Consider the following 144,179-nt stretch of genomic DNA (forward strand, 5'->3'; position numbering starts at 1 on the left):
GCCCTCGCCAATGCCCAAATTTTCGATCTATCTTTGTGCCGTCAGCACATTTAGCATTTATATCTTCACTCTCTTCATCACTGCAGAAATCATCCCACTTATATGTTTCTTGACAAATTCAGCAAGAATGCATTTGTTCAGGTCAAATGGGGTTTAATTAACTTGTTTGCGGTTTATGCTGTGTGACGGAGGTGGTTTGTGAGGGTATTTCTCTTAACGGGCTTCCAAAAGTCATGTGATACGGTGCTGCACCACAGCCTTGTGGGTAACTCTGGAGATCAGAGAATAAAATGGATAGGAGCAACATGGATAGGAAATTGCCTGAGTGCCAGGAAACAATTCGTAGCTGTTTTTTCGGACTGGAACAAAGCTTGCAGTCATGTTGCCAGGAATCGGTTAGATGAGCCTTGATCTTCACGACATAGTAATGACCGAGAGCTTGATATAGAGGCCAGGCTTTCAAAATCTGTAAAGGAACCAAAACTTGGAAACATTGCCAACCATCATGCAGAACTTCAGAAGGCAAAGAGAACTAATTGGTGGAATGGACGAGTAATTTGCATAGTCAACTTATTGCAGAGAAGAGTTACATGATTAGTTTTGTTAAGCAAAATGTGAAGAGACAAATGGAAATGATGAAAACTCTGTGAAAGTGAATATAGACGCCGAGGAACTTGATTGAATATGTGCATAAATCATTCATGGTGCAAGACAGATTGAGACACGTGTTTGGCGATAATGTACCTTCTTTGATGGTCGAGAAAACCAGTAAATTCAGTGTATTAGCGTTTGCCAATATATGCAGGCCTTACCAGCTGGGTATACAGCCCATCAAAGAATAAGAAACAGCAACTGAAATCAGCATTTCACAATACCTGCAATAGCAAAGCTAGTCCAGGAGACGGCAGTGAAACAGTACTTTTTGGCACAACACGATACAGATGATCATCTCAGTTATTTCTATAATAGACCCTGTCTTTGTCCATCCTAAACGTGACACAGTTTATGTGACACAAAATCATGTTTCTGATTATATGACACTAATTCTCAGTTGATTCTGTATTCAACAAAATCCCAGTTGTTACTATACTGCACCAAGCCTCATTTGACATTACACCGTTCATTCTGACAGTTATGACAGCGCGGAATTAATTCTCGTCTAATGTCTTGAAACTCCATATCTCCGCTGTTACTTCACTAGACTCTCTCTCTCCTGATAATGCACCAGGACATGTTACTGTTTCCATTACACGAGGCTCTGTCTCAGTTATTACATTGCTGGAACCTGCCAGGTATAAAGAAACACTGACAATATCTCAATCACTGCTGCACTCGTCCACCTTCCTGTTTATACCGAATAATAACCTGTCTCTAATTATTATTCCATTTCAAGATTTATTTATTGCTGCAATTCCCCCTGTCAAAGCTTATATCAATCTGAAGGCTTGGTTTGAAATTACTGCCTCGGTTTTGTCTCAGTGTATATGATACAATGTCCAGAATCAGACAAAATTACACGGGGTGACAGTTTTATTGCGCTGGCTGCTGTCTCCTTTATTAAGGCGTCAAACCAAACCTCTGTTCACTTTACACATTATCCTTTCTCAATTATTGTTTTATTCTACATTGCCTCACTTTTTATTCCACTGGGTCACATCTCTGTTTATATCACACTAGATCATGTCTCTATTTTCTGATAGCGCTGATACGCTGGAACCAGTCTCAGTTTAAATTGCAGCGCACATTGTCTCTGCATATATTAGAATAGACCATGTCTTTGTCAAAACTGAGTAAGGCATGTCTCTGATTATATCAGAAAACACCACACTGGTCAGTAATATACTGTATACACCTCTCAGTAATGACTGAACTGGACCCAGCCTGCATTCATATTAGTACAGGTGCTGTATCGATATCTGGTGCATTCGGCTCCGTCTCTCTATTACTGCGGAAAACCCATCCCTCGTTTATATTGCAACAGATAGCATTAGTTGGATTGGCCACGCAAAATTGTCTGTTATTTTCCCTTAGAGTATGTGGATTAGCCATGGTAAATGTGTGGGGCTATCGGGGATAGGGCAGAGGGGAGGTCCTGGGTGAGACGCAGTCTGGGTGGGCCAGATGGCCTTTTTTTCCTAAACTGTAGGAATTCTATAGTTCTATGTCTAAGAAATACCATAAACTTTTGTGTGCTTGTTTAATTTATATATTGTATTTTCTAATAACCCCCTTTGGAGAAATGATCTCTTTTAGCAATTCCCCTTCAGTTATCCCAGTAATAACCTGCAGCCCATCACTGCCTTCTATGAATGCATGAAAACACCAAACAGTTCATGTGTTTCAACTGAAGAACATTTAATATGTAAATATTTATTGACAACAATTCTGTCGTGCGCTCTCGCGTACACAATGATTGCAGCCTCACTATTTTGCTCCCCGCGTTGACTTATCTGTCTTTAGAGATCTGTTGAAAAATGGATAAATCACATCTCGAATGAGGAGAAGATTACGGAAATTGAACTTCTCAGTGTCTCACTAAACTTCCTGATATACGACTCGATTGTGTACTGATCAGTGAAAATGATGGTGAAAATGACCCTGGATATATAGCGGACAGGAAATAATTACACCTGGAATTCTCAGACTACTTATTCCTATTGATGCAAAGGATTGAAACATCTGCTACTCTCCAGAGAAGGAGCAATATTCCTGTTTAACCGTTACCTTCACCAATTCCATAGTAACCACCCTAAACTTCTTCTACTGTGTATAGGTTGTACAGTCTCTGTAATACGATGAATCAGGATCAGGTGTATCATAAGGGTGAACAGACCTTATGTGATATAAACAGTGATATTGCGTGGTGAACATTGACTGCAGCGATTCAAGACAGCAGCTCATCATCACTTTGTTAGGGGCGATTAGAGAGGGGCAACATATGTCAGTGCTGTCCACACCCTATAAATGATTAACAATTATGCAGTAACAACAGAGACAGAATCGAATCTAATAAAGACAGATATGTCGGCGCAATGATGACATAAACTGACCAAGACAGTCATGTGAAGCAATGTATGGGATCTCGAGATTAACAGAGACAAAGCATGAATCAACATTTAAATAAACATTTTTTGTGCGTGTGATTATTCTAGGAAAAACAACAATTTGTCCAATAACAACCGGCAGGTGTCCAATGAAGTAAAATCAGATACAGGTTCTAATTCGCAACTGCTTGTTTCACGGTGTCCAAAATAATCATAGAGAAATAGAGCATTATAATTTGAATGACTGGCTCCAATGTATCACTAACAGAGGCAACTGAGCCTGGAGTCAGACTGAGACCTGATATAAAGAAGCAATCATTCTCGGGCCTTAGCGCAGGTTTCTTTGTCATGACGAGTGACGCAGGGATTTGTGTGGCAAACACGGATTGGAAACCCTACGACAACCGCAGGAGTGACTGACTCCACCTGACTAAGAGCTGTTATTCCCAACGGGGTGACAGTCAAGGCGGAATCCATAAATTTCTGTTATCTGAAGTAACAATAATGAATCTATCAGAGGAACAGAAAATCATGTGTTCTCTCTAAATATTACAAACAGTTCCACATTTACAGGTAGAATTAGGACATGTGAGGACTGAAAAGACGAAGTATGAAAAGCTCTCCGGAGGGAAGAAGAACAGTGCAATAAAATGTTAAGGATTGTTGTGCTTTTCCTAAACAAATTCGATCCAATGCTAATTTGTTCAAAGTGAAGGCTTGAATTCAATAATTGAATTTCGGAATAGCCAACCTCACCGCCCCCCACGCCCCCCTCCCCCCGCCCCCCGCCACCACCACAACCCCTCCTGCACACACACACACACACACACACACACACACACACACACACAAATGTCGTGAAAAGGTAAGATTAGCACACGACGACAGCTGTATAAATATTGCATTTTATGCAGCCCCAATGAAGGGCAGGGGGGACGCAGAAACGATGTTTGGACAACGATATCTAAGGGCCATTAAATGGACCTATTCTCGAAAATCCTTCAAATTTTAGCTCTATGAAGGATATATCTAATTTATTTTCCAAAGTTACCGTGAAATCTCACTCCAACAGCCTTTCAAGCCCTTTATTCCAGTTCATAACAACTGTTGCGTTAAGGTGAACAATTAAATTTCTATCGCCCTGTTCAATAAAATAAATCTTTGCCCATTGGTTACCGACGGTCCTTCGAGTAGAAATATTCTCTCTTTAACTACCCCACTCACAACTTCACGATTTTGAACTCGAATTAAAATGTTCATTTGATTGACAAGGAAATGGAGAGAGACAACGGGACATTTGGGAGAAAGAACAGGGTGCTGACAGATAAAAGCTGAGGAACAAAAATAAAGAACAGATGGACAGAAAATGATCAAACAAGGAAAGATGACAACTATTATTCCCTTCCTTCACGGAATCCAGGGGAGCTCAGTGACTGATCCACTGACCATTCCGATAATGTCCGGGAATGGAAACACTGAACACATCGCAACAGACTCATTTGTAAATGTCACCGCAATGTGATCTGTGTGACTCTGCCCTGACTCTGTGGGCAGATATAAGCCGCACTGACAGATGTTCTCACCAGATTGTGGTCTCTGGATTTATTTTCTGCTCAGAAATGAGATTTGCGGTTTGGAACCGGCAGCAGAGAAACAGGAAGTTGTGTTACCTGAGAATGAAACAGCCGGGGCCAGTTTTATGTTATCACCGTGAACAGTCTTCCGGCCTGTGAGGGTGAACTCACTCTGAAAGCATCAAGAACAGTCACACAGATTGCTGCCGGTCTCAGCCTTACATTGACCTCCATTCCTATTTTAATGAAACAAGAAAATGATCATATTGGGGGGTTTAAATAGATGAATTGAAGGGAAAATGGACTAAAGATTATCACTGAGAGAAAGGAGGAAAAATTAAAGCAACATTTCTTTCCCGCCGAGGTGTTTTAAAATAGGACGTTTAAGTGTGTTACTTGTTGTGTGAGAGAAATCGAGGAGAGGGGTTTAAGCGAATGAACTGGTTTGTTTCCGACACTGAATTTTCCACTAATGAGACATTTGTGTTTCATCTTTTTAGTCAAAAGATGTCGTAGCCAAAAAAAAACTTTTTTTTTGCAATGAGTAGCCAGATCCGTTTCCTGGGTACCCGTGTAAGTGAGGTAATGGAGACTGAGGGAGAGAATAAAATTTATCTGATTTAGGTGCAGTCTGAGGCAGAGAAAGATAGGAGAGAAGTTCAGTGAGTCATTTGAAAGGTGCATTGCACTGGCAGCGGAATGGCTAGCTGTACATCACATTCAAGGACGCCCCGGGCAAATCATTACATTTAGGTATTGACTGAGACATAGAATGTGCAAGTAAATACTGAATATGTTACTCATATCATTTTTAAAGTTAGTAAGAACTATTTACACAGTGGTTAGCACTGGAACCTCACACTGTTACGGACACAGATTCCATTTCGGCCTTGTGTAACTGTATGGTGTTTGAAAAATCACCCCGTGTGTGCGTGGGTTTCCTCCAGGTTTACCGCTTTCCCTCTACAGTCCAAAGATGTACAGGGTTGTTGGAATGGCCATGCTCAGTTGCCCTTTAGTGTCCATTTAAGGTGCAACGTGACATACATTTATTATGTTCTTCAATCACTTTTGAACAAAAGAACGCCACAAGTTTCATCCCAAGCTTTCAAGAAAAGCTTGGCCTGGGTCCCACAGGTCCCTGGACAATGTTTATAGTGTCTTCTTCCGTACAACAGTCTTGGATCAACTTACAATTCCTTCGCCCCAGGGATTCAGAATCAATTCACTCCGCCCAAAGACACGTAAAAAAACGTCAAGAGAAAACGGTGGAAAATCTCAGCAAGTCTGGCAGCGTCTGTAAGGAGAGAGAAGAGCTGACTTTTCGAGTCCAATGACCCTTCATCAACGCTTTGTCAAAAGGTCATCTGGACTGGAAACGTCAGCTCTTTTCTCCCCTTACAGATATTACCAGGCCTGCTGAGATTTCCCAGCATTTTTTTTCTTTTGGTTTCAATTCCAGAAATGCACAGTAATTTACTTTTATACTTCAAACAACACCGTTCTTTGGAAATAACACAAGAACCAAAGATTCCCATCTTTACCTTGTCTGACCCAGATAGACTCCAGTTCCACTGTGAGGAAAATGAACCTTCACCACCACTGAAATTTCCGAGCAAGCCACCCAGTTGTATCAAAGCTTTTATGGAGATTCAAACAATAAAATCATCTCGAGGGCAAGTTTCACCAAGGTGGTTCACATCCGCCTTTTCAGCAGGGATAACTAATGTTGGCTTTGTCGGTGATGCTCACATCCAGAGGATCAATGAAAACAGCGCAAAGTGCTGCAGGTCCCAGAAATCTTTAAAAACGCTACTCAGCAGCTCAATGGGCATCAGCAGAGAGAGAAGCAGATTCACATTTAAGGTCGATGCCAGGATGCAAAATCTCTTGATACAACTACAAAGAGCAAGGCTGTTATGCCCAATATGAGACACAAATCCTCATTTTTCAAATAAAATCGCATTGTGATGGTCATTTACCATATCTTGGTTTGTTAGAGCAAGTTACACACACATTACCTGCTGTATTTCCAACATTATAGCAGTGAATAAATTCAGCAAAGGTACATTAGTGAGTTGTAAGAACGTTGGGACGGCATGAGGTCGGGTAAAATGTTCTATAAATGCAAGTTCCACCAAAATGAAAGTTGTAATTTTCTGGAAGTGCTGAGATTACTGCGGATATATTCATTCTTCTGCCTGATCATAGCGGCATCAAATCATAGAATCCCTACAGTTCAAATGGAGGCCATTCTGTCCAAAATGTCTGCAGCGGCTCTCCAGCAGAGCATCCTACCTGGGCCCAGCCTTCACCCTATCCCGAAAGCGACACATATTCACAGGCTAATCCCCCGAACTTGCACATCGCTGAACACTAACAGGAAATTTAACATAGACAATCCACCTTGTGAAGAATGCTCTGCTGGATAGCTGGTGCAGACTTGATGAACAGAATGGTCACCTTCTGCACTGTAGGGATTCCGTGATTCTACGTTGCACATCTTTGGAAGCTAAGGGGCAACTTACCACAGCCAATCCACCTAATCTGCATATCCTTGGACTGTGGAAGGGAACTGGCGCATTCGGAGAGAACTCACATGGATATGAAAACCACTCACATTCACCCAGGGTTGAAATCGAACCCGTTTCCCTGTCGCCTGTGAGGCAGCAAAATTAATTGTATCTCTTAGTGATAACCATATTTGTTTTTTTTATCCTCCTGTCGTGTGAGTGTGATCACTATTTGTGACAGGAATATTGAGACATCAGATTTTTTTAAATTGAATTTGTCTAGTTTAAACAAATTAAATCCTCAATCAAATTAACATTCAGTGGAATATCAGCCTGTTCACAGATGTTTTCTTAATTGTGACTTCAGAACTTTGAGAACTAATTCTGAAATGGAATGTGTCATTTTCTTTTAATTAAATACAACTGGTGTTATGAATGTTCAAAAAGTTTCGATTCATTTTGAACCAACTGTTAATATTCTTAAAATAAACCGCTATTTTCAGTTGAAACTGATCAATAAGTGATGGTTTATGTGGTTTTGCTGCCATGGACATTTCATTGTAAACAGTGACTATTTATGTAAATGAACACAAAAATAGAAATTCCAAATTAGATTGTTGACTGACAAAAAAACAACAAATATTTCCCCACCAACACAGCACAGAAATAGAGACAACCATGCAAATCAATCAACGGATTCCAGTAATGGTTGTTTTTCAACATTATTTATTCATCAGTTATGTGAGGAAAAACATCATGATGATATCTAAGCTCAGAATTAGGAAATAATGCCTCTGATCCCGAAATGTAATGACACTGTAAATGTGTTCATGGAAATTTCCTGTGTTTCATCCCTTTCTCTATCTTTCTCCTGTCTGGTTCTCTGTCTTGTCTCTCCATGATGGTTCATCGTCTTCACTCCACAGCACAAAGTCAATGTCTGCCCAATGTGTTCTCTCAGCCACAGTTACAGGTTTCTAAAAGAATATAATTCAATAAATTGGAATAAATGACTGAGATTCACTCTAAAAGATCTCTTCAGAAATCTATAGTTTTGAAATGCTTGAAACATTTTCTTCTGCACCTAACCTCGGTTACACCTGGTGATAAGGATTCAATGTGGAATCTTTCCCTATATTTAGCCGGTGTTATCCCTGTCCTTGGAGTATTTGACTTGACAGTGTGGCGGAATATTTACTCTGCGTCTAAACTCATTGCACCTGGTTTATGAATGTTTGATATATCTTTGTCAGGGAAGATTTAATCCGTATCTAATCTCTGCTGTACCTGGCCTGGGTGTGTTTTGTGGAACTGTGTAGACGGCTCTTTCCCCTATACCTAACGCTAATTTAAACCTGCCTCCTGGATCTCTGAAGGAAGAGTGCAGGAGAGTTTTTACATAGAAGAGTGTCCATGCTCTTTCTGCCTTAATTTTGTTTGAACAGATTTGTAGACGGAGTTTCCCTCTGTTTATAGACAGTATACTGTTCTGAGAATGTTTGAATTGAATAGTTTAGAGGGAGATTCACTCTGCATCTCACTCGTGTTATTCCTGCTTTGGGAGTTATTAATTTGCCAGTACAGAGGGGACTTTGCATTCTGCAGCTAACCCCGTGTTACTCCGATCCTGTAAAATTTCGATGGGAGAGTCGGCTGTCTCTACAAATTTCATGGGGATTCAACTGTTCTCTTTATATTACAGTAAATTTACCCTGTGTCAGCTTATATGAGGAGCCATGCCTTTGTTTATTTTCCACTAGATCCTAACTCTTTTTATCTTGCATGTAGAATTTTATGTTGTCTGCCTCTACACATAGTAAATTGGATATAACATCTGTCTGCAGCAAATTAGACGCTGTCCCTACTTATATTATATGTCACCATGTTTCTGTTTATATTAAACTAGACGTTGATTCTGATTATATTAATTTAGATCTCTCTCTGTTTGTATCAAAGTAGATGCAATCTTATTTCTGCAATTGTCCGTGTCCACGTTTATTTTGCATCGGACATGGTCTCAGTTTTTACTGCACTGGTCAATGCCAGTAATGATGTAAGTGGTTGGGAGAACCCAATTCTCTGCATCCTTCTGCAAGGGCAAACTCTGAGGTTTTGGACAGTGGAAAAGAAGGAGCGGTATCTGAAATCTTGTTCTGCTGGCTGCATTGAAAGTGGATATCAAGTCCTGTGTAGCATGTAATGTCAATGAAGAACAAAAAAAACAAAGACAATTACTGCGCAATAAAATACTGGTGATCCAATACTGCCCGTTTCTGGATCTTGCCTGATAGCAATCTTTTTTATCCGAACATATTATCTCTTCTTCTCACAAAACCGTAGAGTAAAACAAACATAATTCAAAGAGAGGCATAGTTAAGTGTAGGAACAAACTTGCCACAGTGAAATATATACAGAGTGAGTATCAAATATTACATAACCAGAGAGAATGTCCTGTGCAACGTAAACTGAGCTCTGGTCGAGCAGAGTATTAACAGAACCAGGCTGTATTTTAATATAAACAGGGGCCTGATTCAAGAAAATAAAGAACAAAGAACAACACAGCACGGGAAACAGCCCCTTCGGCCCAACGAGCCCGCGCCGCAATCTTAACTACGTGTTTTTCCTCCTCCACCCTTGACCCATGTATATGCTTATGGTACCCCCATTGGAAACCAGATTAAGGGGCGAATAATTTAGGGACAATTTGTTACACCGATCAGACTAAGAGCACATCTTTGGGATGTGGAGGAAACCGGAGCACCCGGAGGAAACCCACGCAACCACAGGCAGAATGTGCAAACTCCCACAGACACTGGCCCAAATCCATGTATCTGCACAGCAAACAGTGATAGTCACTGAGCTGTCGTGGTGCCCATCTACTGGTCCAGTTTTAAGCATACACAAACGACGCGAAGTGCTAGGCCACTCTCGAAACATCCAAGAACAGCCCACGCACGACCCACCGTGTGCATGCCCCTCGTTAGACAACAAGGTGAACCGACGCGCTTGCGGAGTAAAATAGCAAAAAACATCAACACATGTAACAGTTTATAGTAATGAGTTAGTGCCGAGTGCCATGTAGGGTTGGTCAAATGCCAAATTCCAATGAGACCCATATCCCGTGAAAGAAACATTTTAAAAAATAACATTGTCAAGGAAAATAAAACTGAGGCAGTATCTCGCACAGTTTTACTGATATTGGAACTTCTTAGACATGAGCTGAAACAGTGCTGATTAATTAATGATACTGGACCAAATAAGGAGAATGTTAAAAATAAGTTCAGAAAGGTAGTAAATATTTTCACCAATTACTATCCATTTGCAATTTAATAATTCCATTCACCAGATCTCATTCATACATGATGAGGAGCGTATTTAAAATTACTCTATGGTAGGAAGGCGACGTTGTCTAGGCCCCCATTTATTTCCCATTGCTGATTGCATTTGGTAAGCTGGTGGTGAGCCGCCTTATTCAATTGCTGCAGAACCTGCAGTGTAGGTACACCGACAGTGCCCTTAGGGAGGGTGCTCCTGGACTCCGACTCAGCATCAGTAAAGGAGTGGTCCAAGAGAGGTTTGTGAGTGCCTTAGAGAGGAATTTCCAGGCGGGGTTGTTCGAATTCCCCAGTTATCATCAATTCATACAGATAAACAATTAGTTCACCAATTATGTTCATCAGTTTGACAAAAGCAAAACACTGCAGATTCTGGAAACTGAAACAAAAATTATGAATGCTGGAAAATCTCAACGGGTCTGATAGCATGTGTGGAGAGAGAATAGAGCCAACGTTTCGAGTCAGTGTGATTTTTTTTTGGAGGAAATTGAAGAGGGTGATGACATTGAGAAATGATGTGGGTGGATAGGGATTAGGTTTTTTTTTAGGATATAGTTCGTGATTGGGATGTTGATTAGTTTAGGATGAAGAAGTTTGTTATGAGATTTGGGATCACTCTGTGGATTGATGCAGTTTATGTGTGTCTCGAAATAGTATCTATTATTTCTGTTATTCCCATCTCACAGGAAATTTATGTAGCTTTCCTGACACGTTGTAGGAAACAATGATGATCTCTCCAAAGCAGCAGGAATACTCTGCCGGAGGGTCATCCAGATGTGAAACAAAGGCTGTATTCTGTCTCCACAGATGTTACTGAGATTCTCCAGTATTTTCTGTTTATTTTCGGCATTTCATTCTATTTAATATATAACTGTACTTTGCATCGTATAATTTATTGATATTAAACTTTATTGACAATATACTGGCTTTTTAGACACGAATAAATGAAATCTGTCCCAGAATTCAGTGGGGAATGGAATGAATTCAGACCGAGGAGAATGAAGAGCTACCCAGCAGCCTCTGCGCTTCATTGACAAGTCATCACCTCCTCATCACACAGAAAGTCCTGGTACATAGCTGGAGTGTGTGATGGTTTTCAAAGTGATGATATAAATGGAACTACCTGTACTTCATGTGAAGTTACTGAATCTTTAAATTCCGATTCATTATTACACTGTTTTGGGAAAAAAATGTGACACTTGTAGTTTTCCAGTGAGTTTCACAAATATTTCTGTTGCTGTCTTATTTACGTTTCACCCTGTTGCCTTCACTAATTTGGGTGAGGGTATATTGATTGATTTGTTGTATATGAAAGAGCCAGTATTTTATATAGTACAATCATTCCTCCTCAACCATATCATGCTCTCTCTTTCTGTCCTGGATGTGAAGATTCAGCATCAGCAGAGAAATGAACCGTTCCGAACTACAGGAAAATCTCCCCCTACTCTTCAAGAGGATCAGCTTGCTAACTCCCGAGAAAGTCGGAATGTATTTCACCCAGACACTCTGGAAGGATTGAAGCTATTAGATGGACACACATTGAAGAAAGGAGTTGTTTCAATTTATGAAGTAGTCAAACACAAATATGGAAATGTAGAACAGCATCATTCAGTACCATTTATCAATGAATCCACCAATCCATTCACTAATTCCTCAATCAAAATATTCAGGCATCCAACAGTCATTCATCCATCAGGCATTCAAATGTCATTCATTCCTGTGTCAACACAGTCATACATTTATTGTTTGTGTAGATGGTGACATCAATTATTTTAATTGATCCAGTGATCCAGAGGCCCAGGGCAATGATGTGAGGACAGGGATTTAAGTCGGGCCGTTCCCGCAGGTAGATTTTGAATTCTAGTGATAAATCTGGAATGGATACTAATTGCGATCGTTGGAACCGCTCTGATTCCCCAATGGTGGAAATCTGCCATCGCTATATTGTCGCACAAGAATATAACTGCAGACTGAAAGCAAAATAGCTGACTCTTTAATATCTTCAGAAGTGTTCTAGAAAACCAGTCAATTTAAGGGAATTTGGGACAGGCAAAGAGCGTTGGTCTTTCCAAACAAACATCCCATGGAAAGATAAAAGGAAATAAAATATAAATGTGCCTGCTCAAATATAACAACATGTATCGTCTCTCTGAGCCATTTTTCAGTCAGCCTGTGATTATTTCTGTCCGTCCATCACAATATCCTGATGTGTTGGAAAAATCATCATTGTTGTTAATAGGGTGCCAGAGAAGGTGGAAAATAATCCTTTCTTTAGAGATGGGAAAACATCATCTGGATTTATAACTTCTAAAAATTCAAGTGCCTCCAGTACTGTTGCTGGGTAGATTTGTTTATAAATAGACCTTACTGACAACATGCAGGGTTTTAAGTTGGCTTGTAGCCAGGCGGTCAGTGCTGTTGAAACTGATCTTTGATCTACTGCACAAACAGCCCCAGATGTTTCCTGTCAATAACTTTGAGCATTTGACACCAGCCTGGATTGCTGCCAAATACTGTGTGGGACAGATTAGCGTGAAGCTGAATGGACAACATGGGATTCAAACATTTAAACAGCAAATGTTTCATCCCCACAAGAAAGACACATTTTAAATCGTAATCATTCTAATCAAATATTTTCATTCAGTGTCCTGTTCATTACCTGAGTAAATAGTATCGAAAAACAATAAAGTGACCGGATGATTTTTTTTCATATGTATAGTTTCCGAGTAAGTTTCATTCCAATAATTAAAGTCTGTTTATTAATCACTTCATGAAATGAGAGAGAGAGATGTTGATGGGAACAGTTCCCCAGTGAAGTAAAATCGGTGCAATGACATGAAATAATATTAAAACATCATAAAACTGTCATGAACAACGGGGATTACTGAAAAATTCTGAAATTTCTGTATGTCATTGCAACAGCAGCGTCTCTTGTACCTGATTAGCACCGTGTTCTATTGTACAGAATAATCTGATTTCTGTTATTGAAGAGTTCCTCTCATAGCTGCCAATGAGTGGAGAAATGATCAGTTCATAACCTGATTCAGTGGAAGATAAAACATTTATTCTTGTGATATTGTGCAATGTGCCGCAAAGTCCTGATATCCTGTGTTCCCAAGAACAGTGTATGTTAGACAGCCGGTGGCCAATAGAGTGAGTTGCAATGACCTGGATGCTGAAGGAAAACTTTAATGATCTCAGTGTCTGTTCCGATTCATTAACTTCTCTGTCAAAAATCAATTTAATTTTATGTTTCTCTATCAACTCACTATTTAATTATCAGGAGGTTGGGATTCTCATTATTTTCAAAGGTCTGTCTTTGAGATTGAGACAGTCTGAAAATATAAGGAATAACATTGTACTGTGTGAGAGTTTCTTCTCATCTCCAAACCCAAATTGTACAGTGTTAGCCATCCACACTGTAAATAGAATCACTTTGTATATTCTACACATTTAATTACAGAAATCGATGGCATTTCTTCTGATAAATTGTGCTTTATTATTGTAATGTGGCAGAGACCCGGAATTGTTGCAAAATTGTCTAATGTTCCAAAATGTTATTTCATCATTTTTAGATTTCTTTTCTTGTTGGGGGTGTGGTAATAAAATCACCATATTTACAATGGAATGAGTTATTTTAAAAGTAAAGAGATAATGAACTGTAATATCACCATCAGAAATAATGGGGACAATACAATGAACATTTCAGCCAAACAAATATCCCGATACAGATAAAATGTCCATTTTAATATTAATCTATTGTAAATCTCCGAGTCCATTCTGTTGGGGGTGTGGAAGGTGGGACGTGGATCCAGGCGCCGCCTCCAGCAGGGAATCAACAGGCGGCGCCTGGAAAGCCGCCCCCTTCTGCCGGGTATTTAAATACCGCTCACTGGGACCGGAATCCAACAGTCCGGGAGCTGGTTTGTTCACTGAGTTCCTGACACAACCATTTCCCCCACATCACCAGAAAGATGAGGTCGGCCATTTCTCTCAGTTTGTTGCTGACTTTCTTATCCGGTGAGTGTTTTTTTTATCATTGTTCAAGTCTCTCACTGTTACCGTCTCAATGTTAGTCTCTCTCTGGAATGTTCCAGACTCAGCAATCATTTCACTAAGATTAATCCCTGATGTTTTTGATCTATTTTTACAGGTGTCCAGTCGGATGTTGTGTTGACCCAGCCAGAGGCAGAGACCAGGCGTCCCGGAGACTCCCTGAAACTGACCTGTAAAGCCAGCGGGTTCGATCTTAGCAGCTACGACATGGGTTGGATCCGGCAGGTTCCCGGACAGGGCCTGGAGTGGCTGGCGAGCTCCTCTGCTTATTCAGGGAACAGCTACTACGCGCCATCAATTCAGGGTCGATTTACTGCGTCCAAAGACACTTCAAACAACATCTTCTCTCTGGACATGACGAGCCTAAAGATTGAAGACACGGCCATCTATTACTGTGCCAGAGACCACAGCGAGAGAATCCAGGGCTGCATCCGGACAAGAACAGCCTGAGAGGGGATTCCGCAACTTCCATCATAACCTGAAGGTCAGTATCTGTTTTAAATGCAATATGATCGAGGGTGGTCAGAAATAAACTATAATGGTGTTAAAAAAAAGTAACACAGAAAGCATTTAACAGTAAAACTTCCCAAACTCACCCATATAACTGGTGAGCTTTTCACTGACTTTCTATTCATTGTAGTTTCAGCAAGTACGACGCACGATATATTACTCATTTTAATATTTCTGATAGATTGTGTTATATAAACAGTTGCCTACATTTTACAGTCGAACAAAACTAATGGTCCATTTAAAGTGAATATTGAACTGCAGGACTGAACAGTGGGAGTGCAGTTTTTGTATGGGTGTGTGTCACTGTGATATACAGCAGCGGGTCACAGTGCTGAGAAAAGCGCCATCCTCATACAAAAACCTCAGAAAAGGACGCTGCTTAAATTTGTGACCAATGCCATTGCCGAATGCCAAAGTAAATGAAGGTTCAACAAAATAATACTTAGAAACAGCATTTTTTTAAAGATGTAAAATGCTTCAACTTTATTGTTATTGATTTACAAGCTGAATGTGCACAGAGAGTGTAAAAGTTTCTAACCCCCTTTATCAATACAATGACCAGTAAAAATTGAAATATCTCACTGACTCACCTTTAACGAACTTGTAACAGGCTTTTGAAATAGCAGTGAAATTAACTGTCTGTACTTTACAGTTAACAGTCCGACGCAGTATTTGTCATGCTTTGTCTCACTGTGATACCTGGATGGCACAGCAGTTACTGTCAATACAAAAACCCCTCAGCACTGATTGACTGAAATTGGATCAGTGTCACTTTTAAATCCCAACTGTAATCACAGTACAGTATTATTTATGTCCAGCACTGACCACATGACAAGAATAAACATGGAAAATCTTGATAATTACTCAAATATCGATGTGTGTTTTCAACAACATGTTCACGTGTAACTCTGTGAAATATAAAACATTAGGGTCATTTATGAATGTCAAATGATATCCAGGAATCCAATGATAATTTAATGAACATTAATTGATTTTGCTTTTCCTTGGGTTTGTGAATATTTAAAATAATGGTGATTTTGTCTCTATTTTGTGCAGGGACGGTTATTGTATGACACAGCCTACAAAATGTGACACTGTGACTACTTTGTTTACTGGGGACAAGGGACCATGGTGACGGTGACTACAGGTAAGAACCATCCACTTATTGAGTAACTGGTTTACATGTGTCTTTGTTTTATAATTTTATCTGTGCTAATAATCCATTTGGTAACATGAATGTGAGTTTGGTGGATTGTCGGTTGAGAATTGTTACAATGTTTCCTGTGATTCTGCTGCAAAGGGGTTTTAGAATTCCGCTCTTTCTGGACAATAGGTGCTGCTGAGGGATTCAATCCCAAATTGTTGGGATTTCGTCTTTATCTGTTGAGGTTACTGTGTGGTTGGGTTACTTTAAAATCCGAATGTCTGTTAAACAACTGAGCGTTTCTGCAGCGTTTAATCTCGGCGACATCTACTGGCTGCGGGTTGAACCATCTACTGCACAAGTGTTTGAAATTTAAACCAAAAATAGTAAAAAATCTAAAATGTCTGTATTTATCCAGTGACAATGTTCCACTCACTCACAATGCTGGTGCTGCTGTGCAATACTTTCTGCTTATTCTAAACATTAATTAGTTTAGTGTTGGGCGAATTGGCTGGAATTTATATTAAACATTTCTGTAAATGTTATAATTGATTCTGTTGAAAGTGTTTGTAGAATTGTGCTGCTTCTGCATGAAGCGGGGTTCAGTCTCTCAGTGATGCGTTTCTTTTCTCTGGTGAGGAGATTATGTATCTGGGTGTCTCTAAACACGTATAATTTGTGAATTAATTTGGTGTTTCTGCATTGTTTGAACTCAGTGTCACTGAGCTGTTACACGTTTTGTGATTGAACATGAACATTCTGCGGGTCGCAACTGCTTGATGCATGACTGCAGGGAGAAATAAAGCAGGCTTTATTGTATTTGCATGTTTAAAATCTTTAGTGATAACGGCTTAAGCCGCTCGTTCAGAACATAGTTTGTCACTGCATTCAGATTTTGGGGTACCTGCGATATTTAATCTCGGTGGCATTTGATGGCTGGAACTTTTACCATCCAAATGTTTAGATATGTTTGAAATATGACCCAATATGAATAAGATATGATAAAGTTTGAATACTAATTTGTTGGACAAATTCCACCTCCTCGCAATGTTATTGCTATTCTTCCAGATTTCTGTTTCGTTTAATTATTGGTTAAGAACTGGTTTGCTGGATTCGATATTGAGATTTTTTTTGCAATGTTACATTTGATTCTGTTGAATGGATAATTGAGCTGGTTTTTCTGTGAAACGGATTCATTCCCTCATTGATGTGTTTTGTTGTGTTTCTCCTGAGGAGATCCTGTGGTGCAGTCACTGTATGTTTCAAGGTTGTGCAATGGTTTGGCTTTGTGTCATTATTTCTGTGTTGTTTAAGTAGTGTTTCAACGGTGCCGTTGAGAGTTTAGATGTTTTCTGGTTGAATGCAAACAATCTTTGAGTTTGAAAATCCTTGTAGGGAGAAAACAAGCTGGTTGCGGGAAAAAAAAACCGAAAAGATATCACAGCATTTTTATAAATTTTAACTGACACTTACAAATTCAAGTAAGTCATGACTTACAACGCTCATTCGGACACTTAGTCTTTGCTGCAATCACAAACTTCTCATGAACAGTTTAATAGTAAAATTAATATAAATCAACGAATCATTAATTGGAAATTTAACTCCATATTCACCACAGATTATTTTCTATTAATAATTTAGCAATAATCCCCTTTAATAGTTCTGTTGTGTTTTTCACACAATTAACATGACCAGAACATTTTCCAGACTGGAAATATTTTGTGACAATTCCAGAAGCTATTTCAATGATAACATGCTATTTTCACAGCAGCGCTCAGTTGAACAAGATACAATGCATTAATCGGTATATCCCAGATTAAGTTCGCATTTACTAGAATACGAGTTTTGCAGAATAATTTCCTTTTTGGAAAATTTGTATCCGATTATTAATTTTTTTTCTATGCAATTGGAACCAGATTATTCGTTCTAAGTATTTTTTTTTAATTAGATACAGAGATAATTAATTACTTATCTCATCTCAAAATTTGTGAAATTGTTTGGTGTTCCTCAATTGTTTTTACATTGTTTCAACTCAGTGATACTGAGCAGTTCTGGCTATCTGAAAATAAAATTGCGTTTGAATATTCTTGTAGTGATAAAGCAGAAAAGTTTCGGAAAATAAAATAAATATCTGTTAGGGCATTTTATTCATGTTAACTAATGGTTACATATTAAAATAAAACATGAATTACAATTCACTGTATCTCTGATAGGGACATTACACTGCCCTGGATCTGTTATATTCGAAGTTCTCATTTTCAGAAGAACAATTGCCCAGTTTTGGGGATTCGAGACAGTCAGGGAGAGATAGTTAAAAGGCAAAGGGAGTTTTAAAATGAACATCAGGTTAATTTAACATGTTTATTGATTTTTTTTGACTGTTGCAATTTGACCTTTGATCAATTAGAATCAAACAGTTCATAAAAATTTGACAGAGTGAACACAGTTTTCTGACGGATGGAATTCGCTGACACTCAAACAAAATTGTTCAACTGATTGTTTGAATTATAGTAAAGTGTCAACAGAAACTGGCTACAGATTGACAATTAAATGCTTGAAATTCAAAAAGATTACTTTATATAAAAATAGTATGATATTATAAATATTATAAAAATAATATTAGCTCAACACTTAATAACATCACGTCTCCCATTAATGCTAAACACAGAATAGAATTATAGGAAGAATAAATGACAGAATGGAAGAATTCATACTAACTGGAGCTTATGTTTAATTCTTACTAAATATTATAATGAAGAAAAGGTTGAGACTTATGTTCTGCATCGTGTTTTTAGCGTTACAGAGGATTTGAATCAATTGTCGTCTCTCTGTTTGCACTGTTTAATTAAAGAAGATTTGAATTAAACAATGTGTTCAGTACTGAAGATGTTATATGGGTGGTCTAAATTATTAAATCTCGGAAGCAGTATTATTGATTTCAAACGACCAAGCCGTTACAGTCTGGACAAACTCAGAAATCTGCATTTTTAACACGGTTGTCGGTTATAATAAGACATTTGTAGTAAAAGTGAAAAAGTAAAATATTACAATGTGATTAGATCTCAGCAAATGAATGACAGATGTTTGAATGTTTCCATTCAGTAATTTGAAATTATAGTTTAACATTGAGATTTAATTGTAACCTAATTATTTAACAATGCTGGGGGCAGAAGCACGTTTTGAATGATTGAAAACTCACTTTATTACAGAGTACAAATCAGCTGGCAGGAGAACTAACTGACAATTAACAATAACTTAAAATGTAATATTGACGCTGATTAATTCAAAACAAAAGACCTTGAATATTGCATTAGCGTGAAAAATATCATCAGTTTTAGAGAATATTTAATTGAATCAAAATGAATTCAAAAACAAAACATTTCTTTACTCAGCTGTGCTCGGCTCGATAAAGTGTCTTACCTTGATTTATTTTGTTGATTCCATTTAATTAAGAAATTACATCGAATCAGGTAACGATTTTCAGTGTAAATGTTTCCCGGTTTGTTTAATTCTTACTGTGTCACTGTATCTCTGTTGGGGGAAATTGAACTGTTACTGTATCACTGTATCTCTTTTAGGGATATTGAACTGTTACTGTGTCACTGTATCTCTGTAGGGGAAAATTGAACTGTTACTGTGTCACTGCATCTCTGTTAGAGACATTGAACTGTTACTGTGTCACTGTATCTCTTAGGGACATTGAACTGTTACTGTGTCACTGAATCTCTGTTAAAGACATTGAACTGTTACTGTGTCACTGTATCTCTGTTAGGGTCATTGAACTGTTACTGTGTCACTGCATCTCTGTTGGGGGAAATTCAATTGTTACTGTTTCTCTGTATCTCTGTTAGGGACATTGAACTGTTACTGTGTCACTGCATCTCTGTTAGGGGCATTGGACTGTTACTGTGTCACTGTATCTCTTTTAGGGGCATTGAACTGTTACTATGTCACTGTATCTCTGTTAGGGACATTGAACTGTTACTGTGTCACTGCATCTCTGTTAGGGAATTGAACTGTTACTATGTCACTGCATCTCTGTTGGGGGAAATTCAACTGTTACTGTTTCTCTGTATCTCTGTTAGGGACATTGAACTGTTACTGTGTCACTGCATCTCTGTTAGGGGCATTGGACTGTTACTGTGTCACTGTATCTCTTTTAGGGACATTGAACTGTTACTGTGTCACTGTATCTCTTTTAGGGACATTGAACTGTTACTATGTCACTTTATCTCTGTTAGGGACATTGAACTGTCCTGAATCTGTTATTTTTGATCATTTTCAGCGAAATTACATTTTTACACAGTTTTCGAGAAGTGAGACAGGCAGAGAGAAATAATTAAAAGTCGAGAGGAGTTCTGAAATGAATATCAGTTTAATTTAAAATAGGTTATTGATGTTTCTGTTGTAAGTTGACTATTGATCAATGAGAATCCAACAGTTTGAAATTGACAGATTGAACAGATCTTTCTGCTGGGAAATCGACTGTTGAACTGTTTGTGTCTGTTCTGTTTCTGGGCGTGTGGTCACTGTGTTGGGACCAGGAATCTCCCTGACTGGTTATAAATCTTCTGGTTCCTTCTCCTGTACTGCAGGAAGTGAAATTTGATTTATTTCTTCAATGCACTTGTATCTGTGAGAAATCTGACTGTTTGACTCGGCGTCTCAGAAATTAAATCCCTAAAGCATATTGTGTTCATCAGAGAAGCAGAAACATCAGACTGTAGAGGGAGAATTGGGTGAATTTTAAGCAGTGATGTACCGGCCTTGGGAATGTTCGATGAACAAATACAAAGTGAGATTTACTATATTGTGCTCCTTACTACAGCAGCCCCTGAACTGTTGAGTGTGACAGTTGAAGGGTCAAATTCGCTTGCATATTATTTTTAATCTTCTGAAGGCATTTTAGAGACATTTGCTCGGCTCGAATTTTTAATCTAATTGCTCCTTCACGAAGTCTTGATATAAAGCATCCTTGAACAACTGCAGTCCATATGCTGCAGGCATCCGCCCTGCTGTTAGGCAGGGAGTTCCAGGATTTTGACCCAGCGATTATGAATGAATTGAGATATTGTTTCAGGTCAGGATGGTGTGTGTTTTGGAGGGAAGCTTACAGGTTATAGTGTTTCAGATGTGGATGCTGCCCTTGTCCTGTTAGGATGTAAAGGCAGCGGGTTTGGACAGTGTATTCTATGGAGCCTTGGTGAGTTGCTGCAGTGCATGTTGTATATAATACACACAGTGCTGGCACTGCTTGTTAGTGATGGAGAGAGTGAATAGGGTGAATGAGGTGGTGGGTAATCTTGTGGGTGGCTTTGCCCTGGATTGTGTCAAATTGCGTGAGGTTTTACAAGTTTCTCTCATTGAGGAAAGAGGAAATTATTGAATTGTGACTGACTTGTTGAAGATTTAAATATTTTTCCAACACTTGCCCCACAGTCCGTGTTGTGCTCGCTTGTCACTCCCACTGACTGTGTGAGTGGGTGAGTATGTGTGGAGTGAGGGTGCTTTTCCAGGCTGAATCAGTCAGATAGAGACTTACACACATCACACACTCTCACACACATAAATACACACATACAGACGCTTATATTCTCTCACACATACACACGCACACTTACTTTCTCATACGATCTCTCACACACATTCTTTCTCTCACGGTCTACAGACTGTCTCAAATACAAATACAGACATCCTCTCGCTCTCTCAATCAGTCTCTCTCATCGCATACACAAAAACACTCACACGCACACATCTCCACACACATTTTCCCTTACACGCAGACACATACACACACATAAGCATAGTCTCACGCACTCGCACACGCACTCTCTCTCCCAAACTCTGTCACACACGCTCATGTTGTCTCACATTTATTCACACACACTTTCTCACAATTCCTCTTGCACTCGCATCTGTCTCTCTCTCTCTCTCACACACACATATATTTCTATCTCTCTTACCCACACTATCTCACACCTGTACATTCTTGCTCTCACACACTAGCTCCCTAACAAACAGTCTCTCACAAACATAGACCTATGCACACACTCTAACGTATACACAGACACAGTCTCTCACATAAGCACAGTCTCGCGCAAACATTCTCTGACACACGCACACACACACACACTTTGCTTCTATCACCCACACACATTGCACACATCTTTCTCACTCACACACAATCCCATGCACACTTCCACACACTCATGAACAGTTTATTTTGCTTTCTAGTAGGCACACTGCCCCCTCTTGCAAACGCAGCCCACTGTCTCACACACGTGCAAACACAGTCTATCACACACAGGCACCTTCACACACACATTCACCCTCTCTCTCTATCAAACACACACCCAAACACCCTCTCACACACTTTCCACCTCACATACGTCAGAGAGACTGTCATTTACATCACAGAATAGAATCACGAGATCCTACAGTACAGAAGGAGGCCATTCAGCCCATCGAATCTGCATCAACAGGAATCCCACCAAAGCCCTATCCCCATAACCACATGTGTTTACTCTAACTAGACCTCCTGAAACTAAGGGGCAATTTAGCACGGCCAATCCCCTGAACTCAAACTTCGTTGGACTGTGGGAGGAAACAGGAGCATCCGAAGGAAACCCAAGCAGACACGGGGTGAACTTACTAACTCCATAAACAATGACCCATATCGGGGATTGAACTGTGAGGCAGCAGCGCTAATCACTGTGCCACCTCGGCCACCCCCTCCCCCTCCCCCACTAACATTTGAATGAGGGTGGGATCGAGGAGCCCGAGTAAAACTCATGTGAATAAGTTTCAGCGGGAAATTCTTCTCTGTTTGGAGTCATATTTAGCACAAAGCAAGATGGTGATGGTGGTCAAACATCCAAGTTGAGAAATCACTGCAGGAGTTCGGCAGGGGACTGTTCTGGGACCAACAATCTTCTATTGCTTCATCAATGACACATCCCATCCAACATGAGGTCAGAAGTAGGGATTTCCATGTGTTACACCGGACACAAAGACACAATCAATAAGAAGGGATCTGGCTGAGACTAAGTCCGCCTGGCTCCCCAATACTGGTGTAAACTTGGTGTTTGATTCCTGTGTGACCCTAGTTTTGCTGGAAGCTTCCCTTCCAGCTCCCTCAGTCTGTCTATTTGTTCACTGATCCGTGTTTCTGAAAGAAAGGCCCCGACATTAAAGCAGCTGCCCGGTGATCTACACTGATTCCTGACTTTACACAGCCCTGTTACTGAAAGCTGATCAATGGAGAGAATCGGGAAAAGATCGATGGAGAGGGAGAGGAGGAGGTGGCTCACTGACTCTCTCACCCTCACTCACACTCACTCACTCACCCTCAATCTCTCATCCTCACTCAAACAACTTCACTCACTCACCCTCACTTACCCACCTTCCCTCACTGACACAATCTCACTCACTCACCCTCACTCACTCACCCTTATTCACTCACCCTTAATCTCTCATCCTCACACAAATAACTTCACTCACTCACCTTATCTTACCTACCTTCCCTCACTGACACACTTTCTCACTTACTCACCCTCATTCACTCACCCTCAATCTCTTATCCTCACACAAATAACTTCACTCACTCACCTTATCTTACCTACCTTCCCTCGCTGGCACACTCTCTCACTCACTCTCCCTCATTCACTCACCCTCAATCTCTTATCCTCACACAAATAACTCCACTCACTCACCCTCACTTACCCACCTTCCCTTGCTGACACACTCTCACTCACTCACTCACCCTCACTCACTCACCCTCACTCACTCAACCACAATCACTCATTCCCACTCACTCACCATCGGTCACTCACCCTCACTCACTCAACCGCAGTCGCTCACCCCCACACACTCACCCCCACACACTCACCCCCCACACACTCACCCCCACACACTCACCCTCAGTCACTCACCCTCAGTCACTCACCCTCAGTCACTCACCCTCACTCACTCACCCTCACTCACTCACCCTCACTCACTCAACCACAATCACCCATCCCCATTCACTCACCCTCACGCACTCACCCTCATTCACGCTTACTCACTCATGCTCACTCACTCACCCTTGCTCACTCATCCCCCCTGACACACACTCCCTCACACACACTGCCTCACACACACTCCCCCTCTTTCTCACCCCCTCTCTCTCACCCCCTCTCTCTCACCCCATCTCTCTCACCCCCTCTCTCTCACCCCTACTCTCTCACCCCTACTCTCTCGCCCCCACGCACTCGCCCTCACGCGCTCGCCCTCATGCACTCGCCCTCATGCACTCAACCTCAGAAACTCACTGATCCTGATACACCCTGAGTCACTCACCCTCACACAGTCACTCACTCACAATCACTCACTCATATTCCCTCACTCACTCCCATCCATCCCCACTCACTCACCCACAAGCACTCACACACCCTCATTCAACCTCACTCGTTCAGTCAAACACACTCCCTGATTCACTCATCCTCACACCCTCACACACTCACTCACTCAGAATCACTCATTCACTCACATCCATCCTCACTCACCCACAAACACTCATTCAACCTCACTCATTCAACCTCAATCACACACCCTGCCTCTCTCATTCTCACACCCTCACTGACTCACTCACATTCACTCACTCTCACACCCTCAGTCACGCACCCACATTCACTCACTCACCCTCACGCACTCACCCTCACGCGCCCTCATTAACTCACTGTCACTCAGCCACCCACACTCATACACCATCACTCACTCAACCTCACTCACTGACATAGACCCTCAGTCAGTCACCAACATTCATACTCACCTTCATTCACTCATCCCACGAATCCATCCTCTGTCACCCAGTCTCACTCACTCTCACTCACTCACTCACCCCATTCTCTCACACTCACTCACTCACCCCACTTACCCACCCTCACTCATCCAGTCTCACTCACTCTCACTCACACTCACTCACTCACCTACCGACCCTCAATCATCCAGACTCACCCCCACAGACTCAAGCTCAATGACCCTCTCTCTATCTCTCTCACTTACGCCACCTCACCCATTCAAACTCACTCAGACTCACACACTTACATTCACTCACACACCCTCACATCCTCATCATCACTCAACATCACGCACCCTAACCCACAGATCCTCAATCACTCATCCTCACTAAAACACCTTCACTCACTCACCCTCACTCTCCCACCCATCCACATTCATTCTCCCTCACACACCACCCTCAGTAACACACCCTGACTCATTCACTCTCACCCCTCACTTACACAGTTACATTCACTCCCTCACCCTCATTCACTCAATCTCACTCACTTCCACTCGCCCATCTCAATTAACCTTCACACATCCTCACTCACTCTCCCACACTTTTTCACTCTTGCTTACCTACACTCATCCAGCCACCTTCACTCACATTCAGCCTCCTTCACTCACCTACCCTCTTTAACGCACTCTCATTTACTCACACTCTCTCACCCTCACCCACACTTACTCACCCTCAATCACTCATCCTCACTCAAGAACTTCACTCACGCACCCTCAATTCCCCGCCTTCCTTCACACATACACCATCACTCATCCACTCTCACTCATTTAATCACTCACCCTCACACACTCACATTCCCTCACTCACACTCACTGAATCTGTGTGGGGAGCGTCTGCAACGAGAGAGAAGAAAGATCTCAAGTGGCAGTTTGGTGTTCAAAGGTGGGAGCTGCCCTGGGAGTGCAGAGAGCTGGAGGGAATCGCTGGGGGCTCAGGGCCAGGGGCAATGACAAAGAGTCAGGGGAGAACAGGGGGCGAGGGAAAGGGCAGAGAGCCGGGGTGGGGGGAGGACAGAGAGCCAGGGGAAACAGCAGAGAGCTGGGGGAAGGGCAGAGAGGCGGGGAACAGGGCGGAAAGCCAGGGGAAAGGGTAGAGAGAGAGGGGAAAGGACAGGGAGCAGGGGGAAAGGGCAGAGAGACCAGTGAAAGGGGAGAGAGCTGAAAGAAAGGGCAGAGAGATGGGGGAAAGGGCAGAAAGACCAGGGAAAGGGGAGAGAACCAGGAAAAAGGGCGGAGAGGCACGATAAAGGGTAGGGAGGCAGGAGAAAGGGCAGGAGAGTCAGGGGGAAAGGTCAGAGAGCCGGGGGAAAGGAGACAGAGGGGAGGGAGCAGGGACAGAGGGCAGAGAGCTGAGGGAAAGCGGAAGGGGCTGAGGGAAAGAGCAGAGAGCCGGGGGAGAGGGCACAGAGCTGGAGGGAAGTGTAGAGAACCAGGTGGAAATACAGAGAGCTGGATAAAAGGGGAAAAGAGCCACCGTGAAAGACAGAGAGCCAGGGGAAAGGGCAAAGAGCTGGGGAGATGGGCAGAGAGCGGGTGATGGATGGGCGGAGTGGGGAGGTTCAGAATAGAGCTAGCACCACAATCAGCTCATCTGTAATCTCAGTGAATGATGAAGGAGACTTCAGGGCCCGAATGGGAAATTCTTGCTATTAATGTATGATCCTTCAATTAGTCAATGTTGCATTTATTTGAATTTATAATCACATTTAGAGATTCCTGATCAGTCAGTAAGTATTCATTCCGGAGGCATTTTTGAAGCAAAGTCACTAATCTCCGTTTTGTGGAGTGAGAGGCACTGAGTTGGAGAGAGGAAGGGGCACCAATCAGTTTGAACCCAGGCAATTCCCAAAACTAGTGTGGAGATGCCGGAGTGAGGTTGGTGTGGGCACAGTAAGGATTCTCACAACACCAGGTTAAAGCCCAACAGGTTTATTTGCAATCACAAGTGTTGAAGCTCCCTCATCAGGTGAGTGGATAATCTGAATGAAGTGTTGTTGTTTGAGAAATAAACAGCGGTTCATCACACACTGCTGTTGTTTGAGAAATAAATAGTTGCTGCAATAATGGAGAAAATTTTTGCTGTTCTCTGTTAATCCAATGAATGATATGTCATTGTGAGACTAACAGAATGTGTTTTTTTTCTTCCTAATTTGATAGAAGTGGAGACAGGGATATGAGTTTCTACAGAGATGACAATTCCCAAATGATAGAACTAACATCATCTCAAAGGCGGATGAAAGATTTAATCGGGAAATATTAGGGATAAGTTCATAATTCTAATCAATGTTTGAGATAGAAACATAGAAAATACAAGCTGGAGTAGGCCATTCGGCCCTTGGAGCCAATCCGCCATTCACTTTGGTCAGAGCTCATCACTATCCTGATCACACCTACTACCCATATCCCTTCATCCCTTTAACACCAAGAGCTATATCTAATATAGAAACCTATTTGTAACAATATGTTTGTTGACTTAATAAACGCAAGAGTCTAACTTGTTCAATTGGCTATTCTTTCCCAGCGACACCATCTGCGCCCAATCTCTACGGCCTGGCCTCCCCCTGTCAGCAACAGAACTCCGATGGCTCCATCACCTTCGGATGTTTGGCGATGGATTATTCTCCAGATGTTTCCAAACTGACCTGGAAGAAAAATGGGCAAACGGTCCCCAGTGGGTTTAAGACTTACCCATCAGTGAGAAACACGAAGGGAACCTACACCCTGAGCAGCCAGTTAACCATCAGCGACTCAGCGGGAAAATGTCCCAGAATTGACTGTGAGGTTCGACACATGAGCACAGTCAAGAGCGTTGAAATACCATGTAAGTGTTGTGGAGCTTGGGTAAAACAGAAACACTGGGGCTAACATGTAGGGCCTTGGTTATAACTCATTAAAATAGATGTGCATCATCCGGCCCTCTGGATTGGTCCAGTTAGTGTCTATTGACTGCAAATGAGTTAGAACATAGAACCTTGAACATTACAGCGCAGTACAGGCCCTTCGGCCCTCGATGTTGCGCCGACCAGTGGAACCAATCTAATGATCCTCTGACCTAAACTATTCCAATGTCATCCATATGCCTATCCACTGATTATTTGAACGCCCTTAAAGTTGGCGAGTCCACAACTGCTGCAGACATGGCATTCCACGCCCTCTCTACCCTCTGTTGACAAATGCTTAATTGATATGTTTTTTTTCCCTGAAGGCCCTCCGCCTGAGATCCCTCCAACCGTTATCCTCACCGTGAGTTCCAGTGAAGAAATCTCACACAGGAAATTCGCAATCATCGTCTGTTCAATCATCGATTTCCAGCCAGGGTCAATGGAAGTGAGTTGGCTGAAGAATGGGGAACCCACGCATTCAGGAATTGTCACCTCTCCCCCCTGTGAAGTGAACGGGAACTTCTCGGCCAGCAGTCGGCTGACAGTCTCCGCTGGGGAATGGTTCAGCAAAGCGGTCTATACCTGCCAGGTCACTCATCAAGGAAACACTCAGAGTCTGAACATCAGCGCATCTCAGGGTAAGAGACTCAAACAGAGGACAACATATATCATTCTGATGTTAATCAGAATTAGGGATCTATTAGAGTTGGTACAAAGCAGAGAACAACTTGTAAGTTATTGTCCTGTAGTTTGCTGCATTAGGACAATATCTCATTCAGAATTTCATCAGAAAAACAATTTTTTGTTATCCCTTCCTGAGATGTGCATTTATTTCCCAAACCTGAGGGCACTGAAGTGTCAGTCACGTTGCTGTGAATCTTGAATCACATGCAAGCCAGGCCAGATAAAGACAGCAGGTTGATTTTGCTAAGGAACATTTGTGAACTAGGAGGGGTTTTACAGCAATAGCTTCATGAGAATCATTTCAACTTTTAATTATAGATTTTTACAAAATTCAAATTTCACATTTACAATGATGGGATTCGAATCTGTGTCCCCAGAGTCTTGCCCTAGGTGAGAAGCCTATTGACAACACCATATGCCACTGCCTCCCCTTAAAAGAGTGCCCCCTTTCGGTTTGAAGTAATATAGTGAGTGAGGTGGCCTTGATGTCAGCTTGTTCCTGAGACAGCTGGTAAAATTTGGAGAGGCAGTAGGTGTGAGACTGTTTCACAGGTCACAGCACAGGGGTGAAATATTGGAAAGTGCATCCACCCTATTTATAAACCAACGGTCAGTGCTTTTTCCCTGAGTTCAGGATGGTGTGTTTGTTTGGGAATTCGCCAATCCTGATTCATGGAAATGTTACCGCTGCTCCAATATTTAATACAGGGAATAATTCCATAGAGCAAGCTGGTTTCCCATTCGCCATGGAAGGTGAAAGGCGATAGTTAGAGATTGATATATTGAAGGCGACTTTGTCTCCTTCAGGCTGAAGACTGCTGTCCTGCTTCTGAAGGGGAACTAGGGTTCATTTTCATTTCTCATTCACAGATCCTCCCCTGTGCCTTGATACCACAGTGAAGATACAGCCACCACCAATAGAACAGGTCTTACTGGAGGCGACCGTGACCTTAACCTGCATCATTTCTCATGCCCCTGATGGAGTTAACGTGTCCTGGATCCGAGACAGGAAGTATTTGAAATCAGAGATTGCCGGAAAGCCCGGAGCGGATCGTGACAGCGTGATCAGCAAATTAAGCATCTCCACACAAGCCTGGCTGAGTGCGGCTGTGTTTGAGTGCGTGGTGAGCCATCAGGATCTGCCGACTCCTCTTAGAACATCTATCCACAAGGAAACAGGTGAGCTGAGAGATTGAAGCAATAAATGTAGGGTCAACGGCAGGGTTCTGAGCAATGTGGAGGAACAGAGAGATCCTGGGGTTCATATCCACAGATCTCTGAAGGTTGCCACTCAAGTGGATAGATCCGTGAAGAAGGCTTAAAGTGTGTTAGTGTTTATTAACAGGGGGTTTGAGTTTAAGAGCTGTGGGGTTATGCTGCAACTGTACAGGGCCTTGGTGAGACCACATTTGGAATATTGTGTTCAGTTCTGGTCACCTCACTATAAGACGGATGTGGAAGCATTGGAGAGAGTGCAGAGGAGATTTACCAGGATGCTGCCTGGTTTGGCAGGTAGGTCTTATGAGGAAAAGTTGAGGGAGCTGGGGCTTTTCTCTTTAGAGCAGAGGAGGATGAGAGGCGACTTAATAGAGGTTTATAAGATGATGAGGGGGATAGATAGAGTGCGGAGACTATTTCCTCGGGTGGATGTAGCTGTTACGAGGGGGGCATTACTATAAGGTTCATGGTGGGACATATAGGAGGGATGTCCGAAGTAGATTCTTCACTCAGAGTGGTTGGGGTGTGGAATAGACTGCCTGCTGAGATAGCGGAGTCGGAAACTTTAGGAGCTTTCAAGCGGTTATTGAATAGGCACATGGAGCACACCAGAATGATAGGGAGAGGGATAGCTTGATCTTGGGTTCGGACATAGCTCGGCACAACATTGAGGGCCAAAAGGCCTGTAGTGTGCTGTAATGTTCTATGTTTCTATGTAAATGTATCACTGTGTCTATCTCCAATGTAAGTTTATCAGTCAATATTTAGTATTCAGTGCATTAATGTTCCCCCCTGAACTAAACGACTCTGGGCCGATTGATATTTTTATGGGGAGTTTGATGTGTTGATGAGTGAAAAGTGAACTGAAGGCGATGTTATTGGGTTTAGATTGAAGAAGAAGGGAGGAGCCTGATGTGGCGCGTAAAAACCGGAAAACCAAAAAGAAAAAGTAGATCAGTTGGGCCGAATGGCCTGATTCTGTGCTGTAAACTTTCTGAATCTTTCCACTCCGCCCCCCCGAGTTATTTGAGAAAACAATTGTGTTCACCTCTCCTCCAAGCTGCAAATCAAAAATGGGAAGAGTTAAAATCAGAAGCAAAGCACATTTTCCTGATATGTCACCAGCGGTTTCATTGTCTCCAGAATTCTCCAGTTTATTGACGTTTATTGTACATTTTCTGCAGATCCAAATCCGCGGGAACCCGTCGTCTCTGTCCTCCTGCCCTCGGCAGAAGAAGTCTCCGCTCAGAGATTCGTCTCTCTCAGCTGCTTAGTGAGAGGTTTCTCCCCCCGAGAGATCTTCGTCAAGTGGACCGTCAACGACAAGCCGGTGAATCCCGGGAATTACAGGAACACCGAGGCGGTGGCGGAGAACGGCAATAGCTCCTTCTTCATGTACAGCCTGTTATCAATTGCAGCAGAGGAATGGTCCAGCGGCGCTTCTTACTCCTGTGTGGTGGGACATGAAGCCATCCCCTTGAAGATCATCAACAGAACAGTTGACAAATCCAGTGGTAAACCCAGTTTTGTGAACATTTCCCTTGCACTGATGGACACTGTTAATTCATGTCAATGAGAATCACTCGGTTACATTAAAAACTACAATAAAGATAATAAAATCATTTTCCTCTAACGATAGATGAAATACCCAATTGTTTAATTGATTTTTTCCAGTTTCACTTCGATTATACCTTTGGTTTGAGTCAGATATTTTAGGGTCCCGAGCCCAAATCTTGTTGAATCAGTGCTCCCAGCGCAGACACACCCTGGGTTAGAAATAGAGTAGAGCACATCCATTACAGAAATCTGCAAAGTAACTTCACTGACTTTCCTCCCGCTGAGGAAAAATCCGACAATTTCAACATTTCTGACAAACACAACATGTATATTTCTGAGTTCCTGCTTCCCTCATTGTCCATGCCTTTATCTATTGATGTCAGCTTTCTGCTGCTACACCACACCTAATGGGAACTGAAGTGAGGGTCACACAGAAACATGGAACAACAATCCTCCCATCAGAGAGAGGGAGAGTGAAATTGTTAACCTACCGGATTCCTACTCAAAGAGAGAGGAGGATCAATACCTAACCCATGTTCCACAACTTCCTCAATGAAAAGAGGAGAAATGTCATTATTTAATCCACTGCACCTCCATCACCTCAGTGGTTAGAACCATCAGATACATCGCATCACTGGGTAGAGAGAGGGAAACTCTGAGCTCACTGTCCTCCCTCTCCCTAAGTAGCGTGTTTGGAAGGGACCAGCTCTCTACTATAAGGACCCAGTTGCCAATAGCACAAACTAGTTTACCCGCTGCTGGTATTTAAATATCATTAACTTCATCATCGTAATACACATAACCTTACGCAACACAATTTAAACATGTTTCAACATTCTTTTTCATGTGCTGGGATTGATTCCCCCTAATACAAATTTAAACAAGTAATAGAACCCTCCCCAGTTTTCACTGTTCTGCCACTAAGATTTCTGAGATGCATCAATGAATTATTTTATTCTTTCTCCTGATATCACGGCGGCACTCAGACAAAATAAATTTATACAGCAACACATTGAAAATGTGCTCCATTATTCGTATTGACTGGATCATGTTCAGTTATTGATTGGCGGTGAAAATTGAAGCAAGAGTTAGCAAATACACACACTGACAATACTGCCCAAAACTGTCACAATTATAAATACACACATAGGCGTACACACTCAAACACACACACACACACATCTGCACAAATGCATAAATATATGCACAAATACACATATTCATAAATATGCATGCAAATATAGAAAGACACATTCAAATACGCACACACAAAACCATGCACAAATACAGAAATACGGACAGGTGCATTCAAATACAGGCACAGAAACACTCAAATGCACAACACATACACATGCACAAAACCACACAGATACGTGCATACACAACGATACAATTTCACACAACATAGATGCATGCAATACTTGCACAAACGAACACACATGCAGAGAAATATGAATGTGCACACAAATGCACTCATGGACAACACATACTTAAACAAAAATACACACTTACACAAATAGACACAAATACACCCACACAAAAAAAAATCACCCATGCACAAATATATCCACACACAAATAAACATCGGCACGCACACACACACACACACACACACACACACACACCCACATTCTCCCTCCCTCTCTCTCTCTCTCTCTCTCTCACACACACACACACACACACACACACACACACACACACACACGAATATATAGACTTGTGCTTGTACAAACAGGCACTAACACAGCAACATACGCGCACAATCAAGTATAGACAAACGCACGCACACGTGTACACATAAATCACTCAAGTACATACATTTATGGGAGTACGTACACAGACCCAAACACAAACACATACATGCATAGGCACAACACAGACAGATCTGCACAGGCATGCAGATCCACATAAATACGCAAACAATAACATATACTCAAATAGCGCACATTCACACTGACAGGAATATGGATATCGAGACATACAATGTTTTACATGCTAACAAACATATATGGAAATAAGAATAAACAAATAAGCAGACTTTATATGGATGAACTGACAGCAAAACATTTGCACGCAAACATGTAGACACAAACATTCTCATGCTCATACAGCACATAACACCATAGCACACATTAAGAAATATCAAAGCAAAAACTTCAAGACAAAGTTATAGAGAACTATCAACACGTATATGCATACATGTTGACAGGTACACACGCAGACACATGGGGAAACAGACGCACACAGAAAGGGAAACAAGCATTGCTAGAAGGACAGAAATTTACACATAGCAACAGGCATAAACACATGTGCACCCGTTAAGGGTGGCATTAATAAATATACATCGACTTAACACAATAATAGAGTCATACATACACAATGACAGAAGAATAAAATAGACACACAAATGCAGACACACAACTGCACAAATCAACACAGGCAAATGAACGCGTATACTAACGTTCTTGTACATATATTAACTCAGAGCCAAAGATTAATGCAGAACACGAGATGACCATGCACATGCACACAAATGCAAAATCTTAAATACAAATGGTAGGTAAATGATGAAAGTAAAATTTAAACATGAATTTTAATGGACATATCTACCGACAACTAGCTCAATGTACATTGCACCGAAAACACGTTGAGAAACTGAATTAAGCTAGTGATCTTCTAACCATTAACACCACAAATAAGAAAAGATCAGAAATTACATCCCAGTTCTTAAACAACAGCGTTCACAGTTTACAGATGAGTAACCATCTGTGGAAACAATCATTGATCAGTGAAGGTTCCTCGATATCAGTAATAATATTCTTCAATGAGGGATAGTGCCAAATTGATCAAAAATGAACTGATACTCAAGGAAACATCTTCAGTGCTTTCTGACATGGACTATCCAAGGAATGTGCATAAAGATCAGGTGTGAAAATAATTACGGAGGTCGGTTACTGAGTGTCCTGAATTTCAAAGTAGATATATATTGAAAATTATACAAGAGAATACATTAACAACTTATGACGGAGAACGGGGAAAGAGAAAGTAACAATAAGATTCCCTGGATAAATAAAGTAATCTAATTTCCTTTCCTGGTCTCCGTTCCCTAGACCCCACCGACTGGATTGAAGGCAATGAGGATGATAACAGGAACATCTGGACAACCGCTTCCACGTTCATCGTCCTGTTCTTCCTGAGCATTTTCTACAGCACTGCCGTCACTCTGGTGAAGGTGAGATGATTCAATTCACTCACATTTCAAACTGGCAGAATGGATTTGAAAAATCTCTCAATGTTTCAACGCCAACATTAATGTCCCGCATCAGAAACATCTGCTTCAATATCGTCTCTTTATTTTACAGATTAAATGATGGGTTGAATATTTTGACTCTGGGCTGATTATGAAGATCTCTCTTTGACTCAAATGCAATATCTGCTCTCGGTTATTCTATTCTCACAGTTTATCATTCTGAATCTGTAGCTGAGGCAATCATAAATGTTATTTCAGTTTCGAGCGTGAGTAAGTGCGAGACTTTTTTTTTGTTATAATGTAACTGCAGTTAATAGTTTTCATGATGTGGATGTGCCGGCGTTGGACTGGGGTAAACATAGTAAAAAGTCTGAATACACCAGATTTTAGTCCAACCGATTTATTTGATAGTAAACTCACAAGCTTTCGAGGGGACTCCCTTTTCGTCAGGTGAATGGCGAGTTCTGGCCTCGGACAGAGCATATAAAGCACAGACAGTTTAGAGATTACTGATTAGAATGCGAATCTTTATACCTAACCTGCTGTTCAAGTCCTAAAGTGGCCGACAATGTGTGTGGAAGGAGCACTGATCACAGGTTAAAGAGATCTGTATTGTCTCCAGTCAGCACAGTGAGTGAGGTTTTGCAAACCCAGGCAAGTCACGGGTGTTACAGATAGTGCGACTTGAACCCAAGATCCCTGTTGAGCTATGCTCTGTCCGAGGCCAGAAATCTCCATTCACCTGACGAAGAGGGAGTCCCCTCGAAAGCTTGTGAGTTTACTATCAAATAAATCGGTTGGACTAAAATCTGGTGTTGTCAGACTTTTTACTGTGTTAATAGTTTTCCCATAGTTTAAATTTCATGTATACAAAAGTGACTTTTCTCATCCCTTATTCACATCTGTTAATTCCTCTTTCTATTAAGGTCTCTATTCTCTTTGTGGTGTATGTAACAGTTGTACAAATATTGACGGATTCCTTGTGCATGTGTTCTGTTCTCAATGTGAAGCTCGATCGCTATGTTCACTTTGCTAAATTAAAAAAAACTCTGTAAAATATTCTCTGAATTTTTAAATCAATTTTAAATAAAAATAAAACTGTCTCTGGCTTGGCTTAATTCCGTGCTCCAAAACCCATCCACTCGGCTCCAGTTTCCCAACTATAGGGTTGCCCCCTTTCCCAGACAGGCATGTTCCCGCAGTCATGTGTGGGATGTGGTTTAACACAAAACCCTTTTGTGAAAGAGCCACTGCGCCACCCAGTGACCCAACTGTGTAAAGCCACCTTCATCTCTGCCTTTTTAGGATAACATCCAGAGATCAGAATGAGTGAAGAAGGAGGAGACCTCGGTGATTTCATTCATAAACCGGTCTGTCACTGACGAGTTTCAGGTAATTCTAAACAGCAAAGGCTCAGGTTCTTCAGAGGCCAATGCAGGATATTGTAGCCAGAAGATAGTTTCCTTTACACTGTGCCTTATAAACACTATCAGTGTTGCTGCAACGTGGGCTGACAGAATGAATCTCTCAATATGTCCTCCGATTAAATAATTCCAAGGCAAGCAAACTACGAGCTAGATAGAGCACACATACAAAACAGAGATGCAAAATATGAGGTGAAACCAAGAGGCTGAGCTGTACTTCATATCTGCACATCATTGATTCCAAAATTTCAAATTATTACTAAATGTTGTGGGATAATTTGTGATGACCAATACTGTATTTAACTACAGAGAATATAAAACTCACGGAAAAGATATGTCTGTATAAGGATGTAACACTTGTTGAAAACAAAAACAAAACGCACAAATGTTCGGCGATCACCAAAAGGGTTAAATCGTCCTGGAATAGAGCAGCAGAACCTTTCCAATGAATCTAACATGTTATTCATGTAACACGAATAACAAATCAATTATCGCTTTTCTTACCGATCATTCCCGTCTCATATTAGTTTAAAATCAATTACACTCAGTAAACATAAAACAATAATAAGTGTTGACAGGTTTCTCTGACAATCGCATCTTTCTTCACTGCATGATACCACATTCGTCCATTTAATTTGGATGCTGATTCTATCTTGACTGAACTCGCTTCCCTGTGCTGTGGAACTAAGGAGACTCATCGAGAGGTCAAAGTGAACATTCCCACCGGCTCATTGCTAAAACAGAATAAGCACATGATCCTGAGTCCAAGCAAGTACCTTTTTCATAGAATCATAGAACCCTACAGTGCAGAAAGAGACCCTTCAAGTCTGCACCGAATATAATCCCACCCAAGTCCGACCCCCATATCCCTACATTGTAAACCCATTAATCTCTCTAACCTGTGCATCCCTGGGCACTAAGGGACAATTTAGCATGGCCAATCGACCTAACCCGCACATCTGTGGGAAGAAACTGGAGTACCTGGAGGAAACCCAAACAGACACGAGGAGAATGTGCAAACTTCACACAGTCAGTGACCGGAGCTGAGAATCGGACCCAGGACTCTGGAGCTGTGAAACAGCAGTGCTAAACATTGTGCTACCGTGTCGCCATTTTTTATGTCTAAACATTGAATGTCCCCATTCATAAAGTTGTAAAATGTGGTCCCTCGCCAGAAACTTTCAAATATTAATTTTACTAATTACTAAGGTTCCCAGGCCATAGTCCCTCCTCATTTCAGTTTTAAATCTACCGACCCTCAAACTATCCATATGACCTCTTATTTTAGATTGCCCCATAAGAAGAATCTTTGGGTCTACCTTTATTTATCAATCCATTTAGAATTGTATATACCTCGATCAGATTCGTCCCTCACTTCTAAACTCCAGCAGCTTATGAGACCATTTCACCTCACTATCAATTCCATGACCCAGCTCAATCCGTGCTGTCATTGGCTGAAAGGGGCAATCATGTTCCATCCAACTGGACATTTTCAAAATGGAAAGTGTCAGAAGTGAAAAAAAAATCTAAATGAAAATAAGAAGCAAAGGGATTTGTGTTAAGTCAGTTTGGAAACTACTATTCACTGGTTTCCCTGGTAGTTCAATGGTTTGTGTTCAGCACTTCCCCACTGATGCGTGGTTTCAATTCGCGCTGAGGAAGATTATTTGATCTCAGAAACCATTAATAATAATCTGATTTCCTCTCCGATCGAAAGCAGATCTATTGGAATCAGCCGAGTGAGATTTGCAAGATTCTATCAGAGCTGGAAATTTCACATGTGGAACAGTTCAAAAACAAACACAGAAAGGGAAGGGCAGTGATAAACTGCAAAGTACTAACGATTGAGATGTTGTTGCAAGGTAAAATCTGTCAGATTTCACCGTTTATATTCACACTGAATAAATAAACTTTTCCCTCATTCTGCATTGAAAAGCGTTTGGAAATATTTCTGTTCAGTTTCGAACTGTCAGAAGCGGAAGTGATAATTATACTGAGGTGTTCATGTAATGTTTTCATTGGATGAACACATCATGGTTGAATCAGAAGCTGTCATTTTGCGGGAGAAATCTGTTTGTGATGAAAGTGGTCTGGTGTAAAAATTAAAGTAACAAAAGCAGCGTGGATAAAGTAAATTCTAAAACACGCTGTAAGCTGCTGGTCTGGTGGTTAGAGTTTGACTCTTTCCCTGCTGTTCGGATTATTGGTCTGAAATAGAAAATTTATTGCTCCCATCGAAACCCTGAAAACACATGTGAGTTGTTACCTGGATGAACATATAAAGCATAATTTCGCCTCGTGCCCTGCAGTGCAGGCTCAGAGCAAATCCAACAGGAGGTTCTCTTGTCATTCCTGGCAGGAAATTGGGAAGAGACAGTTTAAATGATGCCGGCCCTTCACTGCATGTTACTGTGTGCAGCTCATTGTGTTTCTGAGGTGAGATGATTTCTGTTTGTTACTAAGTTCAGACATACCTGAATCAGTGAAGGAGCAGGCTCAATCCTCCTGATGGTCTTTCCCAGCTCCATTGCTTTTAATGAATTTCAGTAACATTATCATCAAATGACATTATTGTGATAGCTTTTCGCGTGGTAGCGTGGCCGAGCGGTCTAAGGCGCTGGATTAAGGCTTCAGTCTCTTCGGAGGCGTGGGTTCAACTCCCACCGCTGCCAAAATGGATTTGAGTTTTGGCCTCACAGCTCAGATTGAATGCAGGAATGTGTACGGTGTCGTTTTCGTCAAGAACAACGAACAGAAACATTACCAACTTGACAAGTTGTTGGGGTGAAGCAGTGAGTGCAAGTGGTCCCTTTCGAGAGCACACACACAGTGAATTTCTGACTGCCGAGTTAAACACTCTGATGAAGGAGCAGAGCTCCAAATCAGTGTTCCCTTAGAGATTTTGGAGACGGAAGCTTCTAACTTGCCAACTGGCCGAAATAGCTCAGTTGGGAGAGCGTTAGACTGAAGCTCTAAAGGTACCTGGTTCAATCCCGGGTTTCGGCAGGACCCTCTCAGCTGGTTTTCTGTGCTATCTGCAAATGGAATTCGCACTGTCTTCAAACATCAATTCACACAAACTACAACAGACCAAATACGCATCGCAATTTCCACCCTACCAGGTGTTGTTCTATTTCCTGCTTGTTGGATTTCACTTTTTAAAAACGTCCTCTATTTCTAAACATTCCCAATGTTAATGAAAGGTGATGGAGGTGAAGGTTTATCTTTGTTTCCTTATGCACACATGCCATGTAACGTCCTGAGTTTTTCCAACCTCATCACATTTCAGTGCAGATGTCAGGTCCGCTTTTACATGGCAGTGAAAATACATTTAATTGACATGCTGTTTCATCCAAAACAATGTATATTTGCATTACCTCTTTCGATTCCTCCAGAAGGAGGCCATTCGGCCCATCGAGTCCGCACCCACAACAATCCCACCCACGCCCTATTCCCCGTAAACCCACATATTTACCCTTCTAATCCCTCTGACACTAGGATCAATTTAGCATGATCAATCAAACTAACCCATGCACCTTTGAAACCTGAACACCCGGAGGAAACCCACGGAGGCACGGGGAGAACGTGCAAACTCCGCACAGACGGTGACCCGAGGACCTGAGTCCCTGGCGCTGTGAGGCATCAGTGCTAATCACTGTGCTATCGTGCTGCCCTTTCTACTGCATTCAATGTTACTGCAGTTCACTCCATTCAAAGTTTTAGCATCAATCTGTGATAAACCATCCTGTGGTGATTCTGCTGAATAACATTAAATTATCACCGTTAATGGGCCATCCAACGTTGGACGCCATTGATTTTAAACTTTGCTGCTTTTCTGGGTGAACTCCAGCTCTCCAGTCCTCCCGCAATGTCACCGCTCAAACTGAGTCTTTCTCCTTCCCACATTGTTAAACTCACACTTACTGGTTTCTGAGTGAAAACTGCCTCCACTTCACTGGAGGTGGGAAAGTTTACTATTTCATTTAAGTAAATGTTCTCTTATCATTGAATCAGAGATTTGAACCCAGATCTGCGAGATATTTGTGTCGGCAGAAACAACAAACTTTCCCCTATTAACAGCCAGATTTTAACCCGTATCAGCATTTTGTGTCATCAACCCTTTCGAGCCTATCGCTCTCTTCTTTTCTTTTTGGTTCTTCACATGTGACTTTTCCAATTCAGACGCAAACAAGGAAATCTCCCGAATATTGATTCTGGCAGTTGCAGACCGGGAAGTAACGCAGCAATAAATCTACATTCCTTAGCTGGGAATCGAACCCGGGCTGGGGTGGTGACAGCGCTGAATCCTAACCACTAAACCACCAGGAAAGCTGGTATAAACGCTTTAAAATGTTCATTTATCCACGAATCACCTTCTTTTTATTGTATTTCGGAATTCTTATTCACCAAATGCAAGTTTCTTGCACATTGTCACGTTTATTTCACGCGCAAGTGACTGTTTCAGCCAATGAAAGCAGTGTTAGCTGGAACAGGAAATAGACAGTGAGGTGAAATAGTCCCACAAACTGCTCATGTGACACTTTCAATTTCCAAAACCCACCAATCCCATCACTGTGGCTCCTGTGAAACTTGAAAGGTAACACACGGCAGGAATTCATCACGGGGGGAAACGGGCACAAGTCACTAAGTCATAAGTCTTTGCAGATGGCACAAAGATGGTAGGATTGGCGGATAGCGAGGAGGATTATCAGGTGACACAGCAGGATATAGATAGGCTGGTATACTGGGCAGATAGATGGCAGATGGAATTTAATCCTGATAAATGCGAGGTGATGCATTTTGGAAGGAACAATGCAGGGATAAAGGGTAGACCAATTAAGAGTATAGAAATGCAGACGGACCTGGGACTGCAGGTGCACAAGTCTCTGAAGGTGGCAACACAGGTGGAGAAAGTGGCGAAGAAAGCTTACAGAATGCTAGCCTTTATAGGAAGGGGTATAGAGTATAAGAGCTGGCGTCTAATGCTACAGTTGTACAGAATGTTGGTTAGACCGCATTTGGAGAACTGCGTCCAGTTCTGGTCACCTTACTACCGGAAGGACGTGGAGACCCTGGAGAGAATGTAGAGGATGTTTACCAGGATGCTGCCTGGTTTGGAAGGACTGGGTTATGAGGAAAGATTGGGTAAACTGGGGCTGTTTTCCTTAGAAAGACGGAGATTAAGGGGGGACCTGATAGAGGTGTATAAAATAATGAAGGGTATAGATAGAATAAACAGTGGCCGGCTTTTTCCTCGATTGGAGACAAATATCACGAGGGGTCGCGAGCTAAGGGTGAGGGGGGAGAAGTGCAATTTGGATAGTACAGGGAGGTTTTTCACACAGAGGGTCGTGGGGATATGGAATGCACTACCAAGTAAGGTGGTGGAGGCAGGCACGCTGGACTTGTTTAAGGCTTACTTAGATAGGCACATGAGTGAAACAGGGATGGAGGGTTATAGGGGACGGTTTTAAATGAGGGTCAGAGCCTCGGGACATTACTGGAAATCTAATGCTACATGTGTTGATGTTTTGTCTCTTTTACTCCGCAGGTGTATTGGTCCACCTTGTTGTCTTACGAGGGGCATGCATACGGTGGGTCGTGTGTGGGCTGCTCTTGGATGTTTCGAGAGTGGCCTAGTACTTCGCGTCGAAGTGTGTGCTTAAAACTGGACCAGCAGATGGGCAACACAACAGCTCAGTGACTATCACTGCTAGCTGTGCAGATACATGGATTTGGGCCAGTGTCTGTGGGAGTTTGTGCATTCTCCCTGTGGTTGCGTGGGTTTCCTCCGGGTGCTCCAGCTTCCTCCCACACCCCAAAGATGTGCTCTTAGGCTGATTGGTGTAACAAATTGCCCCTAAATAATTCTCCCCTGAATCTGGTTTCCAATGGGGGTACCATACGCATAGACGCGGGTCAAGGGAGGTGTAGGAAAAATGTTTTGTTAAGATGGCGGCGCGGGCTCTATCACATGTGATGTGATAGAAATCAATCGTCATTAAATAATGTTGGTAACACCAGATAACATTACAGCCGGGAAAAATTGACAGGTATGCTTTATGGGCACCCACGGACCCATTGCCAAGAGGCAACTGTTTACTGTGAATGTTGATGGTGAGAAAAATAGTAAAATTCCGTCCCTGGGTGGTCTTGAACCACCAACCTTTACGGTTAATAGCCGAACGTGCTGACCAATTGCACCACAGAGACTAAGACAGTAAATCTTAAGTATATTCTAAAGTAGTGTGTCAATGACCACAATTCTATTTCTGAAATCCTATTCCAGAACTGCAGCATGACCGCACTGTTTACAATTCTATACAAGTCTCTTTAGTTCCGTTGATCCCTCAGCACTGCTGTAGTGTGTTGGTTATTCCCTTTCTACTATCAACGGGCAGGTAAAATAAATCCACGTCTCTTACCACAGGGAGGAATTCAACGGGAGGCAAAGGGAACTGATCACCATTTTTATTATGGGATTGAAACATTCAGGCACATAAATTCCGGCCCGTTACAGGAAAGTTCAGTAGATCCGCACTGAGTCTCCATTCCCTCATCTTTCTGAACGGTTTTTCCTGTTTCTTAGTGATGAAAAACGATATATGAGAAAAATACTTCTGTGAAATGTGCGCCATTTCCTCTAGTTCACTTACAGTATCACTTGTATCTGTCTGTTTGAGCACACACTACTATCAGATATTTCAGATGGTGATTAACCATATTAGTCTCCTCCAATAAACCCATTAAATTCTGTTGTAGACTGAATAAGATGCGGATAAATGCTCGGTGTCAAAATCGAACTTCCCTGTCTTTTCGTCAAAATAGCGTGTTTATATTTATGTATTTGAGGGAGATATCAGATCAACGATAACGTGTTTAACATCGAACTTCGGTTCATATTGAACAACAAACTAAGATCAAACAATTTTCTCTTCCACCACACGAGAAAGTTTAATGACTGTTTCTACCCGGTTTCGAACCGGGGACCTTTCGCGTGTTAGGCGAACGTGATAACCACTACACTACAGAAACAGCTGAAAGCACACTGTAGCGAATCTGCCTGACTGCAATGTTCAGCTGCGCTATGTTGCTGCAGGTTCCGATAGTCAGACTGAGAACCCATGTCACTGAATTCAGGAAGATAACCGTTACTTTCAATCTGATTGTACAACTTATCCCTAACACCAAAACTTAAAAAAGTTCATCTGGCAAATATCTAAGGGAGCAATGATTTCTGCCCATTCATTAATGCATCATTTTCAACTTTCTTCGAATAATCTCAATCAATTGTACTCAGTGATAAAAGCAAATTACTGCGGATGGGAAAAGAGGAAATGCTCCAAAATCTCCCAATGTCTGACAGCACCGGTAAGGAGTGAAAAGGGCGGACGTTTCGAGTCCAGATGACACTTTATCAAACGGAGTTACTCCGATCGAGAAGACAGACAGGAACACAGGCTGAATGGCTGTTTGTTGATATAAGCTACAGAATTGCCAACATTGAGACTGCAATCCCTGCCCAGAGGATGGGTTGGAACTTTATAACTGAGGTTCAAATCCAGTCAGTTTCACCTCCCGTCATTTCTCACCGTGACTTATTTTTGTTGGAAATTATTGGAAATAAAGCAATGGGTGCAGAGATGGTCAATTCATTACAAATCTCTCACATCAGCATCACTGACGGTCCAGTGATCAGGATCGGCGCCGTGACGGGGTTTCGATTCCCAGTCACGGAGTGAATCATTTTTTGTTCAATTCTTCATTTAATGAAAACACGCCCCACAGCGTCTGTGAAGGGAACAACATCTAAATCTTCCAGCTGGATGAACTGGCATCGGAGCTGGAGAAGTCAGAGATGTATCACTAACGAAAAACTCTGAAGAACATACATGTCAGATACACAACATACATGTCAGATGCGCTCAGAGCACACATGTCAAATCATGTCACTTTCAAGTTGCGGCTTTTAACTTTCTGGTCTCCACCTCAGACATTTCCCCATTCATCAAAAATCCCCCACCTCAAACTCCATCCTGCTCCTCAATCTACTGATAATACTACTGGTACCGCAATGTGCCGACAGCATTTGGCTCCATAGCTCAGTGGTTAGAGCGCTGGTTTTGTAAACCAGGGGTCGTGAGTTCAATTCTCACTGGAGCCTCCACCCAAAGTTTAACTACGAGAAGCTGTAGGGAAAAGGCAGATAGAGTGGGAGGTGAAACAGAGTGGAGTTCTTGTGAGTGGAGGGGCGCATCAGGTGCAACTTGGGAAAGCAAGACTATGTTCTTCTTCGTGAAAAAAATAGAATAACCAGAACATATTTGAAGAGCTGAAAAATAGAAATGTTGATATTAAGAATATAATAGATGCGTTTGTGCAAGGAATGCTTAAAGTTAGCATGTAGGTGCAGCAGATAATTGGAAGGGAAATTACATGTTGGTCTTCTTTGCCGGCAGACTGGAGTTTAAAAATAACGAGGTGTCTGCAAATGATCACTCAAAGCATTTGACCTACTTGTTGTTGCTGCCACATTGAATGAAAAAAAATCACGTGTTTTTAGTGATCATTGGCACCTGGCGGTTCTGTTCCTGTTTGTATGGTGTGATGGTGAGCTCTCCGGACTCCAAATACAGTACTCGGAGTTCAGAACTTGGTGAAAGATTGTTGTTTTTTGCAAAACGTATTATGAGTTTGCTGATATGTTCTTACGTTTTTAAGGCAAGGACAGATACATTTTTGAATAGTAAAGGCATTAAGGGTTATGATGAGCGGGCGGGTAAGTGGAACTGAGTCCACAAAAAGATCAGCCATGATCTTATTGAATGGCGGGACCGGCTCGAGGGGCCAGATGGCCTACTCCTGCTCTTAGTTTTTATGTTCTGATGAAGGGAATTTAAGTTTAAAATCTCAGAAAGTGGAAATCCAAACACTGAGGATATTTCAGCAAATTCCACCACAATCACATTGCAGACGATGCAGTGAATGACTCTCCTGGCGTCATTGCATCAGCCCCAGGGGACAATTGCCCAAGTGCGAACCGTCACCCATGGAATCAACAGAACTCTGAAGGACAACAATCATCCCCCCGCCCCCCCCCCCACCCCACTCCACACGCACACACCGACTCTCCATCTCACACACACACACACACACACACACACACTTACTTGCTCAGTAATTGCCGGACTCCAGTAGAATGGTTATTGTCGGACACCAACTGATTCTTTCTTTCAACAAAGAAGGGAAAGAACGGAGGAAAAATGAAAAACACAGACCTTTCAGGCATCTGGTGCCAGAGGCTCAGCAAATCAAATTCGAACAACAGCTGAACAATTCTCTGGATTAGCACTTGGTGAGAAATTTAAACGAAACACTTTTCAGACAACCTGCGTTTGCAAATTGAAGCAAGGTTCCACCGAGATTTGAACTCAGATCGCTGGATTCAAAGTCCAGAGTGCTCACCATTACACCACGGAACCCGACACATGGCAGAAAGTTGAAAATCGCCGATAAATATTTGTACCATGTCAATAGCAGGGAGAAATTTCAGTCCCGTTGCACAATTCATATTTATAAATCCGTTGCTGGTTCTTCCTGTAAAAATAAGTAGGCTACCTTCTACTGCATTAAATTTCTCTGTAACTGACCACATTCAAATAGTAATGTTTGTATCGAACTGACATAAACCTTACTGCAGTAAATCTACTGAAAAACATCAGCTTGTCAGAGCTCTGCTTTCATCACAGTCCTTGTGAGACTTGCCAGAATTTTCCATTTTCTTTTCCGATTCCAGCATCTGCAGTAATTTGCTTTTATTACTGAGTATAATTGATTGAGATTATTCGAAGGAATATGAGAATGATGAAATAATAAATGGGTAGAAATCATTGCTCCCTTAGATATTTGCGAGACGAACGCTTTTAAATGTTGATGTTGGGGATAAGTTGTACAATCAGATTGAAAGTAACGGTTATCTTCCTGAATTCAGTGACATGGGCTCTCAGTACAACCATCGGAACCTGCAGCAACACAGCGCAGTTGAACATTGCAGACAGGCTGATTTGCTCTAGCCTGCTTCAGGCTGTTTCTGTAGTGTAGTGGTTATCACGTTCGTCTCACACGCGAAAGGTCCCCGGTTCAAAACCGGGCAGAAACATTCATTAAGCTTTCTCATGTCGGGCAAGGGAAAATTGCTTGATTTCAGTTTGTTGCTCAACATTATCCGAAACTCGATGTAAAAGACATGTTATCATTGCTCTGACTTTACCCTCAAATGTTTTCTGTGAAATAATATGCACTTATTTTTGACGCACTGACAGGAAAGTTCGATTTTGACACCGAGCATTTATTCCCATCCCGGTCAGTCTCCAACAGAATTTAATGGTTTACAGGTGCAGACTAATATGGTTAATCACCATCTGAAATACCTGATAGTAGTGTGTGCTCAAACAGACAGATACAAGCGATACTGTAAGTGAACTAGAGGAAACGGCGCACATTTCACAGAAGAATATTTTTAAATCGCTTCTCATCACTAAAAACAGGAAAAGGCATTGGGGCAGACGAGGGAATCGAGACTCAGTGCGGATCTACTGCACTTTCCTGTAAAAGTTCGGAATTTATGCGCCTGAATGTTTCACATCCATAATAAAAAAGGGTCAAGTGTCACTAACAGATAATTCTTGATGTTGCTCCATTTTACTGTATTTGACTTTGTTTAAAAACTGACGATAGTGAATCCCAAAATGGTGATCTGTGTTCCCCGGTGATTCGATTGGTTCTGTTGGTCAGTTATATTTTCAATTCAGTGATGTTCAAGTTCAGACATATTCAATTCATAAGGAAGACATATGTGTTAAATAATACATTGATACTAAATATTGAAAGGATTAGTGAGTAACATTGTACAATGAACTTTGATAAATTGTCATCTGGACTCGAAACGTCCGCCCTTTTCACTCATTACAGGGGCTGTCAGACATTGTGAGATTTTGCAGCATTTCCTCTTTTCTCATCCGCAGTAATTTGCTTTTATCACTGAGGACATTTGGTCGAGATTATTTGAAGAAAGATGAAAATGATGCATTAACGAGTGGGCAGAAAACATTGTTCTCTTAGATATTTGGGAGACGGAAGCTTTTAACGGGCCAGACAGCCGAAATAGCTCAGTTGGGAGAGCGTTAGACTGAAGATCTAAAAGTCCCTGGTTCAATCCCGGGTTTCGGCAGGATTCCCTTGCTGTTTTTATGTGCTATCTACTAATTGGCACCGCATTTTGTCTCGCACTGTCTTCAAACCTCATTTCACACAAGCTGTAACAGACCAAATACCCATCGCAATTTCCATCCTACCAGATGTTTTTATATATCCTCCTTGTTGGATTTCACTTCTTTAAAAAAAACTTCCTCTATTTCTAAACATTCCCAATGTTAATGAAAGGTGACGGAGGTGAGGGTTTATCTTTGTTTCCTTATGCACACATGCCATGTAACATCCTGAGTTTTTCCAACCTCATCACATTTCGGTGCAGATGTCAGGTCCGCTTTTACATGGCAGTGAAAATATATTCAGCAAAATCCCAGTTGTTACTATACTACACCGTTCATTCTGCCAGTTATTACAGCACAGAATTAATTCTCGGCTAATGCCACAATATTTCATATCTCTGTTGTGACTCCACTAGACCCTCTCTCTCCTGATACTGCACCAGAACACGCATTACACACGGCTCCATCTCTGTTATTACATTGCAACCTGCCACGTATGAGGAAAGATTGACAATATCTCACTCACTGCTGCACCAGTCCACCTCCCTGTTTAGATCGAATAATATCCTGACTCTAATTATTGACCTATTTCATGTTGCAATTATTGCTGTACTTGTCCCTGTCGAAGCTTATATCAATCTAAGGCCTTAAACAGAACTTACTGCAGCAGGCTATAGAACCAATGAAAGAATAAGAAACAGCAACGAAAACGAGCGCTTCACAACATCTGCAATAGCAAAGGAGATCCACGAGATGGCAGTGAAGCAGTGATTTTTGGCACGAACACGAAACAGAGAACGTCTCAGTTATTGCTGCAATAGACTTAGCCTTTGTCTACCCTGAACTGGACACAGATTATATGATACAAAAACATATTTCTGATTATATGACAGTGATTCTGAGTTGATTCTGTACTCAGCAAAATCCCGCTTGTTATTATCTTGCACCAAGTCTCATTTGAAGTTACACCGTGTATTCTGGCAGTTATGACAGCACGGAATTAATTCTTGGCTGATGTCATGACACTCCATATCTCTGTAGCTACTTCACTAAAACCTTTCTCTCCTGAGACTACACCAGGACATGTTACTGATTGCATTATACGAGGCTCTATGCCAGTTATTACATTGCTGGAACCTGCCACGTATGAAGAAACCTCGCCAATATCTCACTCACTGCAGCACCAGTTCACCTCTCTGTTTATACCGAATAATACCCTGTCTCTAATTATTGTTCCATTCCATCATTCATTCATTGCTGAACTTGCCCCTGTCAAATCTTACATCAATCTAAGAGCTTGGCCTGATTTTTTTCTTAATTTATATTATACAATGTTCAGCACCAGACAAAATTATACTAGGCGCGGTGTCAGTTTTATTGCGTTAGACGTTCTTTCCTTTATTTCTGCGCTAAAGCATACCACAGTTCATTTTACACATTATCCTCTCTCAGTTATTACTTTATTCTGCATTGCCTCACGTTTTAGTCCAGCGGACCACATCTCTGTTTATATCAGACTAGATCATGTCCCTGGTGTTGAAAAAGAAGGTGCCATTTTGCAGGTGTCAGATTGTGGTTCAAGTGGTCTGACGTGGAAATTAAAATAACAAAAGGATCGTGGACAAAGAAAATTGTAAAACCCGCTGTAATCTGTTGGTCTGGTGGTTAGAGTTTGAAGCTTTCACTGCTGTTTAGATTGCAGGTCAGGGAAAGAAGATTTATTGCTCTCCTCCAATCCGTGACAATAAATATCAGTTATTTCTCGGCAGAACGCTCAAATCTCAGTCTCGCCTTGAATCCTGTCCTTTCTCAAGTGAAGATCCTGAGCCAATTCAACAGGAAGCCATATTGTTCTTTCTGGGGTCCAGACGAGGTTAATTCAGTTTAAATAGAGCCGGCTCTTCACTGCAGCTCATTGTGTTTCTGACTGGAGATGAGTTTTGTCTGCTGCACATTTCAGGATCATCTCTCAGTAATCACCGGCAAGAATATTCCCTTCCCGTGGGGAACACTAAAGAAGTCAAGGGCATTAACCACCAAACTTCCGATAAGCATTCTCCAAGGCGGCCTTCAAGACACACGACAACACAGAATCTCTGATCAGAAACTGATAACGCAATTCCATATACATGAGAATGGCCTCAATCGTGATCTTGGGTTCATGTCACACGACTTTTAACCCCCACCATTTTTCCTGGGCTTGCAAAATCCTACAAACTGGCCAGGCGTGAGGCAATTCACACTGCTTTAACCTGTCATTATCCCACTCTCCATTCGAATTTTCTGCACCCGAATGAATGATTTCGTGAATCATGATTTTTTTCCAACAATAGACAGCTGTTTCATGCTCATCAATGCATTTCTATTCCAATCTTATTTGTTGTATTCAAATTCCACGACCGTTCTGGTGATTCCCAGATGATGAGCTGGTGGGATTAGACCACTGGACGATCCGCTCACCTAAAACAAATGCTCCAGGTGAGGCTTGAACTCACAACCTCGGCATAGCCCGCTGGCTGTACTGCTGTATAAGTACCGCGCGCTAACCGATTGCGCCACTGGAGCACTGCGCTGTGCTTATTTTTGCCAGGTTATTAAAGGCTCCCGCAGCGTCACCTCCGTTAATAACCGTTATTTGAGGCCGCATTTCAGACCGGGAAACAAACCCATCAATGATTCTCTTTTCCCCGGCTCCACAGTGAGTGAGACAGGGAGAAATGGGTGCTATTCGGATTGGCGGTTGGTGACTAGTGGAGTGCCCCAGGGGTCGGTGCTAGGGCCTCAGCTCTTTACCATTTATATAGATGATCTGGAGGAGGGAACCGAGTGTATGGTGTCGAAATTTGCTGATGACACCAAGATTGGGGGAACGGCAAATTGCGCGGAGGGTGTGGAGAGTCTGCAAAAGGATCTAGATAGGCTGGGTGAATGGGCCAGGAACTGGCAAATGGAATTTAATGTTGGCAAGTGCGAGGTGGTCCACTTTGGTAGGAATAATGGTAGGAAGGACTATTACTTACGTGGCGAAAAACTGCAGCAGGCGACGGTGCAGAGGGACCTCGGGGCCCTTGTGCATGAGTCGCAAAAACCCAGCCTGCAGGTGCAGCAGGTGGTCAGGAAGGCGAATGGGATGCTGGCCTTCATAGCGAGGGGGATTGAATATAAAAGTAGGGAGGTCTTGCTGCAGCTGTATAGAGCATTGGTGAGGCCGCAGCTGGAGTACTGTGTGCAGTTTTGGTCGCCGCACTTACGCAAGGATATTTTGGCCTTGGAGGGAGTGCAGAGGAGTGTTACTAGGCTGATGCCGGGGTTGAGGGGGTTGAGCTATGAGGAGAGGCTGAATAAACTAGGCTTGTACTCGTTAGAGTTTAGAAGAATGAGGGGAGATCTCATTGAGACATATAAGATGATGAATGGGATGGATAGGATAGAGGTGGAGAGACTCTTCCCGCTCAGAAAGGACAGTAGGACTAGGGGGCACAGCCTGAAGATAAAGGTGGGGGGGGGGGGCGATTTAGAACGGAGTTGAGGAGGAACTTCTTCACTCAAAGGGTGGTGAATCTCTGGAATTCTCTGCCCGTTGAAGTGGTGGAGGCTACCTCGCTAAATATTTTTAAGACGCGGGTTGATGGGTTTTTGATAAGAGAGGGGATTAAGGGTTACGGGGAGAGGGCGGGAAAGTGGAACTGAGCCACGACAGATCAGCCATGATTTTATTGAATGGCGGGGCAGGCTCGAAGGGCTAGATGGCCTACTCCTGCTCCTATTTCTTATGGTCTTATGTTTTTATGTTCTGAGCAGCAGGATTATATCCCGCAGTCTCCAATCGCCAGCAGAAAGCGGCGACTGCAGCTTCAATCAGCGGGTTACTGCCCATCCCCGGGACACAAGTTCGAACCCCGTTCAAACCTCCCCACACACCGAACACAAGCTCAGCAAAACGCAGATAGATTATTTCCCGCTCACTGAACCTTCGAGTAGCATTTACACAATACCCGAGTGATTCACAAACAAAATTCACACCAACTTTCGAAAGCTTTTCAGTGATAAATTCCTCCATTTGGTTGAAAAGCTGAGTGTTGGGAATCTGGAAATGAGCACCATGGGATTTGTGCTGTCCAGTGACTTGTTTCCCAGGGTTAGCCTCAGGTTTGTAATTCCATTTGTGTTGTATATTGAAGCGAATCTTATATCAAAATGAGGAGAAGAAAACAAGGGAAATATTAAATCTTGGGAAAAAAAATCCTGAGGGCAATGGATCATAATATTTGGATGGAGGTGCAGCTGTGAATGGTATTATTGATGATTGAGTGGAAAGTATGGGATCGTTGGGCTACTGGTGGCCAGTTCCCTTCCCTCCCGTTGAATTCCTCCCTGTGATAAGAGACATGGGTTAATCTTATCTGCCCGTTCATAGGAGAAAGGGAATAACCAACACACTACAGCAGTGCTGCTGGATCAACGGAACTACAGAGATTTGTATAGAATTGTAAACAGTGCGGTCATGCTGCAGTTCTGGAATAGGTTTTACAGAAATGGAATTGTGTTCAGTGACACAGTAGTTTAGAATATATTTAGCTATTACTGGCTTAGTCTCTGTGGCGCAATTGGTCAGCGCGTTCGGCTGTTAACCGTAAAGGTTGGTGGTTCGAGACCACCCAGGGACGGGATTTTACTATATTTTCTCACTATCAACATTCACAGGCAAATACTGACCTGTTGGCAAAGTGTCCGTGGGTACTAATAAAAAAAAGCTCTCAATTGTTCCCGGCCAGACAATTATCTGGTGTTACCAACATTATTTAATGATAACAGACTTCAAACATATTACACACAACATATATAAATGCTTCCATTATACCTTTAAACTAAAAAAAAACAATCGAAACATCAACTTGTGGCTGAGCATTCGTTCCAATTCTATATTCCTGCTTCCATTCATTCCTGGAAAGATCATAAATCTGTCGAACCGAAACTGAAATGTGTTCAATGATGGAACATCAGAGCCCCCTGGAGTAGAGAATTCCCAAGATTCACGAGCCTTTGAGTGAAGCAACAACTCCTCATCTCAGTCCTAAATCATCAGCGCCTTATCCTGAGATTGTGCTCCCGTGTTTTTGATTCCCGGGTCAGGAAAACAAAAGTTTCCGTTTTTTTAATGCTATCTATTCGTTCTCGTTAAAGCTGTTGAGATTTTCCAGCGCTTTGTGGAAACACACACTAACCTTCAAATACCGCGCTCCATCGCACTTCTCTTAAAAACATCTGCGCTCCCCACCCTTCACCACACTTTTACCTTCACTCTCTGCAGCAAACTTCAAAGAAACGACTCACAATTTGATCATGTTTACCTGGCTCTCTTTTAAAACAGAATTTGCTTCTTACCATCAATTCCTTCTCACACAGGCGCAAACTCTGCACACACTACAATATCAACTGCAGCCACAGACAACATGAAAACACATTAACATTGTGCCGTACATGTAGGAAAACATGACCAGTGTCCTCACAATGCTGTTTTCAATCAGAAATGGGTGGAGGAAGAGTCTTACTTTGCTCGTTTGCAGAGTCCAATTGGAGATTAACACTTTGTTGACCTGAGGTAAATTTGCTAAAATCCCAACTCCACGGATTTTGAGCTATTTCCGTATCAATGCAATGAAACCACATGATTATCACAACATGATTACCACACTTGCAGAGTGACTGAGGGACCTAAGGCGCTGGATTTAGTTTCCAGTTTCTCTGGAGCCATGGGTTCGCAGTCCCACCGCTGCCGGAATTGATTTAAATTTATGTCTTTGTAGCTGAAGTCCAAGAGCTCAGGATGAACGCAGGAGTCTGTACGGTGTCGTTTTTGACAGATGCCCTTGTCAGAACAGGGTATTGCACTTGACTGAGCCATCGAGAGTTGAACATTGCAGACAGACAGTTTTGCACTCTTGTGCTTCAAGTTGTTTCTGTAGTGTAGCGGTTATCGCGTTCGTCGAACACGTGAAAAGTCCCCGTTTCAAAACCGGGCAGAAACATTCATTAAGCTTTCTCATGTTGTGGAAAAAAAATGCATGATTTCAGTTTGCTGTTCTACATTAATCGAGCCTCGATGTTAAAGGCATGTTATCATTGTTCTGACAACACCCTCAAATGCTGTCTGAGAAATAATATGCACTTCTTCTTGACGCACTGACAAGAAAGTTCAGTTTTGACACCGAGCTCATATTCACATCTCGTTCAGTCTAAAACAGAATTTAATAGGTTTATAGGTGCGGACTAATATGGATAATCACCATCTGAAATATCTGATAGTAGAGTGTGCTCAAAAAGACAGATACAAGTGATATTGTAAGTGAACTAGAGGAAATGGCACACATTTCACAGAAGAATATTTTTAAATCGTTTTTCATCACGAAGAAACAGGAAAAGCCACTCAGACAGGTGAGAGAATCGAGACTCAGTACGGGTCTACTGGACTTTCCTGTAAAGGGCCGGAATTTATGCGCCTGAAGTTTCACACCCATAATAAAGAAGGCTCAAGGGTCACTAACAGATAATTCTTGATTTTCCTCCATTTCAATGTATTTGACTTTGTTTAAAAGCTGACGATAGTAAATCCCAAAATTGCGATCTGTATTACCTGGTGATTCGATTGGTTCTGTTGGTCAGTTATATTTTCAATCCAGTAATGTTCAATTACAGAAATATTCAATTCATAATGAAGCCATATGTGTTAAATAATGCATTGATGTTAAATATTGCAACGAATAGTGAGTAATATTGCACGATGAGCTTTGATAAAGTGTCCTCTGGACTCGAAACGTCCGCCCTTTTCACTCCTTACAAGTGCTGTCAGACATTGTGAGATTTTGGAGCATTTCCTCTTTGTCCATCCGCAGTAATTTGTTTTTATCACTGAGGACATTTGTTTGAGATTATTCGAAGATGAAAATGATGCATGAACGAATGGGCAGAAATCATGGCTCTCTTAGATATTTGGGAGACGGAAGCTTCGCCTATGCCAGGCAGCCGAAGTAACTCAGTTGGGAGAGCGTTAGACTGAAGACCTAAAGGTCCCTGGTTCAATCCCGGGTTTCGGCAGCTTTTCCTTGCTGATTTTCTGAGCTATCTGCTAATTGGCATCGTATTTTGTTTCGCACTGCCTTCAAACATTATTTCACACAAGCTGCAACAGATCAAATACCTGTCGCAATTTCCACCCTGCCAGATGTTGTTATATTCCCTCCTTGTTGGATTCCACTTTTTTAAAAAGTCCTCTATTTCTAAACATTCCCAATGTTAATGAAAGGAGATGGAGGTGAAGCTTTATCTTTGTTTCCTTATGCACACATGCCATGTAACGTCCTCAGTTTTTCCAACCTCATCACATTTCAGTGCAGATGTCAGGTCCGCTTTTACATGGCAGTGAAAATACATTTAGTTGACATGTTGTTTCAACCAAAACAATGTATATTTGCATTACCTCTTTTGATTCCTTCGGAAGGAGGCCATTGGACCCATCGAGTCCGCACCCACAACAATCCCACCCACGCCCTATTCCCCGTAAACCCACATATGTACCCTTCTAATCCCTCTGACACTAGAATCAATTTAGCATGGCCAATCAAACTAAAACACGCATCTTTGAATCGGAAACCGGAAACCCACGGAGGCACGGGGAGAACGTGCAATCTCTGCACAGACGGTGACCCGAGGACCTGAGTCCCTGGCGCTGTGAGGCATCAGTGCTAACCACTGTGCTACCGTGCTGCCCTTTCCACTGCATTCAATGTTACTGCAGTTCACTCCATTCAAAGTTTTAGCATCAATCTGTGATAAACCATCCTGTGGTGATTCTGCTGAATAACATTAAATTATCACCGTTAATGGACCATCCAACGTTGGACGCCATTGATTTTAACCTTTGCTGCTTTTCTGGGTGAACTCCAGCTCTCCATTCCTCCCGCAATGTCACCGCTCAAACTGAGTCTTTCTCCTTCCCACATTGTTAAACTCACAGTTACTGGTTTCTGAGTGAAAACTGCCTCCACTTCATTGGAGGTGGGAGAGTTTACTGTTTTATTCAATTAAAAGTTTTCTTGTCATTGAAGCAGAGATTTGGACACAGATCTGCGAGATATTTGTGTCGGTCGAAACCATAAAATTTCCCCCATTAACAGCCAGATTTTAACCCGTATCAGCATTTTGTACCATCAGCACTTTCTCGCCTATCGCTCTTATTTTCATTCTGATTCTTTACATGTGACTTTTCCAATTCAGACACAAACAAAAAAATCTCCCTCATATTGATTCTGACAGGTGCAGACCGAGAAGTAATGCAGGATTGTTGTACAGCAATAAATCTACATTCCCTGATTGGGAATCGAACCCACGCCGCGGCGGTGAAAGCACCGAATCCCAACCACTAGACCATCAGGGAAGCTGATACGAGTTCTTTAAAATGTTGATTTATCCATGAATTTTTATTGTATTTCGGACTTTTTATTCACCAAATGCAAGTTTATCCTTCACATTTTATCCTTCACAAAGACCTTGTCTTTGTCAAAACTGAGTATGTCATGTCTCTATTTAGATGAGAAAACACCACGCTGGTTAGTAATATACTGTATACACTCTCTCAGTAATGACTGAACTGGACCCAGTCTGTATTCATATTAGTACAGGTGCTGTATCGATATCTGGTGCATTCGGCTCTGTCTCTGTATTACTGCACAAAACCCATCCCTCATTTATATTACACCAGATCATATTAGTTGGGTTGGCCATGCAAAAATTGCCCGTTATTTTCCCTTTGAATATGTGGACTAGCCATGGAAAATGTGTGGGGCTAACGGGGATTGGGCAGAGGGGAGGACCTGGGTGGGATGCAGACTCGGTGGGCCAAGATAACCTTTCTTCTGAACTGTAGGAATTCTATGGTTCTATGCCTAAGAAATATCATAGACATTTGCGTGCTTATTTATTTTAAATAATTTATTTTCTAATAACCCTCTTTGGAGAAATGATCTCTTTTAGCAATTCCCCTTCAGTTTTCCCAGTGATAACCTTCAGCCCATCTCTGCCTTCCACGAATGCATGAAAACACCAAACAGTTCATGTGTTTCAACTGAAGAACATTTAAGATGTAAGTATTTATTGACAATCATTCTGTTGTGTGTTCTTGCAAACAAAATGATTTCAGCCTCACTATTTTGTTCCCGGTGTTGACTTATCTGTCTTTAGAGAACTGTTGGAAAACGGATAGGCTGACAATGTGTGACAGCAATATTCAGAACGGTTTCAACTCTTTTCAGTTCAGCAACACATTGTTAATCAATGTTCCTTTTTTTGCCAAAGTGCATGAACCAAAATGTTTGCCTTCATTCGGATTTTTTAACATGCATAAAAAGGACAATACCATGTAATTTACAAGAAAAGATGAAGTCAACTTGTTTGTTCAGAGACTGGGATTCATGTCCCTCAGCCCACGGTTTAATTGTTCCAATGGGGACATTAGAAGATTTATAAATAGGAAATTTCACACTGTGTGCAATGTTGTTTAACTGGGAGTGGTCTCTAGTACAGCCAGCGATCATTGAATTTCAGAGCCATGTTCTGGATTATACCACTTGAGCTTCGTATTCTTTGGGTATTTTACGACATCCAAAGGATTTACTACCCGTTCCTTGCTGTAGTTGGTGTCACTGGTAAGTCATATTTCTCTGTGTTCATTGTCCTTGTCTATGTTACCCAGTTATTGATATCATTCTGTGTAACCTTCATGGTTTGTTGCTGTGAATGCACTGGAAACATTTCTCGTTGCCACACAGATATCCTCACACTACCTGACATTCACTTTCAATCTTTCCACTGTACGGCCATCGTTATGTAACATGATTTCCAGTATTATGATTCACAGCCAATTCCAAATCAGCTGATTCAACATCTTCAACTGCACAGCCTTCAACACAATCAAAGCAGAGTCATCCAGACCAGAAATATTTGCTCCAAACCTACTGGCACCATTGTGTCCCCCATATACAAATCTGAAGAAGGCAGCAAATTGGAGATTTTATTAACTGGTGAATGTGGTTTCTTGATACATCATTGCGGGGCTTTTCTGCTGTGAACTTTGTCTCGAGCAGAATAGGTGAACTCAGTCTATTCTGAGGTGGATTTAATAAAAATGTTTCAGCTGTTACCAAGGATCCTGAGAGATTGCTTCTCTTGTGCTCAGTCTAAAATACAAGTAAATTGTGTTTCTCTTCCTTACAGTGAATGTATTGACGATTCTTATCCTGTCGCGAGGAAAGTGTGGTCTTTCCAAAAGTGTGATACGTTACCTCATTTCCATGTCAGCAGCGGATCTACTGGTCATTATCATCGATCTCATATTGAGGCAAATTCCGATTAAGTTTGAATTTTTAATCATTTACCACATTAAAATATGTAATATCCATGCTGTGCTGCTTTATGCAGTCACTGATTGCTCTGTCTGGTTCACTGTCTCTTTCACCTTTGATCGATTTGTGGCTATTACTTGTCAGAAGCTGAAAATAAAATACTGCACTGAGAAAACTGCAACAGTAGTTCTCGGAACTGTGAGTGTGCTATTCAGTGTAAAGAACATTTTCTGGTATTTCATGTATGGTGATAGATATGAGTTTCAGAATAATCCTCATTTTTGTGATGTTGGCGTTGATGTCCTCTATTCTGCAGCATGGGGAGCAGTTGAAAATCTGCATTATATTTTAACACCGTTCATTCCTTTTTTGTTGATTCTGTTGCTGAATGTTTTCACCATTAGACACATTCTAGGGTCGACCAAATTCCGCAGGAGACTTCAGAGCCACAAGTGCATGGACACTTCAAAGGACCCAGAGACAGTGAAGAGAAGAAAATCCATTATCTTACTGTTTGCTCTATCAGGAAATTTTATCATACTATGGTCAGTGTTGCTAATCCACTCCTTTTGTCAACGATTATATAATGTAAACTTAATTCATTTCTATATTCCTGCATTTGTGCGGGAATTAGGATTCATGCTCCAACTTCTGAGTTGCTGCACCAATACATACATTTACGCAGTGACCCAGACACAATTCAGAGAGGATCTAAAGAATGTGATCAGATCTCCATTTACTGCAATTGTGAAATTACTTGCAGAATAAACATATTTTTCGTTAGAACAGGGTGATTATCTCGTGTTCTGCACAAAATAATATCTCAGTGAAACATACACAGTGTAGGCATATTTTGTGTCACCATTTCTGATTAAAACGTGTATTGAAATTGTAAAAACAAATAAAAAAATGAATTGAGTCCAGAAAAAATCCGGATTCAAATCAGCTAATACTAATTAACCAGCCTGGACATCATGTTGACCTCCAGTTTTGTACCATTCTGTTAACTTGCGCGGATGTTTGCATTTCACTTCAACTGCAACACAACTCCCTCAATGAAATGAATATCAAAACTCAACACCCGTGAACTCTCTTCACAATTCCACCCCACCTCACCACAACTCCACCCTCCTGCTCAGCTCGACCCTCAGCCCAAACAGTCCCACCCACTTTGCACAGTATTCATTATTGGATTTAGCAGTGGTGAATTGAACAGATTGGTGTAGCGATTCATGGATGAATGGATTATTTGGCAAAGGCGGTTGAAAATCTTCCCCAGTAGTTGTAGACAAAGGTCATGGGTAGAGGAGGGCACTCATAATGTTGAAATGCAGCGTGAGCTCGTTGGGTCAAAGGGCCTGTTTCCCATGCTGTGTTGTTCTTTGTTCTTTGGTCAAAATGTTAGCGCTAAACTTCCAAGGATTTAGGGTCGGTGCTAGACAGCAGCTTGAGACAGAATGTTGGAGTGGCAGTGATTGCATTTAGTAAAACTCAATGGCAGTATTTGACAATGCACTTGGTACAATTCAATTAAAAAACCTCAGCCGAATGCGCATTAAATTCCACGACCCTCGCGGATTTTGCAGCGTGTGTGAGACATCAAAGTTAGTTTGTGCCCCAAATGCACTGGAGTGTTGAAGTGAAATAAGCAAATACATATATTAAAGATGCATAGAACAGAATATAAGCAGGGTTGGTCTTTGTTTGTGAAGGGTCTGAAAAGTAAATAATTGTTGAAAAATTCAGACAAAAATAGATTTATCTTCAGTTATGAATAAATTTTTTGAATGAGTTCTGAACAAGTATTTAAAATAATAAAATAGAATGTAATGGAATGATTAGCCGAAAACAGACATCTTTATTAGCAGGAATAACAAAGTAAGTATTCTATTCATAACCATTCCACGTCGTAAGTTACTGGAAAATATGTAAACGCCTTTTTATTCACTTTTTCCTACCCTTAAAAAAAAACTCTGAAAACCTTTTTCACTGTAAACGTGATTATAGTGATACAGTTTCACCATCTGCTGGGGACTCGCAGCGCTGGTCTCATGTGTCAGCATTCAGTGGCTGGATGTCTGCACTTGGCAACCAGTTGCTCAAGTGTGGATATTGGACAAAATTGTCGGGATTGAAGTTTTCCAACAGGAGCTCGGCTGGTCAGTTTGCCATTTTATCAGCAGTCACTGCACAGGAATTCTATTTCTCTTTCCCGTGGGAGATAGTGACTAGAGATTGGAGATGTATATTTAACACGTGTATTTGTACATTCGGTGGCGTTATGAAACGCAAATCCAATTTTGAGTGGGAGTGGCTGAAATTTCCTGAACTCTGCCATTCACCTGTCACAGATAATCACTTTTAATCTCTCATAATGGACCTAACTCAACGTTGTTTATATTTCCATGAGAATTGTTTCAAAGGATGCGCTGGCCCTCGTAACTAGGTGATCTCCTCTGAAACCTATAACCTTCTGAAGGTCCATCGCAGTTGGGGCGTTAAGAGAGATCCAAGCCCTCTCTCCCGTTTGTCCTCCTCTCACTTTCTCGAACGGTGAACTTTCTTAAAAGCTGGAATATTACTGCCTCATTTCAGTTATGATACAAGTCCACTGCTTTTTCCTACAGTTGATGTTAGCTAAACTTTGCGTGGAAGCTCCAGCAAGAATTGGACTCGCGACCCCTGGTTTACAAGACCAGTGCTCCAACCACTGAGCTATGGAGCCAAATGTTGCCAGCTCATTGCGGTACTAGTAACATTATCAGTGGGTTGAGGAGCAGGATGGGGTTTGAGGTCGGAGATTTTTGATGAATGGGGACATGTCTGAGGTGGAGAGCAGGAAGTTAAAAGACGCAACTTGAAAGTGACATGATTTGACATGAGCGCTGTGTGTGTATCTGACATGTATGTTGTGTATCTGACATGTATGTTCTTCAGAGTTTATCGTTAGTGTTACAACTCTGACTTCTCCAGCTCCGAGGCCAGTTCATTCAGCTGGAAGATTTAGATGTTGTTCCCTTCACAGACGCTGTGGGGCGATTGATTTCTGTGTTTCTCCTGAGAGGAGACATTCAGTGGGATGAGTGTGTTCGCTCTGGAGTTTAGAATAATCAGAGATGATCTTATTGAAAAATCTGAAATAGGGGAACAGTGTGACATGAAAATCTTGAGAAGGTTTTTCCCCCGGCCCCTCCCCTGGCTAAATTGTTAAGAACAAAAAAAAATACGGTGAATGATGTAAGAGGATTTTGGAATGTTTGGGAAAGGTGAAGCTAAGAATTGAAAGATGTGATTGATGTAATTGATGACTGAGAGGGATGGATAGAAACTTTGGGGATTCAATGTAAACGTTGAAATCGGAACAAACTGAGACACCAAATAGAAAAGTCATAGTCTCTCCATGCATTTTAGGATACGGAAAGACCCATAGTGCACGTGCCCGGCTAGCTTAGTCGGTGGAGCATGGGATTTTTAATCTCAGGGTCGTGGGTTCGAACCCCACGTTGGGCGTCAATGTTTTTAAAACTTTGACTCATTCCTGGGTGAATTCCAGATCACCGTTCCTCCAGGAGTGCCATGGCTCAAACTGAGTCTCTCTCTCTTTTCTCCGTTGTTCATCTCACAGTTGTGAATGAAAACTGCCTCCAGATCACTGGAAGGCGGTGAGCTAAGCGCTGAACTCAGCGAGAGGTTTTGTTCTCATTTATTATGAGATTTAAACCCAGTTCTGCGAGATTGTGTCAGTGGAAACAACAATCATCTCCATTGTAATTCAATCACGCCAGCCTTCCATCCTATCAAAAGCCCATTTGTTCTTCCATCCTCTCTGTCTCTATTTTCCTTGACTCTGTACTTGCTTGAAAACCATGAAATCATCAATTTCTTCCAGTTAGGGTCAAAGGTCAGCAAGCTGTATAATTCCCTCTCTTTCCATCTCCACAGAAGCTGTTGAAACTGATGAATCTTCCAACATTTTCCGTTTTGAGGTGGGATTTGCAACAACTAAAATTCCTTGTTTTGGATCACAGTGGATCACTTTTCTCTGACTGAACCATAACTGTCTCAATAGTTAAAGGGCTGAGGTTTTAAATAAGAAGAGCCCCGAATATGTCACCCTGTCTGACATGAAATGAAACAAAATTAAAATGATTAATTATTTCATAAAACTCTGCTAACACAATATAGATTTCATTGTCAGTATTTGTTGTCCATCCCTATTTCCCACTGAACTAACTATTTTGTTGAGCCATTTCAGAGGGCAGTTTAGACTCAATTACATTGTCTTACATTCTCTCTCCAGAGATGCCGTCATGCCTGGTGAGGTTTTCCAGCATTTTAAGTTGTTCTTTTAAGTTTCAGCATCTGCAGTAATTTGCTGTTGGCTGAAGGAGTCATTCCTGTTCTATCAAAACATGAGTTTCTTTTTCCTCGACAGACCTTTCTTGAGAATTTGAAAAACGTTGCAATGTATCGGTCAGATTAAGGCTCTTACTCGTACTTTCTCTGGTGGTCTAGTGGTTAGGATTCGGCGCTCTCACCGCCGCGGCCCGGGTTCGATTCCCGGTCAGGGAATGTAGGTTTTGTTGCTGCCGACCAGCACAAGATTTCGCAGGGTCTGAAATTCCTTCCTGATGGAAAACAGGAGCGATCATTGTGTCAGTTTGAACGACCTGGAGAAACAAAATAAACCCATTGGCCCAATCCCAGTAATTTATATTTACATTCCCCTTGCTGCTTCCTCCTGTCAAAATGAATAATAATACATTCTACTCCACTACATTTCACTGTAGCTCACCACATTCAAAGATCATTCGTAGCCTCTGCCTCTTCTATAGCTTCTTGTGGGAAATCTGCTGAACAACATGAGCTTTTCACAGTTCTGCTGTGATATCTGAGATTTGTATCTCATTGATCATCATTACTGTCTCCATTGCTTCATCCCAGGTCACTGTCACTACAGATATAGTCACACAGTCATTCTATCATCTGCAGTAAATGATATTCCCTTCCTTTTCTTTCACATACATTCACCTCCAGAAACTGATTACATGCTGAGTATAATGTTCTGTTTAGCTGACAGTTTATCATCAATCCCGTTCTAGAATGGAGTAGCACCGTGTCAAAGTGGGTGGGAGTTGGTGACTCCACCAGTTCTGAAACCTCACTGAACCCCCGCGTATTTAGCCCCGACCTCTCACCCTCCATCGCTCCAACTCATTGATAAATGTCACTATTAAAACTAATGATGGTGAACTGAAGACGTGGAATCGAGATTAATAAATGGTGTTGGTCTGCGGCCGGGGGTGGGGGTGTGGAGTTTGTGGAGGGTGGAGGTGGAGGGGGGGGAGGGAGGCGTTGGGGGCGTGGAGTGAGGGGGGGCGGTGCGGAGGGCATGGGAAATTATGATGGATACTGAGATGATAATGTCCAAGAAATACTAGCCCCAAACTCCCATTGAATTACTTTCAGATTCAGATTGCAGCTCGGAACAGAAAATTGGATTGCCTGCGATTACACTTAATAAAATCCCGTGTCAGCATTCGACAGTGAGATTGGTACAATGAGCTAATAACTCAAATCAGTGCACAGTTAGTCATTTTGAGACTCTCATGCAATTTACAGTGTGTGTTATAGATCAGAGTGAGTTAGAGCTCGAATTGTGCTGAATTAAACATTATAACAAGCAACTACATTTTAAATATACACAGAACGCAATATAGAGGCAAGGTTCGGCTGGATTTCTAAAAGGACGAAGGAAAAAAAATGAGCGCCAAGGAATAGAAAATCCAGCGAAAAGTACATATGTGTCCAATTATAATGAAATAGTATTTGATAATGTCTGGATGAGAGAATAGACAAATCTTTAAATCACTAAAATGCAAGGTTACACGATAATTAGCTTGTAATCGACATGTCCACTAGCCGGAAGGCAAGTATTAAATTCGCTATCCTTGGCCAGATTTCCCTATGAATGTTACTCACAGAGATATTAACGCCATTGCATAACTAATTGTTCCCTTTCCATGGAAACAGGGAAATAATTATTCCTCAAACCTGCTGCACTAACCGCGTGATTAAAGTGATACAACACCACCATCTGCTGGCGGACCACTGTAACTGCAGGCGCTGGTGCTTGTGAGACTGCGAACCGGTTACTGAAATATGAATATTGAACGATATTGTCCGACATTGGAGTTTATAGAAGGCTCTCGGCTGGCGTATTCGCCCTTTTTATAACCAGGCACCGCAGATAAATCGTGTTCTTCATTTCCCATTGGGAGATAATGTCTGGAGATTGAAGTTGGGATTATTTCAAACTTCAAATTGTACATTCGAAGCAGTTATCAGACGGTAATCAAATTCAGAATCTTAGTGGGTAAACATTGCTGTCCTCTGCAATTCGTTTGTCAGACATTTTCACGGTTTAGTCTTAAAAAAGGCACAACGAATCAGACATTTACAGGGAGGCGCGCGCACACACACACACACACACACACACACACACACACACACACACACACACACACAGGTATTGGAGCCTACAAAGAAACAGGGGGGCATACACAGGTTCAGGGACACATATAGATGTAGGGGCACACTAGATTCAGATACACCAAGATTCAGGCGCAGACGTATAGAGATCCTCGTAACTCGAAAGATGCAAGGGAACGCACAGAATCAGAGGTATATACAATGTCTCAGCTTGTACACTACCAAATATTCTCTCGTAGTTCCAAACTTTTCAATGAGTTGAAGCAGGCAATTGTTTACCCGTGAATGCTGATAGTGAGAAAAATAGCAAAAAACCGTCCCTGGGTGGTCTCGAACCACCAACTTTTCAGTTAACAGCCGAATGCGCTGACCAATTGCGCCACAGAGACTGAGACAACAGTAGTTAAATATATTCTGAACTAGTGTGTCAGTGACCACAATTCTATTTCTGGAAACCTGTTCCAGAACTGCAGCATGACCGCACTGTTTACAATTCTCTTTAGTTCCGTTGATCCTGCAGCACTGCCGCAGTGTTTTTCTCCGATGAACGGGCAGGTAAAATGAATCCATCTCTCTTATCACAGGCAGGAATTCAACGGGAGGGAAGGGAACTAACCACCAGTAGCCCAACAATCCAACACTTTCCACTCAATCATCAATAACACCATTCACAACTGCACCTCCTTCCGAATATTGTGAACCATTTCCCTTCAGGATTTACTTCCAAGACGGAAGAATTCCCTTGTTTTCCCCCAATTTTGACAGGCGATTCGCTTCAATATACAGAGTGAACGGAGAAAGAAGAAGCTTTGCATTGACCGGGAATCGAACCCGAGCCTCCCGCGTGGCAGGCGAGAATTCTACCACTGAACCACCAATGCGACGCTTGCTTGTGCCGCCCCCACATGCTCTCTCTTCCTTCACACTCAGCAGCATTGTAATTTCCTTACTTTGTCCTTTCGTTCCCCAAATGCCCACAAATGCTCTCATTCAAATCTCACACGCAACATCGCACAAGCCTCTCATGCTGTTCAACACCTTCCTTTCATTCACAACCGCATCTCAAACTTTCACCCTTCCTCCAAAACACAAGCACTCTGCAACAGTCCCCCTCTCACACCGCCTCATTCTCCCAAATATGCCTCTGCTTTCACCACATCCGTCTAAACACACTTAAAACGTATTCAGATTATTTGCACACTGTCTCTTATACACAACTCATATCACTACAATGCGCATCACGCCATTCTGCAAAAGCTTTAAGTTGCAACATTTCTTCAAAGCTGGTACCCAGTGCGACACCAGGCCAAACTTTCACTTTCAACACTTGATAACACCGATATAGGGTTACAAGTTAGCTCGGAATGAGTTAAAAAAAATAGGGCTTAGGAGAGATAGGAGGAGGCACGAGAAGTCCTTGGCAAGTCGGATAAAGGAAAACCCCAAAGCTTTTTACTCTTACGTTAAAAAATGCATTAAATCTCCAGAAATCGAGGCCAGTCTGTGACATCTGAAAGCAATGAATCCTAACCACGAGACCCCCAGGATCCCATCTGCCTGATTCTCCCAGATACTGATTACAGGAATGTGCACAGCGCCGATTGTCCGCACTCACACACTCCTTCCTGTCTGTTAAGATTTGAAATTGTTTATATTTTTCACATTGGCTTCCAGTGTGATGAAAGCAGAGCTGTGAAAAGCTGATGTTGTTCAGTGGGTTTACTGCAGTAAGGTTTATGTCAGTTCGATGCAAACATTGGTGTTTGAATGTGGTCAGTTACAGTGAAATTTAATGCAGTGGAAAGTAGCCTACTGATTTTTACAGGAGGAACCAGCAAGGGAAATATAAATATGAATAATTGTACAACGGGACTGATATTTCTCCCTGCTGTTCAAATTGGCACAAGTATTGATCCACGATTTTCAGACTACTACCCTGTGTTAGGTTCCGTGGTGTAATGGTGAGTACTCTGGATTCTGAACCCTAGCGATCGGAGTTCAAATCTCGGTTGAATCTTGTTTTAATTTACAAATACAGATGATGGATTGGCTGAAGGTTGTTTCATTTAAGTTTATCACCAAGTCCGAATCGAGAGGAGAATTTGCCAGCCCGTTCAACTGCTGTTACTCAATTCAAGGGCAATTAGGGATGATAGTAAATGAATAAAGACAATCTCAATCATGGACCTTTTCCTCACAAGTAAACACAAACTTTTTGACAATGTTTCTGCCTGAAACTTTCGAAATGTCGAGCTAATGTGTAACAACTATCCTACTTCCCAATGTGGGCCAGTGGTGCAATGGATAACGCGTCAGACTATAGGTCAGAAGATTCCAGGTCCAACTCCTGGTCGGCTCCGTACAAACCTTTAAAAAGTGTTCCCAAATTCCTTGTTACTTTCGATGAAAAAGGTATTTAACAGCTTTATACTTATTCAGACAAATGCTGGCAAGCATATTTTCAGCTTCTCTGGAGAAAGTAATGTTAGGAGATTGCTAATGAACAGCAACCGACTATTTTAAGTTATTTTTTTCTGGGAAAAAATCATTTAATAAGATTAGGACATTAAATAAATGCTAAACTCAAATACATTTTGGACAGAATTCAACATGGAATTAAAATTAAATAAAATACATATCTTTATAAAGAGGCATGTGGCGGAACCGCGCATGTGCGCATGCATTTTCCCAGAGCGCACCGCGCTGGAGTGATTGAAAAATAGACGCAATAAAAAAAAGTTCCCGAATGGAGAAGGAACCGAAAGTCTGACGGGTGAGGATGTGAATAATAGTCATCAAATTCAACATATTAAAAGATTAAAAGGTAACTGCCTGGGCGCATGTGCAGGAGGGGAATTCCCCCAGAGTGCACTGAAATTAAATATTCAAACATATACAGAGTACAATTGTACAATGAGCGTTGACAAGGTGTCATCTGGACTCGAAATGTCAGCCCCTTTCACTCCTTATAGTTGCTGCCACTCCTTGTGAGACTTGCCAGAATTTTCCCTTTTCGTTTCCGATTCCAGTATCCGAGTAATTTGCTTTTATTACTGAGTATAATGGATTGAGATTATTCGAAGGAAGATGGAAATGACGCATTAATAAATGAGCAGAAATCATTGCTCCCTTAGATACTTTCGAGACTGACACTTTTAAATGTTGATGTTGGGGATAAGTTGTACAATCAGATTGAAACTAACGGTTATCTTCCTGAATTCAGTGACATGGGCTCTCAGTCTAACCATCGGAACCTGCAGCAACACAGCGCAGTTGAACATTGCAGACAGGCAGATTCGCTGTAGTGTATTTCAAGCTGTTTCTGTAGTGTAGTGGTTATCACATTCATCTAACACGCGAAAGGTCCCCGGGTAGAAACAGTCAGTCAAATTTTAGCTTTCTGATGTCTGCAATGGAGCATTCCTTGATTTCAGTTTGTTGTTCAACATTATCCGAACCTCGATATTAAAGGCATGTTTTCATTGCTCTGATGTCACTCTCAAATGTCTGCTGGAAAATAATAAACTCCTTTTTGACGCACTGACAGGAAAGTTCGATTTTGACACCGAGCGCTTATTCCCATCCTGTTCAGGCTCCAACAGAATTTAATGGGTTTCTAGGTGCAGACTCATATGGTTAATCACCATCTGAAATATCTGATAGTACTGTGTGCTCAAAAAGACAGATACAAGTGATACTGTAAGTGAACTTGTGGAAATGGCGGACATTTCACAGAATAATCTTTTTAATGGCTTTTCATCACTAAGAAACGGGAAAAACCACTCAGACAGATGAGGGAATCGATGCTCAGTTCGGATCTACTGGGCTTTCCTGAAAAGGGCCGGATTTTATGCGCCTGAATGTTTCATACCCATAGTGAAAAAAGCTCAAGTGTGAACAACAGAGAGTTCTTGATTCCCCTCCATATAAATGTAGTTGACTTTGTGTAAAAACTGACGACAGCCAATCTGAAAATTGCGATCTGTATTACCCGGAGATTTGATTGGTTCTGTTGGTCAGTTGTGTTTTCAATTCAGTGATGATCAATATCCCTTGAAAGTTATTTGCTTTTGTTTGAAAGCTGACTGTGGTCAATTTCAAAATAAGTACCATGGGATGTGTATTTCCCAGTGATTCGCTTTCTTTTGTTGGTTAGTCATGCTTGCAATTCAATGCTGTCTATTTCAATGATATTCAGTCCAGAATGAGGGCATTTCGTGTCAAATAAATGTATTGAAGTTAAAGGTTGAATCAAAGAACCGGGAAGGTGCAATGTGATTCGGTGGGATTTTTATTCTCCGCCCATTTTCATACCGGCAAATTGTCACTTTGTGCAAAAGGAGGCCATGATGTTCGGTTAGTGATCAGAGAGCGCCCTCACGTGGACAGTACAGCATTGGAAACAGACGCAGAACCAAGACCCGAGATATCTGCACTCAGAGACACATCCAATACAGGCACAACACTGGACAAGAGGAAACTTCCTCTCAACATCCACACTGTTAGCACCTCTTAGAGTTTTGAAGGTTTCAGTCAATTTGCCTCTTACTCTTCTGAATTCTTGTGGGCACAAACCTGACATCACCATCCTTTCCTCATAGGATAACCCGCTCATATCTGGCGATAGTTCAATGAAACGCCTCTGAACTTTTTCTAACGCATTAACATCTTTCTTAAGAAAAGGAGACAAGTAGTGTGCACAATATTCGAGATATGTCCAATGCCATCGCTAATGCCAAAATTTTCGATCTATCTTTGTGTGTCAGCACATTTAGCATTTGTATCTTCACTCTCTTCATCACTGCAGGAATCATCCCAATTATATGTTTCTTGACCAATTCAGCCCGAGTGTATTTGTTCAGGTCAAATCCAGATCAATTAACTTGTTTGAATTTTATGCTGTGTGACAGAGATTGTTTGTGAGGATATTTCTCTAAATGGACGTTCAAAAGGCACGTGATACGGTGCTGCACCACAGTCTTGTTCAATGGCAGAAGGATCTTGACACAGAGGGCGCGGGTTGAAGTAAATTGGTGGAAGAAACATGGAGACATCACGAAAAACATTGTCAGACAGTGAGTGATCCGGAGCTGGGATGTGCTGTTTGAGAGTGTGGTGCAGGCAGAGCCAACTAATGGTTTCAAAATGGAATTGCATACGGTCTGAAAATGAACAAAATGCTAGACTGTGGGGTACAGAGTGTTATTGGATGAATTGCCCCCTTAAAGGGCCAACACACACATGACGCTTCAAAATGCCTTCTTCTCTGCTGTAAGTACTTTGTCAATGTTGAAAGGGAGACAGTGTCATAGTGGTAATATTTCTGCGAGAGTAATTCCGAGGGTAGGCAAATTTCTCAATATATATACTCAAATCCACTTATAAAAGGTTTTAAAATGCACTTACAATTTTGAATTTAAAGCTCGTTTCTGTAATTGCGGCCATGACAAGAAATATATCGGATTATCTAATGCCCTGCAGAAAAGGAAACCTTCCATCATTCACCAGTTTGGCCCAGAGTTGACTCCAGGCGCACACGTGTTTGGCGATTATGTACCTTCTTTGATGGTCTAGAAAACCAGTAAATTCAGTGTATTAGCGATTGCCAATATATGCTGGCCTTACCAGCTGGGTATACAGCCCATCAAAGAATAAGAAACAGCAACTGAAACCAGCATTTCACAACACCTGCAATAGCAAAGATAGTCCAGGAGATGGCAGTGAAACTGTGCTTTTTGGCACGACACGATACAGATGATCATCTTAGTTATTTCTGTAATAGACTCAGTCTTTGTCCATCCTAAACGTGACCCAGTTTCTCTGACACGAAATCATTTTTCTGATTATATGATAATAATTCTCAGCTGATTTTGTACTCAACAAAATCCCAGTTGTTGCTATACTGCACCAAGCCTCATTTGACATTACACCGTTCATTCTGGCAGTTATGACAGCACGGAATTAAGCTTCGTCTAATGGCATGAAACTCTATATCTCCGTTGTTACTTCACTGGGCACTCTCTCTCCTGATAATGTACCTGCAAATGTTACTGTTGCATTGCACGAGGCTCCGTCTCAGTTATTACATTGCTGAAACCTGCCACATATAAAGAAACATTGACAATATCTCAATCACTGCTGCACTAGTCCACCTCCCTGTTTATACCGAATAATATTCTGTCTCTAATTATTATTCTGTTTCATGATTTATTTATTTCTGCAATTGCTTCTGTCAAAGTTTATATCAATCTAAAGGTTTGGTTTGAAATTACTGCATCGGCTTTGTCTCAGTTTATATTATACAATGACCAGAATCAGACAAAATTACACTGGGTGACAATTCTATTGCGCCAGCTGCTCTCTCCTTTATCAGTGTGCCAAACCACACCTCTGCTCATTTTACACATTATCCTTTCTCAATTATTGCTTTATTCTGCATTGCCTCACTTTTTATTCCACTGGGTCACATCTCTGTTTGTATCACACTAGATCATGTCCATATTTCCTGTTAGCGCTGATACGCTGGGACCAGTCTCAGTTTAAATTACAGCGCACATTGACCCTGCTTATATTAGAATAGACCTTGTCTTTGTCAAAACTATGTATGTCATGTCTCTATTTAGATGAGAAAACACCACGCTGGTTAGTAATATACTGTATACACTCTCTCAGTAATGACTGAACTGGACCCAGTCTGTATTCTTATTAGTACAGTTGCTGTATCGATACCTGGTGCATTCGGCTCTGTCTCTCTATTACTGCACAAAACCCATCCCTCGTTTATATTACAACACATAGCATTAGTTGGATTGGCCACGCAAAATTGCCCGTTTTTTTCCCTTAGAGTGTGTGGATTAGGCATGGTAAATGTGTGGGGCTAACGGGGATAGGGCAGAGGGGAGGACCTGGGGTAGGACGCACACTCGGTGGGCCAGATGGCCTTTCTTCTGAACTGTAGGAATTCTACGGTTCTATGTCTAAGAAATATCATAGACATTTGTGTGCTTGTGTATTTTATATATTGTATTTTCTAATAACCTCCTTTGGAGAAATGATCTCTTTTAGCAACTCCCCTTCAGTTTTCCCAGTGATAACCTTCAGCCCATCTCTGCCTTCCATGAATGCATGAAAACACGAAACAGTTCATGTGTTTCAACTGAAGGTCATTTAAGTTGTAAGTATTTATTGACAACCATTCGGTTGTGTGCTCTTGCACACAAAATGATTTCAGCCTCACTATTTTGTTCCCGGCGTTGACTTATCTGTCTTTAGGGATTTGTTGGAAAATGAATAAATCGCATCTTGAATGACGAGGAGATTATGAAAATTGATCTTCTCAGTGTCTCACTGAAGTTCCTGATATAGGACTCAATTGCGTGCTGATTTGTGAAAATGATGGTGAAAATGACCCTGGATATATAGCCGACAGGACATAATTGTACCTCTAATTCTCAGACTTCTTATTCCTATTAATGCTAAGGATTGAAACATCTGCTGCTCTCCTGAGAAGGTTCAATATTTTTATTTAACCGTTATCTTCATCAATTCCATGGTAACTATCCCAAATATTTTCTACTGTGTATAGGTTGTACAATCTCGTTAATACGATGAATCAGGATCAGGTGTATCATAAGGGTGGCCAGACCTTATGTGATATAAACAGTGATGTTGCCTGGTGAACATGGACTGCAGCGATTCAAGATAGCAGCTCATCACAACTTTGTCAGGGGCAATTAGAGAAGGGCAACAGGGGTCAGTGCTCCCCACATCCTATAAATGATTAAAAATTCTGCAGTAACAACAGAGACAGAATCGAATCTAATATAGACAGATATTCTTGCACAATGATGACATAAACTGACCAAGAGAGTCATGTAAAGCAATGTATGGGATCTCTAGAGTAAGAGAGACAGAGCATGATATCATATTTAAATAAACATTTCTTGTGCGTTTGATAATTCTGGAAAAAATTAATTTGTTCAATAATAATCGACAGGTGTCCAATGAAGGAAGTCGGATTCAGGTTCTAATTCACAACTGATTGGGTAACGCTTTCCAAAAAATAATCATAGGGAATTAGAACATTATAATTTGAATGACTAGCTTCAGTGTAGCACTAACAGAGACAGCTGGGCCCGGAGTCAGACTGGGACCTGATATAAAAAAGCAATTATTTCTTGGGCCTGAGCCCGGGTGTCGTTGTCATGAGGAGTGACGCAGGGATTTGTGTGGCAAACACGGATTGGAATCCCTATGGCAACCGCAGGAGTGACTGACTCCACCTGACTAAGAGCTGTTATGCCCAAGGTGTGGGGGGGGGGGGGGGGGGGGGGTGCGGGGTGCAGTCAGTCATGGGAGACTCCATGTTTTCCTGTTATCTGAGGCAATAATGGTGAATAATTGTGAATAATCTGGTCCCTCTCATTCTTACAAATAGTCCTGCAGTTAGACAAAATTAGGACACGTGAAGACTGAAAAAAAAACTAAATGTCAAAACATCATCGGAGGCAAAAAGAACAGTGCAATAAATGCTAAGGATTGTTGTCCTTTTCCTAAACAAGTTCGATCCAATGCTAATTTGTTCAAAGTCACGGCTTGTATACAGAATTGAATAATTGAATTTCGGAATAGTCCACCTCACCGCCCCCCACAACACTCCGCCTACACGCACACACACACACATACACAAACACACACACACAAGTGCTGTCAAAAGATAAGAGTACCACAAGATGAAAGCTGTGTGAATATTGCATTTTATTCTGGCTCAATGAAGGCCGGGGGTGATACAGAATCGATGCTAGGACAATGATATCTAAGGGCCATTAAAATGGACCTATTCTCGAAAATCCTTCAAATTTTAACTCTATGAAGGATATATCAAATTAATTTTCCAAAGTTACTATGAAATCTGATTCCATCAGTCTTTCAAGTTCTTTATTCCAGTTCATAACAACTATTGTGTCAAGGTGAACATTTAAAATTCTGACGCCCTGTTCAATAAAATAAATCTCTGCCCATTGGTTACCGACTGTCCTTCGAGTAGAGATATTCTCTCTGTAATTACCCCACTCACAACTTCAAGATTTTGAACTCGAATTAAAGTGTTCAAATGATTGACAAGGGAATGGAGAGAGACAACGGGAGATTTGGGAGAAAGAAGAACAGGGTGCTGCCAGATAAAAGCTGAGGAACAAAAATAAATAACAGATGGACAGAAAATGATCAAACAAGGAAAGATAACAGCTATCATTCCCTCCCTTCACGGAATCCGGGGGAGCTCAGTGACTGATCCACTGACCATTCCGATAATGTCCGGGAATGAAAACTCTGAACAGATCACATCAGGCTCATTTGTAAATGTCACCGCAATGTGATCTGTGTGACTCTGCCCTGACTCTGTGGACAGATATAAGCCGCACTGACAGATGTTCTCACCAGATTGTGGTCTCTGGATTTATTTTCTGCTCGGAAGTGAGATGTGCGGTTTGGAACCGGCAGCAGAGAAACGGGAAGTTGTGTTACCTGAGAATGAAACAACCGGGGCCAGTTTGATGTTATCACCGTGAACAGTCTTCCTGCCTGTGAGGGTGAACTCACTCTGAAAACATCAAGAACAGTCACACAGATTGCTGCCGGTCTCAGCATTACATTCACCTCCATTCCCATTTTAATGAATCCAGAAAATTATCATATTAGGAGGTTTAAACAGATTAATTGAAGGGAAATGGACTAAAGATTATCACTGAGAGGAACCGTTAAAGCAACATTTCTTTCCCGCCGAGGTGTTTTAAAGTAGGAAGTTTAAATGTGTTCAGTGCTGTGTAACAGAGTTGAGGAGAGGGGTTTAAGCGATTGAGCTGGTTTGTTTCCGACACTGAATTTTCCACTGTTGAGACATTTGTGCTTCACCTTTTTAGTCAAAAGATGTCGTAACCAAAAAAGTAAATAAACTTTTTTTTTTCAACGAGTAGCCAGATCCGTTTCCTGGGTACCCCTGTAAGTGAGTTAATGGAGACTGAGGGAGAGAATAAAATTTATCTGATTTAGGTGCAGTCTGAGGCAGAGAAAGATAGGAGAGAAGTTCAGTGAGTCATTTGAAAGATGCATTGCACTGGCAGCGGAATGGTCAGCTGTACATCACATTCAAGGGCGCCCTGGGCAGTTCATTACACTTAGGTATTTACTGAGACATGGAATGTGCAAGTAAATACTGAATATGTTACTCATATCGTTTTTCAAGTTAGTAAGAATTATTTACACAGTGGTTAGCACTGGGACCTCACACTGTTACGGACACAGGTTCCATTTCGGCCTTGTGTAACTGTATGGTGTTTGAAAAATCACCCCGTGTGTGCGTGGGTTTCCTCCAGGTTTACCGCTTTCCCTCTACATTCCAAAAATGTACAGGGTTGTTGGAATGGCCATGCTCAGTTGCCCTTTAGTGTCCATTTACAGTGCAACGTGACATACATTTATTATGTTCTTCAATCTCTTTTGAACAAGAGAAAGCTACAAGTTTCATCCCAAGCTTTCAAGAAAAGCTTGGCCTGAGTCCCACAGGTCCCTGGACAATACTTATAGGGTCTTCTTCCATACAACAGTCTTGGATCAACCTACAATTCCTTCGCCCCAGGGATTCAGAGTCAATTCACTCCGCCCAAAGACACGTAAAAAAAAAACGTTGAGAGAAAACGCTGGACAATCTCAGCAAGTCTGGCAGCATCTGTAAGGAGAGAGAAGAGCTGACTTTTCGAGTCCAATGACCCTTCATCAACGCTTTGTCAAAAGGTCATCTGGACTCGAAACGTCAGCTCTTTTCTCTCCTTACAGATATTACCAGGCCTGCTGAGGTTTTCGAGCATTTTTTTTCTTTTGATTTCAATTCCAGAAATACACAGTAATTTAAGTTTATACTTCAAACAACACCGTTCTTTGGAAATAACACGAGAAACGAAGATTCCTATCTTTACTCTGTCAGTCCCAGATACACTCCAGTTCCACTGTGAGGAAAATAACCCTTCACCGCCACTGAAATTGCCGAGCAAGCCACCCAGTTGTATCAAAGCTTTTATAGAGAGTCAAACAATAAAATCATCCCGAGGGCAAGTTTCACCAAGGTGGTTCACAACCGCCTTTTCAGCAGGGATAATTAACGTTGGCTTTGTCGGTGATGCTTACATCCAGAGGATCAATGAAAACAGCGCAAAGTGCTGCAGGTTCCAGAAATCTATGCAAAAAAAGGCTACTCAGCAGTTCAAATGGCATCAGCAGAGAGAGAAGCAGATTCACATTTAAGGTCGATGTCAGGATGCAATATCTCTTGATATAACCACAAAGAGCATGGCTGTTATGCCCAATATCCGACACAAATCTTCATTTTTCAAATAAAATTGCAAAGTTATGGTCATTTATCATATCTCGGTTTGTTAGAGCAAGTTAAGCGTCCATTACTGACTGTATTTCGAACATTATAGCAGTGACTAAATTCAGCAAAGTGACCTGTAAGGACGTTGGGATGGCATGAGGTCGGGTAAAATGTTCTATAAATGCAAGTTCCACCAAAATGAAAGCTGTAATTTTTTGGAAGTGCTGAGATTATTGCGGATATATTCATTCTTCTGCCTGATCAAAGCAGCATGAACTCATAGAATCCCTACATTTCAAATGGAGGCCATTCGGTCCAAAAAGTCTGCAACGCTCTCCAGCAGAGCATCCTACCTGGGCCCAGCCTTCACCCTATCCCGACAACGATACATATTCACAGGCTAATCCCCTGAACCTAACCATCGTTGAACACTAATGGGAAATTTAACATAGACAATCCAACTTGTGAAGAATGCTCTGCTGGATAGCTGGTGCAGACTTGATGAACAGAATGGTCTCCTTCTGCACTGTAGGGATTCCGTGATTCTACGTTGCACATCTTTGGACGCTAAGGGGCAACTTACCACAGCCAATCCACCTAACCTGCATATCCTTGGACTGTGGAAGGAAACTGGAGCACTCGGAGGGAATTCATATGGAAATGGGTGGAAGGTGAAAACCAGTCACATTCACCCAGGGTTGAAATCAAAGCCGTTTCCCTGTCGCCTGTGAGGCAGCAACAATAATTGTATCCCTTAGTGAGAACCATATTTGATTTTTTTTTATACTTCTGTCGTGTGAGTGTGATCACTATTTGTGACAGGAATATTGAGACAACAAATTTTTTGAAATTGAATTTGTCTAGTTTAAACAGATTAAATCCTCAATCAAATTCACATTCAGTGGAATATCTGCCTGTTCACAGATGTTTTCTTAATTGTGACTTCAGAACTTTGAGAACTAATTCTGCAATGGAATGTGTCATTTTCTTTTAATTAAATGCAACTGGTGTTATGAATGTTCAAAAAGTTTCGATTCATTTTGAACCAACTGTTAATATTCTTAAAATAAACCGTTATTTTGAGTTGAAACTGATCAATAAGTGACGGTTTATCTGGTTTTGCTGCCATGAACATTTCATTGTAAACAGTGAGTATTCATGTAAATGAACACAAAAATAGAAATACCAAATTAGATTGTTGACTGTCAAAAAAAAACAAATATTTCCCCACCAACACAGCACAGAAATAGAGACAACCATGCAAATCAATCAACGGATTCCAGTAATGGTTGTATTTCAACAGTATTTATTCATCAGTTATGTGAGGAAAAACATCATGATGATATCTAAGCTCAGAATTAGGAAATAATCCGTCTGATCCCGAAATGTAATGACACTGCAAATGTGTTCATGGAAATTTCCTGTGTTTCATCCTTTTCTCTGTCTTTCTCCTGTCTGGTTCTGTGTCTTGTCTCTCCATGATGGTTCATCGTCTTCACTCCACAGCATAAAGTCAATGTCTGCCCAATGTGTTCTCTCAGCCACAGTTACAGGTTTCTAAAATAATATAATTCAATAAATTGGAATAAATGACTGAGATTTACTCTAAAAGATCTCTTGAGAAATCTATAATTTTGAAATGCTTGAAACATTTTCTTCCCGGCTACACCTGGTGATAAGGATTCAATGTGGAATCTTTCCCGACATTTAGCCAGTGCTATCCCTGTCCTTGGCGCATTTGACTGGACAGAGTAGAGAAATTTTTAATCTGCGTCTGAACTCATTGCACCTGGCTTATGAATGTTTGATATATCTTTGTCAGGGAATATTTAATTCGTATCTCATCTCTGCAATACCTGGCCTGGGTGTGTTTTGTGGAACTGTGTAGATGGCTCTTTCCACTATACCTAACGCTAATTTAAACCTGCCTCCTGAACCTCTGAAGGAAGAGTGCAGGAGAGTTTTTACATAGAAGAGTGTCCATGCTCTTTCTGCCTTAATTTTGTTTGAACAGATTTGTAGACGGAGTTTCACTCTGTTTATAGGCAGTATACTGTTCTGAGAATGTTCGAATTGGATAGTGTAGGGGGAGATTCACTTTGCATCAGACTCATGCTATTCCTGCTTTGGGAGTTATTAATTTGTCAATGCAGAGGGTACTTTGCATTTTGCAGTTAACCCCGTGTTGCTCCTATCCTGTAAGATTTCGATGGGACAGTCGGCCGTCTCTACAAATTTCATTAGGATTCAACTCGTCTCTTTATATTACAGTAAATTTACACTGTGTCAGCTTATATGAGGAGCCAAGCCTTTGTTTATTTTCCACTAGATCCTAACTCTTTATGTCTTGCACGTAGAATTTTGTGTTGTCTGTCTGTACTAAATTAGACGCTGTCCCTGCTTATATTGTATGTCACCATGTTTCTGTTTATATTAAACTAGACGTTGTCTCGGTTTATATTAATTTAGATCTGTCTCTGTATCAAACTAGATTCAGACTTATTTCTGCAATTGACCGTGTCCACGTTTATATTGCATTGGAAATTGTCTCAGTTTTTGCTGCACTGGTCAATGCCGGTCATGATTAAAGTGATTGGGAGAACACAATTCTCTGCATCCTTCTGCAAGTGCAAACTCTGAGGTTTTGGACACTGGAAAAGAAGGAGCAGTATCCGAAATCTACTTCTGCTGGCTGCAGTGAAAGTGGATATCAAGTCCTGTGTAGCATGTACGGTCAATGAAGAACAAAAAAAATCAAAGAAAATTACAGCGCAATAAAATACTGGTGATCCAATACTGCCCGTTTCTGGATCTTGCCTGATAGCAATCTTTCTTATCCCAACATATTATCTCTTCTTCTCACAAAACCGTGGAGTAAAACAAACATAATTCAAAGAGAGGCATAGTTAAGTGCAGGAACAAAATTGACACAGTCTAGCGAAATATATATAGGGTGAGTATCAAATATTACATAACCAGAGAGAATGTCCTGTGCAACGTAAACTGAGCTCTGGTCTAGCAGAGTATTAACAGAGCCAGGCTGTATTTTAGTATAAATAGGGGCCTGATTCAAGAAAATAAAGAACAAAGAACAACACAGCACGGGAAACAGGCCCTTCGGCCCAACGAGCCCGTGCCGCCATCTTAACTACGTGTTTTACCTCCTCCACCTTTGACCCATGTCTATGCTTCTGGTACCCCTATCGGAAACCAAATTAAGGGGAGAATAATTTAGGGACAATTTGTTACACCAATCAGACTAAGAGCACATCTTTGGGATGTGGGAGAAAACCGGAGCACCCGGAGGAAACCCACGCAACCACAGGCAGAATGTGCAAACTCCCACAGACACTGGCCCAAATCCATGTATCTGCACAGCAAACAATGATAGTCACTGAGCTGTCGTGGTGCCCGTCTGCTTGTCCAGTTTTAAGCATACACAAACGACGCGAAGTACTGGGCTACTCTCCAAACATCCAAGAGCAGCCCACGCACGACCCACCGTGTGCATGCCCCTCGTTCGACAACAAGGTGGACCGACACACCTGCGGAGTAAAATAGCAAAAAACATCAACACATATAACAGTTTATAGTAATGAGTTAGTGCCGAGTGCCATGTGGGGATGGTCAAATGCCAAATTCCAGTGAGATCCATATACCGTGAAAGAAACATTTTAAAAAATAACATGGTCAAGGAAAATAAAACTGAAGCCGTATCTCGCACAGTTTTACTGATATAGGAACTTCTTAGACATGAACTGAGAGAGTGCTGATTAATTAATGATACTGGACCAAATAAGGGGAATGTAATAAAAAGTACAGAAAGGTAGTAGCTATTTTCACCAATTACTATCCATTTGCAATTTAATAATTCCATTCACCAGATCTCATTCATACATAATGAGGAGTGTATTTAAAATTACTCTATGGTAGGAAGGCGACGTTGTCTATGCCCCCATTTATTTCCCATTGTCAATTGCATTTGGTAAGCTGGTGGTGAGCCGCCTTATTCAATTGCTGCAGAACCTGCAGTGTAGGTACACCGACAGTGCTCTTAGGGAGGGTGCTCCTGGGCTCCGACTCAGCATCAGTAAAGGAGTGGTCCAAGTGAGGTTTGTGAGTGCCTTAGAGAGGAATTTCCAGGCGGGGTTGTTCCAATTCCCCAGTTATCATCAATTCATACAGATAAACAATTAGTTCACCAATTATGTTCATCAGTTTGATAAAAACAAAACACTGCAGATTCTGGAAACTGAAACAAACATTATGAATGCTGGAAAATCTCAACGGGTCTGATAGCATGTGTGGAGAGAGAATAGAGCCAACGTTTCGAGTCAGTGTGATTTTTTTTTGGAGGAAATTGAAGAGGGTGATGACTGAGAAATGATGTGGGTGGATAGAGATTAGGATTTTTTTTAGGATATAGTTCGTGATTGAGATGTTGATTAGTTTAGGATGAAGAAGTTTGTTATGATATTTGGGATCACTCTGTGAATTGATGCAACTTGTGTGTGGCTCGAAATAGTGTCTATTATTTCTGTTATTCCCATCTCACAGGAAATATATGTAGCTTTTCTGACACGTTGTAGGAAACAATGATGATCTCTCCAAAGCATCAGATTTGAAACAAAGGCTCTATTCTGTCTCCACAGATGTTACTGAGATTCTGCAGTATTTTCTGTTTATTTTCAGCATTTCATTCTATTTAACATATAACTGCTTTGCTTCATATAATTTATTGATTTTAAAATTTATTGACAATACATTGATTTTTTTGACATCAAGGAATAAAATCTGTCCCAGAATTCAGTGGGGAATGGAATTAATTCAGGCCGAGGAGAATGAACAACTACCCAGCAGCCTCTGCGCTTCATTGACAAGTCATCACCTCATCATCGCACAGAAAGTCCTGGTACATAGCTGGGGTGTGTGATGATTGTCAAAGTGATGATATAAATGAAACAACCTGTACTTCATGTGAAGTTACTGAATTTTTAAATTCCGATTCATTATTACGCTGTTTTGGGAAATAATGTGACATTTGTAGTTTTCCAGTGAGTTTCACAAATATTCCTGTTGCTATCTTATTTACTTTTCACCCTGTTACCTTCACTAATTTGAGTGAGAGCATGTTGATTGATTTGTTGGATGTGAAAGAACCAGTATTTTATATAGTACAATCATTCCTCCTCAACCATATCACGCTCTTTATTTCTGTCCTGGATATGAAGATTCAGCATCAGCAGAGAAATGAACCGTCCGAACTGCAGGAAAATCTCCCCCTACTCTTCAAGAGGATCAGCTTGCTAACTCCCGAGAAACTCGGAATGTATTTCACCCAGACACTCTGGAAGGATTGAAGCTATTAGATGGACACACATTGAATAAAGGAGTTGTTTCAATTTATGACGTAGTCAAACACAAATAAGGAAATGTAGAACAGCATCATTCAGTACCATTTATCAATGCATCCGCCAATCTATTCACTAATTCCTCAATCAAAATATTCAGGCATCCAACAGTCATTCATCCATCAGTCATTCAAATGTCATTCATTCCTGTGTCAACACAGTCATACATATATTGTTTGTGTAGATGGTGACATCAATTATTTTAATTGATCCAGTGATCCAGAGACCCAGGGCAATGATGTAAGGACAGGGATTTAAGTCGGGCAATTCCCGCAGGTAGATTTTGATTTCTATTGATAAATCTGGAATAGATGCTAATTGTGATCATTGGAACGGCTCTGATTCCCCAATGGAGGAAATCTGCCATCGCTACATTGTCTCACAAGGATATAACTGCAGACTGAAAGCAAAATAGCTGACTCTTTAATATCTTCACAAGTGTCCTAGAAAACCAGTCAATTTAAGGGAATTTGGGACAGGCAAAAAGTGTTGGTCTTTCCAACCAAACATCCCATGGAAAGATAAAAGGAAACAAAACACAAACGTGCCTGCTCAGATATAACAGTATGTATCATCTCTGGAATTCTCTGCCCGTTGAAGTGGTGGAGGCTACCTCGCTAAATATTTTTAAGACGCGGGTTGATGGGTTTTTGATAAGAGAGGGGATTAAGGGTTATGGGGAAAGGGCGGGAATGTGGAACTGAGCCACGACAGATCAGCCATGATCTTATTGAATGGCGGGGCAGGCTCGAAGGGCTAGATGGCCCACTGCTGCTCCTATTTCTTATGTTCTTATGTTCTTATGTTTTATCATCTCTCTGAGTCATTTCTCAGTCTGCCTGTGATTATTTTTGTCCGTCCATCACGATATTCTGATGTGTTGGAAAGATCGTCATTGTTGTTAATAGGGTGCCAGAGAAGGTGGAAAATAATCCTTTCTTTAGAGATGGGAAAACATCATCTAGATTTAAAACTTCCAAAACTTCAAGTGCCTCCAGCACTGTTGTTGGATAGATTTGTTTATAAATAGACCTTATTGACAACATGAAGGGTTTTACTTTGGTTGCAGCCAAGCAGTCAGTCGTGAGGAAACAGATCGTTGATCTACTGCACATACACCCCTAGATGCTCCCTGTCAAAGCCTTTAAGCATTTGACAGCAGTCTGGATTGCTGCCAAATACTGTGTGGGACAGATTAGCGTGAACCTGAATGAGCAAAATGGGAATCAGACATTTGAACAGTAAATGTTTTATTCCCTCAAGAAAGACACATTTTAAATCATAATTACTCTAATCAAATATTTTCATTCAATTTCTGTTCATTATGTGAGTAAATAATTATTCAAAACAATAAAGTGACCAGGTGACTTTTCGTTTGTATAACTTTCAAGTATCTGCCATTCCAATAATTAAATTTTGTTTATTAATTTCTTCATGGAATGCCAGAGAGAATTCTTGATGGTTCCAATTCCCCAGTCAATTGAGATCAGAGCAATGGCAAAAATGCATTTGAACAATATAAAAAGAAAAGCATAAAGCGACATGAACAGCAGGAATTCCTGGAATGTTCTGAAAGTTCTGTATCTCATTTAAACAGGTCTCTTGTACCTGATTTGCACCGTGTTCTATTGCACAGCATAATCTGATTTCCTTTATTGAAGAGTTCCTCTCATAGCTGTCCATGAGTGGAGAAATGATCAGTTAATAACCTGATTCAATGAAAGATAAAACATTTATTCTTGTGATATTGTGCAATGTGCCACAAAGCCTTGATATCCTGTGTTCATGATACCAGCAGATGTTAGACAGCCGGTGGTCAATAGAGTGATAATTTGGATACTGAAGAAGAATTTAATGATCTCCATGTCCGTTCCGATTCATTAACTCTTCTGTCAAAAGTTGATGTTAAGTATATGTTTTTCTGTCAACCCACTACTTAATTATCAGGAGGGCGGGAGTCCTATTGTTTTCAAAGGACTACCTTCGAGATTGGGGAAGTTTGACAAATATAAGGAGAAACATTGTATTGTGTGAGAGTTTCTTCTCATCGCCAATCCCAAACTGTACATTGATAGCCATCCACACTGTAAGTAGGATCAGTTTGTTCACCCTCACATTTAGTTACATAAATCGATGACAATTCATCTGATAGATGATACTTTATTATTGTAATCTAACAGAGACACGGATTTGTTGCAAAATAGACTGACGGTCGCTTTATTTTCTGAAACTGTTATTTCATCATTTTTCGACTTGTTTTCTTGTTAGGGGCGTGGTAATAAAAACACCATATTTACAATGGAGTTAGTTATTTAAATAAAGAGATGATGAACTGCAATATCACCATCAGAAATAATGCGGACAATACAATGAACAGATTCAGCCAAACTAATATCCTGATACAGATAAAATGTCCATTTTAATATTAATCTATTGTAAATCTCCGAGTCCATTCTGTTGGGGGTGTGGAAGGTGGGACGTGGATCCAGGCGCCGCCTCCAGCAGGGAATCAACAGGCGGCGCCTGGAAAGCCGCCCCCTTCTGCCGGGTATTTAAATACCGCTCACTGGGACCGGAATCCAACAGTCCGGGAGTTGGTTTGTTCACTGAGTTCCTGACACAACCATTTCCCCCAAATCACCAGAAACATGAGCTCGGCGATTTCTCTCAGTTTGTTGCTGACTTTCTTATCTTGTGAGTTTTTTGTTTATATTGTCCAAGTCTCTCACTGTTACTGTCTCAATGTTAGTCTGTCTCCGGAATGTTCCAGACTCAGCAATATGTCACCAAGATAAATCCTGTTTTTTTAAAAAATATATTTTTACAGGTGTCCAGTCGGAGATTGTGTTGACCCAGCCAGAGACAGAGACCGGGCGTCCCGGAGGCTCCCTGAAACTGACCTGTGAAACCAGCGGATTCAATCTTGGCAGCGCTTACATAAACTGGATCCGACAGGTTCCCGGACAGGGGCTGGAGTGGCTGGTTAGCTACCATAGCTCAACCAAAAAAAACCACGCCCCATCAATTAAGGACCGATTTACTGCGTCCAAAGACACTTCAAACAACATCTTCTCTTTGGAATTGACGAGGTTGAAGATCGAAGACACCGCCATCTATTACTGTGCAAAACATCACAGCGAGAGAAACCAGGGATGCACCCGTACAAGAACAGCTCGAGAGGGAATCCAACAACTTCCATCATAACCTGAAGGTCAGTATCTGTTTTAAATATAATATGACACGAGTGATCAGAACCAAGACACAAACCACTTCTGACAAACCCAACTTAGTGAAACTGAAACATTAAAGCAAGAAAACACACAGACATAATGGGCTGAGCTTTTTACTTTGCTTATATTTACTGTTCACTGTTTCAGCAATTACACACCTGGATATAATGTTTGTTTTTATATTTCTGATGCTTGGAGGAGGTGATTCTAGATTATGTTTTGTAAATTGTTACATGAAGTGTAAATTACGTCAAGAATAGTGGTCTATTTGAGGTGAACATTGAGCGGCAATACTGAACAGAGAGTGAGCGCAGTTTTTGTGTGGCTGTATGCCACTGTGATTCGATGGGGTCACAATGCTGAGCACAGCGACATCCTCATACAAAAACCTCATGGAAAGAGATTGCTCAAATTGATGATCAGTACCACAGCAGGATTTTCAAAGTAAATGAGGCTTCAGTGAAATAATGTGAGGAAGTAATATTAGTTTGTGAAAAGGTGTAAAAATCTTCCGGTAAAATTGTGTTGAACGATATGCTAAATCCACATAGAGGGTGCAAAAGCATTCCGATACCCTTTGTAAATAGAATGACTGAGGCAAGCTACAATATCTCACTCATTCGCTCTTAGGAGAGGCATAATGAGATTGTTGAGAGAACAGTGAAATTAAAACTCTCTATTTTACAGTTAGCAGTCAGGCGCAGTATCTGTCATGCTGTGACTCACTGTGATAAGCGGGGGTGACACAGCAGTTATAGCCAATACAAAAAACCCTCAGCACTAATTGACGGAGTCTGGTTCAGTGCTCTGTTTTACAATCCAACATTATTTACAATGCTGCATTATTTATGTCCAGCACTGCACAAATAGCGAGAATCAAATGGAAAATTTATAATAACTATTCAGTTATCACTTGGTGTTTTCAGTAACATGTTCATGTGATGCTCTGTGAAATACAAAATATCAGGTTTATTTATGGAGAGCGAACGGTATTCACAAATATAATAATAGTTCAATGAACATTAACTGACTTTGCTTTTCCTCTGGTTTGTGAATATTTAAAATAATGGTAGTTTTTTTCTGTCTATGTTTTGCAGTCCCAGTTATTGTATGACCCAGCCAAGGGAATGTGACAGTGTGACTTCTTCGAGTACTGGGGACAAGGGACCGTGGTGACGGTGACTGCAGGTGAGAACCATCCAATTATTTAGTAACTGTTTTACTTGTTTTATATTTTTTATCGATTTTATTAATTCATTCGTTCGCTGAAATGTGGTTTGCTGGATTCTGTGCTAAAAATCTTAACAATGTTTCATTTGATTCTGCTTAAAGTGGGCTTATAAAATTCTACTGTTAATTGGCAAAAGGTGATGCTGAGGGATTCGATCCTTGGTTGTTCTATTTTGGTGTTTATCTGCTGAGGGCATTGTTTGGCTGAGTTACTTTAAAAGTTATTGTCTGTGAAACAGTTCGACATTCCTGCAACGTATAAATTCGGTGACATCTCGTGGCTGCCGGTTGTACCACCTACTGCATACGCATTTGACATCGAACCCAATATTAACAAAATTTGTTAAAGATTCTGTATTAATTGAGCGATCATGTTCCGCTTACTCGCAATGCTGGTGTAGTTCTGACATGTGTATGTTCATTTTAATTATGGATTCGTTTGGTGATGAGCGGATTGGCTGGATTTAAATTTGTGATTTTCTGTGAATATTACATTTGATTTTGTTGAAAGAATTTGTATGATTCAGCTGCTTCTGCATTAAGCGGGGTTCAGTGAAATACACTTTTTTTTCTGTTGAGGTGATTGTGGATCTGTGTGACTTGGAATCAGTAAATTTTTTGAAATGGTTTGGCGATTCTGCATTATTAAAACTCTGTGACACTGACCTGTTGCATACTTTGTGATTGAATACAAACAGCCTTCGCGTCTGAAACTGTCTGACGCATGATTTTTGGCTGAAATCAGGCAGGCTTTATTCCGTTGGTATTTTTGAAAATCATAATTGATAATTGCAGGTGAAGCTAAATCACAGTTTACGCCGTTTTGTTTTTCAGAATACAGTTTTGCCATTGCATTCACTATTTGGGTTACATGCAATGTTTAATTTCAGTGATTGCTGCAGCTTTTACCATCCAAACGTTCAAACATGTTTGAAATTTGATCCAATATGAATAAAATGTGGTAAAGCTTCCATACTAAATTCTTGGATATATTCTATCTCTTCACAATGCTATTGCTATTATTCCAGATTTCTGTTTTGTTTGATAATTCATACATTTGGTGATGAGCTGTTTTGCTGGATTCGATATTGAGATTTTCTTGCAATGTTGCATTTGATTATGTTGAATGAATAATTGAACTGTTTCTTCATGAAAGGGGCTATTTCCCTCAGTGATGTGCTTTGGAGAATTTTTCTTCAGGAGATTCTGTGGTTCGACCACTATGAAAGTGTGTAAAATTTGCGAAGTGATTTGGTCTTTCGGCATTATTCCGGCATTGTTTAACCTCGGTGGCACTGAGCGGTTACACGTTTTCTAGATGAATGCAAAGCATCTATGAATTTGAAAGTCCTTGTAGTAGAAAACAAGCAGGTTCTTGGGGAAAAAAATGAAATAAAGATATCACAACATTTTTATAATCTTGAACTACCGTTTACAAATTAAAATAAATCATGACTTACAAAGTTCATTTCCACACTAAGTCGCTACTGCGATCACAAACTTCTCATTAACACATTTGATCATACGATATATACAAATCAAACAATTATTGATCGTTAATATTATTCCATATTCACCAAATATCATTCAATATTAATATCATTATTCATTATTCGCCTTTAATAGTTCTGCTGCACTTTACACACAATTTAAATGACCGGGAAAGTTTATAGGCTGCAAATATTTTTTGTGATAATTCCAGGAATTATTTTAATGGCAACTTGCTGTTTCCACAGCAGCGCTCAATTCAACAAGGTACTTTCCATTAGTCGTTGTATTCCAGATTACGTTCGCATTTACTTGAATATGAGTTTTGCAGAATAAAACGTTGTATTTTTGGCATTTTTTGTATCCGATTATTTTTTTTTTCTGTGCAGTCGCAATAAGATTATTCCTTCCAAGTAATTTGTAATTGGATACCGAGATAATTAATTACTAATCTCATCTCAAAATTTGTGAAATGGTTTGGTGTTTCTCAATTGTTTCTGTATTTTTTCAACTCAGTGATACTGAGCAGTTACACGCTTTAAGGCTAAATGAAAATAAAACTGCGTTTGAAAATTCTTGTCGGGATAAAGTAGAAGGGTTCAGAAAATAAAATAATTAGATGTTACAGCTTTTATCCGTGTTAACTAATTCTTGGATATTAAAATAAATGATGAATTACGATTGTTACTGACATTGTATCTCGGTTAGAGACATTACACTATCTGTCATGTTGATGCGCTCATTTTGAGAAAAAAGAATTGCCCTGTTTTTTTTTGGAGGGGGGGATTTGAGACTGACCGGGAGAAACAGTTAAAATGCAAAAGGAGTTTTGAAATGAACACCAGGTTAAATTAATTTTATTATTGATTATTTTGTTGTTGTAGTTTGACCTTTGGTCGATTAGAATCGAACAGTTTAAATAAGTTTGACAGAGTGAACAGAGTTTTCTGAGAGATGGAATTCGCTGACACTCAAGTAATAGTTCATATAATTGTGTTTTGAGCTGTGGTAAATTGTCAACAGAAACTGGCTAGAGATTGACAAGTTAATGCTTGAAATTCAACAAGATTAATTTAGACTAAAAAAAAATATAAATAGCATGATATTATGTCTCCCATTACTGCTGAACACAGTTTCGAATTATGGGAAGAATACATGACAGAACAATTGATTCCATGTGAACCTTACGTTAAATTCATATTAAATATTGCCATGAAGAAAACGTCTGGATTTATTTCTGCATCATGTTTTAGTGCTACAGAGGATTGAACCAATTGTCCTTTTTGTGTGGCACTGTTTAATTCAGATCTTCTTTAATTAAACAATGTGTTCAGTAATTAAGTTATTAGATGCACTAAGTTACTAAATCTGGGAAGCAGTATAATGATTTCAAACTGCCAGGCCGTTACAGTCTAGGCAAACTCAGAAGTATGCATTTTTTCATCACGTTTATAGGTTATGATAAATCATTTGTAGTCAAAGTGACACATTACAATGTGATTAGATTTAAGTAAATGGATGACAGATGTCTGAATGTTTCCATTCTGTAATTTGTAATTATTGTTTTACATTGTCTAAGATTTAATTGTTATCAAATTATTTCACAATGTTGGGGGCAGAAGCACGTTTTGAATGATTGAAAACTCATTTTATTACAGAGTACAAATCAGCTCACAGGAAAACTACCTAGCAATGGACAATAATGTTAAATATAACATTGGTGCTGATTAATTCAAAGCAAAAGACCTTGAATATTGCACTGGCCTGCAAAATATTATTGGTTTTAGACAGTATTTATTTATATCAAAAATGAGTACAGAAACAACACATTTATTTACTCAGCTATGGTCAGTTTGATAAAGTATTTTGCCTTGATTATTTTCTTGATTACATTTAATTAAGAAATTAACTCGAATCCGGTAATGATTTTCAATGTAACTGTTTCTTGGTTTGTTTAATTCTTACTGTGTCACTGCATCTCTGTTAGGAACATTGAACAGTTACTGTGTCACTGCATCTCTGTTAGGGGCACTGAACTGTCCTGAATCTGTTATTTTTGATTGCTCCTTTTCAGCGAAATTACATTTTTACATAGTTTTTGAGATGTCAGACGGAGAAATACTTAAAATGAATATCAGTTTAAGTTATAATGGGCTATTGACTTTCTGTTTTTGTAAGTTGACTGTTGATAAATTAGTCTTTAACAGTTTGAATGAAATTGAAAGATTGAACAGATGGATCTGCTGGGCAATCGACTGTTGCACCGAATGTGTCTGTTCTGTTTCTGTGGTTGTTGTCACTGTGTTAGGACCAGGAATCTGCCTGACTGGTTGTAAATCTTCTGGTTCCTTTTGCTGTATTTTGGAGTGAAATTTGATTTATTTCTTCAAGAAACGTGTATCTGTTTGAAAAAATGTGATAGTTTGACTTGATATTTGACTCGGCGTCTCTGAAATAAGATCCCCTGAAACATATTGTGACCATCAGAGAAGCAGAAACGTCAGACTGTGGAGAGAGAATTGGTTGATTTTTAAGCAGTGATGGACTCGCCTTGGGAATGTTCGATGAGCAAATGCAAAGTGAGATTTACTATATTGTGCTCCGTGCTACAGCAGTCCCTGGACTGTTTAGTATGACCGTTGAAGGGCCAAATTCATTTGCATCTTATTTTTAATCTTCTAAAGGCATTTTCAAGTCATTTGCTTGGCCAGAATATTTAATCTCCCCTAACTGTTCCTTCACAAAGTGTTGATATGAAGCATCCTGAACAACTGCAGTCCATATGCTGCAGGCACCTGCCGTGCTGTTAGGCTGGGAGTTCCAGGATTTTGACCCAGCGATTATGAATGAACTGAGATGTTGTTTCATGTCAGGATGGTGTGTGTTTTGGAGGGGAACTTGCAGGTGATAGCGTTCATATGTGACTGATGCCCTTGTCCTGTTAAGATGTAAAGGCAGCGGGTTTGGACACTATTCTACGGAGCCTTGGTGAGTTGCTGCAGTGCATGTTGTATACAATACACACAGTGCTGGCACTGCTTGTTAGTGATGGAGAGAGTGAATAGGGTGAATGAGGGGCCGGGTAATCTTGTGGGTGGCTTTGCCCTGGATTGTGTCAAATTTGGTGAGATTTTACAAGTTTCACTCATTGAGGAAAGAGGAAATTATTTAATTGTGACTGACTTGTGAAAGATTTAAATGTTTTTCCAACCCTTGTCCCGCAGTCCATATTGTGCTCACTTGTCACTCCCACTTACTGTGTGAGTGGGTGAGTATGTATGGAGTGAGGGTGCTTTTCCAGACTGAATCAGGCAGATACAGACTTACACAAATCACACACTCTCACACACATATATACACACATACACACTCTCATATTCTCTCACACATATACTCATATATGCGCACACTTTCTTTCTCATTCGATATCTCTCATACACATTCTCTTTCTCTCACGATCTACATGCACTGTCTCAAATACAAATACATTCACGCTTCCGCTCTCTCAATCAGTCTCTCATACCCTCATGCACAAAAACTCTCACACGCACACAGTCCCACACACATTCTCTCTTACACGCAGACACATAGACACACATAAGCACAGTCTCGCAGTCTCGCTCACACACTCTCTCTCCCACACTCTGTCACACATGCTCAAGCTGTCTCATATTTATTCACTAACACTCTCTCACAATTCCTCTTGTACACGCATCTCTCTCTCACACACACATATATTTCTGTCTCTCTTGCACACAGTATCTCGCACATGTACATTCTTGCTCTCTCACACCAGCTCTCTCAAAAACACTCTCTCACAAACATAGACCCATGCACACACTCTAGCTTACACACAGACACAGTCTCTCACATAAGCACAGTCTCGCACAAACATTCCCCCACACATGCCCACAGTCTCTCTTTCTCTGACACACAAACGCACAACGTACCTCTCTTAAACACTCCACTTAACACAGAAACATGTTCTCTCAACAATTATTTCACACACACACACACACACACACACATCTACTCTCTATTTTTCACACTTTTTCTCGCTGACACACACTCTACCCCGCCCCTCCACACACACACACAGCACAGACACAAACACTTTTCTTCTGTCACGCATACACATTGCACACATCTTTCACACGCACTTTCACTCATTTACGAACAGATTATTTTGCTTCACAATTGGGAAACACTGTCCCCTCTTGCAAATGCAGCCCACTGTCTCGCACATGTGCAAACAGAGACTATCACACACAGGCACCATCACAAACACATTCACCCTTACTCTCTCTCTCGCAACACACCCAAACACCCTCTCACAAACCTTCCATCTCACATACGTCATACTAACTGTCCTTAACATCATAGAATAGAAGCATAGGATCCGACAGTGCAGAAGGAGGCCATTCAGCCCATCGAGTCTGCCCCAACAGCAATCCCCCCAAAGCCCTATCCCCATAGCCACATGTATTTACACTGACTAGTCCCTCTGAAACTAAGGGGCAATTTAGCACGACCAATCCACTGAACCCTCACATCTTTGGACAATGGGTAGAAAAAGGACGCCCAAAGGAAACCCAAGCCGACACGGGGTGAACTTGCTAACTCCACACACAGTAACCCATATCGGTTAGGCAGCAGCGCTAATCACTGTGCCACGGTGCCAACGCGCCCATACACACCCTCCCCCACCCCCCGCCATTTGAATTTGAATGAGTGTCTGATCGAGGAGCTCGAGTAAAACTTTCGGCGGGAAATTCTTTTCTGGAGTCATATTTAGCACAAAGCAAGATGGTGATGGTTGTTGAAGGTCAAACATCTAAGTTGAGGTATCACTGCAGGAGTTCGGCAGGGGACTGTTCTGGGACCAACAATCTTCTATTGCTTCATCAATGACACATTCCATTCAACATGAGGTCAGAAGTAGGGATTTCCATGTGTTACACCGGACACAAAGACACAATCAATAAGATGGGATCTGGCTGAGACTAAGTCCGCCTGGCTCCCCAGTACTGGTGTAAACCTGGTGTTTGATTCCTGTGTGACCCTAGTTTTGCTGGAAGCTTCCCTTCCAGCTCCCTCAGTCTGTCTATTTGTTCACTGATCCGTGTTTCTGAAAGAAAGGCCCCGACATTAAAGCAGCTGCCCGGTGATCTACACTGATTCCTGACTTTACACAGCCCTGTTACTGAAAGCTGATCAATGGAGAGAATCGGGAAAAGATCGATGGAGAGGGAGAGGAGGAGGTGGCACACTGACACTCACTCCCCAACCACCCACCCACCCACCCCCACTCACTCACTCACCCACCCACCCCCACTCACTCACTCACCCACCCCCACTCACTCACTCACCCACCCACCCACCCCCACTCACTCACTCACCCACCCACCCCCACTCACTCACTCACCCACCCCCACTCACTCACTCACTCACTCACCCACCCACCCCCACTCACTCACTCACCCACCCCCACTCACTCACTCACCCACCCACCTCCACTCACTCAATCACTCACCCACCCCCCACTCACTCTCTCACCCACCCCCACTCACTCACCAACTCACCCAACCACCTCCACTCATTCACTCTTTCACCCACCCCCCCACTCACTCAGTCACTCACCCACCCTCCCTCACTCACTCACTCACTCACCCACCCGCATTCACTCACGCGCCGACGCACTCCCCACCCCCCCCCAACTCCAACTGCTCCTCTCGAAATAATGAGGTTGGACGCTCTAGGGCTCTTTTAAAAGTGAAACAAAAATCCCAGTTCTCACTGGGGCCGACTTCCGTTTTACACTCCCGGCTCAGAAAACAAACCTCCGAAAAAAAGTTACGTAAAATTCCCTCTTACCTACAAGCTCTCTTCACTGACTCACCATTCCAACTGCTCCACTCATTCTCATTCTCACTCATTCAATCGCTCACCCTCACACACTCACATTCTCTCACTCACACTCACTGAATCTGTGTAAGGAGGTCTGCAACGAGAAAGAGAATGACCTCAAGCGGCAGTTTGATGTTTAAAATTGGGAGCTGCCCTGGGAGTGCAGAGAGCTGGAGGGAATCGGTGGGGGCTCGGGGCCAGGGACAATGGCAGAGTCAAGTGAAAACAGGGAGGTGGGGGAAAGGGCAGAGGGCCGGGGGAAGGGGCAGATGGCCGGAGGAAAGGGCAGAGAGCCGGGGAAAAAGGGCAGAGAGAGAGGAGAAAGAGGAGGGAGCAAGGGGAAAGGGCAGAGAGACCAGTGAAAGGGGAGTCAGCTAAGAGAAAGGACAGAGAGACGGGAGAAAGGACAGAGAGACCAGGGAAATGGGGGAGAGCTAGAAGAAAGGGCAGGGAGGCAGGAGAAAGGGCAGAGAGCCGAGGGAGAGGGCAGGCAGACGCGGGAAAGGGCAGAGAGCCCAGGGAAAATGGCAAAAGAGTCTGGAGGAAAGGGCCGAGAGATGTGGGAAAGGAGAAGAAGGGTAGGGAGCAGGGACTGAGGGTAGAGAGCTGCGGGAAAGTGTAAGGGGCTGAAGGAAAGCGCAAAGAGCCAGGCGAGAGGGCATACAACTGGAGGGAAGTGTAAAGAGCCAGGTGGAAATACAGAGAGCAGGATGAAAGGGGAAAAGAGCCCTGTCCAGAGATATGGACAGGTGGAATGTCAGAGAGCCAGGGGAAAGGGCAAAGAGCCGGGGAAAATAGGCAGAGAGTGGGTGATCGACGGGCTGAATGATATGCTCTGTCTGAGGCCAGAACTCTTCATTCACCTGACGAAGAGGTAAACCTCGAAAGCTTATGAATTTACTATCAAATAAATCAGTTGGACATAAACCTGGTGTTGTCAGACTTCTTACAGTGTTTACCCCAGTCCACATCATGAATGAGGAGGGACAGAATAGAGCTAGCACCACAATCAGCACATGTGTAATCTCAGTGAATGATGGAGGAGATTTCAGCGCCCGAACAGCCAACTCTTGCTATTAATGTGTGATCCTTCAATGAGTCAATGATGCATTTATTTGAATTTATAATCACATTTAGAGTTTCCTGATCATTCAGTAAGTGTTCATTCCGAAGGTATTTTTGAAGCAAAGTCACTAATCTTCGTTTTGTGGAGAGAGAGGCAGTGAGTTGGAGAGAGGAAGGGGCATCAATCAGTTTGAACACAGGCAATTTCCAAAACTAGTGTGGAGATCCCGGAGTGAAGTTGGTGTGGGCACAGTAAGGATTCTCACAACACCAGGTTAAAGTCCAACAGGTTTATTTGGAATCGCAAGCTTTTGGAGTTCCCTCATCAGGTGAGTGGATGATATGAATGAAGAGAGAATTCTTCATCACAAAATGTTGTTGTTTGAGAAATAAATAGCGGCAGCAATAATGGAGAAAATATTTGCTCTTCTCAGTTAATCCAATGAATGACATGTAATTTTGAGGAAACCTGAATGTGTTTTTTTCCCAGTCTGATAGAGGTGGAGACAGGGATATGAGTTTCTACAGAGGTGACAATTCCCAAACGATAGAAGTAACACAATCTCAAAGGTGGATGTAGGTTTTAATCCGGAGATATTAGGATAAATTCATAATTCCAGTCAATGTTCGAGATAGAAACATAGAAATTAGATGCAGGATAAGGCTATTCGGCCCTTTGAGACTGCTTCTCCATTGACTTTGATCATGGCTCATCAATATCCTGATCATACCTATTTCCAATATCCCTTGATCCCTTTAACACCAAGAGCTATATTTAATACAGAAACATACTTGTAGCAACATGTTTGATGACTTAATAAACATAAATAAGAGTCTAACTTGTTCAATTGGCTATTCTTTCCCAGCAACACCGTCTCCGCCCACTCTCTACAGCCTGGTCTCCTCCTGTCAGCAACACAACTCCGACGGCGCCGTCACCTATGGATGTTTGGCGATGGATTACCTTCCAGATGTCGCCAAACTGACCTGGAAGAAAAATGGGCAGCAGATCACCACTGGGTTTAAGACTTATCCTTCAGTGAGAAACACCAAGGGAACCTCCACCCTGAGCAGCCAGTTAACGATCACCGAGTCAGGGGAAGAATGCCCCAAAATTGACTGTGAGGTTCGACACAGTGGCTCAGTCAAGAGCGTTGAAATGCCATGTAAGTGTTGTGAAACCTGGGTAAGTAAGGGGCGCTGTGATTGGACCGTATAAGATCTTAGTTATAACTGATTTATAGCACTCTGAAAAAATATAAATTGTGCAAAATCCAAGTAAGTGTCTACCGACTGAAAAGTCGTTCAAAATTAGAGAACCATTGAAATGTTACGGTGCAGAAAAAGACCATTTAGCCCATCATGTGTGTGTGGCCAGAAGCGAGAACACATAAACTAGCCATGCATTTTAAGCCCACTTTCTAGTCCTTGCTTCGTAGCCTTGCAGGTTGGAGCACTTGAGATGCAGATCCAGATATCTTTGAAATGAAAATGTTCCCTGGTAACTGAGCCCTCCTCATGGGGAATGAATTATTTCTACCGACGTCCACTATAATTTTGTGAACCACAATTACGTCACGCCTCAGCCTCCTCTTTTTCTAAGGAGAACAACATCTACCTCGCCTCATACCTGCAATTTTCAGGTCCAGGCAACATTCTTGGCAATCTCATCTCTCTCCAGAGTCATTACATGGTGACCAGAACAGTATGCAAACTTCAAACGTGATCTAACTAGTGTTTTATGCAGCTCCATCATTGCATCACAGTTTTTGTATCCAATACATCATATAATAGAGGAACTAATGTGAAATGCTTTCTTGATCAACTTTTCCAGGGGCCTTACTATCTACAAAGACCTGTGGACATACACTCCAAGGTCTTGCATTTCCTCAATCTCTCTCAACCTTCCATTTTGTTGATCATTCCCTTGCTTTGTTTGCCCTCCCCAAATGCATTGAGTGACACTTCTGACGGTTGAATTCCATTCGCCATTTTCCTGCCAATTCAACAAAACCATGATACAGTTCTCACATTGGCAGCTCTGGAGCTAACATAAAATAACTAATTTTAATTGTTGTCAATTGAATCTTCAAGTAACGTCTAAACATGTGTTTGTTGAAGGCCACATCCCCCCAGCTGTTATTCTCACCGTGAGTTCGAGTGAAGAAATCACAAGCAGGAAATTTGCAACCATCGTCTGTTCAATCATCGATTTCCAGCCAGGGTCACTGACGGTGAAGTGGCTGAAGAATGGGGAACCCATGGATTCAGGAATTGTCACCTCTCCCGCCTGTGAAGTGAACGGGAACTTCTCGGCCAGCAGTCGGCTGACAGTCTCCGCTGGGGAATGGTTCAGCAAAGCGGTCTATACCTGCCAGGTCACTCACCAAGGAAACACTCAGAGTCAGAACATCAGCGCATCTCAGGGTAAGAGACTCAAACAGAGGATAAAATATATCATTCCGATGTTAATTGGAATTAAGGATCTGTTAATTTTGGTTAAAAACATAGAACAACTAAATTATTGTCATGTAGTTTGCTGCATTAGGACAGTGCCTCGTTCACAATTTCATCAGAAAAAACAATTTTTTTGTTATTCCTTCGTGAGATTTGCATTTATTTCCCAAACCTGAGTGCACTTAAGTGTCAACCACGTTGTTGTGTACCTGCAGGCACAAGCTTGCCAGGCCACATAAAGGTTTACTTTACTAAGGAGCATTTGTGAACTAGGAGGGGTTTTACAACAATGGCTTCATGATGTCCATTCGAACATTTAATTATAGAACACAAGTTCCAAACTTGCAGTGATGATATTCGAATCTGTATCCCCAGAGTCTTACTCTAGGTTACAAGTCCATTGACAACAGCATATGCCACTTCCTCCCCTTAAAAGAGTGCCACCTTTCGGTTTGAAGTAATATAGTGAGTGAGGTGTCCTTGCTGTCAGCTTTTTCCTGAGACAGCTGGTAAGATTTGGAGAGACAGAAGGTTCGGATTGTTTCACAGGTCACAGCATAGGGGTAAAATATTGGAAAGTGCATCCATCCTATTTATAAACCAATGGTCAGTACTCTTTTTTCCCCCTGAGTTCAGGATGGTGTATTTGTTTGGGAATCCTGCAATGTTGAGTCATGAAAATGGTACCGCTGCAACAATACTTTAATAAAGGGAATAAGTTCATAGAACAAGTTAGTTTTTCATCGCCCATTGAAGCGGAAAGGCGATAGTTAGAGATTGGAGGTGACTTCGCCTTCTTCAGGCTGAGGACTAGTGTCTTGTTTCTGACGGGTGAGCTTGAGTTGATTTTCATTTTTCATTCTCAGATCCTTCCCAGTGCCATGTTCCTACAGTGACGATACAGCCACCACCAATAGAGCAAGTCTTACTGGTGGCGACCGTGACCTTAACCTGCATTATTTCTCATGCTCCTTATGGAGTTAACGTGTCCTGGATCCGAGACAGGAAGCATTTGAAATCAGAGATTGCCGAAAACCCAGGAGCGGATCCTGACAGCGTGATCAGCAAATTAAGCATCTCCACACAAGCCTGGCTGAGTGCGGCTGTATTTGAGTGCGTGGTGAGCCATCAGGATCTGCCGACTCCTCTAAGAACATCTATCCACAAGGAAACAGGTGAGCTGAGAGATTGAAAGAATAAATGTGTTACTGTGTCGAGTAATGGTCAATATTTAGCAGTCAATGCAATAATGGTCTCCCCTGAGTAGAAACTCGATTAACTAAAGACTCTGGGCCTATAGATATTGTTACGGGGAAATTTGATGTGTCGAGGAATGAAAAGTCAACTGAAGGCGATGCTATTGGGTTTAGATCAAATAAGGAGGGACGAGACTGATCTGGAACATAAAACACAGAAAACTAAAACAAAAAGTAAATCAGTTGGGCCGAACAGCCTGATTCTGTGCTGTAAACTTTCTGAAACTCCCCAGTCCGCCCCCCTGAGTTATTTGAGAAAACAATTGTGTTCACCTCTCCTCCAAGCTGCAAATCAAAAATGGAAAATTTTACAATCGAAATTGCAGCATATTTTCCTGATATCTAACCAGCCGCTTCATTGTCTCCAGAATTCTCCAGTTTATTGATATTTATTGTACATTTTCTGCAGATCCAAATCCACGGGAACCGGTCGTCTCTGTCCTCCTGCTCTCGGCAGAAGAAGTCTCCGCTCAGAGTTTCGTCTCCCTCAGCTGCTTAGTGAGAGGTTTCTCCCCCCGAGAGATCTTCGTCAAGTGGACCATCAACCACAAGCCGGTGAATCCCGGGAACTACAGGAACACCGAGGTGGTGGCGGAGAACGGCAATAGCTCCTTCTTCATGTACAGCCTGTTATCCGTTGAAAAAGAGGAATGGTCCAGCGGCGCTTCTTACTCCTGTGTGGTGGGACATGAAGCCATCCCCTTGAAGTTCACCAACAGGACAGTTGACAAATCCAGCGGTAAACTCAGTTTTATGGACATTTCCCTTGCACTGAAGAAAATCGTTAAGCCATGTGATTGAGAATCAATTGTTTCCATTAAAAACTTCAACAAAAATAATAAAATATTTTCCCCTAACGATAAATGAAATACCCAATTGCTTAATTGATTGTTTTTCAGTTTTACTTCCATTATATATCTTTGGTTTGACTCAGATGTTTCCAGTTTCGGGCCCAAGTCTTGTTGAACCAGTTCACCCTGCTCAGATAGACCCTGGGTTCGAGAGAGGGTAGAGCCCATTCATCACAGGATTCTGCAAAATCTCTTTACTGACTTTCCTCTCGTTGAGGAAAAATCCAACAATTTCAACACTTCTGACAAACAAGCACGACATTTAGATCTGGGAGTTCCTGCTTCTCTCATTGTCCATGTCTTTATCCATGGATACCAGCGTTAAGCTGCTGCACCGCACCCACTGGGAACTGAAGTGAGGGTCACACAGAAACATGTAGTAATAATCTCCCCATCAGAGAGAGGGAGGGTGAAATTGCTAACATACCGGATTCCTACTCACCCAAGAAGAGAGGGCAGAAGCAGTAGCTAACCCAGGTACCACTACTTCCTCAATGAAAAGAGGAGGAACGTTTAATCCATTGTACCTCCACTTCCTCAGTGGTTAGAACCATCAGGGACATTGCTTCACCCGGTAGAGAGAGGGAAACTCTGAGTTCACTCTCCTACCTCTGCGTTTGAAAGTGAACGGCTATCTACTATAAGGACCCAACAGCACAAATTAGCTCCCGGTTTACTTGCTCCAGGTGCTGAAATACCATTATCTCAATCATTGTAATATATATGTACTTGTGCAACATGATTTAAACATGATTCAATACTCTTGTTCCTGTTAGTCATGTTTTGGCACAGATTTCCCATGATACAAATTTAAACAAATAATAGACTCCTCACTGATTTTCACTTGTCTGTCCCTGGGTTTCTGAGATCCATAAATGATTTATTTCATTCGCGCTCCTGATGTCACCGTGGCACTGACATAAAATAAATTCATGCAGCAAACACTGACGATATAGTCCATTATTCGTATTGTTTGGATCATGTTCAGTTAATGATTGCAGTAAAACTTGGAGCAACAGTTAAAAAGTACACAGACTGACAATACTGCGCAGGAGTGTCATAATTATAAGCACACACACACACACACACACACATCGACACAAATGCACAAATACACGCACAAATACACAAACTCACACATGTGCACACAAATACAGAAAGACACAAGTAAATACACCCAATCGCATGCAGATCCCCCCCACCCCCCATCACACACACACACACACACACACACACACACACATATACTGAAAAACGGACAAGCACATTCAAATACAAACACAAAACACGCAAATGCACAACACACATAAATGCATACACAAAAACACAGAGAAACATGCATGCATACAAATATGTATTCATACACCATAAGTACATGCAAGATATGCACAAACAGACACAAACACGCACGTTCACGCAAATACACTCATGGGCAACACATGCGCGAAGAAAAATACACATACACAAATATGCACAGACACAAATACTTCCATGCACACATGGATAGAGGGACACATACATTCATTCTGTCTCTCACCACACGCACACACACTTACACACCCAGACACACCCACACCCACACACACATACGCACCCACACTTACACACACATATACACACACCCACACACATACACACTTACACACCCAGACACAAGCACACCCACGCACACACATTTACACACACACAAACACACACACAGTTACACAAACACACACAGACCCACACACATACACACACACACATACACACGCACATGCACTCATTGACATGCACTTGTACAAACAGGCAGAAAAACAACGTGAACACAAATAATCAAATATGTACAAACACACACACACACACTCACAGGCACACAGACACAGACGCGCGCACACACACACACACACACACAGGCATGCAAACACACAAGTACAACACACGCATAAACATATGCAAATAGGTGCACAGGTCCAAGCTCAAACAGATACATGTATATTCCCATTATAGACAGAAGCACTTGCATGCAGATGCACATACATACACAAGCACTTACGTACACTCAGATTAATACATGTTATCAGATTTTCACACTGACAGGAATATAGATACAGAGACATGTAATGTTCTATACATTAACACTCAAACATGGAAAATACACATAAACACATTAACAGACTGCACATAGATGGCCAGACAGTCAAACTTTTACATGCAACATATTACTATGCTCAAATAGAACAGAACACCATAGCACACATTGCTGCACACGGAAGCACAAACATCGTTATGAAGAACTATCAACACGGATATACAGACAATAACATGTTAACAGACTCGCACACACAAAAAAAGATGGAGGAACAGACTCACACAGAATGGGAAGGAAACCATCCTCGTGTGACAGAAATTAACATATTAAAATAGGCATGAGCACATGCACACATTGTGAGTGACATGAGTAAACATGTATCGACTTCACACAATAAGAGGCATTCATCCACAATGTCAGCCGAATAAAATATACACAGACGCAGACACACAACAACACAAATCAACGAGCAAAAGCAAATGAACACGTTCATTAACCCTCAAGCACACACATTAACGCAGGACCAAAGGTTAATGCAGACCACGAGATGATCATGCATATGCACACAAACGCAAATTGCATCGATAAACACGTTGAGAAACTGAATTTAAGCTCATGATCTACTAAGCATGTCCACCATCAATGAGAAAAGATCGGAAATTACATCCCGGCTCTTAAACAGCAGCATTCATTGTTTACAGATCAGTAAACATCTGTGAAAAGAAGTTTTGATCAATGAACGTTCCTTCACATCAGTCATAACATTCTTCAATGCTATGAAATGTTCAAAAATGAACTGACATTCAAGAAAACATCTTCAGTCCTTCTGACATGGACTGTCCAAGGAATGTAAAGAAGAATCAGCTGTGAAAATAATTACGGAGATCGGCTACTGAGTGTCCTGAACTTAATCGTAGATATACACTAAAAATTATACAGATGATATGAAGGAGAACAGGGGAAGAAAAATAACAATAAGATCCCCTGGATCAATAAAGTAATCTAATTTCATTTCCTGGTCTCCATCCCCTAGACTTCACCGATCACATCTGGATTGAAGGCAGTGAGGATAATAACAGCAACATCTGGACAACCGCTTCCACATTCATTGTCCTGTTCTTCCTGAGCATGTGCTACAGCACTGCCGTCACTCTGGTGAAGGTGAGATGATACAATTCACTCACATTTCAAACTGGCAGAATGGATTTGAAAATCTCTCAATGTTTCACTGATTAAAAACTCCAATATTAATGTCCCGCATCGTAAACATCTGCTCCAATATTGTATCTTTCTTTTACAGATCAAGTAATGAGTTGAATTTTGAACGCAGTACATTTACCACAGGTGATTATCAAAATCTCTGGATGACACCGGTACAATATCTGCTCTCATTGACTCTATCAGTAAAAAAAAATCTCAGGATGTCATTCTGAATCTGTAACTGAGGTAATGATAGACATTATTTCAGTTTTCAGTGTGAAATGTAAAGGGTATTTTTGTCATAATGTGTGCTTAATAGTTTTAATACCATGTAAAATTAAGAAACTTTTCTCATTCCTCATTCGCATCTGATAATTCCTCTTTCTATTAAGATCCTGTTTTCTCTTTCTGGTGTATGTACCAGATGCACAAATATTGATGGATTCCCTGTGCACGTGTTCAGTTCTCAATGTGAAGCTCGATCGTTATGTTCACTTTTCTAACTTAAAAAAATGTCGCTGTAAAATATTCTCTGAAATTTTTAAATAAATATTGATTGAAATTTTAACCGACTCTGGCTTGGATTAATTCCGCCCCATTTTCCATATAATACGGTTTCCCCTCTTTCCCAGGCAGGGATTTTTCCCAGTCATGTGTGGGATGTGGTTGAACTCAAGACCCTTCAGTGAAAGAGCCACTCTGCCACCCAGTGACTGTAAGGAAATTTGTACTCAATATGTAAGCATGTTAGTACTTAGAGAATTTGTACTGAATAATTGTACCTAAACTGGGTATGAAATATGGAATCACGGATAGTATTAGAGTGTCTTCCTGAAATAGATTTAGGATGGGACTAGTAGGTTACTTCACATAATCAAGTATAGCTGCTGAAATCAGTGCATGCAACCCGATGAAGTAGTATAGTAGTTATCCATTAATGAAAGTAAACAGCAGTCACTTGGGGAGACAATGGGTACTATACAGCTGTCCAGCTTAATATATGATCGTAACAAGCAAGAATAAAGTGAGCATGTTTTTCTTCACATTCGGCCTAAGTCAGCTAAACCACTATTGTTGTACAAGCAGAGTCGTAAAGATAAGGGCAAAGGATGTAACTACCATGGTTTCGAGAGGAAAAGAGATGTAACAATGGGTGACCAATCTCATGCAAGGTAAATAAGGGGTCAGTACAGAAACAATGGTGGCTAAACGAGGTCGCATTGTAAAAGCGAGATAAGAATCTTGAGATATGGAGCTGAAATGTGCATAAAAAGACTGTAAGCCGAGGGCTCTGTGGAGTGTTCCGGACCTCCCGGCTTTATTTCTCTTGTACTGGAAATAAAGTCTATTGCTTGGAAGATTACAACTCAGACTCTCTGTTTTAATCGGGTTAAATAAGTTGTCGTCTTGGGGAACCACGACAAAATTGGCGCTGCGAGCAGGGTGTTGTGGGAAATCGCCCAGAAAATAGCATCTGGAAGGAGTAGCAGAGACAGTGGTCCGACTGGGGCTGGACATCCCAAAGCCGGCATTCTGACAGCAAGGTGAGCAGACTTATATTGCATGTAAATCCTTGTTGTCGGAAAAAGGGATCTCGAGGCCCGGCGCACCCGGCTCTCTGCTGGTCCTGGATCTCCCCAACCCAAAGAACATCCTGCATAGGTAAAACTAAATTGGGAAAAACATTTTGAGAGACTGAGTCTGATCTGAAGGGTAGAGTTTTGCATGCAAAGCGCGCTGCGAATACTGTGTTGTCTGTGAATGGGTAAAAAGTGCGACGAAAAAAGAACCGAACGCTAATCGATGCAACTAGGTTAAGTCAAGCGGTTTGGAGCGGGATTCCAGGTTACGACTTGCCCAAGGAGAGTAAGTGTAGGAAGGCCTGCCAGTCCGAACCTACCCAGGACCTCGGGGAAAAGACGTCACCCGAGAGGGAGAGAGATCTGTGAGAGATTGCTCTCTTACCTAATACGGTAGTTAAAACTAAGGGGAGGTTATGTGATGAGGGAGCAGAAAGAGTAGAGAGAAGTATGTCAGTGGAACTGGGAACCCTGACATAGGCTTTTACTGAGGTGCGGGGTGAACGCTAATAGCAGTTATGTATTTGGAATTGTGCATGACTATATGACTGTTTGAGAGAGAAGGGGATTTGTCACGACATGAGACACCCATCAAATTTATTAGAGGCCAGTGAGCTCCCACCAGTAAAGGGTTAAAAAAGAGACAAGCAGGCTGACTCTGTATGGTACAGAGAGAGAGAGAGAGAGAGAGAGGGTGGAACTGTGTAATTGAGACCCTCAGGTGATGTAATAGGTATAGCCAATCAAAGTGAGTTGCTTTAAGTTTACTAAATTATGCAGGGATCGGACAGAGATTTGAATTCTGCCAAGTGGGAAAGGTGGCATTACATTGCATCTTAAAGTTGTAAGGAGAGTTAACCATTTAGGCACACAGTAGATTTGATTTTGTACTTGCCTGTGTTGGTTACAAAGGCAGAGCTGTAGAAATAATTAAACATGTAGATTGCACATTAGAATGCTTTCAGTATTTCTTCGTGCATCTGTGTTCCAAGTGATGTTTTGTTTTATTGTACCAGAATTGTAAGAAGGTGCAAGGGTCTTGATTTAGTGAGGATATTTAAAGGTGATAAAAATAAATCTTATTTTGGATTTTCTGAATCAGACTTTAGTTAATTAAACTGCTGTACTTTGACTCACAATTAGTCTCAGAGGTATCTTTACCTACAAGAATTGGTGCTGAAACCTGGGATCTGTTTATGGGTCCGGTTGAATGGCCACAACCGGAGCTCCGGAATAGATTACCGAATTTAAGGGAGTGAATCAAAGTACAGTAGGTGCTCATCTGTGATGAAAGAGTGTGAGAGTGTGAGAGAGGTCTGAGCTGAGCACGTGCAAATAAGGAGGTGTCTGTCTTTACACCCAGCCTTAGACCAGTTGTTAAGAGGGGTAGCCCCCTATGCGAAGCTCAGAAGTTTGAAGTGAGTGTAAAGGCTAGAAAAGGATGCCTGGGATGTGATGTTCAGATGAGAGTAAGAAAGAATCTGTCTGAGAGATCGCCGGAGTAAAGAAAGATAGTGCCAGGACAGGGGGCTACGGGGAAGTGGATATCGGAACCCCGGTTAGACTTACAAATACTGGCAGGGGAATCACAGGGGAAAAGTGAACAGGGGACTGACCACGGAAAGGCAATACATCGGGTGGTAGTCACTGTGATACCAAACTCTGACAAATTAAGTGATAAAAATTGCGATACCAATCTGAAAAGACGAATAATGGCAAACAAAGCTAAAACACCAGTGGAGATGTTAGGGGATAAGTTCCCAGCCCTTAGAGGAGATATAGAACACATCTCTAAGAAGTGGGCTAAAAGAACAAGTAAGACAAATACACAGTGGCCGGAGGAAGGCACCTGGTGCATAGAGAGGTGTGAGGATCAGAAGGGAATGATAAAGAACTATAAAATCAAGGATAGATTGAGCAAAAGAAGGGAGAAGCGAGAAAAGGAGTTAGAGATATTAGCGTTGTTCGAAGAAGAAGGGAGAGAGAGAAGAAGGGCATGGGGGAGGGGTAGGATGCTAATGCCAGTCCAGACTCAGGAGAAGAAGGAACTGGAGGACCCAAACGTAGCCCCACTCCCATACCTGGAAGGGTCAAATCCCGTAGGACTGTACCCAGTTATATCAGGTACAATGAATTTTGAGGGAGAGTTTGACGTGAAGCAAATGACAAAGGAACAGTGGGCACAGAAGGAGGAAGAAAGGAGACAAGGTATTGAGGAAGAGTCTAAGAGGATGGAAGAAAACCTGGATGGGTTAATTCAAAGGAGGAGGCAGTTAGAGGCAGAAGTAAACGCGGTAGATCTTTTTGAATGGGCAAAAAAGGTAATAGAAGGAGAAGGAGACAAGAGGCACGAAAGAGAAGGGACTGGGGCCAGAAAAGAATGCGAGCAGAAAATGGGAGAGGATCTCCACGAATGTGAAAGTGAGATACCACAAGAAAAGACAGAAGGAAAGAGAGTCGGAGGGAGGAAAGAGGAAAAAGAGACAGAAAGAAACACAGAGGAAAAATGCTGGGAAGTACAAAGAGGGGGTGACGGACGAAAATATGGGAGCATGGACATGGAAGCACCCAGAGAGAGAAAGAATAGAGAAAGAATGGAAGAAGGGACAGAAGAAAGTAGTGAAGAGGAGGAGAGACAGTCAGTGTTAAGGGGACGAAGAAAATCAATGCGGAAAAGACACCAACCTGTAAAATATCCAGCAGTGGATCAAAGAGAGAAAGGGACGTTCCCGGTGATTCTGAAGGGTGGCAGACTGCAATATATTCCTTGGTCAGGTCAGGACTTGCCCAATTTAATTAACGAATTACCCAATATTTTGGACGGAGCCGGAAGGTGGATTGGACAGCTGGAGGCTGGAATGATGGGAAAGAGGATGGCGCTGGGTGACATCAAAGCTCTCCTGACAAAAGTGTTAGGAATGGACCAAATGGCTGAAGTAATGAGACGTGCTGGCATCCCGACCACAGCATATGACCCAGATGTGGATGGAACACTAATGGATCCATACCGCCACGACATTTGGCAAGCACTAAGGGATATGTACCCCAATCGGATGGATATAAAAACTCTGAGAGGGGAACCGTTGGGTGAGGAAGAGAATGCGGCCGTGTACATAGAAAACCAATTAAGAAGGTGGAGAAGGGACACGGAGAGGGACATTCTAACAGACCCGCTGACCAACTCCCTGTTCCGAGCCGCAATCCTAGCAGGCCTGCCGACTTCAGCTAAGGCAAGACTGGAAGAAGTGGTGGGCCTGGATTCGAAAAACTACTGAGAGTTTGTGGACTATGTTGCCCATGCAGTGGAGAGACACCGCAGGGAGGAAAAAAATGCAGACAAACAGTTGAAGGAGATACAACGCAAACTCCTGCAAGCCCAGCTGGAAGAAATTAAAAGTAAGGAAAAGCTGAAAGTGAAAGAAGACCCCACACTCAAGAAAATAGCACCGATGGTGGTGAACCAAAAGACAGAGGAAATACCTGCACCGATGCTAGGGAGAAACGGAGATGGAGGCCAGCCCATCATAACCTACAACATTTCTGCCTTTCTGCTGTCCATGAACCCAGGAGGCTATGGCTTAAATTATCAACACCCTTATGCTTCACAAAATCAGACTGACTGGAATAGAAATGAGAAAGGACAGGGAAGTGGCAGGCCACCCTATCAGAATCAGAGAGGACAGGGACAGGGAAATCAGCAGCTTCTAAGGCAGGGACTGCCGCCTGGCCCTCCAGGCGTATGCTGGGGGTGTGGGGAAGCAGGACATATAAAAAGAAATTGCCCACAGAACTCTTACAGGCAGGGAGAAAACCAGCAGCAGATAGGCCAGCAAATGGCGCAAATGCCGTTGAGTAACACCCCCGTGCTGCAGGGACCTGTGAATTTTCAGAACTCCCTATAGGGGGGCCCTGAGAACCCTGAAATGGCAGGACAATACGTACAAATAACAGATACAGCAGATCAGGAACCCATAATTAGTGTTAGAGTAGGAGGGGTTGAGGTCCCCATGATGATAGACACCGGCGCCACGTGTACGTGCATACAAACAAAATATGCGAATCACCTACCATTATCAAACCAGTTTGTGAAAACTGTGGGGTTCTCGGGGAAAGTAACGTTACCTCAGATGACAACGCCGGTACCTGTCACCATTGGAAGCAAAACTACTCATGTACCTATATTAGTGTGTGATAGAACGCCATTAAATTTATTAGGAAGAGATGCAATCCTAGGTTTAGGACTAAAATTAGAATGTACAGAACAAGGAATTGATTTGATGGGAGTGTATTTACTCGGAGTACCAGGAAAGGAAGGGGTTAATGTGTACTGGTTGGGAGACATAGAGGAGTAAGTTAAAAAACAGGTATGGGAAGTTTGGGGGGAGCTGATAGACACTTGGGTTCCACAGGCCGAATGGCCAAGGACAGAGCTACACAGCACAATGATATTTGATGAAGAACAGAAACCCGAGATACAGGAAAAGTGGGAAAAGGAGGCAGGACGAGAACAGGAAATAAGGTCAGAAAGTATTTTAGTTGGCCCAGAGGGAGCAGCCCTCACGGTTGTTAGAGATGAATGGGTTAACAAATGGTTCTCTGTACCTGGAGCAGAACCACATGTTACACTGAAAGTGAATCCGGGATACAGATCAAAGGACCTAGGACCAATGGTACTGAGGGCACGGGAATTAGAATTTGTTCGGACAGAAAACGTAGATATTTGGACGTCCAGTAATGGACAAATGTTGAAGATAATCTTGGATGTTAAAATGATCGGGAAGCCAAAACAGGTAAAAATAGAGGCAGAGACAAGAGAGCAATGCAGGAAGGACAGTTTAAAACTATTGGAAAGATTAGCAGAAGGGGGTCACAAAGTATCCAGGAAAAAGCTGCAGTTGTGCCAGGAAAAAGTAGAATATTTGGGGAGAGAGATATCAGCAGGGCAAAAGGGGATAGCTTCACAGCAAATAGAAGCAGTACTAAAAGTTCCGAAACCACAGACGGTGGGGCAAATGATGACATTTTTGGGAATGACAGGATTCAGTTCAGAATGGGTGGAAAGCTGTGCAGAAAAAACACAGGCACTACGGAAAATAATGAAAGAGGCGGGATGTGAAGAGTTAAAAGCTAAACTAAAATGGGACAAAGATGCTTCAGAAGCATTTGAGAATATAAAGAAAGAAATGGCACAGGCACCAGCATTGGCTTTACCAACCTATGACAAACCTTTTGACTTATTTGTGAGTAACAGAGAAGCAGGGTTTGCTACAGCAGTGTTAATGCAGGAGAATTGCAAGGGCAGACGAAGGCAGGCTGTAGCATATTACAGCACCAAGCTAGACGACGTAGCAATGGGGTATCCTCCTTGCTATCAAGGTCTGGCAGCAGCCTGGTGGGCATACGAAAAGGCAGCCACAGTCACAATGGGGTATCCGATAAACATACATGTATACCACAAGGTAGCTGCATTGATTGAAAAAGGGAAATTTGTCCTGACGCCGTCAAGAATTCATCACTTTCAAATGTTGACCACATTCCCTGACATTACGATAGTAAAGTGTAATAGGGTCAACCCAGCTGATTATATGCCATTGCCACATGAGGGAGAGGAGCATGAGTGCATAAGAGAGACAAGAGCGTATATGAAACTGAGGAAAGACCTGAAGGCAGATAGATTAGACACAGAAGGAAAGCGAACTCTGTATGTTGATGGTTCGTGCTATAGGGTATGGAATTGGCTGGACAATATGTTAGGAAGATGGGGGGGTCTGGTTTGCTAAAGCTGGAGTTGTGACAGCCATGACAATAACCATCCTGGGATTAATATTTTGCTGGTTTTTACCTGTCCTGAGATCTCTCCTTGCTAGATTGGCAGTGCGACAAATGGTGACACAAGTGACAAGCAACCCACGTTTGGGAGGGACAACTAAGGAATGGGGAAACATTGAACTGCCCCCGCTGGATGAATTCACAATGACCCTGGTTGAAATTGAAACCTGTCAGTTTGCGAAATAGCTGCACTAGTGGAGGATTGTTCTACAACCTCACCGATGCCTACGGAGACCAAGAGACTTAGTCTGTACACAGGAATCAGTCTTTTTCCCTTCCCTAGACAAGGATGGGAAGGTTTTTGGCTGATGACTGTTAGGGGCAGGCAATCTGGGGGAGCAACCTAAAAATCAGGACTTTTGCTAGACAAGCCATGATAAGACTAGAATGGGGACATTGATCCCTGACCAAAGTACTTGGCTCCCCCACGTTGCCTACAAGTGTGATTAAATATGTGCATGTGAACAGGGCCAAACAAGGGGGACTATCTGAGCTGGCCTTGGTAATTGGGATGAGACTAGGGGATAGTCTCAAAGGGGGGATATGTAAGGAAATTTGTACTCAATATGTAAGCATGTTAGTACTTAGAGAATTTGTACTGAATAATTGTACCTAAACTGGGTATGAAATATGGAATCACGGATAGTATTAGAGTGTCTTCCTGAAATAGATTTAGGATGGGACTAGTAGGTTACTTCACATAATCAAGTATAGCTGCTGAAATCAGTGCATGCAACCCGATGAAGTAGTATAGTAGTTATCCATTAATGAAAGTAAACAGCAGTCACTTGGGGAGACAATGGGTACTATACAGCTGTCCAGCTTAATGTATGATCGTAACAAGCAAGAATAAAGTGAGCATGTTTTTCTTCACATTCGGCCTAAGTCAGCTAAACCACTATTGTTGTACAAGCAGAGTCGTAAAGATAAGGGCAAAGGATGTAACTACCATGGTTTCGAGAGGAAAAGAGATGTAACAATGGGTGACCAATCTCATGCAAGGTAAATAAGGGGTCAGTACAGAAACAATGGTGGCTAAACGAGGTCGCATTGTAAAAGCGAGATAAGAATCTTGAGATATGGAGCTGAAATGTGCATAAAAAGACTGTAAGCCGAGGGCTCTGTGGAGTGTTCCGGACCTCCCGGCTTTATTTCTCTTGTACTGGAAATAAAGTCTATTGCTTGGAAGATTACAACTCAGACTCTCTGTTTTAATCGGGTTAAATAAGTTGTCGTCTTGGGGAACCACGACATGACCCATCCGTTTAAATATACATTCATCTCTGCCTTTTCATGATAAAATCCAGAGACCTGAGTGAATAATGCGGAGAACCGCGGCGATTTCACGCATAAACTGGTCTGTCACTGACGAGTTTCAGGTATTCCTAAAAAGCAAAATGCCATCTTTATTCGAGACCGATGCAGGACTGTGTTTGGCAGAAGATAGTTTTCTATGCACTGCCTCTTAAAAAAGGCCATCAGTGTCGCTGTAGCGTGGGTTACCAGAGTGTATCTCTCTTTATATCGTCCGATGAAATACTTCCCAGGCAGGCAAACCACATGCTGGATAGAGGAAACATACAGAACAGATATACAAATCATGACGTGAAACGAAGAAATTGAGGTGTATTTCACTTAAACACATCATCGATTACAAATTTCCAAATTATGACTAGTGTTGTGGGTAATTTGACAATTTGAGATTGTCTTTAACTGTAGACAATATAAAACTCACGAGACAGATATCTCTGTGTGAGGGGGTAACATTAATTGAAAACAAAAGCAAAATATACAGCTGCCTGGAGATCACCAAGAGGATTAAGTGGCTCTGGAATAGAGCGGCAAGACCTTTCCTGTGAATCTAACTTGTACAATCAAAAACAGATCAATTATAGATGTTCTTACCGATCATTCCCACCTCATATTAGATTAAAACCAATTACATTCTGTCAACATACATCAATAATAATTCCTGACACATTTCTCAGTCAATCACATTTTACATCCCTCTGTAATGAGATCTAATTCGTCCATTTAGTACCAATGCTGACTCCCATTTTGGTTGAACTCACTTCCCTCTGCTGTGTGGCTAAGAACTCTCATTTAGAGGTCAATGTGAAAATACCCGCTGACTCATTCGCAAAACTGGACAAACACGTGATCCTGGGTCCCAGTACGATCTATTCTGTGTGTAAACATTGAATGCCCCCATTCATAAAGTTGCAAAATGTATTCCCTCGCCAGAAACTTTCAGATAATAATTTTGCTAACTACGAAGATTCCCAGGCCATTGGCTCTCAACTCTTCAATTTTACCATCACGTCTTACAGTGACTTGTTTTTGGCTGAAATGAACAACAATTTATTCAATACATAAATTACATTTAAAATATGAGCATATGTGTTTTATAATCATAACTGTTTATTTAATTCTCCTATTGCATCCACATATGTGTAAAGTATTTTCTTCATTACCTTATCATCATTGTTTCAAGATTTATTTTGTTCTTTTTTTGTAATGTCTTATGTGTTATGTCAAAAACCTTGTCAATTGGTTAATAATTTCCCCCCCTTCAGTCGTATGTTAGATAAGCACATCATGGATTACAAATTTTCCAATTATGACTAGATTGGGATCTATGGAATTGACCACAGAGAAACAAAAACGCAGACGTTTCAGAAAGCTGGGACCCATTGGATACAAGTAACTACTTATTCTCCGAGACTGGGACCTTCTGATAAAGATATTTCAGCTTCACATTCGGGTAAAGCAAACACAGATAGACTTTTTTCTCTTATTGCTCCATGAGATACGAAAAGACTCCACTGTTCAGAAAACACATTGACTGTCTGGCTGTAACCATTAAACATCCCCCACTGCCTTCTGTTTCTAGTATGCATTTCTCCCTGTTCAGATTCGTTCCCCCTGATACTAATGCCCAGAATTCACTGAACATCACCTTAGGGACCCTCTCTCTGTGTTCTGTTCTCTCTGATACCATCCACCTGAAATCATGGAAATCCCATGGGATCTGCCTCGTTCCCATCTGCAATTTAATGTGCAATACTGTTTTGTAGGTAACTTTTCTTCGGTTACTCCTCATATACCACATGTTAATTCTGAACGTTGCTGTATGAGATTGGTGTTGTCAATGGCTCTATCGTTCTGATGTTAGATGGCAATATTTATTGTCTTTGTAAGAATGGGAGACATTGTGGTGTTATCCTCTGTGTAAGCAAGTAGGGTTTCAAACTTGACTTCTGTAAACAACACATTACTAGTCAGTATCTGGATCATATACTCAGGTTCAACCGAAAGCTAGAGGTGAAAGTGGAGAAAGGGAAAAGCAGAGCCTTCTTCAGTTCATTTCGTAACTTCGTTTAGGCTACAGCATAGATAAAAGAGCTTTTGCATGAACTGAGTAACTGGAGCATGAAGTGCAGGTCATTGACATCCAGGCTGGTGAAGTAGGCCTCACCCTTAAGTCGCACGGAGAGGAAATCTTCTGTCTTAACTGCTGATGACAGCGGCTGAGTGACAGAATCTCTACGGCCCATATTTGGATAAGTGTTGTCTTGGCCCGGAGGAGGTGGAGTCGTAAGAAAAGATTCTCCACTCCAGTGCAGTGGAGAAGTTGAAAAAAGAAAACATAAATAAAATCGCGTTAGAACTTATGATCTGAAATCTTTGAACTTAAGAACATATAAGAACATAAGAAATAGGAGCAGGAGTAGGCCAACCAGCCCTTCGAGACTGCCCCGCCATTCAGTAAGATCATGGCTGATCTGTCGTGGCTCAGTTCCACATTCCCGCCCTCTCCCCATAACCCTTAATCCCCTCTCTTATCAAAAACCCATCAACCCGCGTCTTAAAAATATTTAGCGAGGCAGCCTCCACCACTTCAACGGGCAGAGAATTCCAGAGATTCACCACCCTTTGAGTGAAGAAATTCCTCCTCAACTCCGTTCTAAACCGCCTCCCCTTTATCTTGAGGCTGTGCCTCCGAGTCCTACTATCCTTTCTGAGTGGGAAGAGTCTCTCCACCTCTATCCTATCCATCCCATTCATCATCTTATACGTCTCAATGAGATCTCCCCTCATTCGTCTAAACTCTAACGAGTACAAGCCTAGTTTATTCAGCCTCTCCTCATAGCTCAACCCCCTCAACTCCGGCATCAGCCTAGTAAACCTCCTCTGCACTCACACACTTGAGTTCTGAAGGCTCACAGGTGGTAGAAATCTGCACTTTCTAGTTCCATGTCGCGGCCACCAGAGGGCAGGAGGATTCCGTGTTGGGTCCAATGTCGGGAGAATTACAGACTCACTCGCACGGCCAGGAACAATATTGAGAGAATGTAATTAGAAGAACAAATGTTGAAACAGAAATATTACATTAGATTTGACAGTAATTTTTTTTTTCACGGAAGTATTATTATGAGTTGTTAAACTGTTGATTTGCTGAAACTATTCACGTTCATTGAGCTTGGCGCTCGGCATTCTTTGTGATGTATGGCGGGCAGTATGTGAGCTGCAGACGGAAAAGAGCCGCCCATTTCCAAATAGTCGAGTTAGTAACATTGGTGTTTTCAGTTACCAGTGTTTTCAGTCTTCAAATGTTGCGTTTTTTTTTCAACAAGTATATTTTGGTGAAGAATCCGAAAGTGTGGGCTGGTTGTTCTAGCGGTATGATTCTCACTTTGGGTTATTTTGGTCAAAGTGTGAGAGGGTTGAGCCCTTTCATGTTATTTCCCCATTGCCCAAATCGCAGAGTTTACTCATGTCATTCCAGTGCAGGCGGCAGGATTGTTTCACTTGGGGTTTGGTTTGTGAATCTGAGCACAAACTGCAGGTAATCCATCAGCACAACAAACCCGCTTGGAAAACATTTTCAAAAGGGCTGACTTGGAAGGAGACATTTATTTTGTCAACATTCACCTGTTCAAGGGATAGGATAATTGTCCGTTTAGGCAGCTGGCCAAATGTTCCTTTTCATTCATTAACGAGATGAGATGTTGGTGTCACGGTTCAGGCCGGCAATTATTACCCATAACTTATCACCCTTCAGAAGATGGTGGTGAGCTGCCTTCTTGAATTGGGGCATTCGATTGTTATAAGTACATCCATAGTGCTGTTAGTGTTTGGTGGGAGTGGGGGGAGGGCGGCGTTTGCCGTTATCCAAGCACCTTGTCCCAGTGACAGAGAAAGAACTGCGATATTTTTCCAACGCAGGATTCTGATCGCTTTGGAGAGGATGTTCCTCGTGGTAGCGATATTGAGTTTGGAAAGTGTTATCTCTGGCGCACTTGGTGAAATTGCTATCTAAGGTATACTAATCAGGCAAGTGGGGAATATTCACTCAGACTCCCGACTTCTCCTTGGAAATGGTGGCCAGGTTCGAGGGAGTCAGGATGTGAGTAATTCACTGCAGGATTCCAAGCCTCATATCAGCTCTGCCACTGCACAAACTGATAAAATGTGTGTTGATTGAAAAATAGGAGCGTTTCCTTTCCTGCGTAGTGTGCAGAGAATTTTCAACACTTTTTTTTTCTGAATGCATACTGAGACTTATGTAAAATCTAATGGCATATGCAAGCAAAATATTGTGTTCAAGTAATATTCGATTGCCGACTCTCTGAGGGAGTGGTTAGGTCGTCTTACTGTTTTACTGTCACCTGATAAAGAAGCAGCACTCCGAAAGCTCGTGATACTAAATAAAACTATGGACATTAACCTGGTGTTGTGAGACTTCTTACCGTCTTTAGCCAGCACTTTGAATTCCAACAGAGCGGTTGAACACAGCAACTCAGTTCTATTGCAATTAGGGATGATTGTACATGAATAAAGACAATCTCAGTGGTGAAACTTTTGTTTACAAGCACTCGTGTTTGACAAAATTTCGGCCCAATTTCGAAGCATCCGACAACATGTAACAACTGGCGTTTGTAGTCATGTGGGCCAGTGGCGTAATGGATAACGCGTCTGACTACGGATCAGAAGATTCCAGGTTCGCAGTAATGAGTTTGGTCGGCTGGAGAATTGAATCTTACAAATCGAAACACAGGAACAACGGAATTCGAAGCCGATGGAGGTAAATTCAACCCTTTGGCCCGGTTCCTCCTCATCTCAGTTTAAAATCTACCGGCCCTCAAATTATACACGTGATCTCTTGTTATCGATTGCCCCATAAAAAGAAAGTTTTGGTCTATCTTTACTTCATCAATTCATCTAGAATTGTATATACCTCGATCAGATTCCCCCCTCAATTCTACCCTTCAGCAGCTTATGAGGCCATTTCACCTCACTATCAATTCCGTGACCCAGCTCAATCCGTGTTGTCATTGGCTGAAGGAGGCAATAATGTTCCATCCAAACAGGACATGTTGAAATAGGAACGTGTCAGAAGTGAAAAAATAAGTTCTGAGATGAAAATAAGAATCAAAGGGATTTGTGTTAAGTCAGTTGGAAAAACACTGTTCACCGATTTCCCTGGTCGTCCAGTGGTTTGTGTTCAGCACTTCCCCACTGATGCGTGGTTTTCATTTCCGCTGAGGAAGATTACAAAAGAACATAAGAACATAAGAAATAGGAGCAGGAGTAGGCCATCTGGCCCCTCGAGCCTGTCCCGCCATTCAATAAGATCATGGCTGATCTGTTGTGGCTCAGCTCCACATTCCCGCCCTCTCCCCATAACCCTTAATCCCCTCTCTTATCAAAAACCCATCAACCCGCGGCTTAAAAACATTTAGCGAGGCAGCCTCCACCACTTCAACGGGCAGAGAATTCCAGAGATTCACCATCCTTTGAGTGAAAAAGTTCCTCCTCAACTCCGTTCTAAACAGCCCCCCCCCCCTTTATCTTGAGGCTGTGCCCCCTAGTCCTACTGCCCTTTCTGAGTGGGAAGAGTCTCTCCACCTCTATCCTATCCATCCCATTCATCATCTTATACGTCTCAATGAGATCTCCCCTCATTCTTCTAAACTCTAACGAGTACAAGCCTAGTTTATTCAGCCTCTCCTCATTGCTCAACCCCCTCAACTCCGGCATCAGCCTAGTAAACCTCCTCTGCACTCCCTCCAAGGCCAAAATATCCTTGCGTAAGTACGGCGACCAAAACTGCACACAGTACTCCAGCTGCGGCCTCACCAATGCCCTATATAGCCGCAGCAAGACCTCCCTACTTTTATATTCAATCCCCCTCGCTATGAAGGCCAGCATCCCATTTGCCTTCCTGACCACCTGCTGCACCTGCAAGCTGGGTTTTTGCGACTCATGCACAAGGACCCCGAGGGCCCTCTGCACCGTCGCCTGCTGCAGTTTTTCTCCACGTAAGTAATAATCCTTCCTACCATTATTCCTACCAAAGTGGACCACCTCACACTTGCCAACATTAAATTCCATTTGCCAGCTCCTGGCCCATTCGCCCAGCCTATCTAGATCCTTCTGCAGACTCTCCACACCCTCTGCACAATTTGCCTTTCCACCAATCTTGGTGTCATCAGCAAATTTTGACACCATACACTCAGTTCCCTCCTCCAGATCATCTATATAAATGGTAAATAGCTGAGGCCCCAGCACCGACCCCTGAGGCACTCCAGTAGTCACCAACCGCCAATCCGAATAGCACCCATTGACCCCCCACTCTCTGCCTCCTATTTGACAAACAGTCCTCTATCCACGCTAACACCCTACCCCCAACTCGATGCCCCCTGACCTTCTGCAATAACCTCTTGTGAGGTACTTTGTCAAACGCCTTCTGAAAATCAAGATAGACCACATCCACCGGCTCTCCTCTATCCACCGTCCTAGACACATCCTCATAGAACTCAAGTAAATTTGTCAGACACGACTTCCCCTTCACGAAACCATGCTGCGTCTGCTCTATCAAGCAATTCCCCTCAAGATGCAATTATTTGATCTCAGCAAACCATTAATGATAATCTGATTTACTCTCCGTTCGAAAGTAGATCTACTAGAATCTGCCGAGTGAGATTTGCAAGATTCCAACGGAGCTGGAAATTTCACATGTGCAACAGTTCAATAACAAACACAGAAAGAGAAGGACAGTGATAGACTGCAAAGTACTAACGATTGAGATGATGCAATGTAAAATCTGTGTGCTCATGAGTCAGATTTCACCGTTTATATTCACACTGACTAATGAAACGTTTCCCTCATCTGCATTGAAAAACATTTGGAAATATTTCTGTTCAGTTTCGAACTGTCAGAAGCGAAAGTGATAATTATACTGGAGTGTTCATGTAATGTTTTCAATGGCCGAACACAACATGGTTGAATCAGAAGCTGCTATTTTGCGGGAGAAAGCAGTTTGTGTTGAAAGTGGTCTGGTGTGAAAATTAAAGTAACAAAAGCAGCGTGGATAAAGTAAATTCTAGAACACGCTGTAAGCTGCTGGTCTGGTGGTTAGAGTTTGACTCTTTCCCTGCTGTTCAGATCATTGATCTGAAATTGAAAATTTATTGCTCCCATCGAAACTCTGAAAATACATGAGTTGTTACCTGCATGAACATATAAAGCATAATTTCGCCTCGTGTCCTGAAGTGCAGACTCAGAGCAAATTCAACTGGAGGTTCGCTTGTCATTTCTGGCAGGAAATTGGGAAGAGACAGTTTAAACGATGCCGGCCCTTCACTGCATGTTACTGTGTGCAGCTCATTGTGTTTCTGCTGTGAGATGATTTCTGATTGTTACTAAGTTCAGACTTACCTGAGTCAGTGAAGGAGGAGGCTCAATCCTCCTGATGGCCTTTCCAAGCTCCATTGCTTTTAATGAATTTCAGTAACATTATCATCAAATGACATTATTGTGACTGCATTTCATGTGGTAGCGTGGCCGAGCGGTCTAAGGCGCTGGATTAAGGCTCCAGTCTCTTCGGAGGCGTGGGTTCGAATCCCACCGCTGCCAGGATGGATTTGAGTTTTGGTCTCACAGCTCAGATTGGATGCAGAAATGTGTCCTGTGTCGTTTTCGTCAAGAACAACGAACAGAAACATTACCAACTGAACAAGTTACTGGGGTAAAGCAGTGTGTGCAAGTGGCCCCTTTCGAGAGCACACACACACAGTGAATTGCTGACTGCCGAGTTAAACACTCTGATGAAGGAGCAGAGCTCCAAATCATTGCTCCCATAGAGATTTGGGAGACGGAAGCTTCCAGCCTACCAGCTCGCCGGAATACCTCAGTTGGGAGAGCGTTAGACTGAAGATCTGAAGGTCCCTGGCTCAATCCCGGGTTTCGGCAGGAAGCTCTTGCTGGTTTTCTGTGCTATCGGCAAATGGAATCCGCGTTTTGTCTCGCACTGTCTTCAAACATCAATTCACACAAACTGCAACAGGCCAAATACCCAGCGCAATTCCACCCTGCCAGGCGTTGTTCTATTTCCTGCTTGTTGGATTTCACTTTTTAAAAACTTCCTCTATTTCTAAACATTCCCAATGTTAACGAAAGGTGATGGAGGTGAAGGTTTATCTTTGTTTCCATGTAACGTCCTGAGTTTTTCCAACCTCATCACATTTCAGTGCAGATGTCAGGTCCGCTTTTACATGGCAGTGAAAATACATTTAGTTGACCTGCTGTTTCAACCAAAACAATGTATATTTGCATTACCTCTTTCCATTCCTCCAGAAGGAGGCCATTCGGCCCATCGAGTCCGCACCCACAACAATCCCACCCACGCCCTCTTCCCCGTAAACCCACATATTTACCCTTCTAATCCCTCTGACACTAGGATCAATTTAGCATGATCAATCAAACCAAAACACGCATCTTTGAATCGGAAACCGGAACACCCGGCGGAAACCCAAGGAGACACGGGGAGAACGTGCAAACTCCCCACAGACGGTGACCCGAGGACCTGAGCCCCTGGCGCTGTGAGGCATCAGTGCTAATCACTGTGCTACCGTGCTGCCCTTTCTACTGCATTCAATGTTACTGCAGTTCACTCCATTCAAAGTATTAGCATCAATCTGTGATAAACCATCCTGTGGTGATTCTGCTGAATAACATTAAATTATCACCGTTAATGGACCATCCAACGTTGGACACCATTGATTTTAAACTTTGCTGCTTTTCTGGGTGAACTCCAGCTCTCCATTCCTCCCGCAATGTCACCGCTCAAACTGAGTCTTTCTCCTTCCCACATTGTTAAACTCACAGTTACTGGTTTCTGAGTGAAAACTGCCTCCACTTCACTGGCGGTGGGAAAGTTTACTATTTCATTTAAGTAAATGTTTTCTTATCATTGAATCAGAGATTTGGACCCAGATCTGCGAGATATTTGTGTCGGTAGAAACAACAAACTTTCCCCCATTAACAGCCAGATTTTAACCCGTATCAGCATTTTGTGTCATCAGCCCTCTCTCTTATTTTCTTTTTTGGTTCTTTACATGTGACTTTTCCAATTCAGACGCAAACAAGGAAATCTGCCGAATATTGATTCTGATAGTTGCAGACCGGGAAGTAACGCAGGATTGTTGTACAGCAATAAAATCTACATTCCCTCACCGGGAATCGAACCCGGGCCGCGGCGGTGAGAGCGCCGAATCCTAACCACTAGACCACCAGGGAAGCTGATATAAGGTCTTTAAAATGTTCATTTATCCATGAATCACCTGCTTTTTATTGTACTTCGGACTTCTTATTCACCAAATGCAAGTTTATCTTTCACATTGTAACGTTTATTTCACACACAAATGACTGTTTCAGCCAATGAAAGCAGTGATTCATGTTAGCTGGAACAGGAAATGGGCAGTGAGGTGAAATAGTCCCGCAAACTGCTTATGCGGCACTTTCAATTTCCAAAACCCACCAACCTCATCACTGTGGCTCCTGTGAAACTTGGAAGGTAACACACGGCAGGCTTTCATCACGGAGGGTAACGGGGACAAGTCGTTAAGTCATAAGTGTTTGCAGATGGCACAAAGATGGCAGGATTGGCGGATAGCGAGGAGGATTATCAGGTGACACAGCAGGATATAGATAGGCTAGTATATTGGGCAGATAGATGACAGGTGGAATTTAATCCTGATAAATGCGAGGTGATGCATTTTGGAAGGAATAATGTAGAGGGGAGTTACATGATAAAGGGTAGACCAATTAAGAGTATAAAAATGCAGAGGGACCTGGGAGTGCAAGTGCACAAGTCTCTGAAGGTGGAAACACAGGTGGAGAAAGTGGCAAAGAAAGCTTACAGAATGCTAACCTTTATAGAAAGGGGTATAGAGTATAAGAGCTGGTGTCTAATGCTACAGTTGTACAGAATGTTGGTTAGACAGCATTTGGAGTACTGTGTCCAGTTCTGGTCACCTTACTACCGGAAGGACGTGGAGACCCTGGAGAGAATGCAGAGGAGGTTTACCAGGATGATGCCTGGTTTGGAAGGACTGAGTTATGAGGAAAGATTGGGTAAACTGGGGCTGTTTTCCTTAGAAAGACGGAGATTAAGGGGGGGGGGGGGGGGGGCGGGTCTGATAGAGGTGTATAAAATAATGAAGGGTATAGATAGAGTAAACAGAGGCAGGCTTTTTCCTAGATTGGAGACAAATATCACGAGGGGTCGCGAGCTAAGGGTGAGGGGGGAGAAGTACAGTTTTGGATATTAGAGGGAGGTTTCTCACACAGAGGGTCGTGGGGATATGGAATGCACTACCAAGTAAGGTGGTGGAGGCAGGCACGCTGGACTTGTTTAAGGTTTACTTAGATAGGAACATGAGTGAAACACGGATGGAGGGTTACAGGGGACGGTTTTAAATGAGGGTCAGAGCCTCGGGATATTACTGGAAATCTAATGCTACATGTGTTGATGTTTTGTCTCTTTTACTCCGCAGGTGTATCGGCCCACCTTGTTGTCTAACGAGGGGCATGAACACGGTGGGTCGTGTGTGGGCTGCTCTTGGATGTTTCGAGAGTGGCCTAGTACTTCGCGTCGAAGTTTGTGCTTAAAACTGGACCAGCAGATGGGCAACACCACAGCTCAGTGACTATCACTGCTAGCTGTGCAGATACATGGATTTGGGCCAGTGTCTGTGGGAGTTTGCATTCTCCCTGTGCTTGCGTGGGTTTTCTCTGGGTTCTCCAGTTTCCTCCCACACCCCAAAGATGTGCTGTTAGGCTGATTGGAGTAACAAATTGCCCCTAAATAATTCTCCCCTGAATTTGGTTTCCAATGGGGGTACCATAAGCATAGACACGGGTCAAGGGAGGTGTAGGAAAAATGCTTTGTTAAGATGGCGGCGCGGGCTCTGTCACATGTGATGCGATAGAAATCAATCGTCATTAAATAATGCTGCTAACACCAGATAACAGCACAGCCGGGAACAATTGACAGCTATTTTTTATGGGCACCCACGGACCCATTGCCAAGAGGCAACTATTCGTTGTGAATGCTGATGGTGAGAAAGTAGCGAAATTGCGTCCCTGGGTGGTTCTCGAACCACCAACCTTTGGGCGGTTAATAGCCAAACGCTCTAACCAATTGCGCCACAAAGACTGAGACAGTATATGCTAAAGTCGTGGGTCAATGACCACAATTCTATTTCTGGCATCCTATTCCAGAACTGCAGCATGACAGCACTGTTTACAACTCTATACAAGTCTCTTTAGTTCCGTTGATCCCGCAGCACTGCTGTAGTGTGTTGGTTATTCCCTTTCTCCTATGAACGGGCAGGTAAAATAAATCCACGTCTCTTACCACAGGGAGAAATTCAACGGGAGGCAAAGGGACTGATCACCATTTTTATTATGGGATTGAAACATTCAGGCACATAAATTCGGTCCGTTACAGGAAAGTTCAGTAGATCCGCACTGAGTCTCGATTCCCTCATCTTTCTGAGCGGTTTTTCCTGTTTCTTAGTGATGAAAAACGATTTAAAAAAAATTCTTCTGTGAAATGTGTGCCATTTCCCCTAGTACACTTACAATATCACTTGTATCTGTCTTTTTGAGCGCACACTACTATCAGATATTTCAGATGGTGATTAACCATATTAGTCTGCACCTATAAACCCATTAAATTCTGTTGTAGACTGAACGAGATGCGGATAAATGCTCGGTGTCAAAATCGAACTTCCCTGCCTTTTCGTCAAAATAACGTGTTTATAATTTCACAGAAAGTATTTGAGGGAGATATCAGATCAACGGTAACGTGTTTAACATCGAACTTCGGTTCATGTTGAGCAACAAACTGAAATCAAACAATTTTCTCTTCCACCACACGAGAAAATTTATTGACTGTTTCTGCCCGGTTTCGAACCAGGGACCTTTCGCGTGTTAGGCGAACGTGATAACCACTACACTACAGAAACAGCTGATAGTGTAGCATAGCGAATCTGCCTGTCTGCAATGTTCAACTAGGCTGTGTTGCTGCAGGTTCCGATGGTCAGACTGAGAGCCCATGTCACTGAATTCAGGAAGATAACCGTTACTTTCAATCTGATTGTACAACTTATCCCCAACATCAACATTTAAAAGCGTTCGTCTGGCAAATATCTAAGAGAGCAATGATTTCTGCCCATGCATTAATGCATCTTTTTCATCTTTCTTCGAATAATCTCAGCATCTGTATCATCAGCGCTTTGTAGCCTGTCGCTCTCTTTTATCTTTGTTCTTTAAATGCGACATTTCCAAATCAGATACTAAAGAAGAAATCTCCCTGATACTGATTCCGACAGAACTGGTGCAGACCGGGAAGTAACGCAGGATTTTTGTACAGCAATAAATCTACATTCCCTGACCGGGAATCGAACCCGGGCCGCGGCGGTGAAAGCGCCGAATCCTAACCACTACACCACCAGGGAAGCTGGTTAATTTTAAAATATTAATTTATCCATGCGCCACCTGCCTTTTGTGTTATTTCTACACGGGGACACAATCTCAGGATAAGGCGCTGATGATTCAGGACTGAGATGAGGAGAAATTGCTTCACTCAAAGGCTGGTGAATCTTGGGAATTCTCTACTCCAGAGGGTTCTGATGCTCCATCATTGAACCCATTTCAGTTTGGGTTAGACAGATTTATGATCGATCCAGGAATGAATGGAAACAGGAATATGGAATTGGAACAAATGCTCAGCCACAAGTTCATTTTTCAGTTGTATTTTTTAATGTTTAAAGGTATAATTACACATTATTATATATACATATATGTAATGGTGTACAGATATATATATGTGTATATGTATATATAATGTTATATGTAATATGTTTGAAGTCAATCGTCATTAAATAATGTTGGTAATACCAGATAACAGTACAGCCGGGAACAATTGACAGCTAATTTTTATTGGCACCCACGGGCCCATTGCCAACAGGTAACTGTTTACCCGTGAATGCTGATGGTGAGGAAATAGTAAAATTCCGTCCCTGGGTGGTCTCGAACCACCAACCTTTCAGTTAATAGCTGAACGCGCTGACCATTTCCGCCACAGAGACTGAAATAGCAGCTGAATATATTCTAAACCAGTTTGTGACCAATGATCACGCAATCTGAAGCTTAATTTCATTATTAATGCACTGGGCTTTGCTTCTATAAGGGCTACAATTAACCCTGTCTCATTTATGACTGTTCATGGCAGTGTTCACTACAATCACACATTTGGTGCAGTCTTGTACAGTAATGCACTAAGCCATGTCTCTTCATATCCTACGTTTGACTCATTTGAATCATTATTGCAATAGACTTTGCAACTGTTTACACTACATTACATGCCGCTTCATTTATTAATACATGTGGACATGCCATGATAAATGCTACAAGTCATCGTCTCTGAACTATTATTACTTAGTCAAGAGTTCACTTACGTTACATTAGGCTCCATCTCAGATATTATTGTGCTAGGCTCGATGTCATGCACTACTGAACACACCCGTGTATCACTAATAAAGCAGACACTTTCTCACTAATTGTTTTTCTATAAAATGTGTCTAATAGATGGAATCGAACCAAGAGCGAGTGAGAAGAATAGATGGATATGAACTAAAAAGTGCAATATAATTGTGTGGATGAAATTGTGTTATAGATCAGAGTGAGTTAGGGCTCGAATTGTGCTGAAGTTAAAAATTATAACAAGGAACTATATTTACATATACACAGAACATATTATAGAGGCAGGGTTCGGGCTGGATTTCTGAACGGACTAAGGAAAAAAATGAGCGCGAGGAATGGAAAATCCAGCGAAAAAGAGACATGCGTCCAATTATAATGAAATATTATTTGATAATGTCTGGATGATAAAATAGACAAATCATTAAATCACTAAAATGTAAGGTTATACAATAATTAGCTGGTAATCGACATGTTCACTAACCGGAAGGTAAATATGAATGCAAGTATTAAATTCACTATCCTTCGGCCAGATTTCCCTGTGAATGTTACTGACAGAGATATTAATGCCATTGCTTTACTGATTGTTCCCTTTCCATGGAAACAGGGAAATAAATGTTCCTCAAATATCTCCTCAAACCTGCTGCACTAACCTTGTGATTAAAATGATACAACACCACCATCTGCTGGCGGACCACAGAGACTGCAGGCGCTGGTGCTTGTGAGTCTGCGAACCGGTTACTGAAATATGAATATTGAACGATATTGTCCGAGATTAGAGTTTATAGAAGGATCTCGGCTGGCGTATTCGCCCTTTTTATAACCAGACACCGCAGATAAACCGTGTTCTTCATTTCCCATTGGGAGATAATGTCTGGAGATTGAAGCTGGGATTATTTGAAACTTCAAACTGTACATTCGATGCAGTTATCAGACGTTAATCAAATTCAGAATCTTAGTGGGTAAACATTGCTGCCCTCTGCAATTCGTTTGTCAGACATTTTCACGGTTTAGTCTTAAAAAAGGCACAAAGAATCACACACACACACACACACACACACACACACACACACACACACACACACACACACACACACACACACACACAGGTATTGGAGTCCACAGAGATACAGGGGGGCATACACAGATTCAGGGACACATGTAGATGTAGGGGCACACTAGATTCAGACGCAGACATATAGAGATTCTGGTAACTCGAAAGATAAAAGGGCACACACAGAATCGGAGGCATATACAACGTCTCAGCTTGCACACTGCCAAACTCTCCCTCGTAGTTCCAGACTTGTCAATGAGTTCAAGCAGGCAACTGTTTACCCGTGAATGCTGATAGTGAGAAAATACCAAAATTCCGTCCCTGGGTGGTCTCGAACCACCAACCTTTCGGTTAACAGCCGAACGCGCTGACCAATTGCGCCACAGAGACTGAGGCAGCAGCCGGTAAATATATTCTAAACTAGTGTGTCAATGACCACAATTCTATTTCTGAAAACCTGTTCCAGAACTGCAGCATGACCGCACTGTTTACAATTCTATACAAGTCTCTTTAGTTCCGTTGATCCAGCAGCACTGCTGTAGTGTGTTGGTTATTCCCTTTCTCCTATGAACGGACAGGTAAAATGAACGCATGTCTCTTATCACAGGGAGGAAACTAACCACTAGTCGCCCAAAGATCCAATACTTTCCACTCAATCATCAGTAACACCATTCACAACTGCACCTCTTTCCGGATATTGGGATCCATTTCCCTCAGGATTTAGTTCCAAGACTTAATATTTCCCTTGTTTTCCCCCAATTTTGACAGGAGATTCGCTTCAATATACAGAGTGAACGGAGAAAGAAGAAGCTTTGTATTGGCCGGGAATCGAACCCGGGCCTCCCGCGTGGCAGGCGAGAATTCTACCACTGAACCACCAATGCTGCGCTTGCTAACACTACCCCCACATGCTCTCTCTTCCTTCACAGTCAGCAGCATTATAATTTCCTTACTTTGTCCTTTCATTCCCCAAATGCCCACAAATGCTCTCATTCAAATCTCACGCGCAACATCGCACAAGCCTCTCATGCTGTTCAACACCTTCCTTTCATTCACAACCGCATCTCAAACTTTCAACCTTCCTCCAAAACACATCCACTCTGCAACAGTCCCCCCTCACACAGCCTCTTTCTCCCAAATATGCCTCTGCTCCCACCACATCAGTCTAAGCACACTTAAAACGTATTCAAATTATTTGCACACTATCTCTTATACTCAACCCATATCACTACAATATGCATCATGCCATTCTGCAAAAGCTTTAAGTTACTACATTTCTTCAAAGCTGGTACCCAGTGCGACACCAGGCCAAACTTCCACTTTCAACTCTTGATAACACCTATACAGGGTTACAAGTTAGCTCGGAATGAGTTCAAAAAAAGGGCTGAGGAGAGCTATTAGGGGGCATGAGAAGTCCTTGGCAAGCCTGGTAAAGGAAAACCCCAAAGCTTTTTACTCTTACGTTAAAAAATATATTAAATCTTCATATATCGAGGCCAGTCTGCGACATCTGAAAGCAATGAATCCTAACCACGAGACTACCAGGATCCCATCTGCCTGATTCTCCCAGATACTGATTACAGGAATGTGCACAGCGCTAATTGTCCGCACTCACACACTCCTTCCTGTCTGTTAAGATTTGATATTTTCACATTGGCTTCCAGTGTGATGAAAGCAGAGCTGTGATAAGCTGATGTTGTTCAGTGGATTTACTGCAGTAAGGTTTATGTCAATTCGATGCAAACATTGGTGTTTGAATGTGGTCAGTTACAGTGAAATTTAATGCAGTGGAAAGTAGCCTACTCATTTTTACAGAAGGAACCAGCAAGGGAAATATAAACATGAATAATTGTGCAACGGGACTGATATTTCTCCCTGCTGTTCAAATTGGCACAAGTATTGATCCACGATTTTCAAATTGCACCACGTGTTGGGGTCTGTGGTCTAATGGTGAATACTCTGGACTCTGAATCCAGTGATCTGAGTTCAAACCTCGGCGGAACCTTGTTTTAATTTGCAAATACAGATGATGGATTGGCTGAAGGGCGTTTCGTTTAAGTTTATCACCAAGTCCTAATCGAGAGGAGAATTTGCCAGCCCGTTCAGCTGCTGTTACTCAACTCAAGGGCAATTAGGGATGATAGGAAATGAATAAAGACGATCTCAATAATGGACCTTTTCCTTACAAGTAAAAGCAAACTTTTTGACAATGTTTCTGCCTGAAACTTTCGAAACGTCGAGCTAATATTTAACAACTATCCCACTTTTACACGTGGGCCAGTGGCGCAATGGATAACGCATCTGACTATCACTCAGAAGACTCGTGGTTGGCTCAGTACAAACCTTTAAAAGGTGTTCACAAATTCCTTGTTACTTTTGATGAAAGAGGTATTTAATAGTTTTATACTTTTTCAGACAAATGCTGACAAGCATATTTTCAGCTTCTCTGGAGAAAGTAATGTTCGGAAATTGCTAATGAAGTGCAACCGACTATTTTTAAGTTTTGTTTTTCGGAAAAAAAATCATTCAATAAGATTAGGATATTAAATAAATGCTAACCTCAAATACATTTTGGACAAAATTAAACACGTCTTAGAAAATTTACACAATTTTATCATTTTTTTTCATAAAATTCAGCATTTTTGATTTTGGAGAAAGCATTTCAAGCTGAGGTCAGTGCAAAGATAATATGACTGTAAAATCGAGATTCTGATAATATTCAGCACCAAACTGGAATCATACAGACTTCCCTCACCCGAGCATGTTTCAGATGTTGATTAACTATGTTAGTCTGCACCTAAACCTATTAAATTGTCTTGTAGACTCGATGACTTGCTGATATGTGCAGGTGCCAAAATAGGAAAGTTTCTTTCCTGGCAATGCATCAAACAATTTATCATTTCTTATTTGACACAAAGCATTTGAGGCCGAGGCCAGAGCGAAGATACTATGGGTGTAACTTTGAGATTCAGATAATGTTCAGCAACAAAATGCCCCGGCCAATGAAGGCATGCTTTAAGGTGCGAGTGGCAAGGTTTGAAGGAGATGGACATGGCGGATTTTTTTGCACAGAGAGTAGTGGGCTCCTGGAACTCTCTGCCGGGGAGAGATAGTAGAAGCGGATGCAGTTGTGACTTTTACGTCACTTGACAAATACATGAATAGGATGGGAATAGAGAGATATGGTCCCGGAAGGATAGGGGGTTTTAGTTAAGTCGGGCAGCATGGTCAGTGAAGGTTTGAAGGGTCGAAGGGCATGATCCTGTGCTGTAATTTTCTCTGTTCTTTGTACTGCCATTTTTCTTTACCCAAAACTGAGCTTCAGACCCTGTAGCTCTATATTTATGATGTGGGTATGCTGGTGTTGTTCTATATTTAACCATTCCATCTCTAACATCTTCTCCACTCACACAACCCTGTGAGATGGCTGTACTGATCTTATTGTGGCATCATGAGCGTTCCACATACAACATGACTTGTATCTATAAATTCTCATCTTGAACATTTCAATTGAAATTTCAGGGCAAGCAGAGCATTTTGAGCAGAATTCCCATCCCCTTTTAATGTGAACAAGTTGTTTCTGATTTCCCTACAGAGCTTGTCTATTAAACAATGACTGAACACAGGGGGTGAATGTGAGAAGCTGAAGTTTCCAGTTGAAGAGGTTCCCAGTGTCTCTGAGCAGCTGAACTGGAGAAGCCTTTGGGCAGAGACTGCGCTGCTGCTATTTCCCTTCCTGACCACCGGGGGTCGCTGTAACACGCCCGGGCGCTGCTCTGCCCAGTGTCACCTCTTACCCACTCCGGCCCGGCCGCTGCTCGTTGGCGGAACATCCGGGTCCTGTAGAGAGGCGGGGGCAGCCGCCATATTGTAGTGACGTCACCATCAGCCCCTTCCCCCGCCGAGGAAAAAGCGACGGTTCAGAAATGTAGAAAGTGAGAGAAATTCCCACCCGGAAATCCCGCCAGGAGCGGAATTAAAATTAAATAAAATACATATTTTTATAAAGAGGCAGGTGGCGGAACCGCGCATGTGCTGTAGTATTTTCCCAGAGCGCACCGCGCGGGTGTGATTGAAAAACAGATGGAATAAAAAACAGAAACGAATTTCCCGAATGGAGAAGGAACCGAAAGTCTGACGGGTGAGGATGTGAATAATAATCATCAAGATTCAACATATTAAAAGATTAAAATGGAACTGCCTGGGCGCATGTGCAGGAGGGGAATTCCCCCAGAGTGCAGCGCGCGGGACGCCGTCTCCCCTGGCAACGCAACATGGCCGCCGGCCGTCTCCCCTGGCAACGCAAGACGGCGGCTGGCGGTGAGTGATTCTGGCGCAGGCGCAGTGAGGTCTGCCTGCAGCCCATTGTCCAGATTGCCCCCCAGTGGATGTGGTGGGGATGGTGCAGCAGATGGAGCAACAATCCCAGTTTCAATGGGGGGAGAGAAGCTGCAATGCTGCTCCCTGTTGTTCACTCCTCTCCCCAGTCTCAGCATTGCAGAGTGTTTAAACAAGAGGGTGCATTGTCGCAGCGGCACCTTGACCTGCAGTTTAGTTTTATTTATTAGTATCACGAATAATTAGGCTTACATTCACACTGCAATGCAATTCCTGTGAAAATTCTGTAGTCGCCACATTCCTGTTCGGGAAATACTGATGGAGAATTTGGCATGGCCAATGCATCTAACCAGCAAGTCTTTTGGACTTCTGGAGGAAAGCAGAGCATCTGGAGGAAACCTGTGCAGACATGGGGAGAATGTGCAAACTCTACACAGACAGTGACCCAAGCTGGGAATCGAGTTTGGGGCCCTAGCGCTTAGAGGCAGCAATGGTAACCACCGTGCCACTGTGTTGCAACATTCTCCCCCAGATATCAAACTACATCCCCCGCCACCCCCCCCCCGCCATTAAAATCATAAAATCCCGAAAGTGCATCAAGTCTACATCAAGAGTATTTTGCCGGATTCCCGTAACCCCACAATACCCTCTAATCCCCCGAACCTTCACATCTTTGGACATTAAGGGATTGTCAATCCACCTAACCTGCCCATCTTTCAGACCCCACAGATATTCTGGTCACCCTATTATAAAAAGTATATTATTAAACTAGAAAGAGTGCAGAAAAGATTTACAAGGATGTTACTGGTTCTTGATGGATTGAGTTATAAGGAGAAGCTGGATAGACTGTGACTTTTTTCACTGGAGCGTAGGAGGCTGAGGGGTGATCTTATAGAGTTCTATAAAATAATGAGGGGCACAGATCAGCTTGATAGTCAATATCTCTTCCCAAAGTTAGGGGAGTCTAAAACTCGTGTGCCTAAGTTTAAGATGGGAGGGGAAAGATACAGAAGTGTCCAGAGGAGCATTTTTTTTCACACAGAGGGTGGTGAGCATCTGGAACAAGCTGCCAGGTTTAGTCGTAGACATGGGTGCAATTTTGTCTTTTAAAATGCATTTAGACAGTTACATGGTTGTGATGGGTATAGAGGGATATGGGCCAAAGACAAGCAATTGGGATGAGCTTAGGGGTTTTTAAAAAGGGCAGCATGGAGCAGTTGGGCTGAAGGGCTTGTTTCCATGCTGTAAACCTCTATGACTCTATATGGGAGGAACATGAAAACCTCACACAGACAATGACCCGACGCTGGAATTGAACACGGGTCCTTGGCACTAGGAGGCTGCAGTGCTAACAACTGTGCTAATGTGCTGCCACTCAGGCAAGTGTATTTGGAAGGAGCTCAGGACAGGTGGGGGGGTTGGGGGGGGGGTGATGATTTCTAGCTCACTTTGATGAGGGGAGGGCTGGAAATCAGTAAAAAAAACAGCTTCGCATCAACATTTTCCCTCATTCCTGCTCTTGTTACTAATTAAAAACCAGCTCACTCCTCCATTCCGCCTATCAATGGGGCTAACAGAAAGCAGGGAAAAGGTTGTGGCACAGAAAGAGGCCATTCAGCCCATCACATCTTCACCAGCTTGGGAAATAAAGACTTGCCCTTTATTCTAATCCCAGTTTCCAGCCATCCAGCCCCTAGCCCCCCTTACTACAGGTTCCAGCATTTCAGCTATAGATCTGTGTGTGATGAGAGTGAGCCGAGAGATTTCTGTCTGAACCATCAGTTTAGGCAGCGAATTCCAGACACCCACCATCCCTTGAATGAGAACCCTTTTCCTAATGCCCCCTCTAATCCTTCCACCAATCACTTTATATCTGTGCAGCCCCCACTCACCCCCCTCCTACCTCCCCCATCCCCACCCACCCACAATAAGTGACCTCTCTCTGCTCAGGGGAAACAGGCCTTTTCTATCCACCCTGTCTTGGCTTCCTCATAATTTTGGACACCTCAGTTCAGTCTCCCTCAGCCTCCTCTGCTCTGAGGAAAACAAACCTGGCCAATCCAGTCTTTCCTCATCACCACAATTCCCCAGCCCTGGCAACACTGTTGTAAATCCAAATGGTTATCCAATCTGACTAAACTGTCCATTTAACATTGTCTCATCTCCAACTGTGAACAACCACCAGATACTGGCACCACTGTGGCACACTGGTTCGCACTGCTGCCTCAAAGGGACTTGGTTCAATTCTGGCCTCGGGTGACTGTGTGGAGTTTGTGTGTTCTCCCCATGTCTGCCTGGGTTTCCTCTGGGTGCTCCGGTTTCCTCCCACTGTTTAAAGATGTGCGGGATAGGTTGATTTGTCATGCTTTAGTGACAGGGGGAGTTGCAGGGTAAATGTGTGGGTTACGGGGACAAGGCATGGATGGGATTGTGGTTAGTGCAGACTTGATGGACCGAATGGCCTCCCCCTGTACTGCAGGGATTTTACACACAAATGAGAAACAGAGACTTTGCAAATGTTGGGGTACTCATCCAGAAATCAATGGAATATTTGTTGACATGTTCAGGTAAATCTCAATGATGGTCATTGTCCAGGTCTACATTAAAACAATGGTGTAGTCCAAGATTAAAAGTCATTTATCCTGAAATTGGACATTGTGACTGACTCCCAATATAACCGAGAGATGCAAACTCACACCACACCCTGATGTGGCGAAGAGGACCCCTCTCAGTTATTATAATCTGGGCCTTGCATCTGTAATCTCTGCCCTAAACCTCTCCCAGTTATTACAATCTGGGCCTTGTATCAGTAATCTCTGCCCTAAACCTCTCTCAGTTATTACAATCTGGGCCTTGTATCAGTAATCTCTGCCCTAAACCTCTCTCAGTTATTACAATCTGGGCCTTGTATTAGTAATCTCTGCCCTAAACCTCCCTCTGTTATTACGATCTAGACCTTCAGCAGAGGACACAGAGATTTAATATAATTGACAACAGAGTTGAAGGGGGTGAAAGGAGATTTTCTTACACAATAATATGATCTGGAATGCACAACCTGACAGGTGCTAGAAGCAGGTTTAATCATAACTTTAAAAGGAAATTGGATGAATATTGACAGAGTTATTGTGAATTGGATTAATGAAATAATTCACTCATCTTTGTGACGTTTTGAATGGTTCCCCCGTAAGATTTTAATATTGAATCTTTTCCTTCACAACGTGTCTGAAACAGAAGATTAAACCCTTGGGTTTGATGAACTGTCAGATCTGTTTCCTGTGTGTCTGTGTAACTTGAGAACTGCAGATAACCATGAGAAGGAACTGATTCTTTTCAGTTCCTCTAACTGATATACCTCAGATATCAGAAATCTCAGGAGATCCTCATGCCCTCATTATTCCCTCCCCAAATATAACAGCTCTCAGTCAGGCTGAGTCAGTCACATGTGTCTCTGTTATAATGTTTCCACTTCTATTTTATCACTCACTTCCCAGTGACACTCACCATAACACAGACACTTTAAAATATCATTGCTCCCTTACATCTTGTCCTCCTATTGTAATCGGATGTTTGTTGGGCCTCTTGTCTCCCTTAAGGTCAGATTACCTGCAGTTCAAATGATCTCAGAGACACTGAAACCGACCTTTGTGATTATTATTATACCGGATTCCAGTCAGCCCCAGGAGCTGCAGTTGTAAAATACAGTAAGAAGTCTCACAACACCAGGTTTAAATTCAATCATCTTATTTGATAGTAAAGCTTGTGGGATTACTATCAAATAAACTGGTTGAACTTAAACCTGCTGTTGTGAGACTTCTTACTGTGTTTACCCCAGTCCAACGCCGGCATCTCTATGTCATGACTACCATCAACGTTGTAAAATACAGCAGAGTTGGAAAAACAGACAGGTTATTGTTTGATACTGACAGTGGCAGAGTAACACACACTGGAATTTAAATACATGATATCAAGAGACCATGACTCACTCACACTATAAAATGAAACCTAAACTTTGGTTATGGTGCACTGGATACTGACTATTATCATTACATTGGATCTAATGCTGTGTTCACTAACATACTGCAATGTGACTCTTATTATGTGAACAAACACTGTTTATGTTACACTCAGAGACAGTCAGTGTTTTGCTGGGTTTTCTCTGTGCTCCATCTCCACTCTGATTGGACTGGAGCCTGTGAGTGTGTCATTGTTACACTGAGACTCTTATTATTGGACAAGCAGCAAGTCACCGTCACAATACTGGGCTGATTGACAGCGCCTTGGACCATTGGGAACAGGGGGCGGTGCTGGAGGACTGATCGGAGAGCTCGGTCCTCCAACCAATCGGAGCGAAAGAGGGGCGGGCCCAGCTTTGACTGGAGCATGCGCAGTGTGAGTAATGGCGATGGAAAACGGTTTTTGTTTTGGGCTGGGAAATCTGTTAGAGGTGATTGGCGGTATGGAGAGAGCAATGGATCGCCCAGGCGGGTGAAAACGCTGCGTAAGCATGTGGTGTAAGCAGCAAACCGCGGAAGAGAGCTTCCCGGACTCAGTTTGTTCCGAGCAGGGCCGCAGCTCCTCAGGTTCGCTCCGGGTTACCGTTCGCCATCTTTATTGGGGGCAACATGCAGCGGTGCGCACGTGAGGTCGCCATGTTTGTAGAGGGCAATGATGTCATTAAGTGGGAGGAGCTTGTTCCCCATTGTTCAGAATGGAGACAACTTGTCCATCAAACTGCATCAACCCTCTGAGTCCCAATGTCTCATTGATGAGGCAGAGCGGTGACAGAGAAGGAAAAATAAAGGGAAATAAAAACAGAAAATGCTGGAAAATCTCAGCAAATCTGACAGCATCTGTGGAGAGAGAATAGAACGCTGTCTCCACTCACATTGTCTGTACCTTTAAGACTTAATTACCTGTAAAAAATTGCATTCCAACCATTATTTTGTGAATTGAGTTTGTGTCTTTCTATGCCTTGTTTGTGAACAGAACTCCCACTCACCTGACGAAGGAGCAGCACACAGAAAGCTAGTGGATTTTGCTACCAAGTAAACCCATTGAACTTTAATCTGGTGTAGTGAGACTTCTTACTGTGTTTACCCCAGTCCAACACTGCCATCTCCACTTCAGAGAAAATAGAACCAACATTTCGAGACTGGATGACCCTTAAAGCTTGTACATGTGTACAAAGAGCATGTAAACTTCGACACCACCATGCACCTTTGTATACCTCTATCAATCTACTTTGCTCCAAGGAGAACAACCCCAATTTATCTAAAAAAAAAGACAATGTGAGAAGATAAAAGTGAAGGTAAGAGTTTTATAAATTTTCTTAAATAATTTAATTGGTGCTCAAAATGTCAGCCAGTGGGGTTAAGTGCTGCACTTGTGAGATGTGGGAGATCTGTGATGCTTCCAGGGTCTCGGATGACTACATCTACAGGAAATGCACCCACTTGCAGCTCCTTACGGCCAGAATGGATAGGTTGGAGCAACAGTTGGATGCACTTAGCAGAATGAAGATGGCGGAAAGTGTCATAGATCGGAGCTTTAGAAACTTGGCCACAACCAAGGTGCAGGCAGGTAGATGGGTGACTGCTAGAAGGGACAGGCAGTCAGTACAGGAACCCCCTGTGGTCATCTTCTCTAACAAGTACACTGTTTTGGGTACTGTTGGGGGGTTATAGCCTATCGGGGGATAAATACAGCAACCAGAGCACTGGCACCACGGCTGGCTTTGTTATTAAGCAGGAAGGTACAAAGAGCACTAGAGCAATAGTTATAAGGGGCTCTATAGTTAGGGGTGCAGATAGGTGCTTCTGTGGGCATGAAAGAGACTTCAGGATGTTGTGTTGCCTCCCTGGTGTCAGGGTCCAGGAAGTCTCTAAAAGGGCAGTAAGCATTCTGAAGCGAGAGGGTGAACAACCAGTGGCCATGGTACATATTGGTACAAAGGTAGGAAGAGTGACGATGTCCTGCAACAGAAGTTAAGGGAGTTAGGTAGAAAGTTAAAAAGCAGGACCTCTTGGGTTGTAATCACAGGATTGCTCCCTGTGCCACCTATCCACTTTCATCTCTTTAAGTAACTCTCCCCAATCTATCAAGGCCAACTCATGTCTCGTATCCTCATAGTTTTCTTAAGATTTAGCACCCTCATCTCTGAATCAACTCTCTCATTCTCCAGTTTGATATTAAAAAATCTATCATGTTACAGTCGCTCATCCCCAAGAGGTCTCATACAGCTAGACTGGCAATGATTCCCTTCTCATTACATAGTACCCAGTCTAAGCTGGCCTGCTCTCCAGTTGGTTCCTCCAGATATTGGTCAATTAAACCATCCTGTATACATTCCAGGAATTCTCTTCTACGGCATTGTGGCTAATTTGATTTGCTCAATCTATTTGCGAATTAAAATCATCCATGATCACCAATACTCCCTTATCACATGCATCTCTAATTTTGTGTTTAATGCCATTCCCAACATCACCACTACAGCTTGGAGCTCCATATATGACATCCACTAATGTTTTTTGCCCCTTGGCAATGGGGGGGGCAGTATAGAATTCTTCGTATGAGACCCTTGATTTTAGTTTACTACAATGTGTAGACTAGACTGAGGTGCCTTATATATAGTGAGAATTCACAATGTGCCAGTCTCACAACTTTGCTCCAAGTGGACTGATGTTCTTTGAGGCTGGGAGAGCACATTTCCACTGAAATGATCCACAAAAGCTGATGAAGGACATTTATTTAATCCTGGATAGTAAATCTTATTTTTCCTACCACTACAGGTAGATCTAAAATAAATATATTTGTCTCTATTCCTTTAAGTCTACAGCCCAGGGCCAGGCCAGTTGGCTCAGTCAGTCTGTGTCAGTGTTTATGTTCCACATGATCCTCCATCCACCTCTCTTCATCTCCCCCCATCAGCATATCCTTCTATTCCTTCCTCCCTCATGTATGTATCTAGCTTCCCCTTCAGTGTATTCATGCTGTTCACCTCAGTCACTCGCTGTGGTTATGTGTCTGTCATTCTCACCACTCGCTGGATAAAGAACTTTCTCCTGTTACAGCTTATTTATTAGTCACAAGTAGGCTTACGTTAACACTGCAGTGAAGTTGTTATGAAAATCCCCTTGTCCTCCCACTCCGGCCACTGGTCGGGTACACTGAGGGAGAATTTAGCACGGCTAATGCACCTAACCAGCACATCTTATTGGACTGTGGGAGGAAACTGGAGCTCCTGGAGGAAACCCACGCAGACACGGGAAGAACATGCAACCTCCACACAACAGTGACCCAAGCCAGGAATCAAACCTGGGTCCCTGTGCTATGAGGCAGCAGTGCTAACCCACTGTGCTGCCCTAGAAATCACTACTGGATTATTGAACCCCTTCGTAATTGTCAGGTCAAGGTCAGGGGGTGGGGAACTCCAGCACGCAGACATAGAACATAGAACGTTACAGCGCAGTACAGTCCCTTCGGCCCTCGATGTTGCGCCGACCAGTGGAACCAATCGAATGACCCTCTAACCTAAACTATTCCAATGTTATTCATATGTCTATCCACTGACCATTTCAACGTCCTTAAAGTTGGCGAGTCCACAACTGCTGCAGGCAGGGCATTCCACGACCTTACTACCCTCTGAGTAAAGAACCTACCTCTGACATCCGTCCTATAATTATCACCCCTTAATTTAAAGCTATGTCCCCTTGCGTTAGCCACCACCATCTGAGGTAAAAGGCTCTCACTATCCACTCTATCCAATCCTTTGATCATCTTGTATAGATGATCTGGAGGAGGGAACCAAGTGTATGGTGTCGAAATTTGCTGATGACACCAAGATTGGTGGAACGGCAAATAGTGTGGAGAGTCTGCAGAAGGATCTAGATAGGCTGGGCGAATGGGCCAGGAACTGGCAAATGGAATTTAATGTTGGCAAATGTGAGGTGGTCCACTTTGGTAGGAATAATGGTAGGAAGGACTATTACTTACGTGGAGAAAAACTGCAGCATGCGATGGTGCAGAGGGACCTCGGGGTCCTTGTGCATGAGTCACTAAAACACAGCCTGCAGGTGCAGAAGGTGGTCAGGAAGGCAAATGGGATGCTGGCCTTCATAGCGAGGGGGATTGAATATAAAAATAGGGAGGTCTTGCTGCACCTGTATAGGGCACTGGTGAGGCCGCAGCTGGAGTACTGTGTGCAGTTTTGGTCGCCGCACTTACGCAAGGATATTTTGGCCTTGGAGGGAGTGCAGAGGAGGTTTACTAGGCTGATACCGGAGCTGAGGGTGTTGAACTATGAGGAGAGGCTGAATAAACTAGGCTTGTACTCGTTAGAGTTTAGAAGAATGAGGGGAGATCTCATTGAGACATATAAGATGATGAATGGGATGGATAGGATAGAGGTGGAGAGACTCTTCCCGCTCAGAAAGGACAGTAGGACTAGAGGGCACAGCCTCAAGATGGGGGGGTGGGGGGCGCGGTTTAGAACGGTGTTGTGGAGGAACTTCTTCACTCAAAGGGTGGTGAATCTCTGGAATTCTCTGCCCGTTGAAGTGGTGGAGGCTGCCTCGCTAAATATTTTTAAGACGCGGGTTGATAGGTTTTTGATCGGCAAGGAGATTAAGGGTTATGGGGAGAGGGCGGGAATGTGGAACTGAGCCATGACACATCAGCCATGATCTTACTGAATGGCGGGGCAGGCTCGAAGGGCTAGATGGCCTACTCCTGCTCCTATTTCTTATGTTCTTATTGTATCCCTCATGGGACATGGGAGCCCTGCCCCCACCCATTGCCCCCTCCCGGGAGCCCCACCCCCACCCATTGTCCCCCTCCCCCCTCCTGGGAGCCCCGCCCCCACCCATTGTTCCCCTCGCCCCCCCAGAAGCCCCGCACCAGCCATTGTTCCCCTCGCCCGTCCTCTCCTGGGAGCCCTGCCCCCACTCATTGTTCCCCTCCCCATCCCGGGAGCCCCCGACCCCACCCATTGTTCCCCTTCCCCTCCTCGAGCCAAGGTTTCTGCTCATGCGGCTGGTGGATCCGCCCAGAGTGAGAAGCCGCTCGGTGATCTCCCCCCTCCCCCTCCCTGTCCCAGGACTGCGCATGTCCAAAGGAAGAAGGGCCATGTGTGGGTCTGTGCCCACCCTCTGTGACTGGCAAGCTTAGTTGTTGACCAATGGGAGAGTTGGGGGACTGGAAAATCTCTGGTCCTCCAGCGAATTGAACCACGGGCTTTGTGTGAATGAAGATTGAGCCTCAGAAAACCTAAAACTCCCTCCTCTCTCTCACATCAGTGAGTAAAACACTCCCCCGTTTCCATTTCTTCTTAATTTCTAGTTCTGTAATATATTACTGCAGCTACATTATATATTTCCAGTCATAAACTCATTGAAGCACAGAAGAAGCTAATTGGGTAACCTTGAGGTGAGTCTGAGGGGGACACTGGGACTGTGGGACTGACAGTGAGCACCTTGAGGAGAGTGTGAGAGGGGGACACTGGCACACTGGGACAGGAAAGCAGCACCTTGAGGAGAGTGTGAGAGGGGGACACTGAGACTGTGGGACTGACAGTGAGCACCTTGAGGAGAGTGTGAGAGGGGGACACTGGCGCACTGGGACAGGAAAGCAGCACCTTGTGAGAGGGGGATACCGGGACACCGAGAGAAACAAGCAGCACCTTGAGGAGAGTGTGAGAGGGGCGATCACTGGGACACCAGGGCAGAGAGTTAGCACCTTGAGGAAAGTGTGAGAGGGGGACACTGAGACAGACAGTCAGCCCCCCGGGGAGCGTGTGAGGCGGTGGGGGGAGGGGTCAGTGTGACACTGGCATAGACAGTCAGCACCTGGAGGAGAGTGTGGGAGGTGTAAACTGGGGCAGACCGTCAGCACCTGGAGGAGAGTGTGGGAGGGGGAAACTGGGACAGACACTCAGCACCTGGAGGAGAGTGTGAGAGGGGACACTGGGACAGACACTCAGCACCTGGAGGAGAGTGTGAGAGGGGACACTGGGACAGACACTCAGCACCTGGAGGAGAGTGTGAGAGGGGACACTGGGACAGACACTCAGCACCTGGAGGAGAGTGTGAGAGGGGGACACTGGGACAGACACTCAGCACCTTGAGCAGAGTGTGAGAGGGGGAAACTGGGACAGACACTAAGTACCTGGAGGAGAGTGTGAGAGGGGAAACTGGGACAGACGCTCAGCACCTGGAGGAGAGTGTGAGAGGGGGAAACTGGGACAGACACTCAGCACCTGGAGGAGAGTGTGAGAGGGGGAAACTGGGACAGACACTCAGCACCTGGAGGAGAGTGTGGGAGTGGGAGACTGGGACAGACACTCAGCACCTGGAGGAGAGTGTGAGAGGGGGAAACTGGGACAGACACTCAGCACCTGGAGGAGAGTGTGGGAGTGGGAGACTGGGACAGACACTCAGCACCTGGAGGAGAGTGTGAGAGGGGGAGACTGGGACAGACACTCAGCACCTGGAGGAGAGTGTGGGAGTGGGAGACTGGGACAGACACTCAGCACCTGGAGGAGAGTGTGAGAGGGGGAGACTGGGACAGACACTCAGCACCTGGAGGAGAGTGTGGGAGTGGGAGACTGGGACAGACACTCAGCACCTTGAGCAGAGTGTGAGAGGGGGAGACTGGGACAGACACTCAGCACCTGGAGGAGAGTGTGAGAGGGGAAACTGGGACAGACACTCAGCACCTGGAGGAGAGTGTGAGAGGGGGAAACTGGGACAGACACTCAGCACCTGGAGGAGAGTGTGAGAGGGGAAACTGGGACAGACAGTCAGCACCTGGAGGAGAGTGTGAGAGGGGGAAACTGGGACAGACACTCAGCACCTGGAGGAGAGTGTGAGAGGGGGAAACTGGGACAGACACTCAGCACCTGGAGGAGAGTGTGAGAGGGGGAAACTGGGACAGACACTCAGCACCTGGAGGAGAGTGTGAGAGAGGGAAACTGGGACAGACACTCAGCTCCTGGAGGAGAGTGTGAGAGGGGCACAAAGAGGATTCAAGCCACAGGTGGAGTTATGCAGCACCGGGTACGGGACCGTTTGTTTATGCCCTGTGGTGCTGAGGATTCTCTTCAATATCGACTCCACAGTCAGGTGTCAGGGAACACAACTCTTCACTCCGTCTGTTCACACAACTCTCCAAATATTGACTGCCCAATCTGGGAGGATCCAACAGCTCACCCCAGTCCTGAGATCACATGGACTGTTCTCTGAAAGGAATGCCCCAGCATATATATAACAATCCTCCCCTGTAAATAACAAACCCCCACTTCCAATATATTTGCAAACAATTGTACATTTTTGTCTATTCACTTCATACATAAGAAATAAGAAAGAACATAAGAAATAGGAGCAGGAGTAGGCCATCTAGCCCTTCGAGCCTGCCCCGCCGTTCAGTAAGATCATGGTGGATCTGAAGTGGCTCAGTTCCACTTCCCCGCCTTCTCCCCATAACCCTGAATCCCCTTGCCAACCAAAAACCTATCTACCCACGTCTTAAATATATTTAGCAAGGTATCCTCCACACTTCAACGGGCAGAGAATTCCAGAGATTCACCACCCTTTGAGTGAAGAAGTTCCTTCTCAACACCGTTCTAAACTGCTCCCCCCCCCCCACCCCGCCACTCCCACACTTATGTTGAGGCTGTGCCCTCTAGTCCTACTGTCCTTTCTGAGCGGGAAGAGCCTCTCCACCTCTATCCTATCCATCCCATTCATCATCTTGTACATCTCAATGAGATCTCCCCTCATCCTTCTAAACTCTAACGAGTACAAGCCTAGTTTATTCAGCCTCTCCTCATAGCTCAACTCCCTCAACTCCAGTATCAGCCTAGTTAACCTCCTCTGCATTCCCTCCAAGGCCAAAATATCCTTGCATAAGTGCGGCGACCAAAACTGCACACAGTACTCCAGCTGCAGCCTCACCAGTGCCCTGTACAGTAGCAGCAAGACCTCCCTACTTTTATATTCAATCCCCCTCGCTATGGAGGCCAGCATCCCATTTGCCTTCCTGACCACCTGCTGCACCTGCAGGCTGGGTTTTTGCAACTCATGCAAAAGGACCCCAAGGTCCCTCTGCACCGTAGCATGCTGCAGCTTTTCGCCATGTAAGTAGTAGTCCTTCCTACCATTATTCCTACCAAAGTGGAGAACCTCACACTTGCCAACATTAAATTCCATTTGCCAGTTCCTCGCCCATTCACCCAGCCTATCTAGGTTCCTCTGCAGACTTTCCACACCCTCCGCACAATTTGCCGTTCCACCAATCTTTGTATCATCAGCAACTTTTGACACCTTACACTCGGTTCCCTCCTCCAGATCATCTATATAAATGGTAAATAGCTGAGGCCCCAGCACCGATCCTTGGGGCAGTCCACTAGCCACCAACTGCCAATCCGAATAGCACCCATTGACACCAACTCTCTGCCTCCTATTTGACAGCGAATCCCCTATCCATGCTAACACCCTACCCCCAACTCCATGCCCCCTGACCTTCTGTAACAACCTCTTGTGCGGCACCTTGTCAAACGCCTTCTGAAAATCAAGAAACACCACATCCACCGGTTCCCCTCTATCCACCGCACTAGACCCATCCTCATAGAATTGCAATAAATTGTTCAGACACGACTTCCCTTAACGAAACCATGCTGAGTCTGCTGTATCAAACAATTCTCCTCAAGATGCCTCGCTATTTTCTCCTTAATTACGGATTCAAGCATTTTACCTACAACAGACATTAAACTAACCGGCCTATAATTCCCTGCCTTTTGCCTGCTACCCTTTCTAAACAACGGAGTAACATTAGCCATTTTCCAATCTTCCGGCACTTCCCCGGAATCTAGCGAGGTTTGGAAAATAATCATCAAGGCATCCGCTATCACCTCTGCCATTCCTTTCAGAGCCCTTGGATGCATTCCATCCGGCCCTGGGGACTTGTGGCTTGGTGCAGAAGCCACAGCATATTTACAATATATTGCAGCCCACAGTTCATTCCTGTTCCTTACGTCCATCTCACATAGATCTGATCGGGGGAGAGACAATCACTTGGGAGTTGATACCTGGAGACTGGAGTCAGTTTTAAAATCCTCTCTGGCGAGTGAGGCGTCGAGGAACCACTGCCACCCATCCCCCCCCCCCACCCCCCCAATGTCTGATCCTCTTCCTGCCTGTTGTTAGTAACCAATGTTGAGTTCCTTGTCCCCTCCATGAATGGAGGAGCTGTTGATACCAGGCTTCCCTGGCCTCCCACATAATAGAACAGAGAGTATAGAAGCTGGCACAAATCTAACCTTTGACAGGAGCAAAACAAGTTGACAAGTATGAGAAGGGAGGTGGTGAATGTAGGACTGAGTGTGTTGCACCAAATGCGTGCAGTGGACTCAACAAGGTAAATGACCGAGTTGCACTTATTGAAATTAGACGGTACGATGTTGTGGGCATCACAGAGACGTGTCTGCAAGGGGATCAGGGCTGGGATCTAAATATCCAAGGGTACATGTCCTATCGAAAGGACAGGCAGATGGGCAAAGGGGACAGTATTGCATTGTGATTAAGGAATGAAGTGAAATCGATCGCAAGAAGTGATATATGACCAGAAGAGATTGAATCTGTGAAGGTGGAGATGAGGAATCACAAAGATAAAAAAGACCCTGATAAGAGTTAGGTACGAACTTCATAACAGCAGTCTGGATGTGGGCACAAAATGAATCAGGAGGTTAAAAAAAACACATAAAAGGCGATATTACAATAATCATGGGGACTTCATTATGTTGGTGGGCTGGGAAAATCAGGTAGGTGGAAAATTTGTGGAATTACTCAGATTTGTTTTTCTTTGAGCAACTTGTGACATAGTCTCCGAGGGAATAGCCAGTTCTGGATTTGGTGATGCGTAATGAGGCAGACTTGATTAGGGAACTTAAGGTGAAGGAACCTTTCAGGAGCAGTGACCACAGTTTGATAGAATTGACCCTGCAGTTTGAGAGGGAAAAGCTGGAGTCAGATGTAACGGTATTAGAATTAAATAAAAGTAATTACAAATACATGAGGGACGAGCTGGCCAGAGTTGATTGGAACGGGAGCCTAGCAGGGAAGACAGTGGGACAGAAATGACAGGAGTGTTTAGAGGCACAACAGAAATTCAGGAGGCACAAAAGAAATTCATCCCTGGCAGGAGGGAACATGTCACAGGGAGGATGAGGCATCCATGGCTGAAGAGGGGAGTCAAGGACAGCATCAAGGCAAAAGAGAAAGCTTACCAAGTGGCCAGGATTAGTGGGAAGCCAAAGGATTGGGAAGCATTTAAAAGCAAGCAGAAGACAACTAAACAAAGGAATGGGGTTGGGGGGGAAGGGGGAGATGAAATATGAGTCTAAACTGGCTAGAAGTATAAAAGAAGACAGGAAGAGTTTTTTTTTTCAATATATAAAATGTAAGAGAGGCATTGGACCACTCGAAAATGAGGCTGGAGAAGTAAAAATGGGAACCGAAGAAATGATAGAGGAACAGAATGGTAACTTTGCATCAGTCTTCACGGTTGGAGACACCAGTGGGATTCCAGAGCTCCGGGAGAGTCGGGGGCACAGGTAGTGACCATCACGAAGGAGTTCTGGGAAAATTGGAAGGTCAGAAGGTGGATAAATCATCTGGAACAAATGGACTACATCGCAGTGTTCTAAAGGAGATAACTGAAGAAATTGTGGAGGCATTGGTGGTGATCTTTCAGGGATCACTGACACAGGGACAGTACCATAAGACCGTAAAGTAGCTCATGCAACAACGTTGTTTAAGAAGGGAGGGAGTCA

At 42.5% G+C, this 144,179-nt stretch overlaps 25 non-coding genes and 2 gene segments (V, D, J or C); 13 read left to right on the top strand and 14 right to left on the bottom strand.

The window, feature by feature from the left end:
* The first annotated feature begins 14,440 nt into the window (after positions 1-14,440).
* Positions 14,441-31,371, top strand: LOC145362476 (Ig heavy chain C region-like). The segment is given in 7 exon segments: positions 14,441-14,486; positions 14,620-14,951; positions 16,128-16,179; positions 27,533-27,832; positions 28,217-28,531; positions 29,448-29,756; positions 30,980-31,371. Coding segments are annotated over 7 exon segments (1,746 nt in total).
* Positions 31,372-38,616: 7,245 nt separating this feature from the next.
* On the top strand, positions 38,617-38,698 carry trnal-aag (transfer RNA leucine (anticodon AAG)). Its single transcript has one exon. It is a non-coding gene; the product is annotated as a tRNA-Leu (tRNA).
* A 261-nt stretch (positions 38,699-38,959) lies between these two features.
* Positions 38,960-39,032, top strand: trnaf-gaa (transfer RNA phenylalanine (anticodon GAA)). The gene has a single exon. It is a non-coding gene; the product is annotated as a tRNA-Phe (tRNA).
* Positions 39,033-42,164: 3,132 nt separating this feature from the next.
* trnan-auu (transfer RNA asparagine (anticodon AUU)) lies at positions 42,165-42,239 on the bottom strand. The gene has a single exon. It is a non-coding gene; the product is annotated as a tRNA-Asn (tRNA).
* A 749-nt stretch (positions 42,240-42,988) lies between these two features.
* Positions 42,989-43,061, bottom strand: trnav-aac (transfer RNA valine (anticodon AAC)). Its single transcript has one exon. It is a non-coding gene; the product is annotated as a tRNA-Val (tRNA).
* Positions 43,062-44,117: 1,056 nt separating this feature from the next.
* On the top strand, positions 44,118-44,190 carry trnat-ugu (transfer RNA threonine (anticodon UGU)). The gene has a single exon. It is a non-coding gene; the product is annotated as a tRNA-Thr (tRNA).
* A 1,246-nt stretch (positions 44,191-45,436) lies between these two features.
* On the bottom strand, positions 45,437-45,508 carry trnaq-uug (transfer RNA glutamine (anticodon UUG)). Its single transcript has one exon. It is a non-coding gene; the product is annotated as a tRNA-Gln (tRNA).
* A 604-nt stretch (positions 45,509-46,112) lies between these two features.
* trnav-cac (transfer RNA valine (anticodon CAC)) lies at positions 46,113-46,185 on the top strand. Its single transcript has one exon. It is a non-coding gene; the product is annotated as a tRNA-Val (tRNA).
* A 998-nt stretch (positions 46,186-47,183) lies between these two features.
* On the top strand, positions 47,184-47,256 carry trnaf-gaa (transfer RNA phenylalanine (anticodon GAA)). Its single transcript has one exon. It is a non-coding gene; the product is annotated as a tRNA-Phe (tRNA).
* Positions 47,257-49,766: 2,510 nt separating this feature from the next.
* trnai-uau (transfer RNA isoleucine (anticodon UAU)) lies at positions 49,767-49,861 on the bottom strand. Its single transcript has 2 exons — positions 49,824-49,861; positions 49,767-49,802 (listed from the first exon to the last, which is right to left on the bottom strand). It is a non-coding gene; the product is annotated as a tRNA-Ile (tRNA).
* A 2,027-nt stretch (positions 49,862-51,888) lies between these two features.
* Positions 51,889-51,963, top strand: trnan-guu (transfer RNA asparagine (anticodon GUU)). Its single transcript has one exon. It is a non-coding gene; the product is annotated as a tRNA-Asn (tRNA).
* Positions 51,964-54,318: 2,355 nt separating this feature from the next.
* Positions 54,319-54,391, top strand: trnaf-gaa (transfer RNA phenylalanine (anticodon GAA)). Its single transcript has one exon. It is a non-coding gene; the product is annotated as a tRNA-Phe (tRNA).
* Positions 54,392-55,658: 1,267 nt separating this feature from the next.
* On the bottom strand, positions 55,659-55,730 carry trnae-uuc (transfer RNA glutamic acid (anticodon UUC)). Its single transcript has one exon. It is a non-coding gene; the product is annotated as a tRNA-Glu (tRNA).
* A 4,615-nt stretch (positions 55,731-60,345) lies between these two features.
* trnat-ugu (transfer RNA threonine (anticodon UGU)) lies at positions 60,346-60,418 on the bottom strand. The gene has a single exon. It is a non-coding gene; the product is annotated as a tRNA-Thr (tRNA).
* Positions 60,419-61,130: 712 nt separating this feature from the next.
* trnak-uuu (transfer RNA lysine (anticodon UUU)) lies at positions 61,131-61,203 on the top strand. The gene has a single exon. It is a non-coding gene; the product is annotated as a tRNA-Lys (tRNA).
* A 990-nt stretch (positions 61,204-62,193) lies between these two features.
* trnae-cuc (transfer RNA glutamic acid (anticodon CUC)) lies at positions 62,194-62,265 on the top strand. The gene has a single exon. It is a non-coding gene; the product is annotated as a tRNA-Glu (tRNA).
* Positions 62,266-64,500: 2,235 nt separating this feature from the next.
* Positions 64,501-64,574, bottom strand: trnan-guu (transfer RNA asparagine (anticodon GUU)). The gene has a single exon. It is a non-coding gene; the product is annotated as a tRNA-Asn (tRNA).
* A 421-nt stretch (positions 64,575-64,995) lies between these two features.
* On the bottom strand, positions 64,996-65,066 carry trnag-gcc (transfer RNA glycine (anticodon GCC)). The gene has a single exon. It is a non-coding gene; the product is annotated as a tRNA-Gly (tRNA).
* An 18,546-nt stretch (positions 65,067-83,612) lies between these two features.
* Positions 83,613-98,398, top strand: LOC145362369 (Ig heavy chain C region-like). The segment is given in 8 exon segments: positions 83,613-83,658; positions 83,792-84,087; positions 85,331-85,382; positions 94,751-95,059; positions 96,006-96,311; positions 96,808-96,815; positions 97,219-97,516; positions 98,007-98,398. Coding segments are annotated over 8 exon segments (1,707 nt in total).
* Positions 98,399-117,968: 19,570 nt separating this feature from the next.
* trnal-aag (transfer RNA leucine (anticodon AAG)) lies at positions 117,969-118,050 on the top strand. The gene has a single exon. It is a non-coding gene; the product is annotated as a tRNA-Leu (tRNA).
* A 263-nt stretch (positions 118,051-118,313) lies between these two features.
* trnaf-gaa (transfer RNA phenylalanine (anticodon GAA)) lies at positions 118,314-118,386 on the top strand. Its single transcript has one exon. It is a non-coding gene; the product is annotated as a tRNA-Phe (tRNA).
* Positions 118,387-119,640: 1,254 nt separating this feature from the next.
* trnae-cuc (transfer RNA glutamic acid (anticodon CUC)) lies at positions 119,641-119,712 on the bottom strand. Its single transcript has one exon. It is a non-coding gene; the product is annotated as a tRNA-Glu (tRNA).
* Positions 119,713-122,374: 2,662 nt separating this feature from the next.
* Positions 122,375-122,447, bottom strand: trnav-aac (transfer RNA valine (anticodon AAC)). The gene has a single exon. It is a non-coding gene; the product is annotated as a tRNA-Val (tRNA).
* Positions 122,448-122,867: 420 nt separating this feature from the next.
* Positions 122,868-122,939, bottom strand: trnae-uuc (transfer RNA glutamic acid (anticodon UUC)). The gene has a single exon. It is a non-coding gene; the product is annotated as a tRNA-Glu (tRNA).
* A 559-nt stretch (positions 122,940-123,498) lies between these two features.
* Positions 123,499-123,572, bottom strand: trnan-auu (transfer RNA asparagine (anticodon AUU)). Its single transcript has one exon. It is a non-coding gene; the product is annotated as a tRNA-Asn (tRNA).
* A 1,761-nt stretch (positions 123,573-125,333) lies between these two features.
* Positions 125,334-125,407, bottom strand: trnan-guu (transfer RNA asparagine (anticodon GUU)). Its single transcript has one exon. It is a non-coding gene; the product is annotated as a tRNA-Asn (tRNA).
* A 423-nt stretch (positions 125,408-125,830) lies between these two features.
* trnag-gcc (transfer RNA glycine (anticodon GCC)) lies at positions 125,831-125,901 on the bottom strand. The gene has a single exon. It is a non-coding gene; the product is annotated as a tRNA-Gly (tRNA).
* Positions 125,902-144,179: the final 18,278 nt, after the last annotated feature.

The sequence above is a fragment of the Carcharhinus amblyrhynchos genome, unplaced genomic scaffold, assembly GCF_965287045.1.
Source record: "Carcharhinus amblyrhynchos unplaced genomic scaffold, sCarAmb.v2.hapA scaffold_38, whole genome shotgun sequence".
NCBI lineage: Eukaryota > Metazoa > Chordata > Chondrichthyes > Carcharhiniformes > Carcharhinidae > Carcharhinus > Carcharhinus amblyrhynchos.